Source organism: Heptranchias perlo, chromosome 19 (assembly GCF_035084215.1).
Source record: "Heptranchias perlo isolate sHepPer1 chromosome 19, sHepPer1.hap1, whole genome shotgun sequence".
Taxonomy (NCBI): domain Eukaryota; kingdom Metazoa; phylum Chordata; class Chondrichthyes; order Hexanchiformes; family Hexanchidae; genus Heptranchias; species Heptranchias perlo.
Window position 1 is genome coordinate 27,687,408 of NC_090343.1, and position 144,179 is coordinate 27,831,586.

General features: G+C 42.1%; 2 protein-coding genes and 1 long non-coding RNA gene across 3 annotated transcripts in view; 1 reads left to right on the plus strand and 2 right to left on the minus strand.

Annotated features, from left to right (window-relative positions):
- The first annotated feature begins 5,543 nt into the window (after window positions 1–5,543).
- Window positions 5,544–54,656, plus strand: LOC137335460 (uncharacterized). The gene is made up of 2 exons (XR_010966422.1): window positions 5,544–5,793; window positions 54,555–54,656. It is a non-coding gene; the product is annotated as an uncharacterized lncRNA (long non-coding RNA).
- A 7,688-nt stretch (window positions 54,657–62,344) lies between these two features.
- On the minus strand, window positions 62,345–117,199 carry ada (adenosine deaminase). The gene is made up of 11 exons (XM_068000812.1): window positions 117,029–117,199; window positions 114,077–114,138; window positions 105,992–106,114; window positions 94,904–95,047; window positions 90,350–90,465; window positions 88,129–88,253; window positions 73,785–73,856; window positions 73,102–73,203; window positions 72,857–72,924; window positions 70,573–70,702; window positions 62,345–64,425 (listed from the first exon to the last, which is right to left on the minus strand). Exons 1-11 carry the CDS (start codon window positions 117,074–117,076, stop codon window positions 64,321–64,323), a joined length of 1,095 nt encoding a protein of 364 aa, XP_067856913.1. The 5' UTR covers window positions 117,077–117,199; the 3' UTR covers window positions 62,345–64,320.
- A 23,433-nt stretch (window positions 117,200–140,632) lies between these two features.
- The window catches only part of LOC137335268 (CCN family member 2-like), a 7,948-nt gene continuing 4,401 nt past the window's right edge, over window positions 140,633–144,179 (minus strand). The window contains exons 4-5 of the mRNA XM_068000550.1: window positions 142,499–142,713; window positions 140,633–141,802 (exon numbers count right to left, since the gene is read on the minus strand). Coding sequence (XP_067856651.1) covers window positions 141,551–141,802; window positions 142,499–142,713 — 467 coding nt within the window. The 3' untranslated portion in view covers window positions 140,633–141,550. The remainder of the gene's footprint in view (window positions 141,803–142,498; window positions 142,714–144,179) is intronic.

Sequence of the window (144,179 nt, forward strand, 5' to 3'; positions counted from 1 at the left end):
TTTTGTTAATTCTGACTTCAAGAAGTGGTCTCACCAGACTACCCTAACAACTACCTCTCCTGAATCAAGTCATCTCAGCCAAAATAGGCGTGAACAATCACTGAAACGTCCAAACCAACTTTCATTGTCTGAAGTACACTGTTTCAGACGACCCACCTGAATCTTAATCTATATCTGCCAGCCCTACTGTCCTGTGAATTTAACCCCTTGAAAGTTAAGATTAACTCCATTTTACACTTTCCCCCATTGGGTGCCTGGGGTGGCTGAATTTTCTCTTTTAACAAAGTTATAAGGACAGGGTTAATCAGACTGACTTGAAGAGTGATAATGTAATACTACTATTGATTTTTCTTTAAGCTTTTAGCCTATATTTGTTAAGTAGGGAAGTATGATTCAATCCTGAAGTAGTGACCGGAATAAATGATTTGTGTTTTGGAATTTCGACTACTAACTTGCAAGTTTGACTTTGTAATACAACAGCACTCCACAAGATGTCACTTCATAATGTAACTGGGCCCATTATGCATGCAGGACAATTCCTTGACACACTGCTGTGCTGGCGACTTCAGTGCTGGCGTTTAATTTCATTTGATCAAATTTATTTGAAACTTGTTGATAAACATACTTCATGGTACATATATATAATCCTGCTCTAAATGAATATATTAATATATTGTAAAGAATGTTTAATGAATGAAAGTTTTTAGAAAGTTCTTAAAATTTAAAGTGATTGGCAAAAGAACCAAAGGCAACATGAGGAAAAACTTTTTTACGCAACAAGTGGTTATGATCTGGAAAACACTGCCTGAGGGGATGGTCATGATGTAGAGATGCCAGTGATGGACTGGGGTGGACAAATGTAAGGAGTCTTACAACACCAGGTTATAGTCCAACAGCTTTATTTGGAATCACAAGCTTTCGGAGCTTTCCTCCTTCGTCAGGTGAGTGTAGGATTCAGTCAATGCACAACATATATAGTCAGAGAACAATGCCTGGTGATTACAGATAATCTTTCCAACTGCCCATTATCACACCTCGGCAGAGATATAATCAAAGCAATCAAAGGAGTGGATGGTGTTCAGACAGAGAAACATTACATCCCAGACTACTGAATACACAAGCGGTCATAACAGAAAGACAGAGAGAGAGAGAGACACAGAGAATGACCAGTTGTATTAAAACCAGATAACTTTTTTTTGCTGGTGGGGTTACATGTAGCGTGACATGAACCCAAGATCCCGGTTGAGGCCATCCTCATGGGTGCGGAACTTGGCTATCAATTTCTGCTCGACGATTTTGCGTTGTCGTGGAGCATCATGAGGTTGTCCGTGGGCTTGCGGTAGAGTGAGGTGCTGAGGTGCCCGTCTTTGATGTTCCACTCTTCCAGCTTCCACCCTAACCATGTCAAAGAGGCCATCCCCTATGGACAGGCCCTGCGAATACACAGGATCTGCTCAGACGAGGAGGAACGCGATGGACACCTACAGACGCTGAAAGACGCCCTCGTAAGAACGGGATATGACGCTCGACTCGTCGATCGACAGTTCCGACGGGCCACAGCGAAAAATCGCATAGACCTCCTCAGAAGACAAACACGGGACACAACCAACAGAGTACCCTTCGTCGTCCAGTACTTCCCCGGAGCAGAGAAACTACGCCATGTTCTTCGCAGCTTTCAACATGTCATCAATGACGACGAACACCTCGCTAAGGCCATCCCCACGCCTCCACTACTCGCCTTCAAACAGCCACCTAACCTCAAACAGACCATCGTTCGCAGCAAATTACCCAGCTTTCAGGAGAACAGCGTCCACGACACCACACAACCCTGCCACGGCAACCTCTGCAAGACATGCCAGATCATCGACACAGATACCACCATCACACGAGAGGACACCACCCACCAGGTACATGGTTCATACTCCTGTGACTCGGCCAATGTTGTCTACCTCATACGTTGCAGGAAAGGATGCCCCAGAGCATGGTACATCGGCGAGACCATGCAGACACTGCGACAACGGATGAACGGACACCGCGCAACAATCACCAGACAGGAGGGCTCCCTCCCAGTCAGGGAACACTTCAGCAGTCAAGGACATTCAGCCTCCGATCTTCGGGTAAGCGTTCTCCAAGGCGGCCTTCGAGACACACGACAACGCAAAATCGTCGAGCAGAAATTGATAGCCAAGTTCCGCACCCATGAGGATGGCCTCAACCAGGATCTTGGGTTCATGTCACGCTACATGTAACCCCACCAGCAAAAAAAAAGTTATCTGTTTTTAATACAACTGGTCATTCTCTGTGTGTGTCTCTCTCTCTGTCTTTGTGTTATGACCGCTTGTGTATTCAGTAGTCTGGGATGTAATGTTTCTCTGTCTGAACACCATCCACTCCTTTGATTGCTTTGATTATATCTCTGCCGAGGTGTGATAACGGGCAGTTGGAAAGATTATCTGTAATCATCAGGCATTGTTCTCTGACTATATATGCTGTGCATTGACGGAATCCTACACTCACCTGACGAAGGAGGAAAGCTCCGAAAGCTTGTGATTCCAAATAAAGCTGTTGGACTATAACCTGGTGTTGTAAGACTCCTTACATGAGGGGATGGTGGCTTTCAAAAGGAAATTGAATAAGTACTTGAAGGGAAAAAATTTGCAGGGCTACTGGGATAGGGCGGGGGAGTGGGACTAGCTGGATTGCTCTTGCAGAAAGCCGTCACGGGCTCAACGGGCCGAATGGCCTCATTCTGTGCTGTAACCATTCTGTGATTCTATGATTCTAAATGTTTATAACTGAAAACATGCATACAACTTTGCAAATCACTCACCTCCTCTATATTTGTTGTCTTGCAAGACAGTATATCTGGTCAATAAACAAGTGTGTGTGCAAGCAATGTAGTCATTGAATCGCTGAAGATGTTGCAATTTTTTTGAATATAACAAACCTGCATTTATATAATGTTTTTAACATGAAAAAATGTCCCAAGCTGCTTCATAAGGGACAAAATATTGACCATAAATGGGGGAATTTGGAGAGGAAACCAAAGGTGTGGTTGAATAGATAGATTTTGAGAAAGCATTTAAACAGAGGAAGAGAGGAAGTGAAGTCATCCACTTTGGGAGGAAAAATAAAAAAGCAAAATATTATTTGAATGTAGAAATACTACAAAATGTTGCGGTACAGAGGGATCTGGGTGTCCTCGTACATGAAACACATAAAGTCAACATACAGGTGCAGCAGGTAATCCGGAAGGCAAACGGAATATTGGCCTTTATTTCTAGGGGGATGGAGTATAAAAGCAGGGAAGTCATGCTACAACTGTACAGGGTGCTGGTGAGACCACGCCTGGAATACTGCGTACAGTTCTGGTGCCCTTATTTAAGGAAGGACATACTTGCATTGGAGGCAGTTCAAAGAAGGTTCACTAGGTTGATTCCGGGTATGGAAGGGTTGTCTTATGAGGAAAGATTGAACAGGTTGGGTCTATACTCATTGGAGTTTAGAAGAATGAGAGGAGATCTTATTGAAACATACAAGATTCTGAGGGGACTCGATAGGGTAGATGCCGAGAGGATGTTACCCCTCATGGAGGAATCTAAAACTAGGGGGCATAGTCTCAGAATAAGGGGTCGCTCGTTTAAGACGGAAATGAGGAGGAATTTCTTCTCCCAGAGGGTCGTGAATCTTTGGAATTCTTTACCCCAAAAAGCTGTGGAGGCTGAGTCATTGAATACATTCAAGGCTGAGTTAGACAAATTTTTGATCAGCAAGGGAGTCAAAGGATATGGGGAAAAGACGGGAAAGTGGAATTGGGGTAAAAATCAGACCAGCCATGATCTCATTAAATGGCGGACAGGCTCGAGGAGCCGAATGGCCTACTCCTGCTCCTATCTCTTATGGTCTTATAGTGTTATATGGAGGGATTTAATGAGGGAGTTCCAGAAAGTAGGGCTAAGACAGCTGAAAACTCTGCCACAATTGTGTAATGTAGAGAATCTACAAGGCACAAGTCAGGAGTGTGATGGAATATTCTCTGTTCGCCTGGATGGGTGCAACAATACTTAAGAAGCTCGACATCATCCAGGACAAAGCAGTCCACTTGAGCTCACTGATAAACCCAATAGCAGTGGTGCATCTATTTGCTGTTGCTCAGCTGCCACCTCCACCTGCTATAAAAGTGTACCATATTGCATAGGCATGACAAAAGGGCATGTACAAGAGAGCAATGGGTATGCACAATGTTAAAATGGTACTTCCCAGAGGGTACAGCAGTCCCCAATTTAGCTTTGTGCAATGCTTGATGGGGCTGCAAATGAGGAAGAAGTGTATTGACACCAGGAGCAAGACAAGGGTGAGTGTCTTCCTCACTTTTGCACAATTTGGCTGGTCCAGTTAAGCTTACAATGGTGATTCCCAAGTTGTTGATGTTAGGGGACTCAACGATGATGGTGTCTTGGCGGTTGGGGGAGATAGTTGGGCTTTCTCTTGGTAGAGATAGTCATTATCTGGCACCAGTGATGGCAGAATTATTTTCAGGGGGTGTTTGGGTATGATCATGCCAGACGAAACTGCTTCAGAAGGATGTTTTTCAAATAGGAATAAAGTTCAAATAGAAACATTATTACTTCCATAATCTAACAATTAAAATAAAGCAAATGAAAAGAAAATACAGTCTCGTCAGATAAAAACTCTATAACACGAAGTCCAAGCGCTGGTTATGTGTTTCTGGTCTATCAATAACTTTGCTACTATTCATTGCGAAATCCTGGTGAACATTTAGAAGCACAAGCCGAACTAACTAATCGGTTCTCTAGTTGAATTGCAGAACTGTCTAGCTCTGGAAGAACATTCATTGTTTTTGTGTTCTATCAAGCAATCTAAGGCACGTTCTTTCAAAAGAAGGAATGTCCAGTAAAAAAAATTATGAAATTCCAGGGGGTATTTGAACAGCCTGAACAACCCCTCTGCCTATGCCCATGTCTGGCATTTACATGCATGAATGTTACCTCCCATTTGTAAGCCCAAGCTGGGATGTTATCCAGATCCTGCTGTAGGTTGGCATGAGCTGCATCATTATTTGAGGATCTGTGAACAATGGAATCATTAACAAATGGCCCCACTCCTTGCCCCCCTTTCCCCTCCCACACCCTACCCATTCCCATCTCTCACCCTCAATTTTCCCCTCCTTCACCCCACTTTTCCCCCTCCCTCACGCCCCTTTCTACTCCCTCACCCCTTTTCCCCTCCATCGCCCATTCCCCCTCCCATTTTCCCTCTACCTCGTCCTGTTCCCCCTCCCAGCCTCCCTTGCCACCCCTTTCCCCACCCACCCTATGTTCCCTCTCCCACCCCATTTTCCCTCTCCTGTACTCCTCCTTCTCCATCCTCGTCCCTGGAGTTTGCACGCATGGAAACACAAACACCCGCGATATGGACAGCTCCCTTGTTTGGAGCCGCCATGTATAAACTCACCACCAGGGAGGGACGGAGACTTACTTTAAAGGCGCAGTTTATCGACCGGAATTTACGGTGCTGGGAGCGGGTCTGGTGCTGTTGGGGGCGCTGGGAATGCACCGAGTGCCGGAGTTTGTAGGGATTAGATTATTTTACTCACATATCCTGTGAATTGGAGTTGATGTCATCGCTACTCGAGGGAATGCTGATTATTTCCTCCTTCTTTCAAACTGGAGAGTGAGAAGGGTTCAGTAAATGCGCTGCAAGATTTTAAAGGAAAGGCCATCATGACGTTCTCCAACATTTGGGTTATTGTTCTCTTGAGCTGAACTCTTGGTATGTAAACTGACAAAAGTTTTCTTAATTTATTTTTTCCGTTTTTAAGAAGTAGGGACTTTTTTTGTTTAAATGAAGTGCTGCAATCATGGGAATTTCTTTTTAGAAGTTTGCAATGTCATCTGAAACCAGGATTGTTGCTCTCTTGCTTATCTAGAAAATATTTTGTGAAGGAGGAACTCGTTCAAACTTATGTAGCAGTCTTTCTTAGATTCCTCTTCTTAATAGTTTTTAAAACTTTTTACAGATACCAAAATTGTTTTTATTGACATTGTTAGTGGGCCCATATCCTGACCAACTTTTTTTTTGCTATAGATTTATCCTCCTTTCAACTTTTCTGTGTTTTTTTTGTGGAAAACCACCAACAAGGGATGTTTCCATACTTTATGACTTCTTATGGTATGGTCATTTATAATATGGTGTCAGCTGGTGATTCTGACCTTTTTCCTCCCATATTTATTTTTGTTCTCTTTGGTTCACTTCTTGGATGTTCCCCCCCCCCCCCCCCCCACTTCTTTCATTCCTTATCTTGATCTGTTTTATTGCTGCCCACTGCCCTGGACCCTGAGATAAGCAACGTTTACTGTAACAAAATGGTTATTCAGGATTGTGGTGAAAATGTAGGGGAAGTGTGAGGTCAACCACTTTGGATCCGAGAAAGACAAATCAAAATATTTTATTTACGGTGAGTGACTAGGAGCTGTGGAGGAGCAAAGGAATTTGGATGTCCATTTACACAGGTATAAAAAGTAATCAAAAAGGCTAATGGAATGTTGGTTTTTTATCTCAAAGGGGATTGGAATGTAAAATTGAGGAAGTTACACTACAGTTATACTGAGCCCTGGTCAGACCTGTTTCCTTTGATGGGGAATCCAGAACAAGGGAGCATAGTGTTAAAACTAGAGCTTGTCATTAGTGAAATCAGGAAGCACTTTTTCACACACAGGTTATTGGAAGTCTCGAACACTCTTCTGCAAAAAGCTATGGATGCTGGGTAAATTGAAATTTTCAAAACTGAGATGGATGGATTTTTGTTAGGTAAGGGTATTGAGGGATATGGAGCAAAGATGGATAAATGGAACTGAGGTACAAATCAGCTATGATCTAATTGAATGGTGAAACAAGCTCAAGGGGCTGAATGGCCTGCTCCTGTTCCTACATATTTTTCCCCTCAGGAAATTTCAGTAGCTATTTGTGGTTTCTGTGGCAATATAATTTGGACCATCAGCCTTGCCACTAAGAAATGCAGAATCTACGTTGTATAATAGCTTTTCCTTTCTCAACATTTTTAAATACTTAATTTTTTGGAAGTGTGAAGAATACTAAAATAGGCACTGCAACCTCTTGGAAGTATGACTATAAGATCGCAGTTTACCATCAAACGGGGAGATTATTATTTTAGTATGAATATTTAACTTTGTTTCTTAAGAGTAGCGATTGAAAAGCCTTCAGCTGTGCTCGCACTAAAAATATTGGAGAGAGATTATTTTCCTACACTGTGAGGGTAAACCTTTCCAGTGTGACTGCAGTAAGATTAATCCAGTGGATGGAGGAAGTTCTTCTGTTGGCTTGGCACAAAAAGCTGCTTGCATGGTGGGAGGGGTGCTAAATTTTGTCTGGGGAACATTTCCATACAATTTGCACCCCCTTAGGGAGAGAAGAAAGATTAAGAGGATCCATGCTGTCCTTCATGAAATACTTTTTTAAAAATTTAGTACAAAAGTAAATAAGGAAAATACGACCAGCTGAAATTCTAACTTTTTAAAAAAAAAATTGGTACTGTCTCAATAATTCAGGCCCTGGTATTGAAATCTAGTGTAAATTGTGTGTTGTCTGTAAAATGGTTGGCTAATATAGAGGGGTTTTGGCAGTGGCAATGACTAAATTAGTATTTAATCTGTGTTTTCTGAAGGTGGATAACATTGATGAGGAAGACAGTGAAGAGATACATGTTTTTTAAAAACACCTTTCATTTTTCTCCTGTCTAATCATTTTGACACTGCTATAACTTTTTAACTTGAATAGGATTGTGTTCAAATCCATCCTTTCCTGTTTTTAATCTTTGCAAAATGTGACCCAGTATCAATCACACATTTTCAGTTGTCTGGTCACCCCTTTTTAGCTTGGTGTCCACTTTCCCTATAGTTCCATGAAGCACCTTGGAATAATTGTCTTTGTTAAATATAAGCTGCTGCTGCTAGTCTGCAGTGACTGGCTATGGGAAATGTTATCTATGATCACTTTCAGCCTCTTCCACTAGCCCATTAAGCACTCCTCATTGGGTGAATTTTCACTATTACCGCCAGGCAGCAAACCACTGAAGTCAATGGAAGTGAAAATCGGGCAGGCTGTATAACGGGAAGCCGATCTGCCCGTTCTCTGCTCGGTGATAAAATTGAAAATTCACCCCATTGAGTCTGTTTGGCCCTCCTTTTTTTGTCTTCTTCTGTTGTGTAAGACCTTGCACTTGGTTGCGTTGAATTTCATTTGCCATTGTAGTGCCCACTTGCAAATATTTTCTTGGTTCTTCTGTAGTTCCTTGGATGCTTCATCAGATTTGACTGCCGATTTCTTTTTGCCCATGTCCCAAATTAAAATTTACAAAATTACATTGCATTTCCAAATCTAGGTTGGTTTTGTAGATTAGAAACGACAGGGGCTATAGTACCCATCATTCAGGCATCATTCAGTACATCTACCCAGTCTGACATCACTCCCATTTATACCCATTGCTTCCTCTACTTTAGCCAATTTCACTTCCAAGTTTTATGAAAGGTTTAAGCTTGTAAAGCAGCCTTTCATATTGAACTTTATTGAAGGCTTTATGGAGGTCTAGGTACACAACATCACCATTTGCATGTCACTTCAAAAAAGTCAAGGAGTTCAGTCGGCAAGATCACTCTCTTCTGAAATCATATTGACTGCCATTTAGTAAGTTATTTTCACAGATAATCCTCAAGTTTGTCTCTAATGATCAATTCCATTATTTTGCAAGTTATTCACAATATCATCCAAGATAGATAAGATGAGGAAGGTCATTTGACCCATCTTAACTCAGCCATCCAGAACGGCGCTATAGTTCCTTCATCAGGCTTTAATGTGACTGACCTGTTTGCAGAATATATTTTCAGATTAATGTTCATTGTTAGAATTAAAGAATTTTTCTTGAAATCTTAGGTTTTTTGAGAATAAATTAAGAGTTTAAGCTGGTATACTGAAAGATTAAAATTTGTGTTCAGTGATACTGATTATGACTCAAATTAACATAGATTATTTTGACAAGGATAACTGATGGTAAGACTGTATATCCAAATAATACAAAATAGATTTTCTTAAGGAAGCTGTAGATTATTTTCATAGTCTTCAATCAGATTACTGTGCATTTTTGGGGGGTTTCTGCAACATGATTAAATATTATGCTTAAAATTTTCTACCACATGTTAACAAATGTTGATAATCCATTAATTTTCAAACTCTATGATTGGCGAGGATTATACCGGGATTCACAATCTAGATCTCGAGGTCCAGTAGGGAAAATGATTAGCATTTAATGCAAGTGCAGATAAATTTTTGTTTCTCCCTGTGGACAGTGCATGTTCTCTGCTTATCACCTTCCCCAGATGATGGCAACATACACTCAAATGCAGTCACGAACCTGTATCCTAGCATTCAAAGCCACAGTGAGTTGTTGTATCAGTGTTTGATATACCATGAAATGTGTTGTACCTAATTGAAAAATGCAGCAGAAAATGGTACATTTTTATCTGCAAAAAGTGATATTCACTTTTATTTCTTCAACATTTAGATAACTAGGGTGATCTTGACTATATAATTGAAAGATATAGCTAAGTGGAAAATTTGGTATAGTCTATGAGCAGTTAGGAGATGAATTGCAAGGATATAATTAGCTTGCTTGTGTTGAAAACTACAACAGCTGTATCCTTACAGATGACAGAACCATTGTACTGTCACAACCATCTGGCCTCTTAACAGCTACTTTAATTGGGTTGTTTGTTACTTGATCTTTTTGTAAACTTATGGATAGGTTGACATTTAACTCCTAACCTGCTGAACAGCACTGTCACATTAGTTCATCATATGCTGTAACATGTGATGCCGGTTAACAAATTATGTTATGAAAACAGAAAATGCTGCAGAAGCTCAGCAAGTGAGGCAGCATCTGTGGAGAAAGAAACAGAGTTAATGTTTCAGGTTGAAGACTTTTCGTCAGAACTGGAAGATGTTAAGAGAGTTAAAGTTTTTGAGCAACTACAGAGCCAGGGAATTGGGGGTGGAGGGGGAGAGGAAAGAACAAAAGGGAAGAGGGCACGAGTGATTATATGACAAAAGGGATGATGGTGCAAGGCAATGAAGGTGGTAATGGGACAGATTAAAAAACAAAAGATTGATCAGGAGTGGCTGTAAATGGCAGCAGCAGAACCATTACCAGCCCTAGCTGACCGAAAAAATAGGAGCAGTGGTTATGATCTGAAGTTATTGAAATCACGGTTGAGTCCAGAAGGTTGTAAAGTGCCTAAACGATAGATTAGGTGCTGTTCCTCGAGCTTATGTTGAGCTTCATTGGAACATTATAAGAGACCGAGGACAGAGAGGTCAGAGTCGAGTAGGAGTGGGAAGGGAAATTAAAATGGCAAGATACCGGCAGGTTAGGGTCACGCTGGTGGACAGAGCAGAGGTGTTCAGCAAAGCGATCACTCAGTCTGCGTTTGGTTTCCCCAATGTAGAGGAGACCGCATTGTGTGCAGCGGATACAGTGTACTAAAATGAAAGGAGTACAAGTAAACCGCTGTTTCACCTGGAAGGAATGTTTGGGACCCTGTTTGGTGGGAAGGGAGGGGGTGAAGGGGCAGGTGTTGCACCTCCTGCACTCGCACGGGAAGGTGCCGTGGGGAGGAGAGTGAGTGTTGGAGGTGTTGAAAGAGTGGACTAGGGTGTCGCGGAGGGAGCGGTCCCTTCAGAATGCTGAACGGGGAGGGAGGGGAAGATGTGTTTGGTGGTGGGATCACGCTGGAGGTGACGGAAATGGTGGAGGATGATACGTTCAATGTGGAGGCTGGTGGGGTGGAAGGTGAGGATAAGGAGGACCCTATCATGGTTCTGGGAGGGAAGGAAAGGGGTGAGGGCAGAAATGCAGGAAATAGGATGGGCATGGTTGAGGGCCCTGTCAACTACAGTGGAGGGGAATCCTCAGTTGAGGAAAAAGGACGACAAATCGGAAGCACTGGTGCAGAAGGTTTTATCGTCAGAACAGATGCGACGGAGATAGAGAAACTGGGAGAAGGGAATAGAGCCCTTATCGGAAGCAGGGTGGGAGGAAGTGTAATCAAAGTAGCCGTTAGTCGTTTTTTATGTTTTGTTCCCTTTTTCTGTTTAGTCATCAGCAATCCTTGATGGTGAACTTTGAAGCATTGGTTACTATTTTGGATCATTAGCTCCCAGGCAGCCAAATCCAAGCTGTAGAATGACATTTGGGAAAAGCAGTGGGAGGAAGGAATGGAATGAGTCGGGCATTTTATAACGTTCAAATTCCAGCAGAGAATTAGCATGACTTTCAGACTTCATTACAGCCCCAGTAGTTATCTTCTCTAGATATTTAAAAGTTTATCTAGTGCATGACCATAGAGCATCACATCCTTCAATCAAACCCCAAAAGTTTCTGAAGGGCAAAAAATAGTGTTTGACTCAAATATCATATTAATTTTTTTTAAAATCACAATGAGCTATGTTAATTGCCTCAAATACCACTTCCATTTATTCAGCAGGAAAGAAAAAGCAACTAACAAAACTGATATCATTCAAATTGCTCATTTGTTTATGCTTTCAATAGCTTAGTTGTTCAGAGACAGATACATATAGTAAATTATAACATAACAACACATTAAAAATAACATAATTCATATTAAGACGATAAAACTTGCCCATAAAGTTGTCTAAATGTTGTTTTTATATCCCTGCAATAACATTTCCCTTCAGAGGCCTACCCATGTCTCAAGGGTTTTTAAATGGAGCTTTACTCCTTGCCGGCAGCATAAATTGTTCTGTTTCGCTTTGTTGTATTTTCTTTCCTCTTTATCCTGTCACTTTTTTTTATTTAAAGACAATTTTTCTTTAGTGCTGGTAATCACATGTGTGACTTGGGGCCCTACTTGCACATGAATGATTGTTCCATATTTTCAGTTGAATCTGATTGTGAGCCATATTTTCTAATTGCTCAGTTCAAAGTTTTTTGCTCATTTTGTTTAGCCTACAATTAACAGATGAGGGAGAAAAATACAGAATAAAATAAATTTTAAAATGTATACAATCTAAACACATAATATACTGCACATGCATAGTAGAATATGTAGGTACATATCCACAACCCAGACCTCCCCAGTCTTCCTGAACTCCTCACAATCCCAACAGAATCCCCTTAAATTCTCCCACCACAAGTACTCCACACCCAAAATCACCTCCCCCACTACAACAGTGTAACTCTGACTCACCATGAGCAATATCGTGGGAGATCTAGTTATTTACATTATTTCTTTATTTTGTGTAGTGATGTCATGATCCAGAACACAATGGGTTATCAACATCATAAATGCAAGATTGCACATCCTCACTAATTGGCTGGTGAGCCACAGCTTTGTAATGTTTTCAACTTCCTTAGCTGTATTGTTGAAAGGAGATAGGTGCATATATAGCCCATAGGAAAAATGAGAAGAGAGTTTGTACCAGGCTTAGAGCAGCAATTGTATGTCTACCTTCTCAGCCAAAGATAGTTTTTGACTTGGGAGACCATAGGTGCTAGAAGTTGTCATAGTGTGCTCTTTACAGGGCTTTAATTTTCAGAATATGTACAATATATAACGTATTATAAATTAATAGAAAAAAGTATTCCCTGTTTCATTTTGCAGTGTTCTAGTCATGTTAAACGAACCTTCAAAAAATATGTCCTATTTCTACCTTTTTTGCCAAACTTAAATGTTATTGCTGGCAAATTCTATCAATGGGTGAAAAGTTCATCTATTTAGTACAAAATTGCTTGGTTTACTTGTGTGAGTGAATATGTTATTTAGTTTATACCATTTGTTTATTTATTTCCCTCTGGCTAATTTTCACCCTTTCCTCTCCTTGCTGGGTTATGGGTTCCATAGACACCAAGTATCCTAAATGGCAATTGTTCACTTGGGAGCTTTGACAGGGAGTGTTGGTGGGCTATTTGACTGTCCAGGCATTGCAGCCAAGCCTGAGAAGTCCCAGCATCTACACATGTGCACTTTCAGCAAGGGTCACTTAGGTAGCAATCAGGAGAGGAACCTTGATTAATTTTTCCTTTCCTAATGTGGAACACTGAGGCCAATTGTAGGATGTCTATCACCCCCACCCCTCCTTGTTGAAATCAAAGACCTGGTCCACATGGCTTAGCTATCCCCATCTTCCCCAGATGATGCTGAAGCATATGCAACTATCTTCAGCCAGAAGTGCCATGTGGATGATCCTTCTCTGCATCCTCCCAAGGTCCTCACCACCACAGATGGCAGTCTTCAGCCAATTTGATTCATTCCACCTGAAATTACTGAGCACACTGGACATAGCAAATGCTATGGACCCCGACAAAAGCAACATTAACCATTTCATGTAATGGTGTTGTCAGCATGAATGAGCATGTCTGGGACCTGTCCTTAAGTGCATCTTCGTCATACATTTCGCATACCTGTTGCTTCACACGCAACACGTCACTTCTGCACACACAGCGGTATCCCAATATCATGCAGCACGAGATATCAGATACAAGCCATTCTTGCTCTTCCAGGCAATTTATCAAAAGATCGAGGAGTCTGTGAAGCACCTTGGGATGTTTTTCTATGTTAAAGGCACTATATAAATGAAAGTTGTTCTTGTAGGTGAAACACTGCCTTTTATATAATGTCTAAAATTTGAGAGGTTGGTATGTGACTACACATCAATGGGGAATATGTTTTATAACGTTACCTGTCAATCTCCATGATGTTGCACAGGGGGAGTCAAGACCAAGTGTAATCTTCAGGTGAAGCGAGATTAAAAGGCAGATGATAATTGGACCACAGTGTGCAGAATTAATTCAGTCACCATTTTAAAGCCATACAATCTGTCCTTTGTTTTTATATAGTACTTTGATAGTGAAACGTACAGCAGTTTGGGAAGTAAAGTTAGTTTGAGCATTGGGGTTTCTCTTCAGTACTGGCTGAGGAGCTGGGAGATCCAAAACTGAGGCACAACAGTGCCACAACTAGCAGGAAGATATAATTACAGTGTGATTAGTTTACATAAGCAATTTCTATTATAAATGTTGACATGCTGAGCAACAGCTTTTCCTCAGTGGTAGCACTCTTACATCTGACTGAGAAGATTATGGGTTCAAGCTACACTGCAGGACTTGGGCATGTAATCTAGACTGATACAGGGACTGCTGCATTGCTGGAGATGTTGTCATTTCTGGGTGAGACATTAAACTGAGTCTGCCCCTTCAGGTGGATTTTTTTTTAAACCCATGATACTATTCAAAGAAGAGCAGGGAGATTCTCCCAGTGTACTGGTCAATATTTATCCATCAACCAATGCCACTAAAACAGATTCATTGGTCATTTATCTCATTACTGTTTGTTGTACCTTGCTGTGCACAAATTGGTTGCCATGTTTGTATACATTAGAATACTAACTATACTTCAAAAGCTGTGAAGCGTTTTGGGACGTCCTGAGGACATGAAAGGTGCTTATATAAATGCAGATTTAGCTGTACAACACTAAAAGTACTCCTAGAGCTCAATGGTGGTACAGAAGGTGTATTGAAGGGACACTAATGGTAGGAGGGTGCAGCTGCTGTATGTCAAGTTTTCATGGGGGGGAAGCCATTATAAACATGGATGTAAAAATTTATAATGGTAAAATGGTGACACAAAAAGCGTGACAAAAATGTTATAACAGGAAGTCAGGTTTTGTAGATAGGAAGTGCAAGCAGACATCACCTTGTATGCAATAGGCACTATATTAACTGCTGAACTTAGCAATAAGAACATTCCTTTAAAATATTTTGGATTTCTGACCTTTTGAATAAAATGTTCAGATTTCTTTTCCGTCCCCTTCACAAGATTTTCACCCACTTGTATAGTTTAGAACTGTGATGTTTCTTCATTTTTGGGAGGTACAAATAACCTCAACTGCTGCTTCTGGCATGGAATGTTTGAACAAATCTTGACTAATTTTTCGGATAGTAAATAGGAGTGAAATTCATGGAATGTCTGTACCTTCAATGGACAACAGCAGCCAGTCACAAAATTACCTTTCCAAACTCGTGTCTGAAGAAATTGAATATATTCTAATGTACTTTTGGTTTACATTATTTGTAGACTTTATTTCCATAATCCAATGAGGTTGAACTGGTGCATTGTTTACTGGAACTGGAGTACACATACTTTCTGTGAGTAGAATGGCTGTCATAAGAGAAGCCAATTAATTTACTCTTTGGTCTTGTAGGAGGCTACAAGAAGAGCATGTGTGGGGAGGGGAAGGAATAGAAAGAGAGATTTAATCACACTTTATTATTGGAGATTTTTTTTCAAAATAACCTGTTTGTGCTCTTCAGCCTGCCTGGTTGGACTCGTGCCTTTGCTGCTGAGAGGACAGGCAGCCTGCTCTAACCACCACCAGTTCTCCCTTTGATTAGCCACTAGGAAGTGCTACTATCCAGGCTGGACTGGACTATCCTGTCTTTTTTTTAACCTAGTCTGATTTTTTTCCCCTGCTGGAAGATGCCACTGCTGTTTTTGGCACTTCTTCAATCAGAATTGAAGAGTTCAGGATTAATCCTCTGTCTTCCCACTCTATAGTATTGTTGCTCAATGTCAGCAAAAAAGTTTGTGTAATGCTGATTAGATGTAACTCTTTACAAACCCTTTTACTTTGCCCCTTGGTTGCTTCCTAAATAAATGCTGTGCGATTGCTATGTTACTTTTAACCTCCAAAGAAAACCTCACTCATGCTTAATTCTATTCAGTACAGGAGGCTTTCAATAAACAGTTTTCCAGATGTGTTATCTGACATTTGCTTAATCATTATAACTGTCTTAACTAAATAAAATTTCAGAATAGATCAAATCTAGAGTTCCATAAGAGTTGCAGTGGCACCAGATATGGATATGTGTGCATTCACTAAGTCCAGGTCAGTCAACTCCTGCAGACAATTTGCAGCAAAGGTTCAGTTTACTTGCGGTGGAGAGTTGGGGAGTGGTGGGGGAGGAACAGAGGCTATTTTACCAAACAAGATTGCACTTCATTACCAAAGATCCCTAATGCTGTACAATTTATAGCCAAATGACTGGCTTGTGAATGAGTGATTGTAGATGGTGGGGAGAGGGGGTGTTGGGGGAAGAGGTCCATTAATAGTAAAATGCAGTAGTATATCGCTACTGTAAAATAAACTGCACAGTGTACTTTGCAGTCTTATCAACTTCTTGTAAATTTTATTTAAATATCATTGACTAAGCAATTATAAATTGGATTACTTCAGTTATGAGCTTACAGGACCTTTGAAAAGGAAATAGGATTGTCTAGATGAAGTCATTTGCAAAACACACAAAACGATCCTGTGATTGATGTAATAGCGCCTGAGTTTCCCAAATGGTAACATTAATTTTCCCAGCAGTAACATCCTCTCACCTCTTAAGTGTACAAAATTAATTAAGTAAAAAGATGCACTGTCTCTGTTGTTAACATTTTATTTTGGCAAATGCTAACTCAGATAAGGAATTGGAAAAAACTGCATTCCATAGATGCAGTGCAGATTGCTTTGGTGGCTCCTTTGAACTACACTTTCATTTAACATCATTGCGGTGGGTTTCAGTAATGGCTCAAACTAGTTAATCGCACATATGTTTGAAAGGATATTTGTTAAACTTACCTTCCATTTACACTTGTAGCAACCAATAAGTCTGCAGATCATTTTACGAACATACAAAATTGACGGGCAGGAAAAGACCAGCTGGTCCATCAAGCCTGCCCCACACCATGATGGCCGGACCATCACAGCAAAACACTTCTTCCCATCCCCCACCTCCCACCCATTCCCGCAGCCATGTAATCTCCTGGGAGAGGCAAAGAAACAGAAAAATAAACAGCGCCAATAAGGGGAAAAAAAATACTCTGGGAAATTCCTCTCTGACTTCCTCAGATGATCGAGACCAGTCCACGAGATCACATGGACTAAGTGTTATCGATAAAAGAAACTTACCTTCTATATGATGTGATCTTTGCCCCAATCAGGAACCAGTCCAGTTCCCTCTTGAAGGCATACCAAGAGTCAGCACCCACCACACCAGCCAGCATTGTATTCCAGAGGCTCATAATTCCCTAGGAAAAGAAGAACCGTCTAACATCCAGTCTGTTCCTACTCTTGCATAGTTTGAACTAGTGTCCCCTGGTCCTCCCCAATCTGTTAAAACTGGAATAATCTATCAACAGAGATACTATCTAGCCCTTTGTTTTTTTATAGACCCCTCACATGTCACCTCAAAGTCTTCACTGCTCTAAAATAAATAGTCCAAGGTCCTTGAGCCTATCTGAGTAGCTGAGGTTCTTTAAGCTAAGAATCATTCTTGTAGCTCTCCTCTGGACCTTTTCCAAGGTCACTATATCACCCCCCATGTGGGGGGACCAAAACTGGACAGAGTACCCTAGATGCCGCCTGACCAGGGACCTGTCAAAATGGTGTCCTTTGATTTATACTGAATGGCTCCACCAATACAACCCTTTAGCTTTAGCTACAGTTTCTCTATGTTGGTCATATAGTGATCTGTGCACAATAACACCAAGATCTTTTTCTCTTTCAACCTCTTTCAGTATTGTTCCCTACAATTGATACATGTGTTCTGTGTTGGCCGAACCTACGTGCATGACACTCTGTTTATCTAAATTAAACACCATTTGCCAATATGTGGCCCACTCCCCTAGCAGATCTAAACCCTTTTGGATTTGATGACACTCCTACCGTCTTAACCCTTGCACAGACTTTGGTGTCATCTACAAATTTACTTACCATACTCCCAACACCAAGAGTAACCGGCCTAGGACTGATCCCTGGGGACACCACTTATAAAATATCTGCAAGCTGAACCACATCTATTAACTACAACTTTTTGGCTGCAAGATTGAAGCCAATTCCTAATCCAGCGTTTCAAATTTCTACTAATACCACAAGATTCTATCTAGTGAAGTAACCTAGTGCAAGATACCTTATCAAAGGCTTTCTGAAAGTCCAGGTAGACAATGTCTACCAGATTACCCTCATCCACTACCCTAGTGACTTCCTCAAAAAACTCAATCAAAGTTGTTAGGCACGATCTATTTTTTCGGAAGCCTTGTTCTGAATTTCTAATGGCCCCATCCCTTTCCCAGTTATCATAAAGGGCATCTCTTACGATCCTTTCTAGCATTTATTGTTGAGATATGGGGCTCGATGTTAGGAGGGCGGCGGGTTCGCGGCGGGGGGGGGGGGGGCGCGATTGGGCGCGTGGCTAACGCGCCCGGTGAAATCAGTCTGCCCCGCACGCGATCGCAGGCTGATTGGATCCACTGACCTGGTCTTCCAGGTTCCCTGCTGCTGAGCTGCGCGTCGGGTGGACTGCGCATGCGCAGTAAGGTCTGTCAGCTGGAGGAGCTCTATTTAAAGGGGCAATCCTCCACTGACTGATGCTGCAAGAAATAGGCAAAATTACAGCATGGAGCAGCCCAGGGGGATGGCTGCTCCCAGGTTTAATGATGCCTCACTCCAGGTATCATTGGATGGGGTGAGGAGGAGGGGGAGGACAGAGATCTTCCCCCCGGCGGGCGTGAGGAAGCGGCTTGCCTCTGCCACCAAGAAGGCCTGGCTCAAGCTGGCAGAGGAGGTCACCTGCACCACCAACATATCGCGCACCTGCATACAGTGCAGGAGGCGCTGCAATGACCTAAGTAGGTCAACCAAAGTGAGTACACTTACTCATTCCCCTACACTCCGTCTGCCACATCACCGCTCCCACCCCACATCTCCTTCTGCACTGCCAACACTACTCTATCACATCACCCCTCACACCCACTCAAAGCTCATCCTCATCTTAACTGCACTTACTCACCTCGCCAGTACTCATCCCAGCACTCATACAATCTCATGGCTCTATCTCATACTCAATCTCTCATGCATCTCTTTCACGGTCAGCCTCACTCAACCTGCCACTACCTGTGCTGCAGCCACAGGGCATGCATGACATATGTGCAGTAGGCAGCATAAGGCAAACGTGTCGTGAGCATGAAGGGGATGCACAAGGGTGTTTGAGGGTTTGTCATGGTTCTTACTTATATTTAATTTCTGGCCAACTCACATCACATATTATATTGGCACCACTACTGCCACATCTTTGCGAATCTTGTTTGGTTTGTGCAATAATGCCCTTTCCTGAGGATCACAATGAAGACCCACACCTGATGCCACCCATTGTGTCACTGCAGAGTGGGTGTAGGTGTATTTGCAGGGCTCTTTTGTGCAGATGACTGAGAGACGTCGGCGATGTCCCCGGTGGCACCCTGGAAGGATGCGGAGGAGAAGTTGTTGAGGGCAGTGGTGACTTTGACAGCGACAGGTAAGAAGATGGTGCTCGGGCCAGCCGGGAGCAGCTCGGCATGAAGGAGGCTGCAGATGTCCACAACTACATGGCGAGTGACTCTGAGCCTCCGTGTGCACTGCTGCTCAGAGAGGTCCAGGAAGCTGAGCCTCGGTCTGTGGACCCTGTGGCGAGGGTAGTGCCCTCTGCGACGCATCTCTCTCTGCGGTTGCCCTCCCTCCTGCTGTGCAGGTGGATGTGTCACAGTACTGTGTTGTGAGGTGGCCGGCGAGGCTGGTGATGCTGTTCGCCCTCCGAGGAGGTCATGACTGCAGCTACAGCGGCTCCCATCCGGAAGATGTACATCTGAGGGGGTCCGCAAGGTAGGTACATGTCTCTGGACCCCGGGGTAAGTTTGCAAGTTGGTGAATTTTATTTTTAGGAGGATGGTGGTGGAGGCCAAACTTTGTCCAAAGTGACGGAGTGGCCTCCTGCAATGAGTGAGGGTCTCCCCGCTACCCCCCAACCTGTCAAATGGACCTTTGCAGCTGCCACAGGCTGGTGGCTGCAACACGTCCATTTCAACTGGGAGTGTTTCCCCCAGTACGGGAAACAGTCCCAGTTGTTTGTCAAATCCCACCCCATGTAAAATATCTCCTTAATCAGGTCTGTTAATGACCTGAAATACCAGTATAAATACTTTTATGTGGCACCCCGCCGGCTTTAATTGCCTGCGGGAGTCCCACATGCAGGGGCTGCACGCGCACGTCTGCGCATCTGTGGGGAACCCAGAAGTGGGGGGGTGGTTGGAGCTGGGCTCCCAACTCGCTCCGGGAATCCCCGATTTTCGGAGCCCCCTGCCAGGAACGCACCCGATCGTGGGTGCTAATATCGAGCCCATGGTGTATTTACAGTACTGGGCAACCTACTTCTTTTCAACATACTGATTTGAGTTAAGGTTTTAATTCTACCCCTCCCCAGGCATATGTCAGAATATGTCTTATACTTGTAAAAGCATAACCCCTCAAGAGTACGACTTTCCATGTGACTTACTTTCATGAGCTTATTATTGCAATTTTGTGTGCTTTTATATTTATTGTGGAAAGAGCAATTAACCCCTCTATCTTTTTATTTCTCCAGAGTCCTGACGAGGATCTAAGTGTAAAACTTTTTTCCCTCTTCAACATTCCTTATAAGTCAACTTGAAACCCTTCATAAAAATACTGCATCTGACTTTTTAAAAAAAAAATTTATTTCTTCTCCCTTCCCCTTTTCATTGTCCCAACACAATAACATTAACCTCCTGTAAGCAATCTAGCTGCAAATAAAAATCAGTGCTGAAAAGAGATTATGCAAATACAGTGGCAGAAAGTCAATGTTTTTAACTTCAAAATTTGTTTTTGCTTTTAATTTTTTGTGAATTTTAATGGGTGAAATTAAGTACTACTGTACTAAGTTGCCACTAGCATAAGTACCAATGAGATATAGTAACATATGTCCAGAGGAGGTCTATGCTTGGGATAACAGTGCAGTTTTTCAAATATATTAAAAGATGAACAAGAAAGATGTTATTCAAGAGGGGAAAATGAATTGTAGGAATTGGAAATAATGGTACATCTATTGGAAAATGAAAAGGTCATTAGTGTGGGAAAAGTGGCACTGGCTTCATATATATCATTGAAAATTGGAGGCAGGATGCTGAGGATAGCATGTGACTAGGCTAAATTTAGAAAACAGTGCTGGTTTGTATATCAAGAATGCTCACTGATGCAAAGAAATCCAACTCTCATGGGTGCAGTGAAGAACATTGGCAGCTGAATAATCTGTTGTCTTTTTTTGTGATATCAGACAGGTTAGAGGATTAAGGAATGAGCAAATATAATAACTGGGTAAGAATCTACTTGATAAGATTTGAATGCATTTCTATTCCTAATTTAATCTAAGGGGTGGGGTGGTAGCAAGTTCAGCTGAATTTCTTTGCAATGCCAATAAATTGATGCTGTCCTTAAGTGCTTTTTCTGAATTGTCCTGCAGCAGGCTTGCACAGGTGTCAAAAACAGTGGAACTTGATGCATCTCCATCTTAGTTCTGAGAATCCTTTATGACCTCAGTCTCTCCACTGAAAATAGGTTCCAGTCAAAAAATGTCACAAGGCCTGTTTGTGACATGTTTACGAATGGTCTAACTGATGCCATTTTTCATTCTTTCAGCCTTTTTAGTTTCTTGCCTCCCTCTTCTCAAGCATTGCATTGTATGCCTGTGATAATAATTAATATATCCTATTTTTCTTATTCAATTTATTAATTCAAATAAAACACTAATCTCATTGTTTAGACTGAGCTTATGGAAGACCATTACAGAGACCTGGTAGCAAAGGGTAATCTTTTAAAACAAGAAATAATACAGATGTATTGAAGTATCAATTTACAGGTATGTTGCTGTTAACTGTTCCCTTGAATAAGAACTTTCAGTACACTTGCAACCTTGCTGTCTTGTAATTCTTCCTATAGCTCATCTTTTAAAATTATGTTGTCTAAAGCTTCTATTGGAGATAGAAAGGCCTCCATGGCACACATACATACAACACAAATTCCTCAATGACACTCCCCTTTGTGAGTATTTTGTCCAACTTTTCATAACATTTCATATTTCACTAATCCCCTAACTAAATAAAATTCCTTACTTTATTTTCAACAGTAATAGACAAACATGCAGTACTCATATGCAGAATTCTTTTTCTTCATGAATAGCTTCTGTGTTCACTTTTATATAGGGTAGGTTTTGTTTCCTGGTGAGATGTGTTTTGTAGAGTGCCACAGTAGTGCAATGTTTTGAGGATTAAATTTCCTTATTTATAAACTGTTTTGTTTTTGGCATTTCATTTCCTGGAAGAAATGTTTTATTTAAAGTTAGTTTTTGTATATTTTCAAGGCCAGTTAACCTTGTAACACATATTCTTAATCGGTTTAAAGGTGTTATTTATCAAAACTTGGTTAGTACTGTCTGGTGCTGCTCTTTATATGTTCTACTTGTTGAAATCTAGTACGATGAAGCCATGATAAACTAGTCTTAATAAAATGATTTCTTTAATACTTCTGTATTCACCTTTTGAACTGACATGTACAGTTCTATGTCATATATTGTGCAGACTGTCATTTATTTTAGAGATAAATCTCTTTGTGAACCAATGGGACATCCTCCTCGGAGAAGCTGAGGTACAAAATTAGCCTTAGCTGCTCTCCTAAACATTAGATTTTACACTGATTTACTTGCAATGGTAAACTTAATATTGCTTGGCTGTTTTTGGATGACAGAATGTAGCAGCAATAATGCAGAATCAAACTGTGAGCTAGTGGTAGGATTAGTCCCACTGAAGGTTGCATGTCTGTATCAGGGCAAATCAGGTTCTACTCAGGATAACTTGAATCGTTTTGCAGAAGTAGTGCAAAGTTCTGAGCTGTTTGCATCAATTGACAGAAGTGTGGATACCATAATGCTGTGATATAAATTGCATCTGAACTGATCACAATAATGTTAAGTCGATGCATAGGATATTGTCACTGTGCAAATAAGTTCATGTGAACAGCTAGACATTAACCAGCGAGAGGAAATCGGCTAGCAGTTTCACAGCAATCAGTTTCGACAACTGTCTACAAAAACTGTTGCAGTTTGCTATTAACTAGGTATTCAATTCACTGATGGCTATAAAATGTGCAGGAAATAGAAAGCATTCTGGCTTCCTGTTGACAATATAAGGGACTTGCAATGCCTTTACTAATAAGTAAATGTCAATTGAGGCAGTAATTTGGTCAGAACTCTCCCGCAGTCTAATGCTCTTCTTTTTTGTTGCCGGGGTGGGGGGGGGGGGGGAAGTTCTTTGTAAAACTGACCTGGACACATGTCTCCAAAAGGATACAAAAGAAAATAAATGACATGGGAATTTTTTCTCCTGAATTGCCAAGTTCATGAAAGGTGTGTTTAAACAAAGACAAAAACTTGGATGTCTAAATCGTACTTTTGTGATGAGACTTCTGCCCTGCTGCTCAAAAATATGGGATTTTATGAACTACTGGTTGATCTCCATTGACATTACACACTGGAAAGTGCAGTAAAGAGGGTTAGAGGCAGGGGAATGATTGGACCCAGATGATGGAGGCATATGGGGGGGCGGGGAAGAAGAGGTGAGAGTGTGACCCCCCACTGATCACGGACCCCCAATCAAGGACCCTCCCCCCAGCCCTGATCCCGACCCTGATCATCAGACCCCGACCCCCTGACCCTCCCCCTCAACGATCGCTGACCCTTGATCTCGCCCCCCCCCCCGTGACTGACCCTCGATCCCATCCCCATGACTTGCGACCTTGTGCCCACCTGTGCCCCTTGCCCACCAATGCCCCCCCTGTCCTCCCCCCACCCCACCCCCACCATGCAATACCAGCCTGTCAATCAGCCGGTCAGTCGGACGGAAAACCAACAAAAAATATGAGACGTCCTTACGTCAAATCATAAGGACGTCCGGGATACCCGAACTAATGGGTTTCCCGACCTCAAATTCCCCCCCTTACACCTTCCCGGCTCCGTTTCAAAATTGAGCCCCTAGTGTCTGTTTATTGGGACTCAGTTTTTTTTTAAAGTGCTGGTGGAAGGCTTTGCACCTAATAGAATGTGACTGGTATTTAACCTGCTCACCAATCCTCAATTTGGATTCTGCCAGAAGCACTCGGCTCCAGATCTAACCACAGCCTTGATATAAGCAAGGATGCAAGAGCTGAATGCCAGAGGAGGGGTGAGAGTGGCTGTCTTCAACATCAAGGCAGCATTGGACAAAGTATAGCCCCAAGAAGTTTTCGCAAAAGTCAATGGGGGGTTAAAGGAAAAACTGGGTCCCCTACAATGAATGGCTTACCTCCTGAACCCTCAAAGCCTCTCCATCGACAAAGCTCAAGTCAGCAGTGTGATGGAAACTCACCAATCGCCAGGATGGGTGCAGCTGCAACAACATTCAAAGCTCGACATCTTTCAGGACAGATCAGTTTGCTTGATTGGTGCCCCTGCTACTGGACTCAATATTTATCCCCTCTATCACTGACATGTGGCTGCAGTATGTACGATCTACAGGAGGCACTACAGCAACTCACCAAACTTACTTTGATAGCACTTTCCTCTCCAAGACCTCTACCATCAAGAAGACAAAGAGCAACAATGTTGTGGGAACACCACCACCTCCAAATCCCTCTCCCCTCACGTGCCAATCTGACCTGGACATACTTCACCGTTCCTTCGTTGTCACTGGGTCAGAATCCAGGAATTGCCGATCTAACACTATTGTGAGAGCACCAATGGCACAAGGACTGCAATGGTTTAAGGAGAATCCCCACCAACAGCTCCTCAGGGCAACTAGGAATAGGCAATCCATGCAGCCTTACCCATGTCACCCACATCCCAAGAACAGATAACAATTATATACTAATAATAATCATTTAAAGAAAAAAAATGCCAATCACAGCACCACATTTAGGCGTAAGAGGTACTGGAAGAAAATAATGCATTTCCCATCAAGATGGTATGACATGGGACTTTTAAATGCAGTTTGAAGTGGAATGTTGTTCCCAGTCAGTGATTTTAATATATAATTGTGCATCTGGTCTCGGCTTGGAAAATCCCCAACTGATTATAAATGATACTAAAGGATATAAAGTTACTTGCCTCATTGCCTGATGACATCACTGATTTTAAATAACGATGAAAAAAAATGCATTGTGATGGTACATGGTGTTGTGGTACAATTTTTCCTGGTCGAAAACTATTTTCAGAATCAGCAGTTTCCGGAACTAAATCTGTCTGGGTTATCTTTGCTCCCCAGGCTGATCCTGGAGTAATGGGTAGTTTTGGAAGAGTTACGTCATATTGTGTTTGATGCGATACAGCCAGATCTGGTAATGCATGGCTAAGCTAGTTGTACACCAGATATGCTCATTTCTGTGCTTCTATGATTTGAGGGAGTTAAGATGGGGGCCATACCAGGGAAACAACCAGGATGGGAAAGAGTGAAGGTTTTATCAGAGACGAGGGCATCAAACATGGAGGTGAGGGACTGGTTGAGCAAATCAATAGCTACAGAAGTATTGTAGCAAGTGGAGGTCAAACAATAGGCAATGGGGGTTTGGAATTTCAGATATAAGTGACTTGCAGGAGAGTTCATTCCAGAGATGGATGCAGACGGAAGTGGGATTGGAAGGGGTAGGGGGATGAGGGACATAAGAAAGTGGTTGGCGATGGCCTTGTCAGTGATCGAGATTACGGGAGTAGAGGGGCCATGGGAGATGGCAAGGTCGAGGGGATGACTGTGTAGGAAAATTTATAGACCGGATAGGAAGGCAGTGAATTCAGAGGAAAGAGGGGCAGGTGAGTTGAGATAGAGTTTGAAATCACAGAAAATTAGGAATTGCTCAGTGAAGAGGCTAGAGTAGGAAAGGGTGGAGGATATCTCGGGGAGAAACTTGGGATGGGACTTAAAGGGGTGGTAGACAAAGAGTATTGTAAAAGAGACGAAAGGGATGGAATAAGGTGAGCTGCTCAAAGGAGAAGAAGGTACTAGAGGAGTAAGGGGAAAGACCAACTTGTGACTTGGTGATGAGGGCCACACCACCACCATGTCATGTCAGTTTGGGCACTCAGGATTGGGAGCAGGAGTTTGAGGAACTTGTCCGACCCAGTCCAGCGAAGGGTGTGACAGGAGTTCTGAAGGAAGAAGAGCTGAGTCCCTTTCCCCTCCTCAGAAAGAAAAAGCAGGCCAGCCAGGGTGAAAAAATTAAAAACCAGCAAGAGAAACCTCTGGACGACAATTAGGCAGACACCCTTATTCCTTGACCCAACTGAACCCCAAGGATCAAGAACAAATATATTGCTTCAACTCTTAAACTGCAGTGCTTCCAGCAAAGACTCAATTACATTAGAAACTTTAATGTTTCATTATACTGCTTCAGTACGCACCAATCAATCTACATCACCATGATTTGTCTAAACTCTTGAAAATGTAATAAAATTAAAAATTTGTTTGTAGCATAATTTACTAGGAACTCATTCCTTTTTCTTATTCAGCTATATTAACGTTTTGCTACAGTATGTATTGCTCTTTTTTGGTGCTTATTTGGAGACCAGTAGGGGGGAAAAGAGTATTTCTATTGATTTAAGGAAGTTGATACATTAACCAAGGACTTGTGTTTCCGATAGCTGGACTGTAGTAATGTAATGAGCTCTCTAATTGAATTTCAAAGACTTTCTAATGGTTCATCTCCATAAAATGTGGCAGAGTAAGCCATTCTCTGCACGGGAAGTCTATTACAATCCTCTTAAGTGGTCACTAAGTTGCTGTATAAAATTCAGAATGTGATGGTCTGTGGGCTTGATAGAATAAGACAACAGTGCTGCCTCAATTTTGTATTCTTTTTGAGCTGGATGCTAGAGTAAAGGGTTTTGACAAGCACAAGAAGTCGATATTTTAATATAAATGCTTCATTTCACTAATGTGTAAATTGCAGCAGTATAATGAAAGGAATAAAATCTGGGGCCTGGCTCTGTTCAAAAATGCCATTTGGGTGTAATATGTCTTTTTTAAATGTTTGGATAATGATTTTAACAGTTTAGTTTATGGGTAAAAATTTTAACAAAAGGTCAAGCAAATATTAATTTATGCAGCACAAGTTATCTGCACAAAATGTACTTTCCAATGCCACATGGTTAATTTGTAAATAATTACACCTTTGCAAATGAGGGCTGGTACTGCTACTATTGTAAACACTAATTTGTGTGTGTCCTATATTATTAAATGTGCACTAGATGATACAACTGCTTATCACTTGGGTTACATTAAAGAATTTTGCAAAAGGTTATATGTACCACACTTGTAAAATTATTAAATGTAGCACAGAAGGTCTCGCCCTGCAGACAAGTGGGTTAAAAGCTACACTTTCACCTTGGGTACCTGCCTTGATTTGAAGCAGATGGAATTCCAGCTACAAAGGTCTTTCATGAATTAAATTTGGATAGTTTATGTACTAAATTGGCAAACTTGTTTATTGAAGTTGTACAGTTGACTGGTGTGGGAAATGGAGAAAGTGAACTTTGGGAGCTCTTCTCAGGTTATGGTTAAGCTACTTTGCTAGGAAAGAGTAGTAGGAGCTTTATGGTTTTTATCTAGTGATGCAATGGCTGACCTAGGAAGACTTGGTACTGAAACTTTTATCAAAACAAAAAAATTCCTTTCCTCTATCACTAATTAGCTTAAAGTAATTAATTAAGTAAGGTGCCATCTGTTTAAACTTCTGCCTTGAAACATGAAGCTTGGAAATGATCTCACTGTTTTAAATCTGATAATATTGAATATATTCTGCCCCATAAAATGTGAACAAATGGTATATTTAATGCTATGCTTGTAATCAGCTATGCACTTCTCCGCTTGTATTGCTTTCCCACCATTACTGTTAATGTAATGTGGCTGATAGAAAGAATTTGCAATTATTATGTGCATTATAGCCTCAGGATGTCCAAAGTGCTTCACAAACAATGAACTACTTTTGAAGTGCTGCAACTGTTCTACGAAAGCCAATGCAGCAGCCAATTTGCACAGAGCAAGGCCCCACAAGCAGCAAATGAGAGAAGTGACTAATTAATCTGTTTTTTGTTGGTGATGGCAAGATACCGGGAGAACTCCCTGCTCCATCAAATAACGCTATGGGACCTTCTCCGTCCACCTGAACAGTCAGCTGGAGCCTCAATCTAACATCTGATGCAAAAGATGGGACTTACAACAACTCAGCCCTCCTTCGGTACTACAGAGAAGTGTCACTCTAAATTATATGCTTAAATCCTGATGTGTGGCTTGAACTCAGTTAAGCAATTAAATATGAGGTTTAACTGACTTACAAAGTGTGGTTAGAACTCAGTATCTGTTTTCTTTCAATCAGGCCACCATAGATTGCTGCACTAAGAAGTAGATAGTGTAGTGGTTATGTTACTGGACTAGTAATCCAGAGGCCTGGACTAATAATCTAGTGAAAACATGTATTCAAATCCCAACATGGCAGTTTGAGAATTTGACTTCAGTTTAAAAAAAATAAATCTGTAAATAAAACTGGTATTATTAAAAGTGACCATGTCACTACTACTTTACTAATGTCCTTTTAGGGAAGGAAACCTGCCGTCCTTGCCCAATCTGGCCGATCAACGTGGTTGTCTTAACTGCCCTCTGAGATGGCCGAGCAAGCCACTCGGTTGTATCAAACCATTACAAAGAATTGCAGGGGTTCAAGAAGAAGGCCCACTAGCACCTTCTCAGGGCAACTAGAGATGGGCATTCATTCCTGACAATGGAAAAAAACACACTATCTGCACATGCTGCATGTTCTAACAATCTGAGGAAAGTTCTAGGTGGTATGTCTATAAAATGAGTAGAACATTGCCTACTGTCTGTGAAATTTACCATTTTGATGGTAAGTCACTTCCAGAATCTACCCCACATAATACCAATAAAGTCACTTTCCATTTTTAATTTGAGAAAAATGCATTGAAGCATATCATAGTATCATCATAGGTGCAGTACAGGAGAAGTCCATTTGGCCCATCGTGCCTGTGCCGGCTCTTTGAAAGAGCTATCCAATTAGTCCCATTCCCCTGCTCTTTCCCCATAGGCCTGTAAATTTTTCCCTTCAGGTATTTATCTAATTCCCTTTTGAAAGTTACTATTGAATCTGCTTCCACCATCCTTTCAGGCAGTGCATTCCAGATCATAACAACTCTCTGCATAAAAACTGTTTCCTCATGTTGCCTCTGGCTCTTTTGCCGATCACCTTAAATCTGTGTCCTCTGGTTACCGACCCTTCTGCCACTGAAAACAGTTTCTCCTTATTTACTCTATCAAAACCATTCATGATTTTGAACACCTCTATTAAATCTCCCCTTAACGTTCTCTGTTCTAAAGAGAACAAGCCCAGCTTCTCTAGTCTCCACATAACTGAAGTCCCTCATCCCTGGTACCATTGTAGTAAATCTCTTCTGCATCCTCTCTAAGGCCTTGACATCCTTCCTAAAGTTTGGTGCCCAGAATTGAACACAATACTCCAGTTGAGGCCTAACCAGTGATTTATAAAGGTTTAGCATAACTTCCTTGCTTTTGTATTCTATGCCTCTATTAATAAAGCCTAGAATCCCATATGCTTATTTAATAGCCTTCTCAACTTGTCCTGCCACCTTCAAAGATTTGTGTATGTGCACCTCCAGGTCTCTCTGTTCCTCCACCCCCTTTAAAATTGTACCATTTAGTCTATATTGCCTTTCCTCATTCTTCCTAGCAAAATGCATCACAAATCTTTGCTCAGCGTTATATTTTGTCTGCCATACGTCTGCACATTTCACCAGTCTGTCTATGTCCTCCTGAAGTCTGTTACTATCCACCACATTGTTTACTACATTTCCGAGTTTCGCATCATCTGCAAGCTTTGAAATTATACCCTCAATACCCAAGTCTAGGTCATTAATATATATCGAAAAGAGCAGTGATCCTAATACTGACCGCTGGGGAATACCACTGTATACTTCCCTCCAGTCTGAAAAACAACCTTTCACCACTACTCTTTGCTTCCTGTCCCCTAGCCAATTTTGTATCTATGCTGCCATTGTCCCTTTAATCCCATGGGCTTTAATTTTGATAACAAGTCTATTATGTGGAACTTTATCAAATGCCTTTTGAAAGTCCATATACACAACATCAACTGCACTACCCCCATCAACAACCCTCTCCGTTACTTAATCAAAGAACTCAATCAAATTAGTCAAACATGATTTTTCTTTAACAAATCTGTGCTGACTTTCATTTATTAGCCCATACTTTTCCAAGTGCCAATTAATTTTGCCCTGGGTTATTGTCTCTAAAAGTTTCCCCACCACCAACATTAGGCTGACTGGCCTGTAATTCCCGGGTTTATTCCTCTCCCCCTTTTTGAACAGGGGTGTAACATTTGCAATCCTCCAGTCCTCCGGCACCATCCGCTTAACTAAGGAGGGTTGGAAGATTGTGGCCAGAGCCTCTGCAATTTCCACCCTTACTTCCCTCAGTAACCTGGGATGCATTCCATCTGGACCAGGTGACTTTTCTACTTTGAGTACTGCCAATCTTTTAAGTATCTCCTCTTTATCTATTTTATCCTATCCAATATTGCTACTACCTCTTCGTTTACTGCTACATTGCCAGCATCCTCTTCCCTAGTGAAGGTGAATGCGAAGTCTTCATTTAGTACCTCAGCCATGTCCTCTGCCTCCACAAGAAGATCTCCTTTGTTGTCCCTAATCGGTCCCACCCTTCCTTTGACTACCCTTTTACTATTTATATGTTTATAAAAGACTTTTGGGTTCCCTTTTATGTTAGCCGCTAATCTAGTCTCATACTCTCTTTGCCCCTCTTATTCCTTTTTTTAGATTTCCTTCGTACTTTCTGTATTCAGCTTGGTTTTCTACTGTATTATGAACCTTACACTCGTCATAAGCCTCCTTTTTCTGTTTCATTTTAATCTCTATATCTTTAGTCATCCAGAGAGCTCTAGCTTTGGGTGCCCTTCTTTTCCCCCTCGTAGGGATGTGTCTACTCTGCACCTGAACCAACTCCTCCTCGAAGACCTCCCATTGTTCAATTACTGTTTTGCCGACCAATTTTTGATTCCAATCCACCTGGGCAAGATCCCTTTTTAACTCACTGAAATTTGCCCTCTTCCAGTTAAGCATTTTCACATTTAATTGTTCCTTGTCCTTTTCCATAACTATTCCAAACCTAATGATATTATGATCACTGTTCTCCAAATGCTCCCCCACTGAAACATGCTGCACCTGCCCCATTTCGTTCCCCAGAACTGGATCCAGCACTGTTTCCTTCCTGGTTGGGCTGAAAACACACTGTTCCAGAAAGTTCTCTTGAACACATTTCAGAAATTCCTCTCTTTCTTTGTCAGATAATTGCCAGACTACCATGTGAGATTACCTGATTTATGTTTTTGAGTTCATCTAAAGCCAAAAATTCTATAGTATAATGCTCATTAGGTTAACTTCATGTTTAGAAGCAAATATTCTTGACTGTTCATGCAGAATCTGTCGTAATCTGTCCAGACGTGAAAGCTGCTACTCATAGGGCTCGATATTAGGAGGGCTGCGGGTTCGCGGCGGGGGGTCGATGCGCCCGGTGAAATCAGTCTGCCCCGCGCGCGATCGCAGCCTAATTGGTTCCACTTACCTGGTCTTCCGGGTTCCCCGCTGCTGAGCTGCGCGTCAGGCGGACTGCCCATGTGCAGTAAGGTCTGTCAGCTGGAGGAGCTCTATTTAAAGGGGTAGTCCTCCACTGACTGATGCTGCAAGAAATAGGAAAAATTACAGCATGGAGCAGCCCAAGGGGAAGGCTGCTCCCAGGTTTAATGATGCCTCACTCCAGGTATCATTGGATGGGGTGAGGAGGAGGGGGAGGACAGAGATCTTCCCCCCAGCGGGCAGGAGGAAGTGGCCTGCCTCTGCCACCAAGAAGGCCTGGCTCGAGGTGGCAGAGGAGGTCACCTGCACCACCAACATATCGCCCACCTGCATAAAGTGCAGGAGGCGCTGCAATGACCTAAGTAGGTCAGCCAAAGTGAGTACACTTACTCATTCCCCTACACTCCATCTGCCACATCACTGTCCCCACCCCACATCTCCTTCTGCACTACCAACACTACTCTGTCACATCACCTCTCACACCCACTCAAACCTCATCCTCATCTTACCTGCACTTACTCACCTCGCCAGTACTCATCCCACCACTAACACTCAACCCAATCCTCCTACAATCACATGGCTCTATCTCATACTCACCCTCTCATGCATCTCTTTCACGGTCAGCCTCACTCAACCTGTCACTACCTGTGCTGCAGCCACAGGGCATGCATCACATATGTGCAGTAGGCAGCGTAAGGCAAACGTGTCGTGAGCATGAAGGGGATGCTCAAGGGTGTTTGAGGGTTTGTCATGGTTTTCACTTATATTTAATTGCTGATCAACTCACATTACATATTATATTGGCACCACTACTGCCACGTCTTTGCGAATCTTGTCTGGTTTGTGCAATAATGCCCTTTCCTGAGGATCACAATGAAGACCCACACCTGATGCCACCCATTATGTCACTGCAGAGTGGGTGTAGGTGTATTTGCAGGGCTCTTTTGTGCAGACAACTGAGAGACGTCGGCAATGTCCCCGGTGGCACCTTGGAAGGATGTGGAGGAGAAGTTGTTGAGGGCAGTGGTGACTTTGACAGCAACAGGTAAGAAGATGGTGCTCGGGCCAGCCGGGAGCAGCTCGGCATGAAGGAGGCTGCAGATGTCCACGACTACATGTCGAGTGACTCTGAGCCTCCGTGTGCACTGCTGATCAGAGAGGTCCAGGAAGCTGAGCCTCGGTCTGTGGACCCTGTGGCGAGGGTAGTACCTTCTGCGAAGCATCTCTCTCTGCGGTTGCCCTCCCTCCTGCTGTGCAGGTGGATGTGTCACAGCACTGTGTTGTGGAGCTCCACGTGTCAGAGGTGGCCGGTGTGGCCGGCGAGGCTGGTGATGCTGTTTGCCCTCTGAGGAGGTCATGACTGCAGCTACGGCGGCCCCCATCCATAAGATTTACATCTGAGGTTTCCGCAAGGTAGGTACATGTCTCTGGGCCCCGGGGTAAGTGTGCAAGTTGATGAATTTTATGTTAGGAGGAGGGTGGTGGAGGCCAAACTTTGTCCAAAATGACAGAGTGGCCTCCTGCAATGAGTGAGGGTCTCCCCCCCCCAACTGTCAAATGGACCTTTGCAGCTGCCACAGGCTGACAGCTGCAACACGTCCATTTCAACTGAGAGTGTTTCCCCCAGTACGGGAAACAGTTCCAGTTGTCTGTAAAATCCCACCCCTCCTGAAATATTCCCATAATCAGGTCTGTTAATGACCTGAAATACCACAATAAATACTGTTAAGTGGCACCCTGCCGGCTTTAATTGCCTGCGGGAGTCCCACGTGCGGGGGCTGCGTGCGCATGTCAGCGCGTCTGTGGGGAACCCGGAAGTGGGTGGGTTGGAGCCGGGCTCCCGACCCGCTCCGGGAATCCCCGATTTTCGGAGCCCCCCCCCACGAACGCACCCGATAGCTGGTGCTAATATCGTGCCCATAATCTTTGTTGCTGCTCCCTGGGGACAAATTATTCTGTGATCACTGCTGCCATCTGCAGGAAATGCCAAGGATAAGAAATGCTTTTTCAGTAATTCCCATGCCAGACAACAAAAATTATGCTATTTGAGGACCAATTTTCACACTTCTGATTTGGAGCTGAATAACTTTTTTAAAGCTTGATATGTCTTTTCTATTGTTGGTCTGAATTGGAGACTACAGTACACAATGAACTTATAGTGAGTTAGCTTATTCCTAGGATTATAAATGTTAGTGGTGTAGTTACTATTACATTCCAATATTGCCACTTGCTTTCAGAAAAATACTTTTATGCTCGAGGCAATGGTGTTTACTCATTTCTCTCCAGGGAAAATAAAGTGCTGTCTTGTTTGCAGGTTTCAGAGAACAGAACTGATGTTCATTTTTTAAACATGCGAACTATTTTAACCATTGTGGTTTATCAGTCAAAATCAAAATAAACAGAATGTTTTTGCAAATTTTCACAATTTGCAGTGAAAGTGGCTTCAATAATGTATTTATAAAACTAAACTAAGCAGTTCTTCAATTTTACGGACACTTTGGAAAATGAGGAGCTTTACTGCACTGCATGCTAGTTTCATTCCATTTATGGGATGGTGTCTATCAGATTGTGGATCCTCTTCCACAATGTCGCTCGACCCATCTTCTGCACTGTGGAGCGCTCCCCGTCCTCCCAGTATTGGGGGCTTTTGCCCATCTGGGCTTTGTTTGCCCACGTTCATGCACCCCTTTCCAGTGTTACTACCACCCCTAGTGGCCCATGAAGCTTCTCCCCTGCAGCTCCCTATCTATTCTATTATTTCCTGCACTGGGAAACCAGCATTTTAGTTTTGAAAGTGCTCATGGTGCTTATCATATAAATACATCCATAATCACTAGTTCTGGGAAACCAGCAAGATGATGGAGGCCCAGCGGATCGAGGAACGGAATGGGTAAGGGTGGTTGAGGGGAAAGGGGAGGCAGGAAGGTGAGTAGGGGGAAGAGTGAGAGTGCAACATGGATGGGGGAACAATGAGGGGGGTACAGGGAAATTTGTACAGTGGAAGATTGAGAAGGCAACAGGAATTGGGCAACAGTGAGATTCTGACAGGAAGGGTGAGGGTGTGAAAGCAGAACGTGAGAAGCAAACAGCGATGCAGAAGGGCTCGGAGGAACGTACAAGTTATGAGGGAATATACAAGAACTTTTTGGCAAGAGGCAAAGGGCCAACAGATAAAGAAGCATAATAGGCAAACAAGGGACAGCATAAAATGATCAAAGAGACAGGGACTGGGAAGGGTAGACAGAGATGATAAAGGGGAAATGTGGGAGAGTGATTGCAGCTGTAGGGACATAACGAGTAGGTCGGAGAATGAAAACTGGACAAAGGGAGCAGGACAGTGTAAGGTAATGATAAATAGAGGAGAAAAGGAAGGGGAGACTATGGAAGGCATCGCAAGGGAGTCGGGGCAAGGTTCAGGGTGGAGCAAAAGTGTGACAGGAAATTAGCTGGAAAGCAACATTTAAAAAAACACAGAATATGGGAAACAGGACAGCCGCCATCATCAAAACTTCCTATTGTGTAACTTATGAATTTGAGTCTACCTTCAATACCTTCTCTGATTTAGTTGCATCATTCACTCCCATAAGCAGTCTGAGTGTCTTACTTTTATGGAGTTGACTCACACCCTGTCCTATATACACTTGTATGTTAGTGGGACCCGGGGGTGTAACAACAAAACATCCTTTATCAGGTGGATATCTTTGTCTTTGGCACATGCTTTTCTTTAATCTCTCCAGTGGACTGAGTTAGCAGTAGATGAGGCAAGATTTGGTTCAAATCATTAAGCTGCATTATTTTACGTAGGGTGAACATACAGTGCAACAGTTAGGATCAGATTCACTTGGTTCAATCAATGCAGGCTATCTCCAAGAACCAACGTGAAAATAATGAATGTGCTACGCTACTCCACTTCTATTGCCATGCTGGTTAGCACAGAGTGACTGATCTGCATCCTGCCATTTTTTGACCCTTCCTTTTCTGGATGCTTTACTTCCAGAAGCTAGCAAGAAGCCAGGAACTGTGGATGAGCAGAGAGATTTAGGGGTCCAAATACAGAAATCACTAAAATCTTGTGGACAGGTACAAAATATAATTAAAATGGCTAATGGAATGTTGGTCATTATCTTTTTTCATTCGTTCATGGGATGTGGGCGTCACTGGCAAGGCCAGCATTTATTGCCCATCCCTAATTGCCCTTGAGAAGGTGGTGGTGAGCTGCCTTCTTGAACCGCTGCAGTCCATGTGGTGAAGGTTCTCAAGGGGACTGGAGTACAAAGGGGTGAAAGTTATGTTATAGCTATACAGAGCTCTGGTTAGACCCTATCTGGAGTACTGCAATCAGTGCTTGGCAACACACCTCAGGAAGGATATATTGGTCTTCGAGAAGGTGCAGCGCAGATTACTTTCTATCCCAGACAGCTGCATATAGTGGCATCACTATTCCCGTCAAAATGATTGGGTAATTTCCCCCATCAATGACACCTAGAGGCTGCACTGCTGTAAGTGACTGGGATTGATTTTACGTACATAATTTGTATGTAACTATCCTCCACTCTCTGCATTTTGCTGGAGAAATAATCAATTTATAATTATGTAACTATCCTCCAATCACAGCACTTTGCTGAAGAAATCACCCTGCTTTTATCAGGAAACATTACTATAATTTCAGTCATGAGTTCTGTTTGCTGCAGTTCATAGAGACTCTTTTTAAATAGACTCTGTAGACTGCTGTAGTGTGTTGTTTAAATAGATTCTATTTGCTGAGTAAATTAACTTTGCTGTAAAATAGACAGCTTGCTCTGAGTCCTGCCATTGGTCCGCCCTGCCTCCAACTCTTGGCTGACACAGTGATGTTAATAGACACTCTGATCGTGACCCCTTTTTTTTTCACTTGCACAAGGCTTTTAACATTAAAAGTAAAATCTTGAAACAGGACACTAACACTTCTTCTGTCAGTATCGCTTTTTATTATTACACTAAGGTTCAAAGTGAAACAACAATAAATCAAATAAGAGCTCAGGAATGTACAAACCAAAAATGAGGAGAGTGGCTTGAAAACTAATTAAGGATTTATGAAAACAACTTTCCATGAATGACCGGTTAGGAAAACCTACCAATAAAAGAAAGGAGGGTGTGAACCAATCGAATCATTCCAAAGACTATTTGAAATATTTTTCAGATGACATTTATTCTCCTCCGTAATTGAAATTTCTAATGTCCAAAATGTTTTTGACAAAATAAAAACATAAAAAATGATGGGGTGGATTTTCATCTGCACCGCCTGGGTGGTAATCTGGCAGAGCAGATCACCCGCCCTTTGGAGAAGCTGCCCGATTTTCATTCTATTGATTTCGGGGCTGAAGATGAAAATCTACCCCGACATATTTCACGATAAGCATGATTGTCCATCTGTCTGTCTTTTGTATCTTCTAATACCTTCATTTAAAGTTTTCACTTTGAGGTCTTACTCTAAGCTTCAACTGCATATTTTTCCCCTGAGCAGTTGAAGGCAGTTACTAACCACATCCATGCATTCTGAACATGTGCAGTTCTCATAATTTCCCAACACAGCCCTCTCTCTCACTACAACAATTTTGCAAACTATTTCATTTTCAATTACCAATCCCCAGACTGATGCAATATCACAAGTGGCTAGTTTAGAAAATGACAAACAATTGTACATTTTTGCAAGTGTATATATTTAATTTGCTCTGAAGATTATATTGCCTCATTTAGAACTGCAAAATGATAACGCTGGATTGTGCATGATACACCAATGGTCTGAAGTCTGTACATTATTCTTGCCATTACAATAACGGTTCATCACAGTCATTCTTCCTCTGTCAGCCAAGCACCTGGCTTGCTGCTTTAGTGACTTCCTTGTTGTGGTTAATCTTAACCCTAGTGTTCCTTTTCATTGTACCACTGGTTCTTTCTTACTCGGAGATCACTAGTTACAAAATAGTTACCTTTTATTTATACTACCTGCCTCAAATCAGGTTCTCACAGCCAGGTGTGAGCTGTCTGCCTGCATTTAAGCATGTATAAGCTGCCAATCATTACATTTAAATTTTCTGAGAATGCTGATGGAATACCTGCTTTCTCAAAGAATTTAAAACAACTGTTAAGTATATAAACTTTTTTGGTTTGACACCATTCTGAAGTTATAGTCCATTCAGTGTCAAACCCAAATGCAGTGACACTGTCTTCTCCAGGGGATTATGCTCTGTTGCACTCTGGAATCAGGTTAGGACCAGACTCTAGAGTTGCATTTTCACTCATGCAGACATGTATTTTCTGGATCACCCATGGTGTTTCTTAAAGTGTGAGGATAGGGAGGGGAAGAGGTGGGGTTACATTACTGAGGGGATAATTTGAGGTTTTGATGGAGAAGGAAAGGATTGAAGTGAGAGGGTTCTGTTTTTAGAAGATTCATTTCTAATAGATCAGTGATTCATTTAAAAAAAATCTATATAAATGGGTCTGCCGTGGCATTGCTGATGCTAAGCTACAGCATACACTTTCTTATCTGTGTCTGTTGGTGTTCTCGTTCTCGTTCTCTTGCGCTCGCTCTTTTTGATGTTCACTTGTTCCCTCTTTAGTGTGTACTCTTTCTCGCTCTCTCTCGCTTTCGCTCCCTTGCTCTCTCTTTCTCGTTCACTTTCATGATCTTTATCTCTTTCTCTCTGCTTGCTCTTGCTCTTTTTCTCTCTCACTCTTTCTCTCTCTCTCACTCTGACTCTTGCTCCCTCTTTCACTCTCACTCTAGTGTGCGCTCTCGCCCCCCCCTCCCGCCCCCTCTCTCGCACCTGTGACCCCCCTCCCTCGCAGCAGAGTTTTGGATGAGTGGCAGTTTATGGAGGGTGGAAGATGGGAGGCCAGCCAGGAGAGCATTGGAACAGTTGAGTCTAGAGGTAACCAAAGGGAGTGTCTGTATGTGTGTATATATTGCAGTGTTCTGTGAAATAAATAATTATTTCGTCCCAAGTTTCTTACCAACATATCCTCCCTCAGCCTCTGCATTGAGCGACTGCTCATCAGTGATTTCAATCTCCAACTCAACTCACTTTGCCCTCTTTCCTGATTTTACTGCCGTCCTGTTCTCCCTTAATCTTTCCCTCTATTTAACTTTCCTACACATACTTATGGCCACCCTCTCGACCTTGCCATCTTACATTGCCTCTCTACTTCCACGGTCTCTATCACACACCAGACCATCTCTGACCACTTACTTGTATCCCTCACCACCCACATCCTGTTACCCCCTTCCAACCCCACTTCTTTTGTCATCTGCCCCTAGAATAAACTCTTCCCCCACGTTACTTACAACTGCACTTTCAGACTCCCAACTGACTAACTTTAGGCCCTCCATTCGGCATGATACTTCTGCCACTGTCGGTCTGCTCAACTACACTCACGAGGCCAGAGCTGGAGGAACACAGAGTTCTCTGAGGGTTGTTGGGCTGGAGCAGGTTACAGAGCTGGGGAGGGGTGAAGCCATGGAGGGATTTGAACATGATGATGAGAATTTTATTTGGTGGACCGGGAGCCAGTGTAGGTCAGCGAGCACAGGGGTGAGGGATGAGTGGGACTTAGATATGGGCAGCAGAGTTTTGGATGAGCTCAAGTTTATGGAGGGTGGAAGACCGAGGGCCGGCCAGGAGAGCTTTGGAATAGTCGAGTCTGGAGACACAAAAGCCTGGATGAGGGTTTCAGCATCAGATGGGCTAAGGCAAGGGTAGAGATGGACGATGTTGCGCAGGTGGAAATAGGTGGTCTTTGTGGTAGAGAGGATGTGATTGGGAAGCTTAGCTCTCTGGGTAAGCTCAGCATGGGGTCAAATAGGACGCCAAGGTTATGAACAGTCTGGGTCAGCTTGAGACACTGGCCAAGGAAGGGAAATGGAACCAGTGGCAAGGGAACAGTTTGTGGGGGAGTGGGGGGGCAGGAGGCAAAGACAATGGCTTTGGTCATAGCAATAACTCCTGCTGAGTTGAAATTGAATAAGTTAGGCTGGTGGATTCTGCTGTTGAGTGGGCTGGGGGAGAGAAAGTCAGTACGCCATTGTGAATGAATGCTGACACTGGAGTAAAGCTGACTTGAGAAAAACATCAGACTGCAGGGAGAGGAGGTTTTCCCTGGGCCAACAGCCAAAACAGAGGAAGTTAGTTGCTCATTGCCAGCAGTTGTACAGAAAGTAAGATAATTCTGAAAATACAAATAAGATAGTCCACCAATGTGGAATAGGGTTGTTAGTTCATTACGCCAAGTGGAGTGAAGCTGAGTGGAATCAGTGAATTTTGATTATAACTGCTGCTCTATGCTCATATGCTGTGACATAAAATAGCTTAATGATTCGTATCTGACCTTGTCCCACCAAGTGCCTTCCGAGAGATTGAAGAAATACCCATGTGGAAGACACACATATCCAGTTTAGGTCACAAAGGGGTATTATTGTTACACTCCAGGTTACACCATCATGCCAGTATATATAGGCAGTGTGAGTCAACTCCCATAAAAGAAAGACACTCAGGTCATATATGGAAGCTACTGATGCCAAGGAACCTGTGATGGTATGTACAGAAGATCTGTATTTGTAACTGGCACAAGTCTGGTATTTAGAGGTAGGTTATCCCAGCTTACATAGTCGGGATCGGGGGGCGGGAAATGCTTGAGTGCTTCTATGTATATTACAAATGAACAGTTAAACAACTCATGTATAATAGGGATAAGTCAGCATGGTTTTAGAAGTAATTGGTCATACCTTACAAATCCTCTGTAATGAGGAGAAGGAGATAGCATAGAATGAGAGAGGATGGAGCAGCCAGGAAACATGTTCATGGGTGAGGGGAGGGAAATCTCGGAAGGCTTGGTCACAGTGGAAATAATGCTACTCCATGTGGGGTGGGAATTTGGAGGGTAGGGAAAATGCTGCTGTGGGTTTAGAAAGTAAAGCTCAGTGGGGTATGGGGGTTCACAAACCCTATCGGTTGAGTGATGGGTCCATATGACTAACATTTTTCCTCAGTGTAGTTAGTAAGGCTGAAGTTGAGACGCACTGATCCTGGTTTAGATGATTCTGCTTGTGGGAGGGGTTCATGCATATCATCTGAATGATGCTCAGTAGTGAAGGAGGGTTTTTTTCCTAGGGCCATGATGAAAGGTTTGGTCTATTTTTGCTTATATGATCATCACATTGGGGGACCCCATTTAAGCTGCTCAATTGATGGGATTTGGGAAGGGTTTCAAGTAACACAGACAATTGCTCAGCTGGGGGGACAGTGGGAAGGGATGGTTCAGTTACTCTTCAAATCAGTGTGGGGGGATAGGGAGCAAAATCAATAAAATGATGCTCAGTGGGGAGGGGAGGTTTTTTTCATCTGGAGAAGGAGATTTGATTCAAAGAACTTTGCTCGTTATGGGGATGGAGGAGTTTGTTTAGGATCACTGGGGGAGGGGGGAATTTGCTTATCTGCATGGGGTTTGTTCAGATTTCCAAATTGCTGTTCAGTTAGGTGAGGGGGGGCTAAGTTCTTTTCACTGTACTGATTTACTGTGGAGGGGGGGGGGTTCCAGTTCTCCCAAACGTGCCATCTGCGACTCCAATTGTGTCTACATCATTGAACAATTTAGTCAGTGGCTATAGTGGATCGATCTTGTGTCTGAAAAACAAACTTTCTTGTTCCACAGTCGGGGACGAGTATCTCCTGTCCATCAACATCCCTGCAGCTGCATTCCACCCGTGCCAGGATTGACACCAAAATTTTCATGCTCATGTTTACAATGATTTGGGCTTGTGCTTGTGAGATTGATGCGTTGGAGTCATTGAGTGGTGTTTAGGGAGGGATGATGTAAAGATTACTGCTGTCTTATCGCTAATTCGTTTCCTGCTAGGAATTACATCAGGACCAGGAGTTAGTACCTTTATCAGTAAATCCATTGGTGCAGCACCACCCCAGTGGCAAATGGGTACTGCAGTGAGAGTTCAGCTAAAGTCAACATCAGTTGATTGATGGTCACATAATGTTAGATGGAGAGCCATTTTTAGACACATAACAAAACGTTGCCACCTACAAGCGCAATACTATTGGAATGTTGTGACCGCTCACTTTTTAAGATTGCATAATAGATGTATAGACGGTTATGTTTGTATATTGCAACAATGGTCCAGAATTTTCTGGCAAAATAAGTGTGAGGCTAATAGCGCTCACCATTATTTAGGGGCAAATCATACAGCAACTTCAGGTGAGGGCAGTTAAATGCGGAAATCTGAAAGTTGCTATCTGAGATGTGCCACTCCGTCATTAGCTTCGCGAAAACAGCACAGTGCAACAGAGGAAAGGTACAACCATGCACATGTGTGCACGTGCCAAGCAGTGGAGAGGACAAGAGGGGGGCTGAAATCCGCTTCTGGTGCCTGGACAAGTCGCGGAGTACTTTGCAGTACTAGCCTATCAAAGTATCGAGGATTGTGGTGGTTTGCTGCGCGTTGCACAATTTTGCCCTGCGGCCAGGACTGTCCCTTAACCAGGCAGACGAGAGGCCAGTAGAAATGAGCAAGATGGAGGTTCCCAACCTGGATGTCACTAGGGCCATGGTTCGTGTTCCACAACCTCCCCCACCCCACCAAGGAAGCCACGGCTGTAGCGGGGCAGGGCGGCCGGAGAGCAGCTAGTGGCTCAGTCATTTGGACAATGATAAAAGTGGCAAAATGTCTCCCCCCACTGGAAAGCACACAAAAGGACAGACAAGATTGACAGTCAAACAGTGAACTTTTATTGCAGCAGCAGCTACTTAGTGCAAAACTTTAACAAAAATTGAGGTAGTTCTGGCAAAGCTATAAATAAATGTTGAGTTACAAAGTCATTTGAAACAGTTGTAACGTTACCATGGTTGATATTATTAAATATTTTCTGACAGTTCTAAATGACTTCTGACTAAATGATTTAAGGACAGCAGCAACAACAACAATTATAATAAACAATCAAACAAGAGAAATATAAATATCGATAAATAACACACCAACAAGTGAACAAGAACAAGCAGCAAAAAAAATTAACAGACTTGCTTGCCTGTTGGTCGCTGTGACAACGAGCAAGAGGATGAGGACTCTGCACTAGAGGGGCACCCTGTTCCCTCCTGCACCTCACCCCTCCCTGTGAACAGACCCCTCTTGTGCCAAGGGCACAACCTCTGTGTCTTGTCTATTGGTTGTCGTCAGGGAGTTGAGAGCTGGCGTGCTGCTACTTCAAGGGGACATGGGGAGAAGTAGCGTCTGGTGGATGCTGAGCTGCTAGCTCTTGGGCCTGTACTGTGTCTGCGGTGGGAGCTGGCATGGGGGATATCATGGGCATCAGAAGTTGTGAGACCTCTTCATATCCATCTTTTGCTCTGCCATCTTTTTTCTGTAAGTACGTGCCTGCTGTGTTAACTTTCAACGGGTTTTTAAAAACTTCATTTTACTTTGCGGTGCTTTTTAAAAACTACCTTTTTATAAAAAGTTTGTAAAAGTTTCTTTATGATTAAACTAACTTTCTGCAGAGAAGAGGTCATTTTAAGACTGTAGTCACTTCTCTAACATTCTTGACTGAATTGTTGTGTGTCTCTTCACTGTTTATTGTGCCATCCGTTCAGACTTTTTCTTGGTCAATTGCAGACGCCACTTACATGCCCTGTAGAGGGCACTGCGCTGTTTCCATCTTGCACTTCCAGCAACTTGCGGTTCAAAATATCATGGAGATTAAACAGGCAAGGGCAAGTCTAAGTAACAGCGGGCGCCATTCATTGACCGGCTACAGCAAATTCTCAGCCAATATGAAGTTCACCAGACCACTGAAACAAACTTGTCTTGAGGTTGTCATATCCCTACTACCAGCACAAAGAATGATGATAAATCTGTAGTTATTTTTATATCAATGTATTCCAGTCCCCACCGCTTATAGCGGTCGCGTTGCTGTTATAGCGGGCAAGTCGCAGTAAGCAGTGGTCGGTTACACCATAATAGGTTAAGTCTCCTCATTTTGAGCTTGGTGTTACGCCTTCTCATTTTGTTGCTCTTACAAACCGAAGCTAGCTAACATATTCGGCTGTAAATAGTGACACTACTATTCCAGGTCAGAATGGAGATAATTGGATAATTACCCCATCAATCAAGCCTGGAGGTGATGGGATTGATTTTATGCATATTATTTGTAAGTAACTATCCTCCATTCACTGCATTTGGCTGGAGAAACCATCAATTTGTATTATGTAACTATCCTGACTGTGCTCTGCTGGAGAAATCACCATATTTTTATTGGAAATTGCAGCAATGTCTCCCGTCATGAGTTCTGTTCGCTGTAATTTGTAGAGACTCTTTTAAATAGACTCTAGACTTTTTGCTAGTGCGCTGTTTAAACAGACTCTGCTTGCTGAGTAAGTAGACTTTGTTTGTTGTAAAATAGACTGTTGTGAGTCCTGCCAGAAGTCCCGCCCCACCTCCAACTCATTGGCTGACACAGTGGCATCAATATATACACTGAACATATTATTGACAGCTGAAATCAAGCAATATTCACATGCCAAGGATTAAACGGCAGCCTATAAATTCACAGCCAGTTTTGATTGGGCGTTTCTCCCTTCTTCTCTCCCCCTCACAACTCTATTTTGAATCCTTTGATGAATCCAATTACCAAGACAAAGGGCCAATTTCACAAATACAGAGGATTAAGGAGTTGCAAATTTATTGAAGAACCTATTGAACTGCCCGAAATAGCCGGCATGCTTAATATGTTATAAGCGGCATGTTTGTAATTCACTCATATGGTATTGGCAAATGGTGAGTGCTATTTGCCCAATATAGATGGCTGTCTATGATAAGCGTGGACGACATAAGTGGTGAGGACTGTACTACTGTATAACTATTGCAAAATACCCCAAGCAGTGTTGATTCTGGGAGATGAAGCTGCAATTTGAATTGATCCTAACCATGCTGCTAACTATCAATAGCTGGGGACACCTTGGGCATGATTTTAGTGTCCATTATGGCCTGAAAATGGGCATAGACAGGATGTAACAGATCGGGATATTGGATAGAAATCTGTTCCGTCTGATTTCTGCCCATGGTGTATTGGATTTTCAGACAGGGTGTGGGACGGGTGGTGGAAGCTCCCATCCAAAAGAAGAGGGAATTTGGAGATCAAAACAGTTTTGCGTTGTTTACGGTCTGTACCACCAGTTCCTGCTCGCTAACCAGGGTTGGAGAAGTCAGATAGTTATTTCAAATGGGACCTATTTAAAGAGCCCAGCAGATGATGTATATTTTTTTAAATTTCCTGCAGAAAATATGTGTGTAATTAGAGGATATTTGGGTAATTAGTTCGTGAAAGTGGTTTGCCCATTTTTGCAAGCAGCCTAGCCCTTTGCAGTATGGGTGTCCTTCTGGCAATCCATTATATTTGTTATACTTGGAGGAGGATTACTTGGACCCACCCTTACTCTCCCACTGACTGTACAGGCCATGACAAACATTCTTGCACTTAACAGAAGAGCAATCCGTGCAGTGGTGACAGTTCACCAGGAAGGCAGAAACAGGCATGACTGACAGGCAACCTCTAGAACAAGCTGGAAAGATCATTGCAGCCCTGAACTTCTTTACCACTGCTCCTTCCCAGCACCACAGGGAATGTCACTAATAACCGTCAATCTGCAATACATACAAATAATAATCCATTGACTTTCATCACTTTTCCCATCGACATCCAGAAACAAGAGAGCACCCTGCAATTCTTCAGACTGGAGAATTTCCCAAAGGCTAGGGTGTCATAGATTTTACACATGTTGGCCTGTGTGCTCCTGTCCACCATAGTGCAGACTTCATTAATCGCAAGGGTTCCCAATCCATCATTGTGCAGCTGGTTTGTGATTATATGCACAGGATCATGCAGATCATTATCCACTTTCCTGGCAACTGCCATGATGCTTTTATTTTACACAGTTTATTCCCCCCCCCACCCCACCAACTATTGTTTAGGCCTGAACAACAAGTGAAAGATTAGCTCCTTAGAGGCCAAAGTTACCTACTGTAAGCCTGGTTTACTACACCTGTGCACCATCTACATACACCTGCTGAGTAAAGGTTCAAATAAGGTCAATGCTTCCACATGAGGACACCATAAACTGTAAAATAGACTGTTTGCTGTGAGTCCTGCCGTAAGTCCCGCCCCGTCTCCAACTCATTGGCTGACACAGTGGTATCAATAGACACTCTGAACATATTATCGACACCATTCAAATTTTGAAGCAATAATTCCGATGCCTTGATGGGATCTGAGTTTTCTGGAATACAGCCCAAGCAGAGTGCCAAGCATCATCGTGGTTTGCTGCAAGCTACACAACACACGGGAGGTGCTGTGGAGAGTGCGTGGCACTCTTCCTGTTAAGGAGGATGACACAGTGGAGAAACTGCTGGGGAACAACAGTTGCCAGCTTCCAGAGTTGTTTGTTCATATCTGATTTCATGAGTGCTTCATATAATGCGTCCCTAACCCCTCTGCATTGCCCCTAACCCCTCTGCATTAACAGTCCTACTAATCATCACCTACATTCTCTAGAATTATGCACCCCAATCAGTAACTACGCCACAACTACTAAGCAGAACATTCGGACCTCCTCGAATTCCAATCTACAATGTTGTTACAGGAATACGCTCAGAATAATGCCAGCGAAACGCCGTCAAATTTTATTACCGTACATTGTTTGATTTCTACTGTTTGCCAATACCTGTGTCTTCCCTTGGTCATTTACTGCAATCCCTAATGCACTGTTTCTACAAGGTGCTCCCCCAATACCTGGAGCTTGGAAGGTAGGTGGCTGGCTGGCTGCCACGTCTCAGTCAAAGGCTCCTGACATGATCACGGTGTTGGGGTTTGGCAACCTCAATGCAATTTATTGTAGACTAGAGTGCAACTATTTTTTTTTGCATACTCCAGTTTGCAGTTGACAATTTGTAAATCACTGTTTGCTTTGGATCAGATTCTCTCTGGCCCCTGATTTGTATTAAAAAGCAATATAAATTTTGCATTAATCTACTGAAATAATGTGGTGGCGTGGAGTGCTGCTACCTTTAGTACAGCTTACCTGCTTTTGTGGTGGTTGTCTCCATGTTATTGCTGACAGTTCCCGTGACTGATCACACACGGGCTGAAGACTAGCGTATGTCAAAGGAGAGGCACAGGATTTCAGGCTTACAAACGGCTGTATTGATTTACAGCTAGAAAAGGATGAAGTGTTTTAGATAGAGATAAACCAAGGAAATTGGTTAGCTAATAGCTTAACCGGACCTGATGACATGAATCATCGCTTTCCGGTTGTGGCCAGGCTCCCAAGTTCTCAAACAGCTGAAATTATGTAACAGTAAAAACATTCAGTAATGCCTTGCCTGTTTTGAATATGGGTTTGAATACACCAGAAGATCTTTAGTTGGCTGTGACTGCTCTGTGTATCTGATTAACATTTGCCGTAAGCCTCATATACAATTAATTACTTTTGAAATGCAATGATTGTTATATAGACAAATTTAGTGTGTCTGTGATATAGGTCAGTCAGTTTGTTCTGACTCCTGTGGAATTGAAGATCAATTGTAGTGTATGGGGGAAGCAGTGTTAGAGAGAAAGTTATAATTGGACCAGAGCAAGCAGATGTAATTCAGTCTCTGTTTTAAAGCTGTACATTCTATCCTTAAATTCTTATCTGATGCATACATTATTATATTTAGAGTTAAACACCAAAACACTTGGCGATGTGGGAAGCAGAGAAGTAGAGCTGGTTGGAGAATAGGAGATTCTCTGCAGTATAATCTGAGGAGTTGGGAGATGCAAAACTGAGGTGTGACAGTGCCCCTACTGGCTGGAGGGTCTATAGCATAACAAGTTTGCATAGGCAGTTTCCATTATAAATATGAATTTATATTTATATGACATAGGAATTTATGGAAAAAGTTGATGCAAAAAGTGTGACAAAAACATGACAACGGGAAGTAAAGTTTTTCAGAGAGGAACTGTGCACAGACATAAGATGTTTAACATGTTACTCGTCAATCTCCTATGGCCTTGCACGTAAGGAGTAAAGACCAAAGATCAAAGACTATACACATTCCTATGAAAGGGAAGGGAAGGGCATCCAAAGCTAGAAATCTCTGGATGACTAAAGATATAGAGATAAAAATGACACAGGAAAAGGAGGCTTATGATAAATGTCAGATTCATAATACAGTAGAGAATCAAGCAGAATTCGGAAAGTGCAGGTGAGAACTGAAAAAGGAAATAAGAGGGGCAAAGAGAGTGTATGAGAAAAGATCAGCTGTAACATAAAAGGGTTAATAATTGACAGGCAGCATGGATCTGTTAAAGACAAATTGTTTCTTGATTGAGTTCTTTGATGAAGTAACGGAGAGGGTTGATGAGAATAGTGCGGTTGATGTGTATATGGACTTTCAAAAGGCGCTTGATAAAGGAACACATAATAGACTCATTAGCAAAATTGAAGCCCATGAGATTAAAGTGGCGGCAGCAGCAGCATGGATATGAAATTGGCTAAGGGACGGAAAGCAGCGAGTAGTGGAGAACGTTTTTTTTTCAGACTGGAGGAAAGTATACAGTGGTGTCACCCAGTGGTCGGTATTAGGACCATTGCTATTTTTGATATATATTAATGACCTGGACTTGGGTATACAGTGCATAATTTCAAAGTTTGCAGATGAAATGAAGTGTGGTCAGCAGTTTGGTGGGAATAGGGTCGAGGCAGTAGGAGGTGGGTCTCATGGTCAAGATAAGCTCAGAGAGGGCATAAGGGGAGATAGGAGAGTAACTAGAGAAAGATACGAGTTCAGGGCAAGGGCAGGGGGAACCGTAGGGGAAGTTTGGCTTGGAAGGCATGGGGAAGGGAGGGAAGTGGCAGATGCAGCTGAACAGATGGTCTCAGAGGGATGGAGCAGGGGAGTGGGACTAATTAGATAACTCTTTCAAAGAGCCAGCACAGACATAACTGGTTGAATGGCCTCCTTCTGTGCTGTATGATTCTATGATTCTCGGTGAAACAGGTTAGAGGGCAGAGGATAATTGGATCGGGGCATGCAGAAGTAATTCAGTCCCAATTTTAAAGTCATACATTCTGTTCTTATTTTTAAATTTCAATGTCTATATTTATACTGGAAAATGCTTGTATAAACTTGTCACGTTGTAATTGCACCTTCCATCCAGTGATACAGCGGCAGAACCTCTGCTGGCAGCAGGGTGTAATTACAATATGACAAGTTTACAATGGGCAGTTCCATTATAAATATGTGCACAAATTTATAACGGGGATGGGAAAGAGTTGAAGGGAAGTGCATGCAGAATAAGACTTTTAATATCTACTGATGATGTATGTATGTAAACAACCATTTCTTCATAAATCTGACACTTCCTGCAATTCATCCTCTCACGATTTTCAATTACGTCACGCATTTGTTCTCGCATTTTAACTTTCCTATTCAGTTTTAATAGTGCTTATTCAATCTTCCTCGCTGAACTTCTAGGTAATGATTTGGCACCAATCTTTGCCTCTATTTACCTGTCACCAACTGCAGTGAATTGTGTGACTCCCAACTCCATCAAGCGCTCTTGTCATTATTTCTGACTCCTTCTTTCTTCCCTTCCTTCTTTCTTCCCTTTTGTGCTTATTAGCACGTGCTATTACCACGACCCAGTCCTGCTGGTCGTCCTGTCCAGGTTAGGGGCCAGAGCTGGCAGTCTCTCACCCTGTTCCTCCCATTGCCTACCCATTGTCACTTTTAGCCTTGGCTTGCCCACTTGATCTTGCTGTTTTTTTAAAAAATTGTTTAAAGCACTCATTCTGTACAAAAACAATATAAGCCATTTAAATACTTTTTAAAAAATTAAAAGCTTATTTCCCAGCTCAATGTTGGGAGATACAAACTTTCATTTTTTAAAAACCTACAGGTTTGGGGTAGGAGAAGGAGGTGGAGGAGATGGTGGATTGATGGGAGACTTAACAGAAGACAATGGTAGGGGTAATAGAGAAGAGATGGAGTGGAGAGGGCATGAGAGAACATACAATAAGAGATTTTGTGCAGCAAGTAGTAGGAGTGATAAAATATTGGATCCTCCAACTCACAGTGAACAATGGCATGGGAGATCAGGTAATATATATGATGCCAAATCCTTGTCAAAGATCAATCAATTCAAAAGAAGAGTAAGAGTAAGGCCTTAGTGTAAGTTCAACATGCTCAATTGGAGTAATTCATCACGTGGATTTTACACTGGCATGAAAATTGAATTTTGTCAGTGGACTATACAGCTGATTACATTGGCTAAAACTCCAAGGCTGATCCACAAAAGTAAATGTCTTCCTAAATAATAGTCGTGTGTGCTGTGTGCAGCCTTTGAGAAATTAAAACTTGTGCTTTTTATTCAAATCCAGTAACGAGTCCTCTTTATATGTGAAAGGAAGATGTTTTGTTTCAGATTAATCGATTTTGCTTGGTGTACACTACGTGTACAGCACCCCACTGGTTGAACTTAGAAGCAATGTAGGAAGATTTATTCATTCAAGCTGGTGTAAGAAAGACTGACCCCTGAACTCAGTAGATCTTGGCAGTGGTTCATGAACAGTGTGGGTAGTAATAGTTTTTGAACACTATCATATTTAGCGGTATCTTGCACTCGGGCTTTAATTTGTTAGTGGCAATTAACTTTCCCACGAGAAAATTTAATAAAAATGTGAGTTTCATGGCAAAGGAGCTCCTGACCTTTCTCTTCTGGCGGCATTAGTCTGCATTTAGAAGCAATACAGCTCTATAGCACATTATAGAGAGAATGATGGTCTTTTTATTATCATGTGGAGATGCCGGTGATGGACTGGGGTTGACAATTGTAAACAATTTTACAACACCAAGTTATAGTCCAGCAATTTTATTTTAAATTCACAAGCTTTCGGAGGCTTCCCCCTTCCTCAGGTAAATGTTCAGGAGCTCCTTGAAGCCTACGCATTTATACATATAGAACAATACATGGTGTTTACAGAATGCCCCTGCAACTGCCCGTTGCCAAGGCAATCACCGTGTTCAGACAGAGAGGTGTCACCTGCAGAACCCTTTTTATTATCAGCACCCCAAGCCAGAAAGCCTGCCCTGGCTGTGGAATTGGTATAATGCCTCTCTCAGCTGGAAGATCATATATTTGAGTCCCAAACTATTTGTTGCTCAGACTCCCATTTCTGCCAAGCTGCTACGTGGAATGAATGTTTCACTTAAGTCGTACCTCATGCTGGCTGATCCTGGAGTGGCTTTGACAGCTTTGGATAACTGCATTGTTTGGACTGTCCTGCTCTCATGCATTTTTATCCAGCTGGAGAATAAGATAATATGTGGAATGTTAAGAAGAAAAACAAATCAAATTATTCTTAAAACCTAGAATGTCAGCACTATTTAAGCTGACAAATTCACAACATTATTAATCAGAACTTCAATAGCAATGGGGCTATATCTCTGTCTACTGACAAATCACCTATTGGGATGCAGTAGTCAATTGTACTATCCCTTGGTTTCAGAAAAAATCATCTACATGTAAGTTTAATGTTATGGTTCCTGTTACTGTTGTTAAATCTCCTCCCAATTTAAAAATAAGCAAACAACTGGGTTATCCAGCAATGTCCATCTGGTGCAAGTGTGTCTGCTCATTATTGGTCACAATATAATGACAACAGTAAAGGCGTTGCTTTTCCACTGATATAATCTTTTCATACTGCAAACTCAAATGCATACACAAAATAACAAGAAAATCATTTCTTGATCCTGCATCCCTCCACAGAAGGATGTAACCCAGCTTCACGGAGAAACCACATGCTGAGCACGTGCGTGAAAGCAAACACGACAGTTTTTGTACAAAGATTAAGGCACACATTGTAATTTTACACTCACCCGGGCTATGGTCATACAGTTGCATTTGGCTTTGACTCATACAAACAATTGGGTGCTGCTGAACACATATTGGTACCAATTGATGCAGAAGCTGCATTGATTGTGAGGACTTGATTGGTGTAGGTTTTACAGTCCCGTCTTAGTGGATCTAAATGTGCTGGTGTCCCCACAACCTGCACTCCTGGGGCCGAGTTAGGGGGCATCTTGTGGGGGGGGGGGGGGGGGAGCAGCAAGACAGAAGCTACACTCTACCAGAGACAAGCCCCAATTAAGGGAAGACCAGCCCGCAGACGTCAGTTGATACAGATTTACCAATCACCAATGAGGACCTTGTTACGCCCCTCTGTTCCAAGCGTTAACCGGCACCAAAAAAAATGGCATGCCAAGAGAATCAGGACATCGCCTTTATTCTAGGTAAATCAAGGGCAGATTACACCCAATCACACAAAGGAGGGGGCCATCCATCTAATAACGCTGGCCACCCCTCAGAAAAGAACCCTGTAGCTCAGAGTTCCTAGCACTGACTGGGGCAGTGGCTTCAGAGACTTGAGCACATAATCTAGGTTGACACTACAGTACAGAACTGAGGGAAAGCTGTACTCAGAGGTGCTGTCCTTTGGATCAGACATTAAACTGAGGCCCCAATTGCCCTGTCAAGTAGATGTAAAAGATCCAATGGCACAATTTGAAGAAGAGCAGGGAAGTTCTCCTAGTGTCCTGGCCAATATTTTATCCCTCAACTAACATCACTAAAACAGATCATCTGGTCATTTATCTCATTGCTATTTGTGGGACCTGGCTGTATACAAATTGGTTGTCACGTTTCCCTACACTTCAAAAGTACTTCCACTTTGTGTCGTCCTGAGGTCATGAACGGTGCTATATAACTGCATGTTTGAAATATTATCCCAGAAAGAAAGAGCAATCAGAATAGAATGAGTTTCTAACCTGGATATTTTGTAAGCGACCTTTCTTTCCCCTGTATATTGTTGAATGTAGACAACTGATGTTCAAGCTCAGCATTTCTCCACTCAAGCAACACAACCTCTGACATTTCATACATATGTACTCCTGGCTATCGGTGATCCTAGGAGGGGCCACATCATGCATGCCCCACACATCACTGGCTTAGCATCTCCTGAGTTACATCTCTACTGTTGCAATACATAAAATGATTAATTTTAGAGAACTTGCTTACCAGACCTAGCCCTGTAGCTTCAGAGCTAAACATCTCCTCAGTGCCATATTCAGATTGGATTCAACTCTCTCCCTTGAATTTCTTGCACCGTTTCCTCTTACCAAAAACAAGAGAGAAGCAATCTTGCTGACTTTCATCTACTGATTATCAGTTTCTCGCACTACCTAGATCAGCAATTTTCCCCCAGTTATTTTAGAAGAGGTTGTTAACACAAGAAGATTAATATAAATCTTTAGAAAGAAAATGTGGATAGAGTTGTGGGAGCATAACTTTGCAAGTAGGCCATGTTGCACAATCGCTGTGAGTGCTTTGCGTTAATACTGAATGTGAGAAATGTTCCATCCCAGCACTGGTATCTTTTAAATTGTGTGTGAGAGAGAGAGGATATTTAGTCTTGGATCTAGCTTTCACTTCCTGTCTGTAATACATTTGCCAACACACTATAAATCAAAAGTAAGGAAAGGGCTGGAAAATTGACACTGACAAACTGCTAAGGACTTGAGAAAACAACTAATCCTAAATGATCATTTAGGAGAACCTAACCATGCTTTCTTAAAACAAAAATAAGTGAATTAATTGCTTGAGATCTCTTAGAATTGTGGAGTGGGAGGGTTCCCAGCACTGATTTGTCAGTGTCTGTCAAGTCCGTGCTCTTGCTCTCATTGATGACCAGTGAGCCAAACATCACATTCCACCCACCAGTTCTGTCAAATCTCTGGTTCTCCATCTACACTTCTATCAAGCCCTGGGTTTCCCTCCACAGTGGTGCCAAACCACAAGACTCCCACTCTAGTTCTATCAGAATCTAGGAATGCCCCATCTAGTACAGTTGAATGCAATTCTTCCCAGTACCGCTAGGACTAGGTACCTACTTCATTTGGAACACCATGTGTACCATCTGTGTGGCCTCAGCTTTAAAAAATGATAGGGCTCAAACCCCACCTCATGAGTGCCAGTAGATGCCCTCTGGCCGCCTGATATTTACCTACTGGCAGGTAGCCAATCAGCAGCTTTTTTACACCCATTTCAGGCGGACAGCTGTCCGGTGGGATGTTAATGAGGCCCAGGTGTTAAAATTGGCCAGGCTTCCCCCACGGACACTCCCGGGCAGAAGTTAAAATCCACGTTAATGTTCTCAGACTCACTGCAAGCAACACTATGGGAGATCAGATACTAATGATAACATAAACTTAAACTTTTAAAGTATAGGCTTTGAGGACAACAGATGGCACTACTACTGTAAATCTATTTTCCAATACAGTAAAATAACAATCTCATTTAAAAATGTTATAAGACTTGCTGTTGAAAATTTACCAACAGCACTTTGTGCATAAGCCTGCTACTTCTGCATACTATAGGATGTAATGTATTTGGCATCCCCACCTATAAAGATCTCTAAGAATGTCTCCTTTGGTTCTGTTGACAGGATGCAACCTTGACTGCTGGTTGGGGAGGAAAAGGAACTTCACTTCCTACAAGTGAAGCTGGCAAAAAGAGAACATATTCTTAAAATAGAAAATTGGTTTAATATATTGTCATCCAGATGTCTGCTCTTATAAGATGAGCACAAATCTGCTTCAGTCATTTGTTATGGGTTATGTTATCCCCGCTTATTCAATTGCAGGTGCAGCTGCATGCAAATGGGTCTCAAATGACGGATATAAAAAGTTCATTAACGGATTTCATTTCTTCGGGGCGGACAGGTCGTAGGGATGCTGTACCTGACATAAACGAAACACCACCTGATAATGTGGGTACAAGCGAATTAACCATGGACACGGAAAGCCTCGTAATCAAAACAAAAGGTTTGTAATTCTTTCCCAGATTTAAGGATTTAATCTCTTACTAACAAACTAAGCATAAGGGTTGTACTCTAATGGGAATTATTTTTCGAGCCTTGTGTAGCTATAAATTCCTAACTTTTTAATGAATTTTATCTGCAAAACTATCTGAGTGTTCCAACATAGCACATTTAATGATTCCGATTTGCACCTACATTAGTCGACCACTCAAAGATAAACATTGGTGGTTAAAGATTGGATTCATTCGAGTATGTACGAACACAAGAATAATTGATATGAGAAAAGACCATCTAGTTCAATCATCACCCCTTCTCTTTCTCCTTAACCTACCCCCCCCCACTAAAACGATACAGGACATCCTAGACTGCAAACATCATGAACATATCCCTTGATACTATTGCCAGGATGCATTTTTGACTGCTTGTGGGGAAGAGAGAAAACTTTACTCCCACAACTGAAGCTGGCAAAAACAAGAACATATTTTTAAAATAGGAAGTTGGATTAAAATATGTGCTTGTCCTTCGATTCTTAATGGCTTTTGGTGTCACTAACAAATCCTGCCGAAGGCATGTGACTTGTTCTAAAATTTAATTGACTAAATAAGAGCTATTTTTCCCACAGTAATACAGTAAGGGGTAGAGTTTCTGCTTTGGGCACAAATTGTACCCGAAAATTGCGCTGGCTGGGTTTCATTCTGAGTTTCTGCTAAAATGTATTAACATGATCACAAACGTAAAATCTTACATGAATCAGCATAATCTGGCAGCTTAACAGAGCGTGATCATTAATGAATATTTTTTATTGCAAAAAACAATAATAAAGTATTTAAGATTTATTTAAGAATGGTAACCTGGTGCAGTTTTATTAATACAGGGTTTAACACAAAAAATAAGCATTTTTAATAAGAGTGTCTAGTCCTCCACCTGAGTAACCTGATTTTAAAATCACTGAAAATGTCTTTTAAAAAAAACTGCACTGAACCATTTACTGCTTTCATTGATGTACACCAGTCAGTTGCTTAGAAAATTAATATTTTTAAATATTTAATAATGTTTAAAACGTGCCTATTAGTGTCCGTGTGCCTAAGAAAACTAGCTTAATTTGAAGACCCTCCTCGAATGGCTGCAGGCGGCGCAATCGGCGAAAACTCACCATCCTCATTATTTTGTTCGGAACCGTGGCCTGTTTTGTTTGCTGGGCTGGCTTCACCGCGATGATTTTTGAACCAGCACAAAAGATCGCGGAAACTCGAATTACACTGAATGTAATTTACGCCCGATGTACATCAAAATTCCTCGATCTTTTGCGCTGATCTGGACTAATTGCGCTGAAAAAAATCCAGTGCAATATAGCGGAAACTCTACCCTAACTGTTTATTTCTCATCCCAGGCACTTTGATCATTGTTAGTATTTCATTTTGAATTCTATAATTTAAAATAGCAGTACAAGGCTGTGCAAAAAGTTGCAGAATCTGCCACAATTATATTCAAAAAGTAAAGAAAACCCAAGGGCCTGAATATATATATATATATATAAATCTTGCATAGGATATGCCGTTTCTGTCCACAAACTTTCCTTCCATTTGTCATGGTATTTGATCACACTTTCCTGTTGAAAATTACTATGTTGACATTTCTTATTCATTTTTTCTGTGTCGACTGTCAGATGTTGACATGTATATTTGTATTTTAAGACCTTCAATTTTTCTCCACAGAAGAAACGAGCAACGCTACAGAAGCACAGGCTCCTACTAGTCAAACAGAGAGCAAGGGGGAGAAAGATGGGAACACAGCCTCTTAATGGATGGATGAATGGATGTTTGAGAATGCATATAACGATGTGAAACTGATTTTGATCATATCCTACACAAGAACCTCTGAGAATACGGTCTATTCCATTACTAAAGGAATAATTCAAAGAACGATGTAATCCACAAGGAACTGTATATTGGGATGGATGAACTTCCTCCTTTTTAATTTAACTGCACCAATTGACATTTTTAGTTTTTGTTCTGAACACTACAATATATTGATAGTACTTACTAATACAGCTGGGGTACCTGATGATAACTGGTATCTGGAGAGCATGAATAAAATTGAAGTCTTTGCATACATTTAGTAGGTTAACACCTAATATCTACACAGTTTATCTACTGCTTTTTGGATCTCTTGACACATTACAAATGGATTATAGCTATTGCAAAAAGGGGACCAAAGAAGCTTCATAATCTCATCAATAGAGAAACTAAAAGTTAAGCAAAATATTTGTTTGCATATATTCCACTGTGATTTGGAAAATACTTGCCATTATATCTACTGACTTGCATACAACATAAAAGTAGAAAGCATTATTTACACCAAGAAGTTTTAGTTGTTCACACAAAAGATTTGTATTCTGGATATGCTGAATAGATGGCAGACTCAACTTTGTATAGTTGTATGAAAATCAATAAACTGAATCTTGAATCAAAAGCTTTTTTCCCCCTCTTAGTGACTCAAATGGGTTTTAGTATTGCAGTGAAACAAAATGTACTTACAGTATACACTCAATTTGAATGTAACATTTGTCTACTCAATGTAAACCCAATCTTCTGCAAAGTAACAGAATACCTGAGCCCTAGTCACTGATCACTTATTCTTCCCCCAAAAGACAACATTTCACATGTAATGTTGCAGATTTGGAGGACGGGATCATAAAAACCTTATAACTTTAATATACGTGTGCAAAGGAGGGTTTCCTCTGCATTTCCGGCGAAGTAAAGGGCAGCAGAATGGGAGCAGCTCTGAGGAAATTCTGGGCCTATGTCAACATTCAAGGTGAGATTGGATGGGTGGATGAAAGAAAAGAGGATGAGGGGATATGGGAAGATGGTGGGTAAATGTGATTAGGGCTATTTTGTCATGTGGAGGGTAAACACCAATGTGAACTGGTTGGGCCAAATGGCCTGTTTCCATGTTATAACTTCTTTGCATTTCTATGTGTATTATAATTGCATTCTGTTAAAATGTGGGATTCAGCAACAGTTCTGATACTTGGTGAGTATAACAAAAAAAATGTACACTCTCCATGGAGCATGAATACACCAATTTAACCCAACCTGCTATGATATTTTCTTTCACTGAAGTACTACTCTGTACCATTGACACCTAAGAGGAAAAGTATTGCAAACATTATAATCATGCATTGTAACCGTGGTATGTTTTGCTGGTGTTTAATTTTACAGAGTGAAAGTAATTTTTAATGAACTGCATTAAAATTACTATTGCAAGCTGTACAATAGGTTATTCTGTACATTTTTCACAATTCTTGTATGTTTTAGTGTTTCACAAATCTATAGAGGATTCTATTTATATGCACACAAGATCACTGTTACTTTGCTGGCATGATGGCATTACAATAAATTCATTGGCTCATTTTAATCCCCATTTACTTGGAGACCTGCCAACCTTACGTGCATGCTAGGGCTGTGTAGTATGTGTAGGACATTGTGTTCTAAACTGAGGTCAATCTTTTATTCACCATTAGTAGTTTACTTTATTAATATCTGCATTATCACCCAGATTGTAAGATATTAAAAGTTCATATCCTTAGAGTACCAAATCAAAAACTCTCTACTGCTGTGTAAATTGGTTTTGCTTTAACAGCTATGCTGAATAACTATTTCAGTATGGGCATCCTTAAACTGAAAGGCCAAGTCACAACATAAATTACACCCAAGTTTCATTATAAACCATACTGAAAAGGAAGTGTATTCTTAACAGAAAAGCATTCACACCCATAAAGCTATATCATGACGACGATGGTAATTATATCCTGTGCAATATAAATACAGTCTTTAAAAGTACAAGTTTAACAAATTTAACCATCCTTGTACTGTAGTAATGATAGGATAGAATTATTAATTAATTATTGCTTCCTGCAGCAGTATGATTTGTTCTCAATAGTTTTTGTACACATTATTGAATACACAGAGAAAAACATTTGAATATAGGCAAAAGTGCAAAACCTGTTTATAGCATTTTTAATCTGAAGCATTAAGCTATATCTTTTTGCTTAAAGCAACTCGTAAGTGGATATTACTATTTTTAAAAACTATTTAATAAAGTCATGTTATTTCTGCACAATTTATTTTGAAAGTACAATTTATTAAACTATTTTTATGGTATTGGACACAGTTAAAAGACATAAGACTGGATTTTGCTGGGAAAATAACATTGAGGCTAACAGCGCTCACCGTTATTTATGCTCAAATCGGGCAGCGACTTCCGGCGACCGCCCATACGCAGTTAAATGCAAAAATCTGAATGTTGCTGTCTGAGGTACGCTGCCTCTCCATAAGCTGCGTGAAAACATCATCTCGCCCGCTGGCTTCCTATTCAAATGTATTGAATGGCGTGAAGTACCTGTACTGACATCATACATATAGACTAAACGCACCACAAAAAGTTAGGGCTTATTCATTCCAGTCTAAGTATCCTATCAATGGTGCGGTAAGTCTTAATTACTGCCAAACAACCTCTCTGACAATGAAAATTAACTTTTACAAGTGTGGAGACTCACTACAGTCAGATTTTAATTATTGAAGATTTTTTTTTAAATTCCATATTTTTTTTACTCTTTCTTTCTCTGTTACCTCTCTTAATCCAATCTTTCTTTCCTTTTTATTTCGCCTTCTGAACCTGATGTGACATTGAATTCACTATTCCAACTTTCACTTCCTGCTTCTGACTCTGCATTGTTATTAACTATGCTTCAATCTGATTGGTTAAGGAGATACACAGTTCCTTACCCTATTACCTAAGAAAGGATATACTTGTCATAGAGAGAGTGCGGCGAAGGTTCACCAGACTGATTCCTGGGATGGCAGGACTGTCGTATGAGGAGAGATTGGGTCGACTAGGCCTGTATTCACTGGAGTTTAGAAGAATGAGAGAGGATCTCATTGAAATGTATAAGATTCTGACAGGGCTAGACAGACTGGATGCAGGGGGAATGTTTCCCCTAGCTGGGGGGGGGGGGGGGGGTCTAGAACGAGGGGGTCACAGTCTCAGGATACGGGTAGGACATATAGGACTGAGATGAGAAATTTCTTCACTCAGAGGGTGGTGAACCTATGGAATTCTCTACCACAGAAGGCTGTGGAGGCCAAGTCACTGAATATATTTAAGGAGATGGATAGATTTCTAGACACAAAAGGCATCAAGGAGTTTGGAGAGAGAGCGGGAATATGGTATTGAGGTAGAGGATCAGCCATGATCATATTGAATGGCCTAATGGTCCACTCATGCTCCTATTTTCTATGTTTCTTTGTTCACACAGGTCCTAGATGCCCTGCAGAGGGCACCATGCTGTTTGGATCGCTAATTTGCAGTAACTTGCCATGCAAAACCCCATAGAAAGTCTATGGGCAAGTGTAAATCTAACGAACGATGCCCCTCACAGTCCATTGTTCAAATTTTAAAAAGGAAACATTGAATGACCCAGTTATATTTGCCCAAACAATGTTAATATGTGCAATGGTGCTGCAAGCAAGCAGCTAGTATTACATTGTATCATATCTGCACTGCTATATACAGCAGGTACTTAAAAATGGAGTTCCATTCACTCATCCAACTATCATTGGAAAGTTATGGCCACTTCTGCAGACCACCAGTGTTCTTTTTGCACTCTTTTGACTTAACACTGGCTCCAGCGCTATTGCAACTGATGCATAATACATGACGACCGATTCTGGCTGGGTTCCCCTACCATCACTAAATTGATTACTCATGCCAGGGTTAAGCTGCAGGTCTGTGTCACGACAAGCTGAAGCCAAACTTGCGGGAAAACAAAGACAAAAGGCTCATATCTTTCAGAAACAGTCTGTGACACATTTTAAAATTGAATGCAATTACAAAACAGATTACTGCAGTGTTAGCTATGTTACTTATGGTCATATATTATTTAATAAAAGCTCACACAATCCTTTCAAGATTATTTATTTTACAAATTGCCTTTTAGCCAAGATACCCATTTATTAGTCTGCCTTGAAATTGCTAATTTGAAAGTAGTTAGTTCAATTCAGAATGGCCAAATGAAATTAATTTATAAACAAGGAAAATGAAACCATTTTTGAGAGAGTTCTCATAGGCTAGCAGATTCATTGTGAATTTGGAATCACGGTAAATGCTTAATGAGTTGTCGCTCTGTGGGACTTTGTAATTCTACACACTGCATGTGTGAAAAGGTTGAGAAATGGCACTAATGTTCCATTTAATTCTAATTAGCTCCATTTCACAAATATAAAATGCAGTTTTAGAGCAGCTTGTGATATGTATAAATTGTACAGTACACTGCAACATGTTTCATGTAGTAAAGCTAAGTACTGAATGTTTTTCTTCCAGGCTGATAGTTCAGTACAGTACTGAGTGAGTGCTGCACTGTCAGAGATGCCATCATTTGGATGAGACGTTAAACCAAGACACCGTCTTTTTGTTAAAGATCCTATGGCACTATTCAAAGAAAAGTAGGAAAGTTCTTCCAGTGTCCTGGCCAATATTTATCCCTAAACCAACATCACTAAAAACAGATTATACATTATCTCATTGCTGTTTGTGGGACCTTGCTGTGCTGCATTTCCTATACTGGAACAGTGGATACACTTCAAAAGTACTTCATTGGCTGTAAAGCGCTTTGGGACGTCCCGAGGCCATGAAAGGCGCTATATAAATGCAAGTTTGTTTTTTGTTCAACATCCTTGCCTTTTTATTTCAATATTCCATTTCCCCTTTTTCTAAAGTAATGTTAGATTTTAGATTCTAATTACTTTTCACTCACCATTTTATTTGTACTGATTTCTCTCCAATGAAAACGAGAGAAAGTTATACTATCCGTACTTCAAAGTCACATTTCTGCTGCTTTACAAACTAAACAGAATTAGAAATCGATAGTTCCTTATTGGTCCATTTACAAGGAATTGGATTTTAATACTGAATGAAGTTTCAAATTATTGATCACACATCTCTGCATATATTGTGGCAAAAGTTAAATTAATCAATTTATTACATAAAACAGAAATCTGGTGGTCTGGTCACCAGCACATTTAAAGAAATCTGTAATATGATGAAAACCATATTTGTCCTTTCCAATTGAGTCTGAAGCTTCCCTGCTACATTAAGCACACCTTTACCACCAGGCCTGCTAGGAACATTGTCCCAGCTGCACAAGTTCTTGATTAAAGAACAGAACAGAGGAATAACATATTCTTCACTCTTTAGATCTTTCTCCCTGTTATAAGCTACTTATCACAGTGCATTGCCATGAACAGTGAGACAGTTCTAACCTGTAAGCCTCTTCAGGATGGCTAGCAATGCATATGATGATTAACAGGATTCAAACACTCTTCATTTTCACCCCTTCACCACCACCACCCCCCATTTTGCATCAGCTCACAAAGGAGATAATTCCTCTTTTGAATGTGTGTATTATGTAGACTGTGCTCCCAAATGATACTCCACCATCTTTAAGGAGCTGTTCCTATTGCTCCTTCTAGACCCATTTATAAAATGTTCAATAAAGTTAATATTTTACAAGCTAAATTTTGACGATTCTGCCCTGCTGATTTTTTTCTTTCACCTTTTGAGGACTCCAGTAGCAATAAATATATAAATGAGACAGCATTAGTTTTTTAAAAATTTATTTTAAGATTATGAGTTAAGTCATTTCTCTAATTCTACTTTATAACACTCATCTTCACACATCATCAGTTGTTTCTAAAATCAGACCAACTGTGGTCAGAATTCTAAATGGGTTCTTTTTATTGAGTCCTCTGCAAAGGAGTGCCATTTATAGAATTGTTAACTATGCTCTGTAGGCATAGACAAGTTCTCATTAACATAGTAGTATAGAAATTGAGACTTAGAAGAACACACAATTGGGACACATATGATTGGTTTGAAACATAGCGTAATTTGGGAAAGCCTTTTTTGAAATTCATTTTTGTACATTTGACAAATTTACCATGTATAAAAAATGCCTCTGCAAAAGGTTTATCAGTGCATGTGTGAATTCTGTACATGTACATTGACTAAACTTCTTATAGGAGGGAGTCATGAAAGGTGTGTGCCAGCACTTCCTTCCACACAGTTAAAAGGCAGACACCAAAATTTGAACCATTACCATTGTAAAGTTTTGGAAAGATATTTAAGTGTTTTGCTTGATCAACTAACACTGTGCCAATGTGTAACTTTAGGTGGTACACAGTGCCAGTGTGATGTGAGTGCCTGTGTGATGTGAGTAGCTTTGAGTAAACTGTTGGCAGTGTTTTGCTCAAAAGAAGTTTTTAAAAAACAGCTGTGCAAAATGCTTCATTGAAATGCCTTTCTGAGCAAACGCTGAGACAAATGGAGTGTTGTTATTCAGGAGGTTTGTCTTACTATCACTAGAGCGAGAATAACACAGCTGTAATGTTCACATTTGAACTTTCAAACTTTACAGTCAAAAAAACTCAATGACTATATTCTCTACATTTCTGAAAACAACCACTTCCTGATGAGAGGTGCAAGCTGAAAATTAACATAGCTGATGGTATAGTATAAGAGACATACAGTAATATATTGTAAATGTTCCAGTAGATTACTTGCATAGATATTTATAGATATTAACTGACTACATCAAGTGAGTATCACCTATAGGAAAAAAGTAATATTTAAATGTAGTCCCTATAACTAAACATAAATATAGTGAACACACCACCTCAGTAAGTTTTAAATCCACAATTATTAAAACCTTGAAAGGATCATATATAGGATATAACCAAACCCTGCATTGTATGGAGGGTCTGCTCACAGTCTTTAATTAATTTAAGAGAATTTGATGGCTCCACTTCCCAACAGCAGTAGCCCAGCCATTCTGCAGCCCCAAGATTGTGGCTGAAACCACCCTCAACCATTACTGTTTGTGGAGCATCAACCTAGTTCCTACCATCCTCCTGTGATATGAATTCACTCCTTGACAGACCAAGGGGCCCATCTGGATCCCACTTCCAGCCAGCACAGGTCAGGCCTCCCTTCTCCACCACATTCCACAAGACAATAACCAAAGAAACAATCTCTTCACATGTATTAGATTGGGGAGGTGATGTAGTGTTCTCATGTTATGTTCATTGGTGTGAAATCCACAGTGCACAAGTTGGTATCCCATAAGCAGGAGTTCCTCCACAATCCTGTGTATGCCACTGGAGCTAACCAATATAACTGAATGAATCAGCCGCATCCAAAAATCAGTTATTGGCTGTAGTTTAGTAATCCTTTGGAACATTTGTAAGTGAGGTACTGGTCTTTAACATTTTGCTTTCACGTAAAACATATAAATCATGAACAATGTGCTGCACATCATAAATTATTCTTTAAAAACATTGCCTAAATAACTTAAGACCTTGTAAACAAAATTAAAATCACATTATTGATCATAAAGAACTTGAAAATCATTGAAATTATAAAGGACAATTTATATTGCACTCCCTTCAAATATTTTACAAGGAGAGTTGTATTATGCATTAATCACAAATTGAACAGTTCATAATGAAATATTCTAGAATAATATCCATTTTCAGTCCATATTTAGATACTTCAGGCAGTCACTTTGGAGAAGAATTTCCAATTTGTATGTATGATTTGCCAGTGGCTATTTAAAACACAGTGCTCTGTACCATCCCATATGCCTCATATAATGTTGATAGAAGTTCTTCTTTCTCTTTATCAGGGAGAAAGCAGGAGCTAGCTGCATTAATATTCTGTAGGTTAACATAAAAATGTCAGTTATCAACCAATTATTTGTATTCAAATATTTTTATGGGAAACATGGCACATTTCTTGGAAAATAACTTAAATTTTGATTTCTTCCTCACTTCAGGACGTAAAAAAATTTTGTTTGGTTCAAATGGGAAACAGAAAGTCAGTTCCCAGGCCCCTACCACTTGTGCTTTGTAACCATTGTTAAGAAGTCTGCAGGAATGCTCCAATTGACTCACTTTTGCTATTTGATGCTTTCCAGCACCTTTGCTAAAATCAGGAGCCCACTGTGTAAGAAAATAGAAGGACAAGCCTACCTCCTACCCTACTACTGGATCCACCCAAGAACATCTTATTTGCTGTTGAAGATTTTTCAGAGGTTTCAGGTTTGTCAAAGAAATTATGTAATCTCAGTAACTGATGATCTTCAATGGGCCAAAAGATCTGTGACTTTTCTTTGTTTCTTCCACTTATTAAGAACATAACAGGATGAACAAACTAAAACGGTTCTCACTTAATAGGACTCTGGAACAGAAAGTCCCAGTGACAATTCCCCATTTTACAGATAATTACCACATTTACAAGCCTTAGGGTAAATGAGTCAGTTCATTTGCATAAACTGAATTTTATTAATTCCAGGCAGGTTAAAACACTCTGGCCTGGCATGGTTGTGATTTACGTTAGTAGAACATGGTGATTTATCTTTGCTGCAACAAGTTTAGTACATGTAAGCATTTTGCTGCATATTAACATTTAAAAGTACAGCCAAGTCCTTTTTAGGAATAGAGGAACAGGAGTAAGTTATTCAGCCTCTCAAGCCTGTTCCACCATTCAATGAGATCATGACTGATCTGTATCCACCCGCCTTGGCTCCTTGAATAGCAAAAATCTATCAATCTCAGATTTAAACTTATTAATTGAGCTAGCATCTACTGCTTTTTGCGGGAGAGAGTTCCATACTTCTACCACCCTTTGGGTGAAGAAGTGTTTCCTAACTTCTCTCCTGAATAGCTTGGCTCTGATTTTAAGGTTATGTCTCCTTGTCCTAGACTCCCCCGCCAGCAGAAAAAGTTTCTCTCTATCAACCCTATCAATTTCTTTCAAAATCCTAAACTCCTCAATCAAATCACCCGTTAACTTTCCATATTCCAGGGAATACAAGCCTAGTTTATGTAATCTCGCCTCATAATTTAACCCTTGGAGCATTGTGGTGAATCTGCGCTGCACTCCTTCCAAGGCCAATATATCCTTTCTAAGGTGCGGTGCTCAGACTGTACACAGTACCACAGATATGGTCCAACCAGGGCTTTATTTGGCTGTAGCAAAACTTACTCTCCTTTATATTTTAGCCCTCTGGATATAAAGGCTAACATTCCATTAGCCTTTTTGATTATTTTTTATACCTGACCCCTACACTTTAGTGATCTGTGTACATGGACCCCTGAATCTCTTTGGAACGCCACTGTTCCTAGCTTTTCACCATTTGAAAAATACTTGGATCTATCCTTTTTTGGTCTAAAATGGATGACCCCACACTTACCTGCGTTGAAATCCATCTGCCACAGTTTTGCCCACTCACTTAATCTATTAATGTCCCATTGTAATTTTATGCTCCTGTCTACACTACCTACTGTACCACCAATCTTTGTGTCATCGGCAAACTTGGTTATGTGGCTCTCTATTTTGTTACCAAAGTCATTAATGAATATAGTGAATAGTTGAGGGAGCACAGATCCTTGTGGGACACCACTAATCACTTCCTTCTAATTCAAGCACAAATTGAGATAAATGGTTTGATCTAATAGCCATCGAAGAGACATGGTTGTAAAGTGACCAAGATTGAGAACTACATATTCCAGGGTACATGACATTTAGAAAAGACAGGCAGAATGGAAAAGGAGGGGGTGTAGCCCTAATAATAAAGGATGACATAAGGACAGTGGTGAGAAAGGATCTTGGCTCGGAAGATCAGGAAATAGAATCAGTATGGGTGAAAAGAAGAAATAACAAGGGGCAGAAAAGACTGGTGGGAGTAGTTTATAGGCCCCCTAATAGTAGCAATACCGCTGGACAGAGTATTAATCATGAAATAATAGGAGCTTGTAACAAAGGTAATGCAGTAATCTTGGGGGACTTTAATCTTCATATAGACTGTGCAAATCAAATTGGCAAAGGAAGTTTGGAGGACAAGTTCATAGAATGCATTTGAGACAGTTTCCTCGAGCAATACGTCATGGAGCCAACCAGGGAACAGGTTATTTTAGATTTTGTATTGTGTAATGAGACAGGGTTAATTACTAATCTCACAGTAAAGGATCCTCTGGGGAAGAGTGATAATAATGATAGAATTTCACATTGAGTTTGAGAGTGACATACTTAAGTCCGAAACTGGGGTCTTAAACTTAAATAAAGCCAATTACACAGGAAGGAGAGGCAAGTTGGCTAAGGTAGATTCAGAAATTAAAGGTATGACTGTTGAAAAGCAATGGCAAAAATTTAAGGAAATATTTCAATATTCTCAACAAATATACATTCCATTGAGAAATAAAGACTCCACAGGAAAAGTGATCCACCCCTGGCTAACTAAAGAAATTAAGGATAACATTAGATTAAAAGAAGAGGCCTATATAATGTTGCCAAGAGTAGTAAGCCTGAGGATTGAGAGAGTTTTAGAAACCAGCAAAGGACGACCAAAAAATTGATAAAAAGGGAGAAAGTAGAATATGAAAGTAAACTAGCAAGAAATATAAAAACAGATTGTAAGAGCTTCTACAATTATGTAAAAAGGGAGGGAGTAGCAAAAGTAAATGTTGGTCCCCTAGAGGCTGAGAGAGAAGAAATTATAATGGGGAATCAGGAAAAGGCAGATGCATTAAACAAATATTTTGTATCTGTCTTCACAGTAGAAGACACAAAAAGCATAACAGAAATAGTGGGGAACCAAGGGGCTAATGAGAGTGTGGAACTTAGAGTAATTACTATCAATAGAGAAAAAGTACTTGAGAAACTAATGGGACTAAAAGCCGATAAATCCCCTGGACCTGATGGCCTACATCTGAGGGATCTAAAAGAGGTGGTCGCACAGATAGTGGATGCATTGGTTATGATCTTCCAAAATTCAGTTGAAGGGAAAAATGCTGGAATCCATTATTAAGGAAGTGGTAATAGGGCACTTAGAACATGATATGATTAGGCAGAGTAAACATGGTTTTATGAAAGGGAAATCATATTTAACAAATTCATTAGAGTCGTATATGAAGAGGAACCAGTGGATGTAGTATATTTGGATTTTCAAAAGGCATTCGATAAGATGCCAAACAACAGGTTGTTATAGAACCGAGTGTATCATAGTTTGCTGGCAATACAAAGCTAAGTGGGAAAGTAAGCTGTGAGGAGGACACAAAGAGTCTGCAAAGGGATATCGATAGGTTAAGTGAGTGGGCAAAAAGGTGGCAGATGGAGTATAATGTGGGAAAATGTGAGGTTATTTACTTTGGTAGGAAGAACAGAATATTTTTTAAATGGTGAGAACCTATTAAATGTTGGTGTCCAGAGAGACTTGGGTGTCCTGGTACAAGAAACACAAAAAGTTAGCATGCAGATACAGCAGGCAATTAGGAAAATAAATGGCATGTTGGCCTTTATTGCAAGGAGGTTGGAGTACAAGAGTAAGGAAGTCTTACTACAATTGTACAGGGCTTTGGTGAGACCTCACCTGGAATACCGCGTAAAGTTTTGGTCTCCTTATCTAAGGAAGGATATACTTGCCTTAGAGGCGGTGCAACAAAGGTTCACTAGTTTAATTCCTGGGATGAGAAGGATGTCCTATGAAGAGAGGTTGAGTAGAATGGGTCTATACTCTCTGGAGTTTAGAAGAATGAGAGATGATTTCATTGAAACATGTAAGATTCTGAGGGGCCATGACAGGGTAGATGGTGAGGTTGTTTCCCCCGGGCTGGAGAGTCTAGAACTAGAGGGCATAGTCACAGGATAAGGGCTCGGCCATTTAAGACTGAGATGAGGAGGAATTTCTTCATTTAGACAGTCGCTTAAGTGGAACCTTATCAAATGCTTTCTGGAAGTCCATATGAACTATATCCATAGACATTCCCCTGTCTACTACTTCCTCAAAAAAGTTTATTAGACATGACCCACCCTTTACAAATCCATGTTGGCTCTCTCTAATTAACTCAAATTTCTTTAAGTGCTCAGTCACTCTGTCCTTATAGATTCCAATAATTTCCCCACACAGATGTTAGACTAACAGGACTATAATTTCCTGGTTTCTCTCTCACCTTTCTTAAATAACCTTTGTCAGATACAAATGAGCCAAACCTGTGGTCAGTCTAAATCAGGAGCGTCAAAAGTAAGGCCTGCAGAACAGTTTCATCCGCCTGCAGTGTGTTTTGCTGTGCATCTTGGAAAGGGACTTGAATCTCCTAGGCACTGCTTGTAGAAGCCTGGTAGAACTGCACCTTTTCAATATCACGCAGCAGCAGTGCCACCCCCACCCCCACCCCCAACCCCAACCCCACTTTCCGAGCTGGTACGTGCTTAGGAGTGTCTGGAAACGGAATTGGCTGGTGAAGGGGAGGACTGAAAGAGGGAACAGGAGATTAGGACTTGGCAGGGTGGGGATAGACTGAGATTAGGACGGGGGATAGACTGAGATTGGCACAGAGGTGGTCAGGAGATTGGGATTGGGATGCCGTCGGGTGATAATGGCTTGGGGCAAGGGGAAAAGTTGACAGGATCCGGGACTTGGGGGAGACTGGCGAATAAGGGCCAGGAGATGGCTCGGAGGTGGGGGGGGGGGGGGGTCAGACAGGGAGTTGGGCAAATGGAGGTCAGGGAAGAGAAGGAGTCTAGGAAATAGGGGTTGGGAATGAGGGCTTGGGATTGAAAGGGAGACTAGGGAATGGGTGTCAGGAGATTGAGACTCAAGCAGGGGCAAAGAGATAGAAACAGGGGGTCTGGGCAATAAGGGCACGGGGCTGGGGGGGGGGGGTGGAGGAGGAGGGAAACTGGGGGGGGGGGCGGGGGTGTAAGGGGACTGAGGAATGGGGTTGGGTGGGCAGGGGGCCCAGCATTTCCTGCAGAGTTGGGAGCATCAGCAGCAACATGGTGAGTGGGAAGGGTGCCGTGAGAGGAGCAGCCAGTAAAGGGGTGAGTGAAAACTGGGGTCCTTACTATGGGCAAATAGTGAAAGATTGTTTCCACTGGTGGGCAAATGGGAAACAAGGGTACGGAGGCTGAGGACTCTTATTGCGCGCAGGGAGCTGCACGCCCTTATTTTGTATCACAAGCTTCACTACATGGAGGAGTAAGATGCAAGATTGCTGACTACGGGCCGACAGCGGCCCACAGTGGTGCTGTGGAGCTGGAAGGAGCACTCCTGCTTCTCCATGCTCCACAAAAGGGGAAGTAATAAAAACTTTCCCTACCATTTCTTCAGCAGCCTCCAGTGATCCCTTTAAGGATCGCTGTTTAGAAGGCTGGAGCACTGGAAAAACTAGTTGGAGTTTCCATGGTTCATGCTCCACCTAGCTTCTCATGTCTTTTGAAGGGTTTTGAAACAGGTGCAGGACCCTTCTTTACATATTTAAATTGATCCAGCGCTGATTTCAGGCAGTCGCCAGTTACGCATAAAAACAGCAAGGACCAACATAGCGGCGGCCATGACACCAGCGCAGATTAGGTGCAGGACATTGCGTCCAGAATTTGGTATACATTGCGCCTGTTTTATGCCCAAAAAACGGATGAAACTCATTACAATTTCTTCCCCAGTTTGTCCAAATAACATTTGCTGAATGTGGCCCACACCAAATGCCAGGATGTTGGATCAGGCTCACCGTGTAAATTGAGTTCGACACCCCTGATCTAAATACTATACTGTTAGTCGTTTTCTTACATCCTCTTCTCACGGTGCTGTGTAACTACAGTAGTTTCAGGGCTCACCCTTGTATCAGAGTCCAGTGCCAATTCCTCCCGGTGAGTTTAGTTAAGCATCAAGCAAACAGGTAATACAGTGCATAAGCCTACTGCAATATTTAGTCTATTTTCTAAGAGACCAAATAGAAAACAGGTTATAAAATAAGATATTTAATTTTCAGTTTAACTTATGGGTTACAGTTTCAACATCAACTTACCACTCTCATGAATTCTTCTTCTGTGAAACCCATGTATTTTGACACAATATGATAATCTTTATCTAGCGTGGATTTGAATATCAACGGATCATCAGTATTCAGAGAATAGTTTGCTTCATCTTTCCTAAACCTGTGAATGTATAAATGTTAGGGGGATCAAATACTTTAACAGTCGTGGGAAGCCACTGTGCTGTAAAGACAACAGAATCATGCTCCAGCATTGTGACCTTGCCCTCTACATTTCTACACACTGTCAGTTCTATCTCTCCTGCTGGCCTTGTCCATTGTCACAACCTGTTTTGGAATGGTTCATAATAATCTACCTTATTTTGTCAAGTCTCTTTACCACCACTGCACAGAATCCAGCCTCAGTCTCTATCTTAATGGCAAAACTTTGACATGTACTCAGTACAGTATTTCTATTTACCAATTTCAGTGTCAGATAAAGGATCCTCTTCTTTGACTTCCAAAGCAAAAAGGTTTCTGAAAGTTCTAGGAATGTAGGAACAGGAGTAGGCTATTCAGCCACTCACGCCTACCCTGCCATTTAATTGGATCATGGCTGATCTGAACCTCAATTTCATTTTCCTGCCTTAGATCCATATTCCTTGATACCCTTACATAATAAAAATCTTTCGATCTCAGTCTTGAAAATTTCAATTGATCAAGCATCAGCAGCCTTTTGGGCAAGAGTTCTACTACCCTTTGTGTGAAAAAGTGCTTCTTGATTTCACTCCTGAATGGCCTAACTCTAATGTTAAAAGTGTGTCCCCTTGTTGTGGAATCCCCTTCCAGAGGAAATAGCTTCTCGGTATCTACTCTATCGAATTTTTTTTTAATCATTTTCATTATCATGAAAAGCTGAGGCCCCAGTACAGGTCCCTGGGTAACGACATTTGTTACATTCCACCTCTGTCGCCTACCTCCTCAATTAGATCACTCCTCAACCATTTAAACTTAAGGCAATGCAATCTGTCCTCATAATTTAACCCTTTTAACTCCAGTATCATTTTAGTAAATTTGTGCTGTACCCCTCTAGGGCCAATGTATCCTCTTGAGGTTCGGTGCCCAGAACTGAATGAAATGCTCCAGATGGGTCTGGCCAAGACTCTGTACAACTGAAGCATAACTTCCTCCCCTTTGTATTCCAACCCTCTTGAGATAAATGCTAACATTCCATTAGCTTTTTTGATTACTTTTTGCACCTGTGCACTAACTTTTAGTGATTTGTGTACCTGAAGACCCTTTGCTCCTGCAGTTTCTAGCCTCTCGCCATTTGGAAAATATTCCAATGTGGTTTTCTTGGATCCAAAGTGGATTACTTCACACTTCCCCACATTGAACTCCATACTCCACAGTTTTGCCCACTCACTTAATCTTTGTCCCTTTGTAACTTCTAACTCCCATCTACACAACTTACTCTTCCTCCTAATTTGGTGTTATCTGTAAACTTGGATATTCAACTCTCTATTCCTTCATCCAAGTTAATGATATATATGGTGAAAAGCTGAGGCCCCAGTACAGATCCCAGGGTAACAACGCTTGTTACATTCTGCTTCTGTATCCTACCTCCGAACCAATTTTCAACCCATATTTTAAGGTTACCTCCAATTCCATGCGTTCTTATTTTTCTTAATCTCTTGGGCAGAACCTTATCAAATGTCTTCTGGAAGTCCATATAGACAACATCCATAGGCACTCCCCTATCCACCTTGTTAGTGACCTCCTCAAAATATTCAACAGGGTAATTTTTGGATAAATTCCCTCATCTTCCTACTAATTTTATCCACTTTTTTTCTCCACCTTGTCAAACATCTTTGCAGCCAAGAGTTTGGGTGCACAGCCTACTATTAGGCTGCCACCGCTGCCCCAAAAGCATGTCACCAGAGGTGTCTGGGACCACAGAACTCCCATTTGCAGTTTTCCCACGTGCACAGTCTTCTCTCAGCACTCTCCAACATGATTGGAGTGCAACCCAAACCTGTATCTGTCCCTGGTCCCTAGCACTGAAATTTAAAATGCTAGCACTCTGTCATTAACCTGCTTTTAGCTGTACAAATTTAATAAATAGGAAGAATGCATTTTGTAAACACTTGCATTCAGCACATTTAATGTTTGCTGTAGCATGTACTTTCTCCAATAAATCAAATTGTGTGACAGCAGCAGTTTGCTGAGAAAGCAATTACTCCTCAATAATAAGGTGACGCTTTTTTAAAATGCATTGTCTAGGTAGACTTCAACCACATCTCAGGCCGAGTAAATTAGAAATATGAATTGGAGTTACCTTATGATTGGATGCTGAGTAAAATCTGGATTACAGGCTCCAGTTAGATAGCTAGACCATGGACATGTCTGGGGAAAAAAACAAAACATCAAACCTTTCCCATCTGAATCAGGCAGAACTGTTTGGTCCATTTACAATCATGCAGCAAACCCTGACCTTTGAGTGGCAAAGAATTAAATAATTCTGTCTTTAAAATATTTAGAGTGAAAGATCAAATGTTAAATATATATCCAGGAAGTGCCTACCTCAAAATGTATATTCAGATTTAACAACCGGTTGTAGAGAATAGGATCTTCAATTGTGTGATACCCATGTCCAATCCGTTCAGCCTTCAAAATATCCACTGCCTAACGATAAATAAATGTAAAATAATAATTTGTTTAGGTTGGTGGAAGCCAGCAGAAAAAACTATACGATTTGCAGTTAATTCGGTCAACAGTACAAACCAGGAAAAAGTGTTATTCTTCTGGAAATACATTTTTTTTTATATAGAGTATTTTGATATGTGGCTAGTTAATTTAATGAGTAAATCACATTTTTCTTTTTTTTTTAGGATTTTTAAACTCCCCACCTCAAATTCCAATTTGCTGTGTTCCAACCTCCATGCTGCCTTCCATCAGACAAGAAATTATTTAGACTGCATACTCTATTGTTGCTCTCAATTCCCCTTTTTGTTGGTTTGATGCTAATTTTTATCCTTCACTACCCCTTTCACCCCAGCCCAGAAGGTTATATATTTTACCACCACGAAGGACTCTTCTTATGGCACGGCTGAGAACCAGCAAAATTTCTCAAAGGGAAGCTGATTTGATGGTCAATCAAGACCATAGCTTAACATCAGATCCATTTTGGATGGGGATTCAATGTTTATCACTGCTGTAAAATATTAAACATACAGAGATATAACGAACCACATATACAGTCTCACCTCTTTGACCACTGAAGAAGGTCCAGCTTCACCTGCATGTACAGTTCGATGAATGCCACTTTTAAAAGCCTCCTGGCAAAGTAACAGAAAACAGGAAGAGAAATATTGACATCTGCAAAGAATCAAAACAGAACTGATTCTTTTGTTAAAAGTTTGCACTGTTCTTTCAATAAAAGAACAGTAGCAGTGTCATTGCTAGTGCACGAAGAAAGAAAGAACTTGCATTTACATAACGGGCTGCATATAGTGACACTACTATTCCCAGCCAGGACGGAGATGATGGGGGAATTCCCCCATCAATCACACTTGGAGACCATGATGTTACCAGGGCTGCGGGTTTGCGGCAGGGGGGGGCTATTGGGCACGTGGGTAACGCACCCGGTGAAATCAGTCTGCCCCCCGCGCGATCGCAGCCTAATTGGGTCCACTTACCTGATCTTCCGGGTTCCTCACTGCTGATCTGCGCGTCGGGCGGGCTGCGCATGCGCAGTAAGGTCTGTCAGCTGGAGGAGCTCTATTTAAAGGGGCAGTCCTCCACTGACAGATGCTACAACAAATAGCAAAAATTACAGCATGGAGCAGCCCAGGGGGAAGGCTGCTCCCAGTTTAATGATGCCTCACTCAAGGTATCATTAGATGGGGTGAGGAGGAGGGGGAGGACAGAGATCTTCCCCCCCGGCGGGCGGGAGGAAGCGGCCTGCCTCTGCCACCAGGAAGGCCTGGCTCGAGGTGGCAGAGGAGGTCACCTGCACCAACATATCGCCCTCCTGCATACAGTGCAGAAGGCACGCCAATGACCTAAGTAGGTCAGCCAAAGTGAGTACAATTACTCATTCCCCTACACTCCATCTGCCACATCACTGCCCCCACCCCACATCTTCTTCTGCACTACCAACACTACTCTGTCACATCACCCCTCATACCCACTCAAACCTCATCCTCATCTTACCTGCACTTACTCACCTCGCCAGTACTCATCCCGCCACTACCACTCAACCCAATCCTCATACAATCTCATGGCTCTATCTCATACTCACCCTCTCATGCATCTCTTTCACAGTCAGCCTCACTCAACCTGCCACTACCTGTGCTGCAGCCACAGGGCATGCATCACATATGTGCAGTAGGCAGCGTAAGGCAAACGTGTCGTGAGCATGAAGGGGATGCACAAGGGTGTTTGAGGGTTTGTCATGGTTTTTACTTATTTTGAATTTCTGACCAACTCACATTACATATTATATTGGCACCACTACTGCCACGTCTTTGCGAATCTTGTCTGGTTTGTGCAATAATGCCCTTTCCTGAGGATCACAATGAAGACCCACAACTGATGCCACCCATTGTGTCACTGCAGAGTGGTGTAGGTTTATTTACAGGGCTCTTTTGTGCAGACGACAGAGATGTCGGCGATGTCCCCGGTGGCACCCTGGAAGGATGCGGAGGAGAAGTTGTTGAGGGCAGTGGTGACTTTGACAGTGACAGGTAAGAAGATGGTGCTTGGGCCAGCCGGGAGCAGCTCGGCATGAAGGAGGCTGCAGATGTCCACGACTACATGTCGAGTGACTCTGAGCCTCCGTGTGCATGGCTGCTCAGAGAGGTCCAGGAAGCTGAGCCTCGGTCTGTGGACCCTGTGGCGAGGGTAGTGCCTTCTGTGACGCATCTCTCTCTGCGGTTGCCCTCCCTCCTGCTGTGCAGGTGGATGTGTCACAGCACTGTGTTGTGGAGCTCCACGTGTCAGAGGTGGACGGCATGGATGGCGAGGCTGGTGATGCTGCTCGCCCTCCAAGGTGGTCATGACTGCAGCTACGGGGGCCCCCATCCGAAAGATTTACATCTGAGGGGGTCCGCAAGGTAGGTACATGTCTCTGGACCCCGGGGTAAGTGTGCAAGTTGGTGAATTTTATTGTCAGGAGGAGGGTGGTGGAGGCCAAACTTTGTCCCAAGTGACAGAGTGGCCTCCTGCAATGAGTGAGGGTCTCCCCCCCCACCTGTCAAATGGACCTTTGCAGCTGCCACAGGCCGACAGCTGCAACACGTCCATTTCAACTGGGAGTGTTTCCCCCAGTATGGGAAACAGTCCCAGTTGTCTCTAAAATCCCACCCCTCCTCACATATTCCCTTAATCAGGTCAGTTAATGACCTGAAATAGCTATGTAAATATTGTCAAGTGGTACCCCGCTGGCTTTAATTGCCTGCGGGAGTCCCACATGCGGGGGCTGCGCGCGCACGTCGGCGCGTCTGTGGGGAACCCGGAAGTGGGCGGGTTGGAGCCGGGCTCCCGACCCGCTCCGGGATTCCCCGATTTTCGGAGCCCCCCCCGCCAGGAACGCACCCGATAGCGGGTGCTAAAATGAAGCCCCATACTGCTGTAAGTGACTGGGATTGATTTTACACACATAATTTATAAGTAACTATCCTCCACTCACTGCATTGTACTGGAGAGATAATCAATTTGTAACATGTAATTATCCTCCACTCGATGCATGTTGCTCGAGAAATCACCGTGCTTTTATCGGGAGAAGTTGCTGCAGTTTTGGTCATGAGTTTTGTTTCCTGCAAACTCTTTTTAAATAGGCTCTATAAACAGACTTTGTTTGCTTTGCTATTAGCTGAGTAAATAGACTTTGTTTGCTACAAAATACATTGGGCCAGAAATTGCTTTAAAAAGAACGGTGAGCTCAATAGCGCTCACCGTTGCTGGTGGCCAAATGAAAAAGCAAGTTCCAGCATTTGCATATGCGCAGGAAATCCGGAACTTGCTCTTCCAGTGTAAATCCAACTCAGACTGACGGGATTAAAGTCTCTTCTCCATACCTTTTGACAATGTTCCAGTGAAATGAATTTGGGCTGTCTTAATTCAGATTGTAGTATCCCTGTATTCTCTACAAAATGGCCTGTAATTCAGCATTAAATTGGTAGTTTCACAGAGAGATCAGAAGGATGGCAGGAAAGATCATAGGGCTGCAATGAGACTTGAGCTGAAATAAATTCTGGTAGCAGAGTAGGAATTTTACTGTAGCTGACCAGTCCTATACCTAATTTTAAATTGCTCGTACAGACCCTTTGTGCTAAAAATGGGAAATTTTTATTCTCTCTCTACAGTCATGTGTAGGCCTAGAATTTCCTCAGAGTTTCACCCGCTCCACCGCCATAACTTTGCTGGAAGTGTGACAGAAATTCTGTTTACACATTAAATGGAGTTTCTACCGCACTTCCGATGAAGTTATGGCGGCGAAAGCAACTCTGAGGAAATTCCAGTCCATAGTATTAAAGGGTCTACTAGTGAAAATTAATTCCCACTACCCATCCAATTTTATTTTTATTAGTGACAAAAACAGTGGCGATTCACACAAGTAAATTATAAAATCATGAACTCGAGAAAGAAAAAGAAAAAAATCTGAATGAGAAACAAAAAGTTGTAGTGATATATTTGTACTTTTTCATGTGTACAACTTAAATGACAGATTTGCACTGTAACACTACATTATTTTTACTGTAGCTGACCAGTCCTATACCTAATTTTAAATTGCTCGATGCTACACATTAATAATCATGTAAAATGTTGCTTCTGAGTAATATTTTACATGTGCACATTTTAGATGGTTCATGCAGATTATTTCAGTTAAGCCTCTATAAGCCAATACAAAAAGTGAGATAGATTGAGGTTGGGGCATTGGAGCTTGTGTAAGATACCAGACTTGTAGAATGTGTGTTTTCATAGAGGAAAGAAATCAAAATAAGATCAGCCTGGTTTAATATTGAATCTACAGCTCAACTGCTGGAGATTAGAGTGGTGTGAGCCATATATATGAGGCAAAAAATGACATTACTTTCAATATAATGATAAAAATTGCTATGTGTGAAAGGAGTGTCTGTTGTACCATGTAGTAGCCTTCCCTACTGTCTGATCATTTTGATTTCGAACTTCAATAACTGAAGGCCATAAATAGCAATAGGAAAACATGTAATGGAATATTAATTAAAGCAGAGATGTTGGCATTAAGTATGCAGCAATAAACTTTTATAAGGGGAGTGGTATGATAAATGTGCTCAGATAAACTAATCCGAGTTAGTTGTGCAAAATAAAATGACCTTTGATTAGGTCTAATTGGGTTTGAAATCTGATTAGGTCCACACTGCTGGAGGATTTTCCGTTCAAGTAATACTTCAAGATTGGGTGGTTTACTGGCAGAAAAATCAATGGAAATCAGGCATGAGGCCGACTGCCACATCCAGGCATCCGGGCCCTGTGCTGGAATTCCCTCCCAAACCCCCTCTGTCACTCCCTGTCTCTTTCTTCCTTTAAGATCCTCCTTAAAACCAACCCTTGACCAGGCCTTTGTTCATCACTCATCACTCCCAATATTTCCTTCTTATAATCAGACAAAAATCGACACTGAGCCTGTTTCTGTGAAGCACATTGGAAAGCTTTTCTACGTTAAAGGTGCTGTATATGTTGTTGCCGTCATCGTCCTAAAGTATTTTTTTTTACAAGTCTGCAAACTTGTGGTTTAGGATGAAAAATTGAGGACAGTGCAATAACACATTGAACGTCACAAAAGTAATTTATCCCCAACCCTTTAGGAATGATTTCTTGCCAAATTTCATTACAATAATAGAGTTGCTCTGAACAATTGATATGTTTCTATCCTAAACTACAGTTTGTTCAGAGTAACGTATTCCAGTATTTTAACCAGTTTACTTTATTTCTTCAATGTCCTCATAGAAACAAGTAGAATTTTTCCATTATATAGTTTCAGTTGAGCTTAAGAGAATCTGGTCTTCCAAAGGTTGGCATTTCCTCCCTATTGTGGTGCAGAGGAATGTATTATGGTCAATTTTCTTGCAGTTAAGTAGTTACTTGTATCAGGCTTCTGATAACTATTAGTTTCTAAATTAGACAGATTTCTTTCAGAAAATAACATTTTGGGATGCAGTATGAGTAATTTGAGACATGACATTTGGTTAATGTAACATGCTTGGGAGGAAAAAGGTGACTTTGGACCAAAGCTCTCCACTATTGAGGTTTTCTTCATGTCATTTCTGAGTCTGTTATAGATCTACATGGACTCTGGTCTGAAGCTTTCCTTTTTACATCCAAATCCACCGACAATGGACTTTCATCTCTAATAATTTGACCTGGTGCTTTATACAGCCAGCATGATAAAAAAATGTCAGCTAAGCAGAAGCCTGATAAGTGAATTGTTTTGAAGAAGTGGGTAAGCACAAAATGAAGAACAATCTATCAATTAACAGCTTCACTCTCAGATGGGAGAGAATCTGCTGACATCAATTATATAGCCTGTCAGCAAAGGCTGCATAGGTGAACCAAAGTTCAGCATCTTTTCTAGTCCTGGATATTGACCGGAAGGCATCTAGGGCAACAAATTCATTACTGACCAGGTACAAAGCTGTATTCATACCCATTGAGAGTGGAGATGCTAATTGATATTAAGAATAATCTCTTATGCTTACTCACTCCTTCAACAAAAAAAACTCAGTTTATCAGGTATCTGCTTAACCGGCTATTTGTGTTCACAATGGGTATTAAAATAAATTTTAGTTGAAAATACCTATTAATGGTATTAAAGGAAATCTTCTGGTACCAGTCCGAATAGAGCAGGACATTGGAGCAAGAGTTGTAATTGCTAAAATTGCAGTCAGTGACCTTGCGGGATTTTCCAAGTTTTATCATATATCCATGGTGAACTCCTGACCCTGATTGGGTGTGCTTCCAGGAGCTTGCAGTGAGTGGGGTGGAGGGAAATATCTAATAGCTGCAGCTGTTAAAGCTGCATCTGCTTCTGGACAAGGAAGGAAAAATGGCTGTAGAAAGGAAATGTGCTCCATGTTCAGATGCCTTTTTGGAGGTCCTCTTAGAAGTGCAGCAATGGTAGGATACCCTTTTTGGCATCTCCAAGGTACCCTGCTCAGAAGAAATGTGTCAGCTACTTGGCAGGAAATAGCTGTCAGGGTAAATGAATAAAAAGACAGAAAGACTTGCATTTATACAGCAACTTGCAGGACCTTGGCGTCCCAAAGCGCTTTACGGCTAATTAAGTACTTTAGAAGTGTAGTCACTGTTGTAACGTAGGAAATGCAGCAACCAATTTGCACGCAACAAGGTCCACAAACAGCAATGTGATAAATGATCCGATAATCTGTTTTTTTGTTGGTTGAGGGGTGCTTTTCCTCTCTGGATCCTTGCTGGGTGCCCGATAGATAGCATAGCATAGGTACACTAAGCCTGGGAGGAGAAGAGTCCACTGAATTTTTAAGGCCCCTGACAGGCCCCTGTACTGGGATCAGGGGACAGCACCATGAGCATACCTGTAGTCCTGCTGGGGGCAGGGGAGAATCTTCTGGGTTCTCCAGGACTCCTGCAGGCCCTCCAATCCCTGGAGGGTCCTGAAACAGTGGGAGATCTGGGAATGTCCTCTCCCACCTCAACAGCATTGTTGCGCTGGGCCTGCACATACTGCAGCTGCAGGTCTTTTACAACCATTCAGAAATCTTGGGGCAACATATTAGAGGCAGACACCTGATGTAATGAGTCACCATTCCCATTTCCTCTTTGTTGAACCTGGGAACCAAGTATTTCCTAGGTGCAAAAAAGATGAAAATCTACCCTATGCAGTCTTCAACATCCAGAGGACATAAGGCAAATGAGGAAAAAGGTTAATAGCCTCTGGAAGTCTGCCACGGTAAGGCTAGCTAACTTTGCGCTATATCAAGTAGATGGGTAATATATTCAGGTCACGAACAGTTTCCTCTCACCTTGTTGCACCCTGACTGAGGCTGTATGCTAAGCCCTCACAAAACAGCTCTTCCCAAGCTTCACATTATTACCAATACTACAAAAGGACACACTTTATTACTGCTGCTCCAAACTGCAACTGTTTGATAATGTTTAAAAAATGCTCCCACTAAGCAAGTTTACCACATAGTTAACCTACATGTGTCATTGACAGTGCTATCAAGCGGCACTTACTCACCAATGCTCAGTTTGGGTTCCACCAGGACCACTCGGCTCCGGACCTCATGATAGCCTTGGTCCAAACATAGACAAAAGAGCTGAATTCCAGAGGTGAGGTGAGAGTGACTGCCCTGGACATTAAGGTAGCATTTGACCATGTGGAATCAAGGAGCCCTAGTAAAATTGAAGTCAATGGGAATCAGGGGGAAAACTCTCCCGTGGCTGGAGCACAAAGGAAGATAGTAGTGTTTGTTAGAGGTCAATCATCTCAGCCCCTGGACATCGCTGCAGGAATTCCTCAGGGCAGTGTTCTAGGCCCAACCATTTTCAGCTGCTTCAATGACCTTCCCTCCATCGTAAGGTCGGAAATGGGGATGTTCGCTGGTGATTGCACAGTGTTCAGTTCCATTCGCAACCCCTCAGATAATGAAGCAGTCTGAGCCCGCATGCAGCAAGACCTGGACAACATCCAGGCTTGGGTTAAGTGGCAAGTAACATTCACGCCAGACAAGTGCCAGGCAATGACCATCTCCCCTTGACATTCAATGGCATTACCATTGCCAAATTCCCCCATCAACATCCTGAGGGTCACTGTTGACCAGAAACTAAACTGGACCAGCCACATAAATACTGTGGCTTCAAGAGCAGGTCAGAGGCTGGGTATTCTGCAGCAAGTGACTCACCTCCTGACTCCCTAAAGTCTTTCCACCATCTACAAGGCACAAGTCAGGAGTGTGATGGAATACTCTCCACTTGCCTGGATGAGTGCAGCTCCAACAACACTCAAGAAGCTCAACATTCTCCAGGACAAAGCAGCCTGCTTGATTGGCAACCCATCCACCACCCTAAACATTTACTCCCTGCAGCACCAGTGCACCGTGGCTGCAGTGTGCACCATCTACAAGACGCATGGCAGCAACTCGTCAAGGCTTCTTCAACAGCACCTCCCAAACCCGCGACCTCTACCACCTAGGACAAGGGCAGCAGGCGCATGGGAACACTACCACCTGCATGTTCCCCTCCAAGTCACACACCATTCTGACTTAAAATATCACTGTTCCTTCATCATCACTGGGTCAAAATCCCAAAACTCCCTATCCAACAGCACTGAGGGAGAACCTTCACCACACGGACTGCAGCGGTTCAAGGCGGTGGCTTACCACCACCTTCTCGAGAGCAATTAGGGATGGGCAATAATTGCTGGCCTTGCCAGCGATGCCCACATCTCACGAATGAATTTTTAAAAATGATTCATGTTCACATGCAAGCTAGGTTGGATGGTGGTCACAAAGTTGTCACATTTATGTGCTGTTCTAACCTATTAATCCAGTTGCAGAATAGTGGCATAAAGCAGAAGGAAGCAGACAGAACTCTCATTTTAGACCAGTCAATATGATACAGTAATGCTGGACATGGTGGAATCTATGAATTTAGAGGGAGTGAGCTATGGCAAAGAATAATGATCAACTGTAGCTCAATGCTAGTATCATCCTTTTTGTGTTATTCTTCCTCCTTCATTCACTCACATATACATTAAATCAAGCCACTATAACACACACTAATAGTTGTGTAAACTCTGATTCAGGTATGCTTTTCAGTTACCATTTTAACATATCTTCTTCTGATGTGTCAGCTTGACTCAGTTGGTAGGGGCTTGGCTAGAGGGGTGGCTAGTTAAGGTGCCCTGGTCTTAAGTACTACAGCTGGATTGTTTTCAAGGCCCATGACTTTTATGTCTAATGTACTCAGCCCATTCTTAATGTTGCATGGAGTGGACTAAATTGGCATCTTTAATGGTGGAGATCTCGGGAAGAGACTGACAAGAATCATCCACTTGGCACTTTTGGCTGAAGACACTTGAAAACACTTCAGCCTTGTCTTGCAGTCACATACTATATGTTCTGCCATGGTTAAGGATGGGTGTGTTCATGGAGCTTCCTCCTTCTGTTAGTTTCCCAATTGTCCACCATTCTCGAGTGGATGTGGTAGGGCTGCACAGATTTGCTATGATCCGTTGTATGTGTCTATAACCTGATATTGAGTATACAGGTAGCCCTCTGTTGAAGTTTCACTAGGTTCATGCTAAGGTATGACAAGTGCTGTTCCTGGCACACCAGTCTACATTTTCTATTGAATCAGCATTATTCTCCAAGGTTGATGGTGATGGAGGAGTGAGGGAATCTGCTGGGCCAAGAGGTTATAAGATTGTGGTGGTATACAATTCTGCTGCTGCTGATAGCCACAACAGCTAGTGCATGCTAAGTTGTGGGCTGCTCGATTTGTCCTACTAAGCACAGCATTAGTGCCACATTACACAATGAAGAGCATCCTCACTTTGTCTTCTCAAGGACTGTGCGGTGGTTACTTCCACAAATCATAGGACAGACAGTGTGTGGCAGTTGGTGAGGAAGACGACAAGTAGGTTACTGCCTTGAGTTGGTTCCTTCACCATCTTCCAGAGACCAATTCTCACAGCTATGACTTTTAGGGCTCGCCCCGCCTGGTCCGTGGTAGACACCGAAGACTCCACCCAGAGTACATTTTTTGCCCTTGCTTCCCCCAACACGGAGGTGTACAATTTGTCTTTTCCTTTTTTTTGGGGGGGGGGGGGGTGCAGTGCAGTGCAGTGCAGAAAATAATCAGCAGGAAGTTTCGTTGACCTTGTTTGACCTGAAGCATGAGACCTCATGAGGCCTGGAGTCAATGTTTAGGACTCCCAGAGCTAAGCCCACCCAACTCTATACCACTGTGCCCACACCACTTGTGGGTCTATCCTGCCAGTGGAACAGATTATACTCAGGAGGATGATGGAAGAGCTGGCTAAAAGCTAGGACTCTGAATATGACTGTCAGCCAGCTGCTTGATTAGTCTGTGGGAAAGCTCTTCCAACTTGTGCACCAGTCCCCAGCTGTTAGTGAGGAGAACTTTGCAAGATTGACTGGATTGGCACTGCCCAAGTCTTGTCCTGATCCAATGGCTAGGTCATTACCACTTTAGAAGGCACTAGGACCCTGAGGCTGGAGTCACATGTAGGCAAATCAGGTAGAGGTGGCATGTTCCCTTTCCTAAAGAATATTAGTCAACTAGTTGGGCTTTTATGACAATCTGGTTAGTCCACAAATGACTCGATTTATTGAATTTAATTTCACAACTTGCCATGGTGGGATTTGAACTTACAATCTGTGTTGTTAGTTCAATACCATAACCATTAGGCTACCGTACTGAAACTCATTTCTGCCCAAGAACAGCATGAGGAGTGGTAGGGGCATTGGTGGTCACATCATGGCATGTATGATGCTTTGAACTTCATGAAAACCTGCCACAGTAAAAGTATTATGCCCCACCTTTCCACAGGGGAAGCAACGAAACAGTTCCCCTGACTAACATTGCTTTCTCACCTGCTCGATGTATTGGTTCACAGCTGACTTATGTGGTAGATATCACCGATAGTGACATAGGATAATTTGTTGATGTAGAAATTTAGCACTTTCACAATCACCAGAAGAGCCACCCTGTGGTTGGTATTGTGTGAAGGTCAGGTTCAAGGAGATGGCAAACATAGTCACTGCCTCCCTCATTAAGTATGGGCGGTGAGGGCGGGTTTCCTCTGAGGTAGCCCTGCTTGGGTATACAGACCTGGCTCCTTGGGTGCAGGCACATCTACTGCAAGTCACATCTGCCTCTGATCCACCTGCAGAAACTTCTCTTCCTTCTCCAAATTCTCAATGCAAGAGGAATACCCTGGGGAAATTCCTATCCAGAGATATTTGATTGCTGCAACTACAATATAGGCATGCAAAGTTGTCAATGCATTCCTAGCCAAAGGCATTGGAAATCACAGCTAACAGTTATTTAGATTCAATTCAGAGCTTTAATGAAGCCTTGTGTTCTTTGTGCCAGAGCACTGTGAGCCTGTAAGAATTCAGGCAAGAAACAGGCTACGACCTACTTGTTTGATTCTCTGATGCCCGCTTGATGTCTGAGCTACCAGTAGGTCTGATTAGAAGATCTAGCCTGATATGCCAACAACTGTATTTATATACTGTGATAGATGTCTAAAATATTGCTGTTTGCATGTGAAAATTATGACAAATTATGGATGTTGGTGCATGAGAACATTATTTGAAGAAGCATAACTGCTACAAATTGCTAAGTACTCATTTTTCCTCCTCCTACCATAGATCCAAGGGAGATTTACTTTAGGAGGTGTGAGGTATCTGTCTGGTCAGGAGCTACAGAAAAGGACAGAACAGCACTATCAAACACACTTAAAAGGTAATCAGTGCAGACTACAGTTCATTTTGAATTACCTTTCACTTTGCTCCCTGCCAGCTGGCAGTAACTTTGGACAAATTCCACTAGTCAATCAGCTATTTTTGTTTAGGAATTAGGCTACTTCATATTTTGCCTCTACAAAAAACGAGATTTTGTTCTGCGCCACGCCTCAGAATGGAATTTGCCATCTGCTTCAGGCTTGCACGGATTTTAAATTAAATAATACTCCCAAAAAAAATTCTTTCAAATTTCTGCTTTAGATATCTTTAATGAATATTTTAAACTTTAATACGGTAACCCACTATAGCAGAATTACTCCAACCTGTTCTTTCTGCAGACCTTTCACATTTGAGGATAATTGCATCACCTTCCACTGAAGTGATAGTGCTGCTATATGTTGCTTATGGAATCTCTGTGGCTGGCTCCCAAACACTTAAAATGAAGGGACAGGACTTCCGCCTGTCACAGAAATACGCCCCTGGCCTTGACCCTTAGTATTTTGGAGTTGGATCCTCAAATTCTGTTAGGGAGTTCTGCCAGATTGGGGGCAGAATTTTTTTTTTAATGTTTTTTTTAAATTCTATGGTTTCCTCTTCGCTTATGCATAGAATCATAGAATGGTTACAGCACAATAGGGGGCTATTCGGCCCATCGAGCCTGTGCCAGCTCTTTGTAAGAGCAATCCAGGTACTCCCATTCCCACACTCTTTCTCCATAGCCCTTCAAATTTTTTCCCCTTCAAGTATTTACCCAATTCCTTTTTGAAAGCCATGATTGAACCTGCTTCCACCATCCTTTCAGGCAGCGCATTCCAGATCATAACTAATCGCTGCATAAATTTTTTTTCCTCATGTTACCTTTGGTTGTTTTGCCAATCACTTTAAATCTGTGTCCTCTGGTTCTCGACCCTTCTGCCAATGGGAACAGTTTCTCTTTATTTACTTTGTCTGAACAAGGTCACACCAGGTGCTTACAAAGGCACTGATCCAAAAAAAATGGTGGGCTCCCACCACCACAAGAAGGTTAGATGCCTGGAATAAACAGATGTCTGTTGCACCCAGCCTTCAAACCAAGCAGATCGCAGGAAATAAACTTGAAGACATATTTTCTTGATTTGACTTTGACTAGATCTGCTCACATATGGGTGGGCGTACCCTACGACACTGGACGAGGGAAGAGGAGGGGTGCAAGAGGAGTTGGGAACGTAGTGGAATGCATCCTCAAGGAATTTTATGGCTCTACCTACCCCATATCTGCCAATAAGGTATGTGGAGGATGGGCAGGAAATCTAGGCCATAGACTCATGAATCAAAACAAGACAGATCTCCAATCTATCAAAGATTCTATGAGCAAACAAGCCATCTATTTTAATCAGGTTAAATGCTTCAGTGGTCCTTTTAATATGATCTTGTTAAACAGCAAAATGAAATATTTTAGTAGTATATCTGTACTTCATTTATTCAATAATGAGGTATTGTGGCAGTTTCCCCTTGAATACAGGAATGACTGGCGAACACATGACCTATTATCTTAATCACATCTACACTGAAAAATGGGCTGACTGGAAACACCCATGGCATGTTGTTGATGAGCTCTCACATTCATTGTCTGCATTAACAGAGCAGGAGAACCATTACAGACAGAGAGGGGTTTATTTAAAATACTAGCCAATCACCCATGGCATTATTCATGGGTAAACTGGGTTTGAAACACAGTTGTAATGTTTTGGTTTCAAGATGCAGCTGTATTTAACCTGCCCTGTCCTTTTAAGGGCACTGCTCAGTTATTTCTACAGGGAATATCCTACTATCAGTTAGAGGCTAATTGCTGAAGGAAGTCACTGCAGATTAGTTGCTGCTTGTAAATCCTTGGCTTCTGCCCTTGGGAAGATGCCTGGTTATGAGGTTCAAAAAAGCAGCATGAAAAGACTGTCTTGCTGTCTCTTTTTTATATTTTTTGACATTTGAAGTGCAATGGTCATGCACTATTTGACATACATAAACAGATGTACTGATTGTGTTACTATGTACATAAGTATGGCAGAGGGCCTTTCCTCTCGCTTGCGGGTGACCTATTTAAGCTCAAGACCAATATATGTTGCTTACTTTCTTCTTCAAACTGATTAGTCAGTCATTGAAGGTGTATAAAAAAAAAAAATCGGAATATCATTTATATAAGACCGGAATTAAATATTATAGATCTAGGTTATTATTTAATAAGTTATTATACTGTCCTGACATCCAAATAACGGCCATCTTATCAGCTGTATAGTTGACAATTTTCTCTTTCAAAAAAGTTTTATATAACAAAATTTAACTTGTTCTGATTTCTTTATTCACACCCTATTACTTAACCTGAAACTATTGGTCTTATTATTTTGCACATTGCAGAGATCACGAGTGTTCTTGTAGACATTTTGCGTGAAAATTATTTCCTGTGCACCAAAATGTTAGCAATACTTGATATTCAAAAAGGACTTTAAAGCACATTGTGATGACCGACACATCCGAGCAGTCAGTCAGGTGCACCACATTCTCAACAACAGTCAATTGGCAGGAGAACACAACCATCGAAGTAACCAAGTCTCCCACGTATGGGAGAATATCCTATATGTAAAACATATTCAATGAAGCTTAAGTAAGCATATTGGCGCAAGTGTAATGCGTACTTGTGTAGTACTTACTCTTGAATGAACCCAATAATGGTAGATTTTAAAAATCAAACCTACTGTTTTATATATTAAACAAGGAATTTTCTCAGGGATTCTCCTGATCGGCCGACCTAACGTCAACGGAGGATCAGCGGCAGCCATGTTTAAGTGGTGCATCCAGGGTTTCCACTGATGTTCCACCGATCAGGAGAATCCCTGATGATACCATATTGGAGAGCTGTTCCTCAGATCCCAGGAGTGTATACTGAATGCGCTCTGATGAAGTATATCAGGGGAGCCCACAGAATGCATTCTGTAACCATCACTAATTTTTGTAATGTTCATGTTTACAAAAGGCAAAATGGAATCTGTTTTATTTTTGAACTTAGCTCCAAACCAGTATTCCCCATTAAGTTAATTCATCATAGAGAGTAAACACCTACCTCATAGGCCTTGCCATGGCCTGAGTAGGTTTCACAGTTTAAAGACTCATCACCTGCCAAGTCAATGCCCACAACACCCTCATTGCGATATTTCTTACACAGGCGCACAACTTCTGCAGACCATTCTGAAAACATATCAATACCATCATTTTGTCTTTTTATCATTGTCAAACATTTATACATTGCATTGGCAAAATGAAAAATGGAGTGGCTTGGCTCATCACAGCATTCTTCAGGGAGGTACTAACATAACTATTATTTTCAATAATAACCTACCTCATTGATTTAATAAGCAGCACTCTTTAGCTTTATATGCATCACATAATCAAAGCTCATAGGTACATACATCATTACAGATGCCACATCAGTAACTAGACATTAAAAACCTGTATATCACCCAGTACAAGTTTCACTAATAATGTATCACAGTTATATTTTCCCCAATCTAAGTTTATTAACACAAGGTTTACAGAACACAGGATGGTAAAGTGTAACATATATCATGAGAGCTGTACACTACTGGTTCATCAAAATCCCGGTGATAGGTGTTTATAGAGAAGATAATTAAAATTATTCAAAAACCTTTAACGGTCATTTCTTGCCAATCTTGCCTCGTTCAATTTAAGTGTCTGTCTCATTTTAAGTAACTAACACAACCACATATTGTTAGGTTGGTTCTAGTCCAGTTTCCATCTTCTAATAGGGAATCATTAGTTTTGTCAGGCTTTTTTTTTGCTTCAGATTTCTACAGTAATTTGCATAATCTTTTGGGTTTTTTCTAAACTAAAATGACTATTTAAAATAAGTATGAGAGAAATTCTAACCAGTGGGTAAAACTGATACAAAAGAATTACAATTATTTTTGTACTTTTGAAGTTTGGTGTTATTATTTTTAAATTCTTGTTTAAACAGTGATTGTTGACGACTGCTCACCCCAGGAACAAGCTTGGAAGAGACAATGAGCTCAACAATGCAATGGAATGGATACAGAATTCAAACCATATGATTATTGCGAACAATGGATTATGGACAATCTCTACTTATGTTAGTTTCACTCCCTCATACCAATTGCACCAGTTTAGTAACTCCTTCAGGCTAGTTTCCTTTGTGAGATCATCAGTGCTCACAGTTTGAACAAAAAAAAATTCAAGGCAGAAGAAAAGGAAAAGGACCTGAAAAGACATTGTTGATTCTGTTCAATTTCTAAAAACAATGGATGGTGAAACTTCCTTTGAGAACAATGTTGTTATAATGAGAGATTTTAATTTCTGTATAGACTGGGAGAAGCACAACAGCTCCAGTAGTAAAGGCAATGAATTTCTACAATGTATTGAGGACAGTTTTCTAGAATATCAGAACAGAAAATCAGTCTCTCTCTCCCCGCCACCTCCCTGGAGGCAGTCTTAAATACTCACCCATTCCATGGTCTCTCCTCACCACCTGCTACTGCCAGATACAAATCTATTCTGATCTCATCTCTCCTCTAGCTTGCCACTTGTGTCATTATCCTTCTACAACACAGCAGTGTCAGTTGCCAACCGGGTTGGTAGACAGCTAGCAAGGGAATGGGAAGCAGAGGAGGAGGAAAATGACTGTGGGAGGTCAGAGGTGAGACAGGGGCCAGGTAGAGAGAGCAGCCCAGGGTCTGGCAGCAGCAGGTTGCAAAGGGAAATTTCATCCCATCCAATCCCCTCCCACCAATCACTCTTCCTCCCCTCTCCAGGATCCCTGTATTCTAGCCTATTCCTTAGTACTGAACTGGGAAATAGGCTTTTGGTAAAGTCCTGATACTGTATATAGTCAGCAAATACAGTGCAAACACTTAAAAAAATCTCAGTGGTGGCAAACTAGTACAAAGGCCAGTTGCTAATCGTAAGGTGGCTTGAGGAGGCTTCAGATAGACCAAGGCGGCAGTGACATTGACCAAGAGGGGAAGCAGTGGCAAAAACACACTACAGCCATGACAGAGCTGGGAGAAACGAGGCTGGTGTTGATCAAGCTCCAGTCAACCAGAGATAAGCCTAATCAAAAAGGTCAGTGCGATAACAGCACCTAGTTTGGAGACTCCGCTAGGAGGACTGAATCACAACTCAGTGTAATAAATAGAAAATTGAACAGTGACAGAAAATTGTAAAGCAGGAAGCAAGTCTGAGAATTACTGAAAGTGCTCAATATATGCAAATTAGAAATTATAGATAAATGGACAAATGTAAAAATATACCTGGCATGTGGCGCATGCAACAAAGGATGGACCTTGCTTTGATTTTAAAATCCTTTTCTCCTTCCTGGAAACCCTGGTTGACGAGATGAACCACTTCATCTGGAGTCAAGTCCCCTCTGGTTATGAAAGTAAACAAAGAAATCAAGTCAGACTCTTAATAACTAGTTGTCACATAGATTAGAAGACCAATTGTATAAATATGCACAGAGTGTGTGTCATCAGTCAAGAATGGATAAAAGCAACTTAAACACTAGTTTTAAAAAGGTCAGTAAAATTTTTGTCAATGACTTCTATACTGATAGGTATGAGACTAGTTCAGCTCAGTTGCGCTATACATATTTTTATAATACCAAAATTCTGCGTAACTACTTACGGCTTACTGTAGGTTGGCCACTGTTTATTTCACACAACAATGAAGGTGAAATACAAGCTATTGAAATGTAATTTTGTAAAAATAAGGACATCTGAAAGAATGGTACAAATACAATTTTAAGTATAAACAACATCTCAGCAAATAAACTAACATAACACCAATCTTTAAGGACATATGGATCGTTACACTTTTGAGCATCACACTACTATTTTTTTACTTGGGTTCACCATCACTGACAACTCCTGTAAGTGGATCTCGCATCCTCTGAACTGGAGTGTGCCTTTATCTAGGTAAACAATAGCAAGACCCAGGATCCAAACAAAAAATGGTTTCCACTGGGATATACCATCACAAAATTCTCCTCATTCTCAGTAGGTAGACAGGTTAAATATGCACTCTATTAGGCTGAGACTTAGGCTACAACTACAAAAACAATAATAGCTTGCATTTATATAGCACTTTTAAGGTAGAAAAATGTTTCCAGGCACTTCACAGGAGGCATAAGGAGAAACAGATGCCAAGCCAAAGAAGGAAAGGTTAGGGGGAAATGACCAAAAGCTTGGTCAAAGAGGTGGGTTTTAAGGAGTGTCTTAAAGGAGGCAAGGGAGGTGAAGAGTAGAAAGGTTTAGGGAAGGAATTCCAGAGAGTGGGATATAGGCATCTGAAAGCACAACCACTAATGATGGGGCAAAGGGGCGGGGGGGATGGTGGGGGGAGCATGCCAGAGTCAGGCTGGAGCTGACAAAGGTATGAATGAGGGTTTCAGCAGCAGATGGATTGAAGTAGGGCAGAGATGTTTTTATGGAGTTGGAAGTAGGTGGTCTTTGCGATGGAGATTGGGATTGAACAGTCTGGTTCAGTTGGTGACAATTGCCAGGAAGGGGATGGATTTGGTGGCGAGTGTACAGAGTTTTTTTTAAAACGGAGGCCGAAGACTGGATGTAGGCAAGCAGTCCGACAGCACAGAGGCAGTGAAGGGGTTGAGAGAGGTGGAGGAGAGGTAGAACTGGATGCCATCAGCATATACATAGAAGCTGACCCCATATCTGCAAATAATTTGCCAAGGGGCAGCATATAGATGAATAGGAGGAGGCGGGGCCTGTGCTGGATCCTTAGGGGACTCATCTCTGGTTCTTTTGCCAATTATCTTAAATGTGTCCTCTGGTTAGCGACCCTCCTGCCAGTGGAAAAGTTGTTCCCTATCTACTTTATTGAAACCCTTTATAATTTTGAACACGTTTACTAAATCTCCCCCTAACTTTCTCTGCTCTTAGGGGATCAATCCTAACTTCTCTAGTCTCTCCAAGTAACTGAAGTCTCTCATCCCTGGTACCATTCTAGTAAATCTCCTCTGCACTTTCGCCAAGGCCTCTTCATAAACAGTATGTTTATAGTAGTTTATATACTTTACTACTGTAAAGTTTTCTACATTATTGTAAACCTTGTTAAAGTAAAATATGTTAGTTTAGCTGTGAACAAAGGGGCTTGATGTATATCCACAACAAGCTATTTATGACCTTGTGAAAAAGAAGGCCTCTGAGTAATGAGCACTGGGTGCCATCCGCATGGCCTTGTCTTTCATTTAGAGAAGGAAAGTCATCTCCAGCCGTGTGAGGGAGGTGGTACAACCAAATGTGGATGTAAGGGAGGAGGACTGATAATGATCCCAGCTGCAGAGAGAATATAGAGCTAATTGTCTCTAAAACATATATAAAGTTGGGTGCTTTTCGGTACTGATTAAAATATTCTCAGAGCAAGGCTGGACTGCTAAACTAATCAAGACCTTCGAAAGTGCACTTCGAAGTCTTGGACAGTGATCAACTTTGTGTCAGGTGTATTCATCTTACTAGAATGTTTAATTATACTCTTGTATTTTAACATCTTTGTTACTTAATATAATTTCTTAATAAAGCCATTATTCTTCGGAACAAACCACCTTGTGACCTTTTGATTAAGGACTCGAACAGTATAAAGTATCTTACTTATGTTACTTACAACCGCTCGCAGCATATCAAAAACAACAAAGATACTTCTGAGCTAATGCCCAACATAAATTTGATCTTTGAAAATGTCTGCTCACTTATGTGGTGAAACATTACCACAGAATGGAGAGTCCAGTCTCCCTGCTGGTCTCAAACTAATTGATGAATTAGGTGCCTGCAATACCCGATAAGCTAACAAGAAATTTCTGGCAACTGAGCTGTCCATCAAAGGAGTACAGCCCATCATTGACCCTGTCCCTTCTCAAAAGGTCTGACTCACATCTTTCCTCCAAACACAGATGTCAGTTAAAACCACTACTCCAAGATGGTTTGATACAATTTATATGGCACAGATCAGTGTATGGCATTCAGAAACTTGTGAGGATATATAAGCACAAAAGACATTAACACACAGTGATGCTCGTAACTCCATTAGATAAACAACCAAACAATATTTTTAAATAGATACACTGACTGTAATAATCAAATTGTCACCTGTTATCAACAGTATTTAGGCTCTCGATGGGCTTAGCCATCAACCAAAGAATTGCATTAATGTCCACACATACAACGACTCTAGATTCAGAGCTGTTGTGTATCACAAGAATTGATCATTGCAAGGTTTTTTTTTTAAATCCTTCATGTGCCATGACCAGCAAGAGAAATCAAATAATTAATATAACAAAAAATGCTTCATTTTTATCACAGGGATGACCCAAGAAACTATTGGCCAGTGAGGCCAAGACCAGTTATGGGTAAACTACTATAAGGCAGAGGGAATAATGAAACACCTAGATAGGTATATTACAGTAAGAGGGAGTCAGTATGGACTTATGGGAGAGGGGTCTTGCCTAGCAACTTTACTGGAGTTCTTTTGAGGAAATAGACAATGAAAGCTCTGTGGATGCAATTTATTTAGATCTTGGGGGTTTTGCAAAATAGGGAAGAGCAAACTAAATACACAAAAAGATGTGGACTGGTTGGGAAAGTGTGCTGATGAGCAGAATATAGAATTTAACATTAACAAGTGCAAGATAGAGAGAGTAGGGGAGGGAAGTACACAGTGGGAATATAAACTATGCTTACGTCAAGACAGGAGGGGAACTGGGCTGTTGGTGAATAACTCATTCAAACCCACAGCACGTTGTTCAGCAACAGTAAAGAAAGCTTACAGCACAAATCCCAGGAGGCAATAAAGTTTGTACAATGAACTGGTATTGTTCACCTAGAGCACTGTATAACATTCTGATAAAGACATCTGAGTACTGGAGGCAGTGCAACTGAACTGATACCTAGCTTTAGGCATCTCAGCTATAAGGGGACGTTGAAGAGCATGGGATTGTTTACTCTGAAGAAAAGAAAGCACTAGAGATATATTGTTGATGGATTCAAGATCCTTAAGGGAATAGATAAATTAAACACCAATAATATGTTTGAGAATGCCACACATTCTAGAATCAGGGGACTCTGGCTCAAGCTTAGAAGAGGGATGATGCACAAACAGTTTCTATTGAACTACTTTATGCAAAGGGTGTTGGACGTGTGGACAGATTGTCCAGGGAGGCAATTGTAGCTGATAGTGAGAAAAAATTCATGAAGTGGATAATTGAGAAGTATTAGTTTATGAGACCAAGCAGATAGACTATGGAGTCTCTTCTGGCATTGTACTTTCCTATGTAAACAAACAATATTATATAATCATTTGCAATCTTTGCAGTTTTTATACTGATTGGTGAAACTCTTCCTCATCACATTTATATCATTGCATGAAACTCCTATAACATAGGGATTACATCAAATCAACTATTAAAGTCATTGGCAAAATGCAAACATATTCAATGCACAAGACATTTCAGTACTCTCAGATGTCTGCTGCTATTCAGGGTAGGCACTTTCACAGTGTCCTTTCACCTGTACAGAATCTTAAGTTTAATTTACACTGGACTGGGAACAGCATTGAGGTACAGTTCTTTATGGTCACATCTTGGTGCAGGTCATATGAATTACAGAACAAATAACAAATTCTCTCACATTGCTCACCTTATACTTTGAACACAGTGATTTATTACATTATACAAGAGCCCTTTGCAATTTAACCAAAAATAGTAACTGTAGAAACCTTTAAAAAGATTAACAATTAATCATTGCTGCCAAAATACTAATAAAATTATTGCTAAGTAATGTATTTTGATTACTTACGGTTTCTGGTTCCAAGGAATGGGAACAACGTTGGAGTTGGCCAAAAAATGAGGACTGTACCTTGCTTCAAAATATATAACACCTTCTTTGGCTTTCATTTGCACAAGCTCATAAGCTATTCTTTTCACAGCTTCTCGATCTCCACTACATGCAAGGATAAAAAATATCATTGATTATTTTCAGACGGAGAGTAACCAAAGTCTTGGATACCTGAATATTAACATGTAAACCAAATAGTACATACAGATGAAGAATTTTTTGAAAATACTAACAGCTAATGTGCAACAAATGGGCAAATGATGCAGTTCTGGCACAGCAGCAGATTTGACGCAAGAAGCTCATCATGACCAATAATGGCATGCCCAGCATTTGGCACATCATGAGCCGGGAATGCTCCAAGGTCAGTAGGTGGGATTTCCTGCAACAGCGACTGACTGTCCTTCTGCTTCGGATTGGTAGCAAAATGGTTGGGGGCATAATGACTCCATTCAGCGATTAGAGATCTTGCAATGATAGGTAGCACATTTAGGAGGAGAGGGTCACAATGCAAAGAGAGTTTTGCCACAGCAATATCAACGAAGGTGACAAGGACATCAATGAAGTCTCACCTATGGCCCAAACCTGAGACCAAATTTTATGGTCCATAAAAGGTTGTCAGGGTAAGTGTGCAACTTACGGCAACATCTTAATAGGTTATCTGTCAAAGCATCTTTGGGTTGTTCATTATAAAGTTGGTACACCATCGAAGAATGCAGTGAACAGTGCCAAATGTTTATCGTTCAAAGTGCACAGGCGTGCTCATGTTCTTGCACGGCACTAGATAATCTAGCTTTATCAAGGTGTTGGCTGTGTCACCCTTTAATTGTGGAAAGTAACAAGTACAAGGTAACAATCACAATACTGCTGTCCTATCATTTGCGTGGCACACATTTTCTCACATTCCTCCTTACAACACATGTCCCTTTTATATCTTTCAGGAGAAGGCTGCATATTCAGACAGGGGGCAAGGAGAGGTCACCAAAACTGTGACCCTGGACTCCTTGAGGATAGAACAATTAACATTTATAGGTATGCTGACAATAAAGGCCTCTCCCAAGCTCATGGCTGATATCCTTTCCTTTTCATATTTCCTTTATTACTCAGGTCATTTCCTTCCTCATACACAGGCAGGAATTACAGCATTTCAGTTTAGCACAGTGCATTGTCTTGCCATGTGAAGCAATGTTTCAAGGGGTTTCACTGCAAGCATTGTAAAGTTTGTTGCTCTCCTCTAGATAGCCTCCAAGAGGTGTCCAAGTTCAAGAATTGGTTTCAACTATGTACCTCACAGCACCGTGTATCCCCAGTCCTACTGCTGCAAACACAATTACAGATTCACTGCAACAAGGAGGGGGAGGAGCTAATTAGTGAATTGCAGGAAGGAACATTTCAAACTTAGGCCTGCCTACAAATGTACTTTGGTAGGTAATCATCAGCATTTCATGGGAATAATTTGAAAATATGCCAAACAGCTGTACAGTTTGAGGGATAAGTCCACAACTCGCCTCTGTGTAATGCTGCATGGGCTCCTGACCAAGATACAGACCATGTGACTATTCTGGTGTCCTCTGCAAGAGCCCTCTTCGGCTGAGTTTGTAAGCACAGTCACCATGACAATTTAACACCTGTGTCCCAAACATACAAGGCCAGACAGCCACTGTATCACTTGCTATGACACCTGTCGTCAGAGGGCCATCGTCTGATCCAGCACAAGGATATATTGGGCCACCTCCATCCTTAGAGGTTGATACCAGCAGCCATTCACCCCCTTTCCATTAGGCCACCTCCATCCTTATAGGTTGATGCCGGCACCCACCACCTCAGTTCCTACTCCCAGTCTTGAAACATTTAGAAGGAGCAGTTAGGAAACAAAATACACGAACCATGCATTTCAAATGCTCAGGGGCAAAACACATTTGTATCATGCATTGTAGTGTTTAATAGAAGTTGGACTGACTCAACCTCTAATATGTCCTGCTAGGCACATGAAAGTAGCTATGGAGAAATTATGTTGCATTCATGGGTCTGTATGTCAGAATGGACCCCATGAAGGGTAGGTTCCATTTGATACATATACTTCCAAAACAAAAGTTGTCGCCATAAGGCACTTAATTAAAACATTTGGTCCATTGGACCCTGCCTGATGACTCTCGACTGAGTTGATCATTATGCGACAAAAATTTGCTGCACAGTCAGCTTCTTCTGCTTGTTGGTGTCTTTTTTCTGGCTGCTCCATGGTTTGTCACCTTGCTGGCCAAAGTTGCATGGGACGCAGCAGGCAGCAATAATCTTGGAGATCTTGGCTGCACTACACTGTGGCATTTCACATTCCCCATTTATGAACACAAGAAATAGGAGCAGGAGTAGGCCATACGGCCCCTCGAGCCTGCTCCACCATTCAATCAGATCATGGCTGATCTTCAACCTCAACTCCACTTTCCTGCCCAATCCTCATATCCCTTGATTCCCCTAGAGTCCAAAAATCTATCTATCTCAGCCTTGAATATATTCAACGACTCAGCATCACAGCCCTCTGGGGTAGAGAATTTTAAAGATTCACAACCCTCTGAGTGAAGAAATTCCTCCTAATCTCAAATGGCTGACCCCATATCCTGCAACTATGCCCCCTAGTTCTAGACTCTCCAGCCATGGGAAACACCCTGTCAAGCCCCCTAAGAATCTTATGTTTCAATGAGATCACCTCTTATTCTTCTAAACTCCAGAGAGTACAGACCCATTCTACTCAACCTCTCCTCACAGGACAACCCTCTAATCCCAGGAATTAATCTAGTGAACCTTCACCGCACCGGCTCTAAGGCAAGTATATCCTTCCTTAGATAAGGAGACTAAAACTGTACGCACTACTCAAGGTGAGGTCTCACCAAAGCCCTGTACAATTGTAATATATCTTCCTTACTCTTGTACTCCAACCCGCTTGCAATAAAGGCCAACATGCCATTTGCCTTCCTAATTCTTTGCTGTACCTGCATGCTAACTTTGTGTTTCTTGTACCAGGACACCCAAGACTCTCTGAACACCAACACTTAATAGTTTCTCACCATTTAAAAAATATTCTGTTTTTCTATTCTTCCTACCAAAGTGAATAACCTAACATTTCCCCACATTATACTTCATCTGCCACTTTCTTGCCACTCACTTCAACTATCTACATCCCTTTACAGATGCTTTGTTTCCTTCTCACAGCTTACTTTCCCCCCTAGCTTTGTTTCATCAGCAAACTTGGATACATTACACTTGGTCCCTTCATCTAAGTCATTAATATAGATTGTAAATAGCTGAGGCCCACGCACTGATCCTTGTGCTACCCCACTAGTTACAGCCTGCCAACCTGAAAATGACCCGTTTATCCCTACTCTGTTTTCTGTCCGTTAACCAATCCTCTATCCATACCGCAAGGTAGGTAAATGTGTCTGGACACCGGGCTAAGTGTGCAAGTTGGTGAATTTTATTGTTAGGAGGATGGTGGTGGAGGCCAAACTTTGTCCAAAGTGACAGAGTGGCCTCCTGCAATGAGTGAGGGTCTCCCCCACCCCCCACACCTGTCAAATGGACCTTTGCAGCTGCCACAGGCTGATGGCTGCAACACGTCCATTTGAATTGGGAGTGTTTCCCCCAGTACGGGAAACAGTCCCAGTTGTTTGCAAAATCCCACCCCTCCTAAAATGTCATGTTAATCAGGTCTCAACAACCTGAAATACATTAATGATTACTTTAAGTGGCACCCCGCCGGCTTTAATTGCCGGCGGGAGTCTCACATGCAGGGGCTGCGCGCGCATGTCAGCGCGTCACTGGGGAACCCGGAAGTGGGGGGGGTTGGAGCCAGGCTCCAGACCCGTCCCGGGAATCCCCAATTTTCGCAGCCCCCACGCCATGAACGCACCTGCTCGGCGGTGCGAAAATCGAGCCCCACGTATCCAGTGGGAAGCTGTGCTCACAAGGAGCAAAGGTTAGAAAATCAGGGGAACAATGCTTTAGTCCTAGCTCTGACCTGGTGTCTCATTGGGAGCACAAGATGGCAGAATTACCATCAATTCTTAAGGAAAGAAGAATTGGAAAGAAAATAATACTTAAGATCTTACTGGGGTACAGTTCCACAAGCAGTAGTTGCCCTCCAATATCACCAATTCATCATTATTCACATGATCCTTAACAGCAATTGCTGGAACGTTATTCAATTGTGATGGATATCATAATCAAGTCCAATTTTGTTCTTACTCAATGTTCACATGCGTGCACTTCCAAGCAGGGGTTGCAATACAATATTAAGGAGCAGAAACATTGGCTGATTTTCTCGTCAGTAACCCATGAGCATTATGGTCTACTGTAGCCTTCCTCCAACTGTCTGGCTGAGATCAGCTAACTGCATACCTGACGTATGAACGTAGGAGCTTCCTGGTCTGAAGCTCAGTGAAAGAGGACAAAATCTTCCACCCACTGCATTCAAGGCCCTGGCAGTGGCGCAGGGTTGTGGCTTATCAGGGAATTGCAGGTGCACAGCCCATTTAAATCAATGGACAGAAAAATTACAGGTATCCGGTTAGATATTCACTGAGCGCGAAGCACACCCGAAGACTTTACCTTTAAGCCATTAGACAGTTATTAGCATCAAAGAGTATATTTAGCTCTGAAGGTCACATCTTGCAACATGAGTAGCAATAGGAAATACTTGGCAAGAACAATTATGATTGGACCTCAGTCCCTAAAGTCAACTATGGTTAGAAAGAGCATGAAACAGAATCCAAAAACCTTCAAACCAAATGGAGGACATGAAGACTGGATCTTACATCCCTTATGAATACACAGTAGAATTTGAAGGAGTTGATCATCTTCTCCCAATGCTGTGTGACAGCAATTCCAATGCAGACATCTTCAGCACCTGATCTTCCTGTCAGGGCTCATGATCATGAAAGCAATACACAGTGTGGATAGAACAATCCAGACCAGGAGGATCCCAGATCAGAACTCTACTTTACATTGTGCTAAGTTGCTAAGCATGCCAGGAGCATGGCGTACTTAAAAATGAGGTGCCAACCTGGCGAAGCTACAACACAGGACTACATGCATGCTAAACAATGGAAGCAGCATGCTATAGGCAGAGCTAAGCGGTCCCACAACCAACAGATCAGATCAAAGGTCTGCAGTCCTGCCACATCCGGTCGTGAATGGTGGTGGATAATTAAACAACTAACGGGAGGAGGCCGTTTGCCTCCCACGAGAAGTCCAACTCGCGCCTCTAGGGAGCTCGCAGCAACTGCGCCAACTTTTCACCCTTGACCTCCCTCCAACTGCTGTCCCGACAAAATAATTTATAATTCTATTATTATGCGAGGAGAAAAGTCACCCATTAATCTTAATTTTGAACGTTTTAAACCCACGTTACTTTTAATAAAATTGGATTTTTAAAAAATTGCAAGGCCTTCTGGGGCAGAGTCCAGCACGTGAGTGCAAAAGACAAGGCTGAAGCGTTTGCAACCAGCTTCAGCCAGAAGTGCCGAATGGATGATCCATCTCGGCCTCCTCCCACGATCCTCGTCACCTTCAGCCAATTCGATTCACTCCATGTGATATCAAGAAACGGCCGAGTACACCGGATATAGCAAAGGCAATGGGCCCCGACAACATCCCGGCTGTAGTGCTGAAGACTTGTGCTCCAGGACTAGTCGCACCTCTAGCCAAACTGTTCCAGTACAGCTACAACATTGGCATCTACCTGACAATGTGGAAATTGCCTAGGTATGTCCTGTCCACAAAAAGCAGGACAAATCCAATCCGACCAATTACTGCCCAATCAGTCTACTCTCAATCATCAGCAAAGTGATAGAAGGTGTCGTCAACAGTGCTATCAAGCAGCACTTACTCACCAATAACCTGCTCACCGATGCTCAGTTTGGGTTCCGCCAGGACCATTCGGCTCCAGACCTCACTACAGCCTTGGTCCAAACATGGACAAAAGAGCTGAATTCCAGAGGCGAGGTGAGAGTGACTGCCCTTGACATCAAGGCAGCATTTGACCGAGTGTGGCATCAAGGAGCCTAGTAAAATTGAAGTCAATGGGAATCAGGGGGAAAACTCTCCAGTTGCTGGAGTCATACCAAGCACAAAGGAAGATGGTAGTGGTTGTTGAAGGCCAATCATCTCAGCCTCAGGACATCGCTGCAGGAGTTCCTCAAGGCAGTGTATTGGCCCAACCATCTTCAGCTGCTTCATCAATGACCTTCCCTCCATAATAAGGTCAGAAGTGGGGATGTTTGCTGATAATTGCAGAGTGTTCTGTTCCATTCAGAACCCCTTAGATAATGAAGCAGTCCATGGCTGCATGCAGCAAGACCTGGACAACATCCAGGCTTGGGCTGATAAGTGGCAAGTAACATTCGCGCCAGATAAGTGCCAAGCAATGACCATCTTTTTTTTTAAAATTCATTCATAGGATGTGGGCGTCGCTGGCAAGGCCGGCATTTATTGCCCATCCCTAATTGCCCTTGAGAAGGTGGTGGTGAGCCGCCTTCTTGAACCGCTGCAGTCCGTGTGGTGAAGGTTCTCTCAGTGCTATTAGGGAGGGAGTTCCAGGATTTTGACCCAGCAATGATGAAGGAACGGCGATATATTTCCAAGTCGGGATGGTGTGTGACTTGGAGGGGAACGTGCAGGTGGTGTTGTTCCCATGTGCCTGCTGCTCTTGTCCTTCTAGGTGGTAAAGGTCGCGAGATTGGGAGGTGCTGTCAAGAAACCTTGGCGAGTTGCTGCAGTGCATCCTGTGGATGGTATACACTGCAGCCACAGTGTGCCGGTGGTGAAGGGAGTGAATGTTTAGGGTGGTGGATGGGGTGCCAATCAAGCGGGCTGCTTTGTCCTGGATGGTGTCAAGCTTCTTGAGTGTTGTTGGAGCTGCACTCATCCAGGCAAGTGGAGAGTATTCCATCCAACAAGCGAGAGTCTAACCACCTCCCCTTGACATTTAATGGCATTACCATCGCTGAATCCCCACCATCAACATCCAGGGGGTCACCATTAACCAGAAACTTAACTGGACCAGCTACAAGAACTGTGGCTACAAGAGCAGGTCAGAGGCTGGGTATTCTGTGGCGAGTAACTCACCTCCTGACTCCCCAAAGCCTTTGCACCATCTACAAGGCACAAGTCAGGAGTGTGATGGAATACTCTCCATTTGCCTGGATGAGTGCAGCTCCAACAACACTCAAGAAGCTCGACACCATCCAGGACAAAGCAGCCCGCTTGACTGGCACCCTATCCACCACCTTAAACATTCACTCCCTCCACCACTGGCGCACCATGACTGCAGCGCATACCATCTACAAGATGCACTGCAGCAACTCGCCAAGGCTTCTTCAACAGCACCTCCCAAACCTGCGACCTCTACCACCTACAAAGACAAGGGCAGCAGGTCCAAGGGAACACCACCACCTGCACATTCCCCTCCAAGTCACACACCATCCTGACTTGGAAATATATCGCCGTTCTTTTTTCGTCACTGGGTCAAAATCCTGTAACTCGCTACATAACCAGCTTCTCAAGGGCAATTAGAGATGGGCAATAAATGCTGGCCTTGCCAACGACATCTACATCCCATGAATGAATAAAAAAAAGTTAGCTGAGTTCAGCTGGAAGTGACATAGGCATTGTACAATTGACCTCAGCACCCTTTGATTAGGGAGGGAAGACAAAAAAAAAATCAGCCAGGTTGCCATGCAGTGATCCCTGCTGGAAAGTATGTGTGAGTGTGAACTCAGGCGAGAGCCTACTATGGTTGAAAAGTCTGCCAACACCAACTGTTTAGGCCCACAGATGAAGAATTACCAATTGGGCTAGCTACTGGAGAGCACCTAGCATCCATCCAGCCATACCCCAGCATGAGTCAACACCTTCAGGAGAGGAGGAAAGAAAAGTTAGGATTTTTAAAAAAAATTCTTATGGATGTCTTGTGCATGATGCAACAATACAGCAAATAACTAAAGCACTAGCCATTGAGTGATAAAATGCAGACATTGCAGCACAATTGATAACACAAATGAGTGTGTGAGGCAGTGGGTAGGAGTAAGATGCTGTGACACAGAGGAGGAGGAGGAGGAGGAGAATTGTAAATAAACTTCTCAGCAGCTGATTATACCATTCAGCAATTTGCCTTGCTACCCTCTCAGCAGGATGTATGGTGCCTGTTCTGGAGAGAGGAAAACAGTAAAATGAATATGGGAACAAATCTAACTACTCTATGAACTCAACTTTTTGAGCATATACACAGGAGCCTCAACTAGAACCTCATATTCAATACATGTAATTATAAATGTACTTTATATAAGTACAGAAGCAACAATATTTAGCAATAGAAGAATGTCTTCATAAATAGCACAAAAATAACTCTGACTATGTTGTTTCAATAAAGTTAGAAAAGCACACACATTCACGTGCTTCATTGTTCACTTGTAGAAACGCTGATTAAGAGGTCTCTTAGCAAGGCCCTTGAATACCAGTTATTTTGTCAGCTCAATTCCTAAATAATGAGGGAATGAACTGGATGGACTCAGCTGATGGCTTTGAATGCAGAGGTCTTATTTAACACTTAAAATAAACAAACCATCAGGAGAGGAATATTGCTTCAGAAATAAAACTTAATTAAACTTCAGTGATAAAACATATTTCACCTTAGTTTTACACTTACTACAAATACCATATGCTATTATTCCTTTCCAATGCCATTCCATCTCACTGTGCCAATTAGACACATTTTCCACACAGGTCACTGGTCACAACAAAATGACATGACTTTTCTTTTGAAAGCAACATACAGGTGCTGAATACCAGACAACTGGCACAGAATATCAGCTTGGCTCAATTGGTAGAGTTTTGCCTCTAAGTCAGATGATGAGTTGGAGTCCCGTTCCAGGAGTTAAGTATATAAACCAGGTTGTCACTGCGTAGTAGAGGGAGTGCTGCCTTTGAATTAATTGTTAAACTGAGACCCTGATAGGCAAATATTAAAGATTCCATGGAACTAATGGGAGACAAGCAAGTTGCTGTCCTGGCTAACATTCTTCCCTCAACCAACACCACCAAAAACAGATTACCTGGTTATTCACCCAATCACTGTTCATGGCATTTTGCTGTCTGCAAATTGGCCGCCACAATTAACAACAGTCACTTCACTTCGGAGTAATTGTATATAAAGCACTTTGGGGCATTTGACTAGGTACTATGTAAATACATGTCTATCTTTCTTTTACTAGTCCCAATAGCTCCCACTATTTCTATATTTCTACACCCCCAAAACAGGCTAATTATTTCAAAATCCTAAAGACATGAAAGGTGCTATATAAATGCAGGTTATTTCTTTCCTCTGGTTATCTATCCATTGACCAAAATTATTATTTTCTGTTCAGTCCCCATTTTTGTACCAAATTCATAAAGTGGTTTAATTTGTTAGCAAAACTAAATGTACTTTAATAGGCAGCATTCAGGTTTCCCATTATGCAGACTCTGAATAAACTTTGCACTGGTTTCTCCTCCCAAGCCCAAACTAGTCACTTCTGGTGTGCCCCAAACTTTAATCCTTGGATCCCTCCTGTTCTTCATATCTACAGTGATGATGCCTACCTTTCACTCTGCCACCACCCTCTGTTCCATGACTTGTGCTCAGCTGCCTGATATCACTGATGAGCCAAAACTTTCTCCAGCCTAATACCAGCAAGATAGAAGCAATCATTTCAGCCAATTGACAATGCGCAGATGCTTTCTCAGGGTGAACCCAATACTGGGTGAACTAGATGTGCTGCTGGACCTTGAGCTGAGCTTTAAACTTCATATTTATTGCCTCGATTGCTTACTTCCACCCTGCACTATTAGCTGCCTACACACCTACTGCATTCCAACCGCCACTGAAACTGTCACCTCTAGGCTTGAATTCTCTTTCCTCCACCCTGCACAAACTCAAACTCATTCAGAACTCCCTCATCCTATCCTGGACTAAATCTCATTCAACTCCTCCTCATCCTATAATGTACTGATTTTAAAATTCTTGTCAATAAATCCCTCCATGGCCTTGCCTACCCTCCCTCTGTTACCTTCTCCAGCCTAACATCCCACCTCTACTCTTTCAGAACTCCACCAGCCGCATCTCCGGCCTACTGTGCGTTCCTCCCTGCTTTTGCTCTACCATTAACAGTGAGCCTTCATTCATCACAACCCAGTGCTCTGAAACTCACTTTCAAAAGCCCTCCACATTCTCATATCTCTCCCCACCTTCAGACATCTACCTCTTCAACCTTCCGTCACCTCCTTTAACCCTCCGTCCAAACTCGAGGGCAGATTATAACTCTGACCGCCCAGTTTGCAGCTAAAATGGCCAGTATGTCTTTCCCACTACTTTCCAATGGATTGTGATTTTAACCTGCTCTTCTGAGCAGGCATGGGGGACACCCGCTGTCAGGCAACATGGCTTTTCTTCAAATATGCAGATGTCATCGGGACCCCACTACAATTTTAACCGAAGGCCTTTGCAGAGAAGCCAGTGGCTTCCCCACCAGGCCAACATGGCGGCAAGAGGAGCTGGGCCAGAAGAGGCCCAGGAAGGTGAGTACTTTTTTTCCCGTTTCCTTATGAGCTGGGAGGAGCAGGAACGTCCAGGCTTCCATCCCCCTCCCCCAACTGTGATGCCTTCCCAACACCCCTCCCCGCATCCACTTGCCCGAGTGCGGAGGACTGTTCCCTCGGGACCCCGGCGGCAGTCTTCTGCCAGGTTCGGGTATCTGCATATGGGTCCAGTTGTGGGGTCTATGCAGATGAGGCCTGGGGCGTTAATATGGGGCTTTAGTTTCCAGTTTCCTATTTTAAAAGCACCTTGTGATGTTTTGCTTTGTTAAAGGCACTATGCAAGTGCAAGCGATGGTAAGAGTATTCTTCTTTAAATAATGCAACACATTACTCAGATCAAACCCAATATTTGCCGTGTAGGTTTGGACAGTCAAAAATAAAAGCAAACCTAAATATACTGAAATAATAAATATCAGATTCACTTACGCTATTGCTGGCATGTAGTGATTAAATATTTCTAGAAATTGAGTAAGATTAAGGGGTTCTTCATATCCAATGTAGCTCATAAGCCCTTCCACTGAGTCTGCTGGCATTTTGATACCTCGTTTTCTAAAAATAAAGAAAAAAGTTTAATTTAGACAAATACCTCAAGTAATTACAGTTAGTCAATTAAATGATTATGAACATTATGGAACTGTTATATATTAATGTAAAGCATGCCATTTGATGCAGAGAATCAACGAAAATAGCAGCAAATTGCATACAGGCCATACACTGATAAAAGTGTGAACCGGCGTGAGAATTTCCATGGAGCTTCTCGTGCTCAGGCGGAAGCCCTCCTTAAGGGGCAAAATGCAGTGACTGAAAAGACTGCCAAAGGAGGTTTTCTTTTTTGGTAGGCAGAGGGCATCAGGTGAAATTTCTGGTTAGCATTATAACATACAGCAATATGGCACACCAATCACATTTGTATTGTACTGTTTTTATAGATGTGATAAATAATTTTTCTTTTAAGAAGTGTCAAATACCAAAAACTTTCGACGTTTGATGTTGACAAACATCAACAACAACTACTTGCATTTATGTCGTGTCTTTAACATATAAAAATGTCCCAAGATGCTTCACAGTGGTGTAATCAGACAAAAATAAACGGAGCCAAAGAATGACATTAGGAGGGGTGACCAAAAGCTTGGTCAAAGAGGAGGGTTTTAAAGAGGGCCTTAAATGAAGAGTGCGAGGTGGATAGGCAGAGTGGTTCAGAGAGGGAATTCAGAATGTGGAGCCTGGACAGCTGAAGGTACAGCTGCCAATGGTGGGGCAAAGGGAGGGAGGGATGCACAAGAGGCCAAAGTCAGAGGAACAGAGAGTTCTTGGATGGGGGGGGGGGGGGGGTGCAGGGGGAGAGAAAGAGAGGGGTGATGGAAGGGTTGGAGGAAGTTAGGGATAGGGAGGAGTGAGGCCATGAAGAGATTTAAACATGAGAATGAGAATTTTAAATTGGAGACTTTGGGGGAATGGGAGCCAATGTGGGTCAGCAATGATGGGAGAGATGGGTGAGCAGGACTTGGTGCGCATAGGATACAAACAGCAGAGATTTGGATGAGCTGAAGTTTACAGAGTGAAGAATGGGAAGCCAGGAGAGTATTTGAATAGTCAAGTCTGCAGGTGACAGAGACGTGGATAAGGGTTTCAGCAGATGGGCTGAGGCAGGGGTGGAGATGAGAAAGAGGAAAGGGCCAAGAATAAATCTCTAGGGGTTTCCAGACGTATCGGTGCAGGCCTGGAAAGAGAAGCCATTTCTGGAGATGCTCTGGCTATGATTGGATAGTCAAGAGTGGCACCAAGCAAGGTCAGGCCCACTGAGATGGGCAACGGAAGATGGTGTGGTCAACTGCAGAGAGATCAGAGAGGATGAAGATGGAAAATGCAGTATGGTCACAGAAACAGGGAATGTTATTTGCAACTTTGGTTATGGCTCGTTTCAGTGATCAGAAAATGTTGGTTCCACTCTGCAAAAAAGCCATTTGATTTCCTGCTCGCCGAATTACCTGTCAGCGCCCCAAATACCTGAGCAGCTCGCCATGAATATTTAAATGAGGCCTGACCATGAAAATGGTTCAGGTCCTTTGCTGGTACCAGTGGGCAGGTGTCCCGATCGTTACACCCAACTGATGTGCACCACACATGAAAATCTTCCTTAACATTTGATACAGTGGTAAACTCCAGCTGGTAAAATGAAAGTGGCACCAAATGGGAAAGGTGCCTAAAATGCCTATATATGTCTTTTTTTAACGGATATAAAAAGTTTGTCATTTGAAAGAGACATCAGCACATAATCTAGGCTGATATTTCAGAGCAGTACTGAGAGAGTTCTGCATTGTCCAAGGTGCCGTCTTTCAGATGAGACATTAAACCAAGGCCCATGTCCCCTCTCAGGTGGGTGTAAAAGATTCCATGGCACTATTCAAAGAAAAGCAGGGAAATTCTGCTGGTGTCCAGGCCAACATTTATCCTTCAACCAACATCAGTAAAACAGATTATTTGGTGGTTTATCTCATTGCTGTCGTGTGCAAATTGGATGCTGCACTTACCTACCTTACAACTGTGGTTACCACTTCAAAAAGTACTTCATTGGCTGTGAAGCACTTTGAAACGTACAGAGATCGATCTTTCTTAAAAGCAAAATACATTTATCTAATATTAAACTAAAAATAGCTCTCCCATATTATGTATTATTGGCTGTAATAAAAAGGTCCTCAGGGTTCATATGGAATATAGGACCCTGACCTAAAAACATTCAGCTCATATCTCATTGTGCTTTAATATGCAGTTTACTAGTGATGACATTAGAATATTGGTCAGGCATACCTTAAAACAAACTTGTTTAGCAGCAGATGATTAGACAGAATGTTCCTGACTCACTTTTTAAACTTTAAAATTCTAATTCTCCTTAATGCATTTAAGGGGAAGCTAGATAAGTACATGAGGGAGAAAGGAATAGAAGGATATGTTGATAGGGTGAGATGAAGGAGGCTCGTGTGGAGCAGAAATACCGGTTGGACCAGATGGCCTATTTCTGTGCTGTAAATTCTATGTAATCAGCACTGGTATCAGAAAATGTGTTGTGATGTGCCATTTTTCTACAATTCCTTCTAAATTAGCTGCTCTAGATGAAGTCACACATCAAGGAAGGCAGATGTCATGGAAAACTACCATGGATCAGACCTCCAATTTTGGATCCTGCAAAGATAATCAGCACACCTAGAGAACTCTTTCTTTCCAAACCTGCCTGTGTAGGATTTCTGCCCTTGAGTGTCAATCAGGGCAACAATCCTTTGCTTAACTGCGTGCATCCACAAATATGCTTTTACACTATCACTGTTGAATAATCTTTACACCATCTTCCCTTCATGTCATATTCAGTCTACTTCTATTAATCCAAAAGTCAATGCAATTTAAATAAAACAGTACAGGAAGCATTTTTTGCATGATTTCAATTCAAATTAACAGATAATTCTAAAATGCTTATTTTGAATTAAGAGTAGACTGTACAATGGACGTTTAATTGAGAGATTTTACTGACAAATTTCAAAATGATTATTTTATTTCTTAATCATTGTATTCTATTGGTAGATCAAGAGGGTAAATCTTAAATAAGACTTTTGCTGCAGATTGCTCACCACTGCTTCTCAATGTAAAATGCAAACAAATTTATAATAATTAAAAGATACTGACATTTAAGATTATCAAAAGAATAAAGAATGAGGTTTGGAGAGTTCTGTTTTTTGGCATGGGGGTTTTTAGGACATGGAATGTCCTACCAGAAGCAGCAGCTACAATAGCTTTTAAGAGATGTGGATAAATATTTGAAGAAAAAAATGTTTAAAAGCACATGGGGGGAAAAGGACTAATTAGATGGCTGTTTCAGAGAGCTAGCACAAACATGGCCTCATTTTATGCTGTGAAATTCTATGATTTTATGAACACAAGGCACCATTACAATGCAAATGCCTTAGTTCATCATTTGAAACCTGATGATTTGTCACTTTAACATAGGTACAAATGTACACTCACTTTCCTTGTTTGTGCTCTCCGTAATCAACTGTATGGTCTGCCATGCCTAATTTTATTTATTTTTTTACCTCCAATGTTATCATTTTCTCAATAAATGAGGGTGGGAAAAGGGGTTAAAAAGAAAACAACTTTCCACATGTCACTACTGCTGCAGTGCTCCGAAATCCCATCTTCATGCATATTGAGCTCCCAGGGGCAGCATATCGGGTAGGCGGGAATTTACGATGCATAACTGGGAGCCTAATTGGAAGATCTGGTGGGAAATGCCACACAGTCCAATTCTACACCATTCCTGCCTTATTTGTACCCATTCAGGTCATCGATCTGAAACTTTAACTCTGTTTCTCTCTCCTCAGATACTACCCAGACCTGCTGAGTGTCTCCAGCATTTTCTGTTTTTATTTCAGATTTCCAGCACGCACAGTATTTTGCTTTAGGATTTTCTAGCCTGATTTCAGATCTAAAAATAATTCTAATAGCAATGGAAAAACATAAATGCATATTAAAAGTTAATCTTTCTGACACCTTGATTGCCAAAAGGATATTGATGAGGACACTTGCCCTTTAAGAACTATCACCATCACTGGTTTAGATAAGTACAATTTCATATTTATTGTATCATTCAGAATTAGTGATAATCTCCATTACATAAGTATGTTTTAATAAATATTAATCAGTACTATATTTTTTAAATGAGGTATGTACAGGAACCTAGCAGGGTAAACTAATGCAGCTCTGTAAATGGCAGTGACATTGACCCAAATCCAAACCTCCTGCATAGATCTAAATGTGCATTTTCCAAATTAGTATCCATTTGATAACATAGGCACATCACCTGAACCTGAGCTTCCCACCAATTTGTTAGGTATTATTAAATCAATCCACAACAACATAAATAGCCTTCACAAAACTTTCTACTGTTCCTGGCAGGATATCACTGGCTCATCTACCCACCCATATAAAATGGACATTCAGGACTGCTAGGGCCTGCCTGACCTGTTGACAAAAATGCTTTTTAATAAGTCCTATTTGAACTTTGCTAGATTAATTTAGAGACCATTTCAGAAGTTTTACTTTCCTACTGTCCACTTAGCTGATCAGATACATTTGTGGCTGTTGTTAAGCCACTGTCATAAACGGTTCTGTTCTGTGTACATTTTCCCCATATCTTCCACCTCGTGTCTGAAATCTTCCATACAACTCCCATACATGTCATCTGATGACACAAGCTCCCAATTGTTTACAAAAACACACTCTGCGCACACAATTTCAGTGCAACAAAATGGGTTTTGTTCTGTTAGAACAACTCCGGAATTGTATCTCTGTTAGAACTTGTTTGTTCTATTGTCTAGAATTTCTAAAATCTCAGCGGATTTAAATTTCTGCTGTCTATTAAATCGATCACCCTGTGCGAAACTGAAGTTTAAAATGTGCAATTAGGGTCGATTGATTTCCCTCAGGTACCCAGGCTACACATTCATTCATTCAGAGATCAAAAGGAAAACTTTACTTTTAATAATTTTCACAAAATTATAATTGAAAACCTTTGCTTAAATCAAGATGCCCTTTTTGCTATATCTATTTATATGTGTATATGAAGAATATCTTTGCCCATGCAGCAAACTGGTTTGTAGGAAGCTGGATGTTCTGAGCGGTGTGCAAGTGAAGCAGGTATGAAACAAATCATCATCTACCTGTCTGTAAACCTACCACCTAAAAAGAGTTTGCTCTGAATTTAGTCTGAAGCGATGTGACCTGATGGAACTTGCGTGGTTGCTGTCCGCGATGGCTGTGTTCAGTTCATCCATGGCTGCATCATTCCCATGTCCTTGATGACTGTAGCTGGCACGACCTGAAATTCATGGTTTCTCCTGTTGCCTGGCTGGTGTTACTAGCATCAAGTATAAATGTTTAAAGCAGGAGCAATTGGAATAATTTCACACACAGGGAAAAGAATGAACGACGGTATATTGTACGCCCCACCTGTCAGCAGGGATTGAGTGATCTCCAGATTCCCCAAGGTAATGTTTTTTCTTTGATTTAGTTACATATTTAAGGTAATGCAAGTTTTACACAATTTAAACAACTCAGAAAGTCTAAAGCAACATCTGGTTGTATGCGTTTGAATGAATCAAGGCAGTATTAACTACAGTTAGAAAGCCCACCAGCACCATTCTTGAACGATCTAAGTAGTTGTGACAATTAAAGCAGTGTTTATTCAGCAAATTCATGATCACCATTGACTTTAATCGGGGCAGAGCTATGATAATTAACTGTTCACTGTTTCGGCGAGCGAAATGGCGGAGTGGCACAAAGGTCCAGGGAAATTGTGGTGTAAATTAAGGGGAGGAACTTAGTAGATTTAATATCAGTAAAATGATAATGGAGAAAATAATAGGACTTATGACAGACAAATCTCCATGATCTGATGGTTTCCACTCTAGGGTATTAAAAGAAATAGGTGAGAAAATTGCAGGTGCATTAGTCATAATTTTCCAAAGCTCTCTAGCTTCAGGAATTGTGCTCTTGGATTGGAAAATTGCAAATGTCGCTTCATTATTTAAGAAGGGAGTGAGGGAGAAACTAAGTAACTACAGGTTTGTCAGTTTAACATCTATTGTGGGGAAATTACTGGTATCTATCACCAGAGGCAGAGCATCTGAGCACCTGGACAAGTATCAGCTGATCAAAGCAAGTCAGCATGGATTTGTGGAGGCTCGGTCACATCTGACTAATCTAGTTGAATTTTTTGAGGCGGTCACTAACATGGTTGATAGGCTGGTATCTATGGATGTTGTCTATATGGACTTCCAGAAGGGCATTTGACAAGGCTCCGTACAAGAGATTATTGGAAAAAATGAGTGCGCACATAATTGGAGGTAACCTTGTTACATGGGTCAGTAACTGGTTGGGAGGTAGGAAACAGACAGTAGGGATAAAGGGAATGTACTCTGGCGGGTCGTGACAAGTGGTGTTCCCCAGGGATCTGTACTGAGGCGTTAGCTTTTCACCATATATATTAATGACTTAGATGAATGGAGAGTTGCATATCCAAGATTATAAATGACACTGTTAGGATGCACAGTAAACGTGTGGATGGGAGGAGAAAGTTACAAAGGGACATAGACAGACTAAGTGAGTCAACAAAACTACAGCAGATGGAGTTCAATGTGGGGAAGAGTGAGGTCATTCACTTTGGATCTGAGAAAGACAAATCAGAATATTTTCTTAATGGCGAGAGACTAAGAGCTGTGGAGAACCAAATGGATTTAGCTGTTCATGTAGATAAATCACTAAAAGCATGTGTGCAGGTACAAAACGTAATCAAAAAGGCTAATGGAATGTTGACCTTTATTTCACAAGGTCTGGAATACAAAAGGGTGGAAGTTATGCTTCAGTTGTACAAAGCCTTGGTCGGATCCCATCTGGAATACTGCATTCAGTTTTGGGCACCAAACCTCAGGAAAGATAGACTGGCCTTTGAAGGGGCAGAGCACAGATTCACCAGAATGATACCAGGGCTTAAAGGGTTAAATTATGAGGCCAGGTTGCATAAACTTGTTTTTCTTTTAAAACCCTGAGTTTAGAAGGTTAAGGGGTGATCTAATCAAGGTGGTTAAAATGATAAAGGGATTCGATAGAGTAGATAGAAAAACTATTTCCTCTGGTGTGGGTATCCAGAACAAGAAGGCATAATCTTAAAATTAGAGCTAGGCCATTTAGTTGTGAAATCAGGAAACATTTTTCCACACAAAGGATAGTGAAAATCTGGAACTCTTCCCCAAAAGGTTATGGATGGTGGGTCAATTGAAATTTTCAAGACTGAAATTGAAGATTTCTGTTCGGTAAGGGTATCAAGGTTCCTATGTTCCTAAGTCACTTACACCATCATTTCCTAGGACTTTTGCACCATAAAACAACGATGGCGCAAGTTTCCAGGAAATTCTGGGCCAATATCAACAAATTCTTAATTGAACTGTCAAACAAACAATGCCAGGGTTCTCATCTGCAACTTGACCTGTAAATGAACCTACTATTCATTCCAAGAATGCAGAGCAATTGCACTTTTTAGCCTTAAATTAATACACTCCTGCATTCTATTTTACGTAGTATAATGCTCCTTATAAAATAGCTCATCTTCTGTCTTACTGCCACGGCACCATTGAAGATTCACAAATATTACAAAGAACACACAGAGTTATATTGTAATTACATTTTAGGAAGAGCACTGACTGTTACTCACTTGAGTGAGCTCAAAAATAATTCACTGTTGTAATGCTCAAAACTTATATAACATTAAATGGTTCACTGACTCCCACTCCAGGAGACCAGGCCTGTTTCTCCCAGAACATGCAAATGGTGACTCACGTGTGTCTTCAAGTATATGGCATAAGCAGGGATCCATTACACTTAGACCTTTTTCAATGCATGTGACAAATATGAAAAGGCTGCTTTGATTTTAGAACAGCAAATTCTTTAATCCAGTAATCAACTTACTTGCCAAAGTACAAAATTGTCTCGGGTTTTATAGCCCCGTCAAGATGAAGATGAAGCTCCACCTGTAACAAAGACATGACAATTTTTTGTCAGATATGATAGGAACACAGGAACAGAAATAGGCCACTCAGCCCCTCAAGCCTATTCCGCCACTCAATGCGATTATGTCTGATCTGTATCCTAATTCCATCCACCCGCCTTGGCTCCATATCCCGTAATACCCTTGGCTAGCAAAAATCTACCGATCTCAGATTTAAAATTATTAATTGAGCTAGCACTACTGCTTTTTATGGAAGAGTTCCACACTTCTACCACCCTTTGCGTGAAGAAGTGTTTCCTAACTTCTCTCCTTAATAGCCTGGCTCTGATTTTAAGGTTTTGACCCTTTGTCCTAGACTCCCCCACCAGCAGAAAAAGTTTCTCTCTATCTACCCTACTGAATTACATTACCTATTCTACAGCACATTGTTTATATAAGTCTCCAATTTAGCATGTACTTCACTATAAAAGGTTTCTTTAGGTGAGGAGAGTGAAGGGAAGTGGGGGAGGGAAGGCTTGAGAGAACTGGGACTACAGGACTCAGCAGAGAGTAACAGATATGAGAGTTAGGAGTCTTATCTTACCAACCCTGATCAGGTCATTAAACTTCTTCCTACATTACAACCAGGTCCTCATAGCAACGCTGCTGGCATTAACCTCCATTGCAACCTCTTGCCACTGTTGCAAGGATACTTGTCGGGAGACCCTATGCCCTCCCCCCAGCCTCCTGATGGGAAGGGCATCTCCCTCCTTCCATTCACCCCTGCTCCAGGACCTCCAACACATCATCAGAGAATCTGAGAGCCCTTGCAGCATTAGGGTATCAATTTTCACTTCTATCATCTGGCAATAACGGCCTCAAGATGGGGTTGGTTGCTATAACGACCTGTTAAGATTGATGAAGAGGTCAAGGACACTTTGAAAGGGGTCTAGCGCTGGGTGCTCGAAGCATCTGCCTGTCTCAGGCAGTAGGTCGCTTTTAAAACACAATTCCTAGGACCACCGTTGCCATTTTAGGTCAGAACAGGTTGGAGCTTGCCTGTTCCATGGACGACGGAGCCGGGAGCCCAGACAAGGTAAGTTTAGAATTATTTTTATGGAGCCCGGAGGAGCGTGCTCATCCAGGCCCCACAAAAATAATCTGGACCACTGGTGTCCCAGGAACCTCACATTCTGCAATCACAACCCCCCCCCCCACACACACACACACACACACACACACCCCCTCCCTCCCTCCCTCCCTCCCTCCACCACCAAAACCCACTGCCACAGTCACACCCCCACACACACACCCTCCTTACTGGCAGCTCGACATTGGAATGCTTCAATCTGACGAGTTGAACAAGATGCCCGTTTGCTGCCCCACAGCTCGCCAGGCCATTGTTAACGAGGCTGGTGCTTCTAAATCACAGCCACCTCAACAACATGGGCACGGTCAATTGGCCGGCCGCTCTGCCAGTCTAGATCTTTCTACCCCTAGATCTTTCTACCATTTTGACTGCTGTAAAGCAAATTAAAGTGAATTCCAGTAGCCTACATCTTCCCCTTGAGCTAACGTTGCCAACCCTCTAGGTTTGTCCTGGAGTCTCCAGGAATTAAAGATTAATCTCCTGGACACTGCTGCAAGCAACCCCAGGAGAAGAGTCATAAGGGCTTTCAATTTAAAAAAAAACACTTTCATTCATTAATTATAAAAAATATTGGAGCTGGGGAATAAAAAGCTGTTTGGTCTGGGTGGTTGGAGGGGGGAGGTCATGTGATGAAACCTGCAGGAATGCGGCCAGCTAATGTTGGCAGCCCCACTTTGAGCACCTTACCTTTGAGGGCCAGTTTGCCTTTACGTTGCGTCAGGGAGGCCCGATTTCCTTGTCCCAATTAGGCGAGCTGCCAATCGCGAGGAGCGCGGGCAGCTCACTTGCTGTACCAAATGAGGCAGGAGCATAAAAATCGCTGATGTTCCCCAATATATCATTCTAAAACAAGTTTAAAATTATACCAAGATAAATGCATGAGACAAGATATGTCTGGGCTAAACAAAATACGTGGGCGGATTCTGTGATTTTGCTATGCTGGTTGCAGTCTAACTCCGGAATCGGCGTTCAACCCAGCCTCTGGGGGGCATGCGAGATCCCGCCCCAAGAGAAAGTAGCCTCACTGATAAAGAGATTAACTCCAACATGTGTCAAACCTTCTTACAAGTAGCTGGAATTGATTGGCAAAGCATTTTACATTTTGATTGCAGGGAGGGGAGCGCCGCGCCGCGTGTTGACTTCTGTCCTGGGCAGGTCTTTGGACTAGGCAGTATAGACAGGATTATGGCTAGAATGGAACATGCAGCTTTCCAACTCAAGACCAGCATTTGCAAATTTAAATGCATTATTACTCAGCCCTCATGCGGACTTTTTTCTCTTGATAATGATTCAGCAACTAGCAGAAACCTAATTTGTTCTGGGATGTATAGTAACCATTGCAAAAGGTTGTTAAAATCATACTTAACACAATTTCACATTACTTTTTATTCCAGTACCGAGTTCCTCGTTTTCTATTAAAATATCATACATGTACTAAATGCTGGACAAGGGCTACGTTAATCCTAAAACAATGAAGTTAATCGTTCCTATTTTGGACATTAATCTCCATTAGGGTTAGAGCGCCAACCAATCTATCCAGCTGTGAGGAAAGGAAAGGCTGCACTAAGTGAGCACTGAGCAGTGAAGCAGACTCAATAATCTAAACGTTTTCTGTTTTGAATTTATCAAACGTATTGTTCAAAACTATAATTTAGGAGGCAGCCAAACCAAGAATTCATTTCAGACGACTTCCTTATATTACAGTAAAGCGTTTTGCAATTAAACAGTTAGAATAACGATACTTAACCACACTCCATTGATAAAGCCTGCCCGCGTTTCTTACCCTGGCTTTGTTGAATGTCTGTATATTGTTTGTTGAGTTGTGTGCCATGTTGAGACTATTAGTTTTTCCCCAGTGAGTTTGATGGCTTCGAAGACGCAAAATCTAGTTTTTTCCCCTTTTCCTGTTGGACGACCAACAGCCGCGCCTCCTACCACCTATGCCCATTTTATAGATTTCAGTCCCGCCCACTAACCCCTACACGGGAATCTGTCGTTGGAATTCTAGTCCTCCAGTGTTTTCTGCGTACACTGCCCCTACGACAATAGCACACTTTGATTCATTAATAAATATCGACAGTTGTACACAAGTTCTATCAGCGGCTCCCAACAGGCACAATCGGAAAAAAAGGCATAGCCAGCTCACTTGGAATTAAAGGATTTGTATGAAACGTATCCCTGGCTGCCACTGTTACATCATCAAAGAGTGAACATGCCTATGTCAGTATTAAGCAGCTCAGGCTGAACTACTCTGAGTAACTACAGGCTAAATTCAGGACTAGAAACTGACACTGGATCCTTATGGGTAGACAGATTTTGCCAGCAAGCATCTGGAGTCTTCAGGTACATGTTCTTTTCTCTATCTGGCCACTATCCAGTGTGCCTTGAATCACTTACCTGGCATGCCCATGTGGGCAGCTCTGCACGCCCAGCAGAGACCGCCATGTGCATGTGCGTGTGCGTGTGGCCGGGCAGTTAAAATGGCCACAGCAACTTACCCCTTTCGAGTCTGTTGCCTTCCTGCAGGTTGCAATCTTAACCTGTTCTTTGAGCAGGTGAGCAGGACATCCTCTGGAAAGCAGCGGGGTCCTTTAAATATGCGGGGAAGCCGACGTGGCTTTCCTGCCAGGCCAACCTGGCGGTAAATGGATCGGGGGGCAGACGAGGCCCAGAAAGGTCATTTTTCATTTGTTTTGTTTACTTGTGGGCCAGGAGGTGCAGGAGTGTTTCTCCAGGCCCCACAAGGAAACATTGGGCCTCCTCTGCCCTGGCCTTCCCTCCCCTCCCCCAACCACAGTGCCCTCCCGAACCCCCTCCTGAGCAATGACCTGACTGCCAATTTGCCATCTGCCTCGGACCCCGCCCACACGACTCCCACCAGAAGTTAAAATCTGGGCTAGAGAATCAGTGGACTTAATCACAAGGCAATCATCCCTCATGATTAAGAAATTTTGGAGGGAATTGGTTGGTTTAGCCCCTTTCACCACCTGCCACCTTAGACTCTGGCAGAGAATTTGGGTTCTCCTCCGCTGGCAGCTCAAGCAACTCTTGGTTGATGGTTAGGATATCTGAGTTAGGCAGAGATGGCATTTGGCATCGACAGAACTCCTTTAATATGAAAGGACCTAAACATTTGAAATCACTACTCTGATCCTTGGGTTTCACTCCAACTGCTTCTCGATCCTCTGTTGGTCCATTGGTTTTGCTAGTGCACACGGGTAAGACCTGAGGCCACTATGTTGCTCTGCTGGACCTCAGGATCAACCTCTTCTCAATCTCCTTGGCCTTCAAATTCAACTGGGAAACCTCCACCAACACCATTGCTGACACCCTGCCCCTTGAATGGCTCTCCATGTTCCTCTCCTCTTTTAAGACCGTCCTTAAACCTACCTCTTTAAAAGCTTTTGGTCACCCCTCCAAATGTGCCCTTAGCATCCATTGTTTTCCTACTTTTCTCTTGTACCTTTGTGAAGCACCTTGGGACATTTTTCCAAATAAAAAGCGTTATATAAATGCAACTTGTTGCCGTTGTTGAACATATTTTCGTCAAATAAATTAAATTTAAAGGCACGACTCAGGTCTTTAAAATGCCGATATGCATAGGTGTTGCTGATATAAGCAGACTTGCACTGTGAGCAGAGCACTGGAAGACATTTCTAGACTCAAGTGAGTCTAGAAATTAAAAGGTTTCTGCCCCACTGAATAGTGATAAGACCACATGAGGAACAGACTCCAGGCACTAGTAACCAATGTTATGCCCATTAACTCATATGAAAAAGAGGTGGATAAATATTTGGTTTGGAGCTGGGTTGTTGAATGAAGTTAAACTAAGATAATTAAAATGTTATCATGTTGCTAGGCTCCGAGAAGAGACGGTGGGTTTTGTTTACAAAAGGCATCCAGCCAAGTTTGAGTAGTGGAGCTGGCAAGATGGATAGTCTGGAGTTGTGCTTAACACCAGTCTTTTACTTTGTTTGGACTTGGATCGATTTCAGCATTCCGTGCAGTCAGGGTATATGCAGTTTCTTGGATCCTTGAGAAAAAAATGAATAGACTGTTTGTTTGGCTTTATGTCTTTCCTTCTTTGGGGATTAGGAAATTTTCATACAGAATTTTTCCCTTTCCCTTAAGAGATTAAATAGGTGAAGTTTAGCGCATGATGGGCTTGATTGTACATTGTTTGTGACAGGCCAGATGGCCTTTTCTCGTACCATACTTTATTGTATTTTTCGGTTGTGAAGCTGTCCATTCTCACAATCAAGAATAGATTGGTTTCAGAATGTGAGAAACCCTGGGATAGACCCAGCTTCAAGTCACATTCTCTGATTCTCACTGTCAGGGTCAATATAATTAGAAGAAGTGCTTCATCATCATTGTTTGTAGGAAAGGGAAGAGACTGGCTTTGTATTTAAAACATTGATGGCCTTTTAGACTCAAGGTAGGAAAGATAGGTTTAGTAGTTCACTTAGTTACCTAAGTTTTACTTTTAACATAAACACAAAAGTCACAGAAATATGCATCAATCAGTTTACATTTATACAGTATCCTGCTTATCTTAAACTACGTTGGACCCAGAAACAAAAATAGAAAATGCTGTAAACACTCAGCAGACCAGTCAGCATCTGTGGAGAGAACAGACAATTTAACGTTTCAGGTGTGGATGAACCCTTCGTCAGCTTACTGTTTCCAACATTTTCTGTTTTTGTTTCAGATTTCCAGCATCTGCAGTTTTTTGATTTTTGTTTATGTTGGAGGTCATGTGAGCAGATGCTTACTCTAGTCCTACGTTGAAGCTGCAGACACAAAAAAAACACGGATACAAAGATAAAGCTATTTACACCCTGTATTTAGGAGCTTTGTTAACAATTTTACAACACCAAGTTATAGTCCAACAATTTTATTTTTAATCCCACAAGCTTTTGGAGGCTTCCCCCTTCCTCAGGTGGTGTGGAAGGCTTCCCCCTTCCACACCACCTGAGGAAGGGGGAAGCCTCCGAAAGCTTGTGGGATTAAAAATAAAATTGTTGGACTATAACTTGGTGTTGTAAAATTGTTTACAATTGTCAACCCCAGTCCATCACCGGCATCTCCACATCATGTATTTAGGAGAGCAGTGTTTCACTGTTGGTTATTGTTTAAATAAACAAGTAGAAGGTGTATTGCTCATTGTCAGCATATTCATTTATAATTTGCATTGATTATTGGTGTCTGTATCTATTATCAATGCAGTTCATGGTATCCAAGAGTGGATGACATAGTGACTATATAGGCCCAAAAATTCTAATGGTTTGGTAGGGCATAAACCTGATGAATCTAACTAATGAGAATCGGAATTTGGGACTTAGGATACACCATCTTTAAGTTGAGCCCTAAATTCTGCTGAAAGTGAGGGAGAGTATAAGGTAAGTCCACCCTAGCTAGGGTGCAGCCATATAAATGATGGGTTTAAACCAGGATGACTTCATGTCCTAAATTCCGACATTTACACCCTGAGATCGACTAATCTATAAAACTATAAAACAAGGGTAACTTAGACGAACAGCTGAGGAAGGCTGATGTTGGGATGTTAAAGATGATTTGCTGTATTACATTGTGCTATTAGAGGCTCATAACTTTACTGTGGATTGGTCTTTTGTCAAAAACATTTTTGCTCTTTATTTTGGAGGCTCCAAGCTTCATTTGGAATTAAGACTGTTTTTCCCATAGGGAAATGCAAAATGTTTTTCCCATAGGGATTCCCACCATTATTTACTTATCGGAGGAGGAAGATGAGGAGGAACGGCAGGCAACCTAGGAAGCCAAGCTTATAAAGAAGCAGCACAGGAGATCCAAATCCTCTTAGATACCAGGGTGTAGAGCCCCAGAAGATCATTCTTCAATATACCTATGAAACTATGTATCAGGAGGCTTCTGTGTTCCTTAGGATATGTAAGCAGTACAAGATATTGAAGGACGTAGCTTTGCTTCCTTCTCTCTCTTTCTGCAGCATCTTTCTTTCCTTTTCAAATTTTGAAAGAATGGGGGGGGATTTTAACTGCCCCCGCCTGGTGGAAACCAGGCAGAGGGACAGTTTAAATGGAGCTGGGGACATCCCAACTCCTTTCGTATTCTGATCTGGCCGACTGCAATTTTAAATTCCAGCCAGCAAGAACACCTACCCAAGCTGACAGGGTCCTCTTTAAATATTCAGATTGGGCTCAAATGACGTGATCGGACTCAAATGACCTCACTGGGGCCCAATCATTTATTTCAACGTGAGGCCTGAGCAGGGGAGCAGTGGTGGCTTCCGTGCCAGGCAAAACCTGCCGGAACAGCAGTTGGGGCCAGAAGAGGCCCAGTAGGTAAGTTTTTAAAAATTTGAGTGAGAGTGCTCCTCCGGGCTCCACAAGGAAATCTTGGGCATCCCTTGCCCTGGTCTTCCCCTCTCACCCCCTTCCTCGACAAAATTTCTACTCCCACAGTCCTTGTGACCACTTACCTTGTGCCAGAGACCATTGCAATGGGTCCCCGGCAGTGGTCTCCGAGCCGCACAATTTCACTTGCCGGGAACCCACTTTCTGCCAACTTCCTGGCCCCTTTGGTCGGGAAGTCAGGAAGTGACATACTAATGATGAATGGCCATTAAAATGGGCCATGACCCCCCTGCTGCCGCTCCCTTGCTTTGCCACGTTTCCGCCCCCCCCCCACCATGAGAGTAAAAATCAACCTAATATCTCAGCTTGTCTTGTTCCAATTGAATAGTCCACATGTGAAACCATCAGGTTATCCAGAAAGACTCCAAGGGACGCAAGAATGATCTGCCATGTAAGGTTAATCATAGAATCATATAGCACAGAAGGCGGCCTTTCGGTCCATCATGCCTGTGCCAGCTCTTTGATCGAACTATCCAATTAGTCCCACTCCCCTGCTGTTTCCCCATAGCCCTACAAATTTTTCCCCTTCAAATATTTATCCAATTCCCTTTTTAAAGTTCTATTGAACCTGCTTCCACTACCCTTTCAGGCAATGCATTCCAGATGACAACTCATAATATTTTGGAATCTTGTGCCAAGTCTATTGGAGGTTAGCACAGCAACCATGGCTGTTATTTTTAGCCTTCTGAGGAGGGATAGCTAAGCCTGCAATGACTGTGCATCTACAGAGTATCATTGCTACTGTTCATTTTTCCATTTACTGTTTAATAAATCTGTTTGGAAGTTTATAGACTACAGTGTTCAGTTCCATTCGCAACCCCTCAAATAATGAAGCAGTCCGAACCTGCATGCAGCAATTCCTGGACAACATCCAGGCTTGGGCTGTTAAGTGGCAAGTAACATTCGCGCCAGACAAGTGCCAGGCAATGACCATCTCCAACAAGAGAGCGTCTAACCACCTCCCCTTGACATTCAACGGCATTACCATTGCTGAATCCCCCACCATCAACATCCTGGGGGTCACCATTGACCAGAAACTTAACTGCACCAGCCATATAAATACCGTGGCTACAAGAGCAAGTCAGAGGCTGGGTATTCTGTGGCGAGTGACTCACCTCCTGACTCCCCAAAGCCTTTCCACCATCTACAAGGCATAAGTCAGCAGTGTGATGGAATACTCTCCACTTGCCTGGATGAGTGCAGCTCCAACAACACTCAAGAAGCTCGACACCATCCAGGACAAAGCAGCCCGCTTGATTGGCACCCCATCCACCACCTTAAACATTCACTCCCTTCATCGCCGGTGCACAGTGGCTGCAGTGTGTACCATCCACAGGATGCACTGCAGCAACTTTCCAAGGCTTCTTCGACAGCACCTCCCAAACCCGCGACCTCTACCACCTAGAAGGACAAGAACAGCAGGTACATGGGAACAACACCACCTGCACGTTCTCCTCCAAGTCACACACCATCCCGACTTAGAAATATATCGCCGTTCCTGCATCATCGCTGGGTCAAAATCCTGGAACTCCCTTCCTAACAGCATTGTGGGAGAACCTTCACCACACGGACTGCAGCGGTTCAAGAAGGTGGCTCACCACCACCTTCTCAAGGGCAATTAGGGATGGGCAATAAATGCCGGCCTCACCAGCGACGCCCACATCCCATGAACAAATAAAAAAAATCACAATGTAGTGGAGTGTTTATTCTACAACCTTCCGAAGTTAAGGAAGATCACATGATAAAAGCAGTAAGCTGAACTACAGTGACTAGGACTTTCCATTTGACCCCTGGGCTCACCACAAATTACCTAGATATTGGACAGGTAAAAGTACGCCACGGTTCGTAGGGAGTGAGGGCTCACTTATGGGTGTAGACTGAGCTGCTGGCCTGAGGAAAAACTCCAAAATCTTAACAGTTATGGCAGTGCAATTGTACAGTCTGAAGAGAATACATTGTTGGAAATGATATTTACCTGTAATGAGGTTGAACTGTAAAATTTTAGTTGATGTATTCAAATGAGCCCTGGTCTGCTACTGAAGGCACAATAGTGTTGTTGTATTGTGTACCTGTTTTGATTTAATCTAAATTTCTTTTCTTTCAAAAAAAACCCCATTTAAATGTATGGAGCTGTGTTTATTTTTGAGTGAAAAACACCAAAATAAAATTTGTAAACCAAAATGAGTGAATGGAACTTTAACTAAATGCATACCATGTCCTGACTTTAATGGGAAATTCCAATTTCATTTTAAATGAGTTAACATCTTCATTAAAATAATGAAGAGAGAAATTTCATACAAACATGTCAGCATATTTCTTACCAATATCGTATACCATAATTTCAATCCAACTGTGATACCAGAGTATGAGTTTGGTGGAGTCATTATAGTTCAGTATTAACAACCATATTGTTTTTTATTATTAGTTATAGACTCCCAAGGTAAAGTTCTTGTTTTTAACTTATTTTAGGATTCTTTGTATTCCAAGATTGAATGAAAAGGAATAACTTTATTTAGGTTTAAATACAACATTATATGCTGTGGTGCTAGGAGGAGCACTCCTTCTCCTGGCTCGACATGAATTTTTTTAAAAATTAAAACTTACCTTTTTGGTGGCCAACAGTCCCTAATCTGTATCCCTGCCAGGAAAACCTGAGCGGAGCAGGCCTGACACCTGATCTGCTCAGGGTAGCCCAATTTCTCAGTGAGGTGCGAAAACAGGCTTTAGGCCTTTCATTAGCATGTGCAAGGAGCCTAGCACCTATTTTAGGTGGTTGCCCTGGGTGCTTGAAAATCGCCTGAGGCCAATGTGGCATTGGATGTTTTTCAGGCGTCCTTGGGGCACAGGGCATAACCCTGCAAAATTGATCATTTTTGCTCATGTTTTCCATCCAGAAAATGATCGCAATGATGATCAATTATTAACCCCAATTGTTTAACTGATTCAATGTCAAATATTGTAAGGGAAATATCTGTAATTTATATACTCAAACTGATATGAGACATTGATTAGAAATGTAAAAAAATATAAATGCTTGTGCTAACATCATTACACCCAAGGAGCCAGTCATGAATATCAGCTTTACGTGCTTTCAGCAATAAGAGTACTAATAAACCCCATTCCAGGGTTCATATTATAGATGTAGTGAAGCCTCTTAACAGAAAAATCTTTCAACAGTCATTCTTGTTAAGGAAGATAGTAAAAGTTGAGGTACTGATCCAGATTAGGGTGACATGTCTCATCACTGCCCAAGAATTAATGTCATTAGACCATCTTTATCATCAGATTTGTGTTGCTAACCACAAGGTGTAATGCCGGCCATCCGAGCTCCTTAGTACTAGTTCCACCTAATGCCAATTGTAGTAAAAGAGTTGTGCTAACTCTACCAAAATCATGCTAATTAGACATTGTTTTTAGATAAAACTAATCTCCACTTTTTATTATTTAAATTACAGGACTAATATTAATCCAATATGGACTCTTTTCCATCTTGGATAAGAAATGGATTTTAAAAATGAATTTGACCCTTGTGATAAGGATTCCTGTGATAACATTATCCCCGTACCTTGACTCCTGATTCATGCTACATTTTATGTTGTTAGTCACTTAAGCACATGTCTCATTGTGAAAACCTTTGACTACTGGGAATAATGTGCTAAAGTCCTGTGTTAAAGGTGCCATTTACAGTAATATATGCCTATCAATCAGCAGATCTTTCTATTGAAATGTATGGGAATTAATTTGTTGCCTGGATAAAGGTTCTTTCAAACAATTATCTGTATTACACAGGATTTGAACTGTTTGCAGCAATGTTGGCAAAAAAGAACATTTCAATTTCAAATGTTCTTATTTTGATTTATTGATTTTCTGGAATGTACACCTGCTCTCTAGCCTGGTGATCAAATTCTTGTAAATAGGTTTGACTTTGATTATTTCCACTCTGAAATGTATTATAATTTGTATTCATTTTGTTCAGAATATAAACAAGATATTATTTAATATGTGAATTTTGGTTTGAGAAAATGCCTATTTTCTGAGTCTTTTTGTTTAATATTTGTAGCATGAGCAACTCAATGAAATGACCTCAGTGGCAAACAAAATTTGTTTTTAACCACACTCAGCTGACTCCTGTGCCCAGCTGACATATAGAAAGTGTGTATGTGTGTGTGCACATGAGAGGGAGACTGTAGACTGTAAAGGAAGGAAAATAACAAATGCTAAAACACAACACAGAATATCCATTAGAATTGGCCACATTCATACTGGAAAGTCAAAGTGTCTCATCCCACTGTGAGATTTCTTTTTCATGACATAGCTTGGATCATTTAGATCAGCTGCTGCCAAGAAGCTGGGAGGATCATTTGGAAGTAAAAAAAAATGAAATTGTAAATTTCTATGTGTAATCACTGATCATTGCAGTTTGTAAATTTAAGTCTTCAAAAGTTTGTAACATATTGAAACATGTAGTATTATGGAATTAGATTAGTACAGTCTGCATGAACGAGATGGCTTTAATAATTCAGTGCCATGGCAAAACAAGGGCCAGCTGGGCTATTAATTGTGAACCCCTGAAATACAGGGATTAAAACATTGCTTTGCTGTCTCCTTTAACATGTGTAGTGGATATAAAGCAAAAGCTGCAGAGTGATTAATTTATGGACAAAGTAGCTAATAATCTCCAGCAGTGTGCATACCAGCTCGTTCTCCTTGGAGGAAGAGATTAGTAAGGCTGACTCTGTTGGAATGTTGGCTAGGGGCATTAGGGAAGTGGGTTAAAATATTCGCAGTTCCATTAGTTCCCATGTGGGGTCTAGCAGACCTGAAAAGCTTCACTTTCTTACTAGGAGGTAAAGATGATAAAGAAAAATCTCAGACTTTAAGCATGTACCTCTCTAAGCTAAACTTAATGGTAAAATAAGATGCAAAAGAGACCCTTATATTCTGGAGAAATAGAACTGACAAACATAGTGGCTCTGAAATCCCGAGGCGTTCTCCTGCTGTAATTCCAGCAGGAGACCGGCAGAACCCCCCAAAAAATGACAGAAATCTGGCCTCACCCAGTCATTTTTCAGAGGTTCCATTGGTCTCCCATTGAGGTTACAGTAGAAGACGGAGAAAATCCCTCTGGAATTTCAGAGCCAGTATGTAGGAATGGGAGGAAACTATGCAAACCTACCTATGGAAAAATGGGATTAGTGGGACAGAACAAATAGGAGAAATTATGGAGAGGAATATGGGAAAAGCTAAAGAGATAGCCAAATCTAATATTCAAAACCATCACATCAGTATACAACGGAACAGAGAAAAGATTTTTGAAGCTTGTAATAGCAATTTGGCAAAATTATCCTGAGTAGTATGCCATTCGGCTGACTTCCAGAGAAAGAGAAACCCCTTTGATTATTGGTTGAGACTCGTAGAGTTACGGACCTAGTGATGGGGAATTTAAAATCCCAAGGGAGGAAGATTGAGAACTCTACATTTGAGATCACAATGACGTTTGTCAAGTATTATCCTGATCAAGCACTATCAGGCCCTGCTGTCCTCTGCCAAACTGCTCACAACTCCAGGATTATCCTGGAAAGCCAAAAAAAACAACCCCTGCCTTCTTTTCTTCACGACCAACTGACTCCTTAAACCCCTCTCCTCTGCCCACTCCATCCTCACCTCCAAAAATGTGCAAGGAACTCATGGACATATTTATCACTAAGATTGAGACAATCCGTTCAGCTGTCCCTGCCACATCCCTTCCTTCCTCTAGCTCACCAAGCCAAACTTCCCCCAACGTTCCCCATGTCCTAGCCCTGAACCTGACCTATCTTTCCTATCTCCACTCATGCCCTCTCCGACCTTATCTTGTCCATGAAACCCACCTCCTGCTCTCTCGATCCTATTCCCACTAAACTGCTGACCACCTAACTTCTCTTCCTGGCCCCATTGATATTGTAAATGGTTCCCTCTTCTTAGGCATTGTCCCCATCCCTTTCAAAGCTGCTGTCATCACCCCTCTCCTCAAAAATCCACCCTTGACCCTTCTGTCCTTGCAAACTACCGCCTCATCGCCAACCTCCCTTTCCTCTCCAAAGTCCTTGAATGTGTTGTCGCCTGCCAAATCTGTGCCCCTCTTTCCCGCAACTCCATGTTTGAACCTTTCCGCTTCTGCCACAGCATTGAAATGATCCTAATCAAAGTCACAAATGACATCCTGTGTGTCAGTGACCATGGTAAACTATTCCTCCTCATCCTCCTTGACCTGTCTGCAGCCTTTGACACGGTTGACCACATCATCGTGCTCCAACGTCTCTCCTCCGGCGATCAGCTGAGTACGACTGCCCTCATCTGGTTCCACTCTTACCTGTCCAGTCTTAGCCAGAGAATCTCCTGCAATGGCTTCTCTTCCCCCCCCCCCCCCCGCCCCCCAACCACCGTTACCTCTGGAGTCCCCAGTGGATCTATCCTTGTCCCCTCCTATTTCTTATCTACATGCTGCCCCTCGGTGACATCATCTGAAAACACAACGTCAAGTTCCACATGTACGCTGATGACACTGAGCTCTACCTCACCACCATCACTCTCGACAGCTCCACTGCCTTTGTGTTGTCAGATTGCTTGTCCGACATCCAGTCCTTGATGAGCCGAAATTTCCTTCAATTAAACATTGGGACGACCGAAGCCATTGTCTTCGGCCCCCGCTTCAAACTCTATTCCCTAACCACTGATCCATCGAATCTACTTGGCCACTGTCTGAGGCTGTGGCAGACTGTTTGCAGCCTAGGCATCCTATTTGACCCTTAGCTGAGCTTCTGACCCTATATACTCTCCATCACTAAGACTGCCTTCTTCCAACTCTGTAACATTGCCTGTCTCCACCCCTGCCTCAGCCCATCTGCTGCAGAACCCGTCATCCATGCTTTTGTTACCTCCAGACTCAACTATTCTAATGCTCTCCTGGCCGGCCTCTCATCTTCCATCTTCCATAAACGTAAGCTCATCCAAAACTCTGCTGCCAGTATCCTAACTCACACCAAGTCCTGTTCACACATTACCCTGGTACTCGCTGACCTACAATGGCTTCCGGTCCACCAACACATCAATTTTAAAATTCTCATCATCATATTCCAATCCCTCCATAGCCTCGCCCCTTCCTATCTCTGTAACCTCCTCCAGCCTTATAACCCTCCGAGATCTCTGCGCTCCTCCAATTCGAGCTTCTTGCCCATCCCCCACTTCCGTCACCCCACCAATGGCACCTGTGCCTTCAGCATGTAGGTCCTAAGCTCTGGAAGTCCCTCTCTAAACCTCTCCACCTCTCCTCTTTTAAGATGCTCCTTAAAACCTACCTCTTTGATCAAGCTTTTGGTCACCTGTCCTGATGTCTCCTTCTTTGGCTCAGCGTCAATTTTTGCCTAATTATGGTCCTGTGAAGTGCCTTGGGACATTTCACGACTATATAAATGCAAGTTGTTGTTGCTGTTGTTGTTGTTGATCCTATTCTAGATATAGCTTTTAATTGTTTTCCAGAAAAATGGATGGAGAGCGAGGTTCAAGCAATGACTGATAGTTACCAAATTCAGTAAATATCTTAGTTCCTCCCAGAAAATATTAACGTACAGGGCTATCAGGATGTAGCATCTTAGGAACCTCAAGGGCTAGAAGTTAATACTGAAGTGATCAAAGGATTACCAAGGCTACCATGTAAGGATGTTCATTTAGAGTCTGTAATGAATAAATGAATTAGTATTTCAATTGAATCCTGGCCAACTAATGAAACATATATGGAAACATACGACCTAGTTTTATGCAGAGAACATCACAGAGGTTCAAAGGAAATAGTCCTTCATATCAAATTTTTGGGGAGGGACAGACCAACAGAATTCATTGTATTAGGGATCACCTGTGTTTTTATTGTTTCTCCCCTGAGCATGTTTAATGCCGGACAAATGGAGCAAGAGGGATAAAGGGCAAAGTATCACCAACTAGCAAGGAAACTAAAACACTCACAACCAAAGGGGGACAGTGTTGATGGGTGATGATTTAAAATCAGTTTATCACTATCAATGTACCATCAGCAAGAGGACAGAGCAAAGGCTTAAAGAAAAAGGAGCCACATTTTAAACCCCAACCAGAACTGGATGTTGCTTTGGTTTGACATGAGAAACAGAAGACTAATTTATAGTTAAAGCTAATTAGGATTAAAATGTTAGTTCCAATACTAGGGGATTCAAACTGGCATGATGACATGATCATGGGTACATAGGAACAGAAATAGGCCATTCAGCCATTCAATTAGATCATGGCTGATATATACCTCAACTCTATTTACCCGCCTTTGTTCCATATCCCTTCATGTCCTTAACTAACAAAGATCTATTGATCTTAGTATTGAAAATTTCATTTCACCCAGCATCCACAGTCTTTTGGAGGAGACAATTCCAGATGTCACTGAGTGGCTGCAGAACATTCTTGGGGGGAGGGTGAACAGCCAGAGGTTGTGGTCCATATCGGTACCAACGACATAGGTAGAAAGGGGGATGAGGTCCTGCAGGCAGATTTTTAGGAGTTAGGAAAGAGATCAAGAAGCAGGACCTCAAAGGTAGTAATCCCAGGATTACTCCTGGTGCCACACGCTAGTGAGCATAAAAATAGGAGGATACAGCAGATGAATGTGTGGCTAGAGAGATGGTGCAGGTGGGAGGGCTTTAGATTCCTTGGGCATTAGGACCAGTTCTGGGGAAGGTGGAACCTTTACAGGCCGGACGGGCTGCACCTCAACGGAGCTGGGACCAATGACCTCGCGGGAAGTTCACTAGTGCTGTTGAGGGGGGTTTAAACTAATTTGGCAGGAGGATGGGCACCAGGATGTAGCAATGGAAAGGAGAAACAAGGGGCATAAAGGATCGGGGGAGAAAGATAGAACTAGAGCAAATAATAGGACAGTATTAGGTCGGATCAGACTAAGAGAGAGTACAGGAAAGTCTAAGACTGGTTTGCAGTGCATGTGTGTAAACGCACGAAGGGTGGTAAACAAGGTTGGTGAGCTGCAGGTGCAATAGCCACATGGAAATACGATGTTGTGGCGATAATGGAGACCCGGCTCAAAAAAGGGCAGGATTGGATACTAAATATTCCTGGATACAAGGTGTTCTGGAAAGATAGGGAAGGAAAGAAAGGAGCGGGGGTGGCAGTATTGATTAAGGAGAATATTGCAGTACTGGAGAGAGAGTATGTCCTGGAGGGGTCAAGGACAAAATCTATTTGGTTAGAGTTAAGAAATAAAAGAGGTGCCATTTCATTACTGGGTGTATTCCATAGGCCACCAACTAATGGGAAGGATATAGAGGAGCAAATTTGCAGGGAAATTACAGAGAGGTGCAAAAGCTACAGAGTAGTGATAACTGGGGACTTCATCTATCCTAATATAGACTGGGATAGTAATAATAATATAAGGGGCATAGAGGTGGGAGGAATTTTTGAGATGTGTTCAAGATAACTTTCTTAACCAGTACATTTCCAGCCCAATGAGGAAGGAGGCATTGCTGGACTTGGTTCTAGAGAATGAGATGGGCCAAATGGAGCGTGTCAGTGGAGGAGCATTTGGGGTGCAACGATCATAGTATCATAAGGTTTAGAATAGCTATGGAAAAGGACTCTAAAGTAAAAATGCTCAATTGAAGGAGGGCCCATTTCAATGGGATGAGAACAGATCTGGCCCAGGTAAACGGGAATCAAAGATTGACAGGCAAAGCTATAATTGAACAGTGGGTGGCCTTTAAGAAGGAGATGGTTTGGGTACATTCTCGGCACATTCTCACGAGGCAGAAAGGTAGGGCAACTAAAGCCAGAGCTCCCTGGATGACAAAAGAGATAGTGAGTAAGATGATATGGAAAAAAGGGGCTTATGACAGATGCCAGGTTGATAACACAAGTGAGAACCAGGCAGAATATAGAAAGTTCAGAGGGGAAGTGAAAAAGGAAATAAGAGGGGCAAAGAGAGAGCTATGAGAATAGACTGATGGCCAACATAAAAGGGAATCCAAAAGTCTTCTACAGGCATATGAACAGTAAACGGGTAGTAAGAGGAGGGGTGGGGCCGATTAGGGATCATAAAGGAGATCTACTCATGGAGGCAGAGGGGATGGCTAAGGTACTAAATGAGTGCTTTGCATCTGTCTTTACCAGGGAAGAAGATGCTGCCAGAGTCTCAGTAAAGGAAGATATAGTTGAGATACTGGATGGGCTAAAAATTGATAAAGAAAAGGTAATGAAAGGCTAGCTATACTTAATGTAGATAAGTCCCCCAGTCTGGATGGGATGCATTCTAGGTTGCTGAGGGAAGTAAGGGTGGAAATTGCGGAGGTACTGGCCATAATCTTCCAAACTTCCATAGATACGGGGGTGGTGCCAGAGGAATGGAGAATTACAAATGTTACACCCTTGTTCAAAAAAGGGTGTAAGGATAAACCCAGCAACTATAGGTCAGTCAGTTTAACCTCAGTGGTCGGGAAACTTTTAGAAACAATAATCCGGGACAGAATTAACAGTCACTTGGACAAGGGTGGATTGATTAGGGAAAGCCAGCACGGATTTGTTAAAGGCAAATCATGTTTTACACAACCTGATAGTTTTTTGATGGGGTAACAGAAAGGGTAGATGAGGACAATGCAATTGATGTGGTGTATATGGACTTTCAAAAGACGTTTGATAAAGTGCCGCACGGTAGGCTTATCATCAAGATTGCGGCCCATGGAATAAAGGGGGCAGTAGCAACATGGATACAGAATTGGCTAAGGGACAGGAAACAGGGAGTAGTGGTGAACGGTTGTTTTTTGGACTGGAGGGAGGTGTACAGTGGTGTTCTCCAGGGGTCAGTGCTAGGACCACTGCTTTTCTTGATATATATTAACGACTTGGACTTGGGTGTACAGGGCACAATTTCAAAATTTGCAGTTGAAACAAAACTTGGAAGGGTAGTAAACAGTGAGGAGGATAGTGATAGACTTCAAGAGGATATAGACGGGCACGTGGCAGATGAAATTTAACGTAGAAAAATGCGAAGTGGTACATTTCCGTAGGAAGAACAAGGAGAGGCAATATAAACTAGAGGGCACAACTCTAAAAGGGGTACAGGAACAGAGAGATCTGGGGGTATATGTGCACAAATCGTTGAAGGTAGCAGGGCAGGTTGAGAAAGTGGTTAAAAAAGCATACGGGATCCTGGGCTTTATAAATAGAGGCATAGAGTACAAAAGCAAGGAAATCATGATGAACCTTTATAAAACACTGGTTTGGCCATAACTGGTATATTATGTCCAGTTCTGGGCACCTCACTTCAGGAAAGATGTGAAGGCCTTAGAAAGGGTGCAGAAGAGATTTACTGGAATGATTCCAGGGATGAGGGACTTTAGTTACGTGGATAGACTGGAGAAGCTCGGGTTGTTCTCCTTGGAACAAGAGATGGCTACGAGGAGATTTGATAAAGGTATTGAAAATAATGAAGGGTGTAGACAGAGTAGATGGAGAGAAACTGTTCCCATTGGCCGAGGGGTCAAGGATCAGCGGACATATATTTAAGGTGATTGGTAAAAAAAACCAAAAGGAACATGAGGAAAAACTTTTTTACACAGCGATTGGTTAGGATCTGGAATGCACCGCCCGAGGGGGTGGTGGAGGCAGATTCAATCATGGCCTTCAAAAGGGAACTGGATAAGTATTCGAAAGGAAAAAATTTGGAGGGCTATGGAGATAGGGCGGGGGAGTGGGACTAGCTGGATTGCTCTTGCATACAGCCTGACTTGATGGGCCAAATGGCTTACTTCCCTGCTGTAACCTTTTTATGATTCTGTGATTCTAACACTATAGGCCTCTTCTTTTAATCTTTTTTTTTATTCGTTCATGGGATGTGGGTGTCACTGGCGAGGCCAGAATTTATTGCCCATCCCTAATTGCCCTTGAGAAGGTGGTGGTGAGCCGCCTTCTTGAACCGCTGCAGTCCGTGTGGTGAAGGTTCTCCCACAGTGCTGTTAGGAAGGGAGTTCCAGGATTTTGACCCAGCGACGATGAAGAAACAGCGACATAATTCCAAGTCAGGATGGTGTGTGACTTGGAGGGGAACGTGCAGATGGTGTTGTTCCCATGTGCCTGCTGCCCTTGTTCTTCTAGGTAGTAGGGTTTGGGAGGTGCTGTTGAAGAAGCCTTGGCGAGTTGCTGCAGTGCATCCTGTGGATGGTACATACTGCAGCCACAGTGCGCCGGTGGTGAAGGAAGTGAATGTTTAGGGTGGTGGATGGGGTGCCAATCAAGCGGGCTGCTTTGTCCTGGATAGTGTCAAGCTTCTTGAGTGTTGTTGAAGCTGCACTCATCCAGGCAAGTGGAGAGTATTCCATCACACTGCTGACTTGTGCCTTGTAGATGGTGGAAAGGCTTTGGTGAGTCACTCGCTGCAGAATACCCAGCCTCTGACCTGCTCTTGCCGCCACAGTATTTATGTGGCTGGTCCAGTTAAGTTTCTGGTCAATGGTGACCTCCAGGATGTTGATGGTGGGGGATTCGGCGATGGTAATGCCGTTGAATTTCAAGGGGAGGTGGTTAGACTCTCTTGTTGGAGATAGTCATTGCCTGGCACGAATGTTACTTGCTACTTAACAGCCCAAGCCTGGATGTTGTCCAGGTCTTGCTGCAAGTGGGCACGGACTGCTTCATTATCTGAGGGGTTGCGAATGCAACTGAACACTGTGCAATCATCAGCGAACATCCCCATTTCTGACCTTATGATGGAGGGAAGGTCATTGATGAAGCAGCTGAAGATGGTTGGGCCAGGGACACTGCCCTGAGGAACTCCTGCAGCAATGTCCTGGGGCTGAGATGATTGGCCTCCAACAACCACTACCATCTTCCTTTGTGCTAGGTATGACTCCAGCCACTGGAGATTTTTTCCCCCTGATTCCCATTGACTTCAATTTTACTCGGGCTCCTTGGTGCCACACTCGGTCAAATGCTGCCTTGATGTCAAGGGCAGTCACTCTCACCTCACCTCTGGAATTCAGCTCTTATGTCCATGTTTGGACCAAGGCTGTAATGAGGTCTGGAGCCAAGTGGTCCTGACGGAACCCAAAGTGAGCATTGGTGAGCAGGTTATTGGTGAGTAAGTGCCACTTGATAGCACTGTCGATGACACCTTCCATCACTTTGCTGATGATTGAGAGTAGGCTGATGGGGCAGTAATTGGCCAGATTGGATTTGTTCTGCTTTTTGTGGACAGGACATACCTGGGCAATTTTCCACATTGTCGGGTAGATGTCAATGTTGTAGCTGTACTGGAACAGTTTGGCTAGATGCGCAGCTAGTTCTGGAGCACAAGACTTCAGCTACAGTCGGGATGTTGTCGGGGCCCATAGCCTTTGCTGTATCCAGTGCAATCAGCCGTTTCTTGATATCACGTGGAGTGAATCGAATTGGCTGAAGACTGGCTTCCGTGATGGTGGGGATATCGGGAGGAGGCCAAGATGGATCATCCACTCGGCACTTCTGGCTGAAGATGGTTGCAAACACTTCAGCCTTGTCTTTTGCACTCACGTGCTGGACTCTGCCATCATTGAGGATGGAGATGTTTACAGAGCCTCCTCCTCCCGTTAGTTGTTTAATTGTCCACCACCATTCACGACTGGATGTGGCAGGACTGCAGAGCTTTGATCGATCCGTTGGTTGTGGAATCGCTTAACTCTGTCTATAGCATGTTGCTTCCGCTGTTTAGTATGCATGTAGTCCTGAGTTGTAGCTTCACCAGGTTGGCACTTCATTTTTAGGTACGCCTGGTGCTGCTCCTGGCATGTTCTTCTACACTCCTCATTGAACCAGGATTGATCCCCTGGCTTGTTGGTAATGGTAGAGTGAGGAATATGCCGGGCCATGAGGTTACAGATTGTGCTGGAATACAATTCTGCTGCTGCTGATGGCCACAGCGCCTCATGGATGCCCAGTTTTGAGCTGCTAGATCTGTTCTGAACCTATCCCATTTAATACGGTGGCAGTGCCACACAACATGTTGGATGGTGTGCTCAGTCCGAAGACGGGACTTCATCTCCACGGGGACTGTGCGGTGGTCACTCCTACTAACACTGTCATGGACAGATGCATCTGCGACAGGTAGATTGGTGAGGACGAGGTCAAGTAGGTTTTTCCCTCGTGTTGGTTCGCTCACCACCTGCCGCAGGCCCAGTCTGGCAGCTATGTCCGTCAATACTATCCTTAACTTCTTCAGTTAGCCACGGGTGAATCACTCTCCCCATGCAGTTTTTATTTCTCAATGGAATGTACATTTGTTGAGAATATTGAAATATTTCTTTAAATGTTTGCCATTGCCTTTCAACCATCATACCCTTTAATTTGGTTTTCCGATCTACCTTAGCCAACTCACCCCTCATACCTATATATTTGGCTTACGAGGATGTTGCCAGGACTGGAGAATTTTAGCTATGAGGAAAGATTGGATAGGCTGAGGTTGTTTTTTTTGGAACAGAAGATGCTGAGGGACGTTTTAAACGAGGTATATAAAATTATGAGGGGCCTAGATAGAGTGGATAGGAAGGATCTATTTCTCTTAGCAGAGAGGTCAATAACCAGGGGGCATAGTTTTAAAGTAATTGGTAGAAGGATTAGAGGGGAGCTGAGGAAAAACTTTTTCACCCAGAGGATGGTAGGGGTCTGGAATTCACAGCCTGGAAGGGTGGTGAATGCAGAAACCCTCATTGCATTTAAAAGGTGCTTGGATGTGCACTTGAAGTGCCATAACCTACAAGGCTATGGACCAAGAGCTGGAAAGTGGGATTAGGCTGGGTGACTCTTTTTCAGTCAGCACAGACACAATGGGCCAAATGGCCTCCTTCTGTGCTGTAAATTTCTATGATTCCCTCTTTTTCATAAATGAATTTGTACACAGTCAAATTGAATATTGATATTTTCTACATGAAACTCTTAAAGGGGATAAAACTGTTGGAGATGCAAGATTTATCTTTTAGATGGGCCTGATACTTCATTTGCTGCATATTGCAGCATTTTGAAATCTACCTGATCATTGTCCCCTACTGCAGTGATAATCTTTCCCCAATCCCCCAGCATAGGAATACTAATAGAAAATATATTTTTTTATTTGTTCTGGAGATATGGGCGATACTGGCAAGGTTGCATATATTGCCCATTTCTAATTGCCTTGAGAAACTGATGGTGGGCCTTTTCATTGAACTACTGCAGTCCTTGTGGTGATGGTATTCCCATAATGGTGTTAGGTACGGAATTCCAGGATTTTGACCTAGCAATAATGAAACAAAAAACATCCAAGTCAGGATGGGTGTGTGACATTTAGGGGAACTTGGATGTGATGTTCCCATGAGATTGCTGCTCTTGTCCTTTTGATGGTAGAGGATGCAGGACTGAGAGTTGATATAGCAATAAGCTTGGTGTATTGTTGTAGTGCATTCTGTAGATAGTACATACTGCAATCAAAGTCCTGTGGTGGTGGAGGGGGTTTTGTGGTAGGTCAGCTGATCTGTCCTGGATATAATAGGTAGGTGAAAGGATTCTCTTTCCATACCCTATCTCTGCTCAGAGGAGCTGCACTGGAGGCATCCTTTCCAGTTCAGAACTGTTCTGGGCACAAGGCAAGTCTGGTGCAGGTGCAACTTCTGTCTCCTTTAGTAAGGAGCCGGCCAGTTCCAGCTCATCTTCCCACTAGCATTTATGGAGTGCTTTCTGCACTACTGCTCAGCAATAAGATGTCACTGGGGACACTAGTAGCTCCACTAGCTTTATGCCTTCTGCCCCTTCTACTGCACCTCAATTTGCAAATTTACTTCAGACCCCCAAAACTAAAACTCATGAGGTAATAAAACAATTTAACCTTAAGCTGTAGCTCCTGCCTTTCCTACAACCATAGCACAGAACGTTTGAATTTTAATCTGAAAATGTAGACAAGCAGACACTGAGTCCGACATGCTGATGCTTGCATAAGGTGGCATGTATGCAAAGGGCGGGGGAGTCGGACTAGCTGGATTGCTCTTGCATAGAGCCGGCGCGGATTCAATGGGGCGAATGGCCTCCTTCCTTGCCGTAACCTTTCTATGATTCTATGATTTTAATTATCTTTCATGTGAAAAAGTGCTTCCTGATTTCACTCCCTATTGCCTGGCTCTAATTTTAAGATGATGCCCCCTTGTTCTGGATTCCCCCACCAAAGGGAACAGTTTTTCTGTTTATGCAACCTGGCCTCATAATTTAACCCTTTAAGACCTGATATCATTCTGCACTGTACCCCCTCCAAGGTCAGTATATTTTTCCTGAGGTTTGGTGCCCAAAACTGAATGCAGTATTCCAGATAAGATCTGAGCAAGGCTCTGTACAATGGAAGTATCACTTCCTCCTTTTGTATTCAAATCCCCTGGAGATAAAGGCCAACATTCCATTCAAGGGATTTTTTTTCCTGCTCCTCCACGCACACACACAAAGACTCCTCAGAAAAGTTAAATAAAAATACTTAGCCTCTTCTGGCCAGTCTACCAACTCCTGCAAGGATTGGCCCCATGCAGGCCTCCCAATGTTCTGAGTTAAAATGCTGTTACAGTTCTGGTGACATCATCGTGCTGCAACTTGTTAATGTAAAATAGGTCCCTGCCTGCCTGGGGCAGGCAGCCCTCCTGTGCCTGTTTTGAGGTGAGTAAAAATAGTGACAGGTGGGAATGCAGCGTGAACCCACCCGATCAGCATTTTAACGATCTGTCTGCCCTGTTTATGCCAGGTGGGTTTTCTTCTCTATTGCCATTTGGGAATGAATTCCTTTTCTTTAAAACTTCTTTTGTTTCCAGTAGCAACAAATAGTGTCAACTTTGGCTTAGTGGTAGCACTCTCACCTCTGAGTCTGAAGGTTTTGGACACAGTATTCTAAGTGAGGCCTAACCAATGTCTTGTACAAGGACAAAATGGTATGTATTGTTTTGTAGTGAATTGTCCTGTGAATGCAACCTAGTACCCTGTTTACTTCAGCTATAGCTTCACGGTATTGGTCATGAACCTTTAGAGGGTGATGCACTAAAATACCTAGATCTTTTTCTTTCACCACTAGCTTCAATTCTATTCCTTGTAAGGTGTAAGTATATTTAGCATTAGACCTGCCCATGTGTATAACACTACGCTTTTATAAGTTAAATACATTTACCACACACGAGCCCATTCCCTCAACACATCGAGATCTGCTTGCAGTAGTTTAACATTCTCTACAGTCCTAACACTCACACATAGCTTTGTATCATCTGCAAACTTGCGGATCATTCCAACATCTACATCCAGGTCATTAATGAAGATAGTAAAGAGCAAAGGTCCAAACACCAATCCCTATGGGACACCACTGGTAACCAGCCTCCAAGCAGATCCAAATCCATTGACAACAACTTTCTGGCTACAGGAATTCAGCCAATTCTTAATCCACCGCAGCAGATTATCACTAATTCAACAAGATTCTATCTTGTAGAGTAGCCTCGTGAGGTACCTTATCAAAGACTTTCTGAAAGTTCAGGTAGACAACTTCTACCTGGTTGCTCTCATCCACTAACTTAGTAGCTTCTGCAAAAAATTTGACCAAATTAGTAAGACAGGAACTTCTTTTTCAGAAGCTATGTTGAGTGTCCCAGATGGTTCCAACTCGATCCAAATGGTCATATAGGGCATCTCTTGTGATCTTACCCATTACTGAAGTCAAACTAATAGGCTCTGCCTTATTTGAAAAGTTCTCGAAGAAGTTAGAACTTGTCTTGATTCGATAAAAGAAGAAGCCCATTAATTCTGGAGGTCATGAAAGGCTAGCTTTGGACTGAACGTCAATCCAATAGGAGTTGCTGCTGCGTGCAGATGTCCTGTCCCTGCAATGAATGAGCCTCCTGCAACAGACTCAATCCACATAAGGTGCTCACAGGTTATGTAAGAATTAGTTAATTGCATAACCTCACAATATTGCACTGGGAGCAATAAGTCAATCTTCAGTCTCTTCATTTATCTTGCAAGTATAAAATCAACAGCTATCACTTCATCCCTTCAACAACTCTTTAGTTCTCTGTACAGCTACAGTTTAACCAAGACTTAAATATTGCTGCAATATCTGGGGAGGTTCTTCCTGTTCTCTCACTCTCCCAGACAAGATTTTAAAAAAGCTTCTCATTTGATAGGCAATACCTCTCACTTCTAGCTTCCTAACTCTTTTTCAATCACATTTTTTTCTTGTCCTTCTCTATTTTATCAATATTACTATGGCAAGTGCTCCTCTGAATTTTCCTAATTTCTTTAAAGCTCTAACTATGCTATTCTACATGTTTTCCCCCTTAATTCCCCAGTGTTGAGTTTATAACTCACTGCTCAGTCATCTACTCTAGCTCATTCTTCCACAGGACCTCATAACTGTGGAACTCCTTACCCACCTCAGTCTTTCTTTTCTCTTACAATCTTCTGGCTTTTAAAACTCAAAGTTGGCTTCATCCAACCATTAGTTCCTAATTTAACTTGCCTTTTTTTTTTACTATTTTCATCCTTGGTGCTGCACTGAACTGTAGGTCTTAGCCCTTCACCACAGCTTCTCAATTGAAAAGAAAACTGAGCAGAGTCCAAGCAACGTCTGTTGGGGAGAAAGATAAACATGTGGGAGAATCACCCTTGTTCCATTCTTGTACATTTCCTAACATCCTAGTTCAAAGCCCTGACCTTGGTAGCTTTGCAGCAAATCTCTTACAGGATTTTAGTAACCCTGTGAAACCGTGGAACGGGGAGAAAATCATGGCACTTTGCCCTCAAATTGAGAAATGTAAGAAATGAAAAGCCTCATTTAAAAATTGTATAAGAAAAGGAAATTTAGTACTAGTTATTCAGACTGTTAGGGTGTATATAAAATGGTGAAATGAAGAAAATAGGTACATAAATGACTACACATTTATTTTATTTACAAAGTTAAAAAGAAATCGTTCACTTACAATTTGTAATGTATGTCGTTACGAACAGTGACAAATAATAAAAAAACCTTTCCATTAATTACTATTTAAAAGTAATGGATGGAAATGTGTACAGATATATACAGAAATATTTACATAAAATACATTTCTCAAGCAAAAAGATTTAGAATATACATTCTCTCATACCTTTGATTGCTAATAGTCATGCAAGTGGTATTCACTTTTAACTAAAAATTTAACAAACTATTGTATTGCTCTTGCTTGAGTCAAGATAGTCAAATCATCAACTGTGTTCCAGCTGATGTTTCTTACTTATATTGTGATGCTTCCTAGTGCTTACATTCGCATTCTGCTATATGAAAGATATACGCAATGTTCCTGCAATCTCCTACATTGTGCAAACAGTGCAGCCCAGTGTCATCCAGCAGAGGGAGCTCACAACCCAACAAATGAATATTCGGTGGGGACTTGCCATTCTCAACTGGCCAAACTGGTTGTCAGTTAAATACCCACGGTTTTCATGAAGTTCTGCATGTGTTTCACATATTACAGCAGCAGTGAGCAGTGTAGCCTCAAGACCTAGTGATAAAAACGTTTAGTGATTTCTGCAAAGCAATTAATGGCTGATATGTAGTAAGTGAAAGTGTTAACCAACCTTTTTTTTGCTGTGATGATGATGATGATGATGATATGCTAATTAGGGCTGGAAACTCAATATTAAAGGGGTGTTCTGTAAATTAACCAGGTGTTCTGTGTATTAAATAGGGAGTAGTTCAAAGCCAAAAGTTTCCTTTTAAATTCTTTAGAAATGTGGGACATGTTTAAATCTTTAATTTAGCAACATTTTTTTATACTGTACAATCTTGTATGGAAATAAACTGCTCTTTGTGTTGCAGTATGTTAGAGAGTTCCAACTTATTTGTAAGCATGTGGGCAGTTATAGTGACAGGCACAGGTGATGATGAACATCATCTGCTGTTTCACAATCCTGCCCTGCTTGCATTTGAACTCCACGAGTTCAGTTCTAGTTCTGTGTGGAGTGCAGCAGCGACCGTCAGTGCATGAACCACAGTATGTGGGTCTGTAAGTCTTAACACTAATGCAATTGTTGTATTCAAATTGAATTGGTCGAGGTGCCCTCGTTGTTGGCTCACAAATCTTCCCTCTCTGAAAAAAAGGACACAAGTTGCATGATATAAACAGAACACAACAATTAACTGTGAAATGTAATTATCCGGCTCGAAAATACATCTCACTTGTGATTTGTTAATTAATTGTAGTGTCCAATAATTATGTAATTTCCTAGTTTCACAGCAGTAAAAATATCACTATCATTGACTTTAACGGAGGACTGATCAGAACTGCTATATATCCCACTATCATCTCACATGACAGCTATCAATGACATTGTCTGCATAATGCATTGTAACAGACAATGTAGAGCTTCACAAAAACAATCCAACCACTATATATCGATATATGGTGTCAATGGTCTGTATTTAGTCTCTGGTCTGTATTCATCACAGATAAGCCAATACTACCTTCATTTGGCACTCACACAAAGACACTTCCAGCAGGTTCTGATAACTCTGTCAACTACTGCATATGCTCTTGGCTGAACCCTTTGTTTATGTAGCAAACGCTCAGCTTTCCATTTGGGTGTAAGGGTGCTCATTCAATGCATATAATTAGTTTACATGGAGTACTATACCAATAATTCAAATGCTTTCAACTACCAATGTAGTGTGTAGTCCTTGGTTACATTATAAAATCTTATATTTGTTAAACTTATTACAATGTGCTTCATTAACAACTTTATTGCTGAATAAATTACTAGCTGGTAAAAGATTTACTATTGCTCACCATGCGAGTTTGTTTTGAACGGTCCTGTTGGCATGGCTTCACTATACAAAGTTGGCTTTGTGTCTCCAAAATACACTGGTGATTCTTGTTGGAAATCCGGGTGGACACCCCTAGCCCACAGCTCCTGGAACATGCACTCCACTCACTGCTTTGCTCTATGCAGTTGTGAGTCACACTGGAGGGATATCTTCCATACAATGCTTCCAATCTGAATGCTGCAGATAAAATAAGCAATAATTTTGGTTGTTGCAAAATCAGTCATAAAATGAACAAATAACAACTCATATTTCAGCTGTCAAATAGGCTAATACAATAAGAACACTGTACATGTAAATATAATACTTTTACCAACCATTATATTGTCATTGCAGGTTATAAATGGAAAATTCCGTTGGGATATATTTAGCACCAGCAAATAAATCACACACATGAAAAAAAGACAACTGTAGTGATGGTTTCTGTTTTGGGCTCTCTTTCAACACTATTTTATTCATGCTCACCACAATAAACGGCTCCCATGGTCAGGCCTACACCACATGAATGGATCGTATAGTTCAGGCTAAAGCTATAACCGTGTTTACGGAGGATTTTGACAGACGTGCCTTATTTGCAGGACATTGCAGGGTTGCCCAGGCGTTGGGAATACTGACAGGCAGCCCGCCCGAATTGGGAGGGGGGGGTTGGGGAAGAGAATTCCGCCTCAGACCTCCAGTATTTAAAGGGTGAATGCACCTTTTAAAAAAAGAGCTATACAGCCACCCTCAAAAAAGTGATGCCTGCTGACTGTAATCGATTTCACAGCAACTCTTATTTCACTGGCACTCAGAAGTGTCAGTTCTGTTGTTTCTCAGCTTTAGCTGTTTATTCTGTATCCCTCAGAAGTCCCAACTCTTTTGTTTCTCCATTTACATGTTGCAAGAATGTCAAGAGCAAGAGCTTCAAACTTCAGTGATGGTGGAGCAGGAGCAGACCAATGTCCTCTTTCCAAAGGATGGCACCAGAGCGCCATTGCAGTCATGAAGGGAGGTTGCTGAGGTGGTGAGTGCCCACAGCATTATCCGGAGGACATGGCTTGAGTGCAGGTAGAGGTTCATTGATCTGACGAGGACAGCAAGGGCGAGATGCAGATCTTCCTGTCTCCATTTATATGAGTCATACCTTTCCATAGCCCTTTCGACCCCCACCCTCCATACACACTTCACCCTTCTCTTCCTGCACTCTGGATGCCTCTTCTCCAACACAGCAGGTCACAGCCACAGCTATCCTTCTCATAACAAATAGACAGACACTCATCTGCTGCTCATGCCCTCAGTCACAAAGAGCAGTCCGAGTTCACCTGCTCACTGCAGACACAAGCTTCTACAAGCTTGCTGCTTCTCCCTCTCCGCATGCTCGCCAGATGAAAAAGGCTCTCACGGCTGAATAGCAGGTAACAAAAACAAAAACAAAAACTTTCTTCAACTCTTTGCAGAAGAACAAAAGGGAGAGGAGCAGAACTGAAGCGGGGTGGGGGGGGGGGGGGTTTGCCTACACCCGTGCACCCGCTAAGTCAGATGGAGGAGGAAGCCATGCAGACTTTGAGCCAGGGAGCTGCCAGAAGCATTGAAGACAAAGCAGGCACAAGCGCACAAAATGGTATCTTATTTCCTCTCACAAATCTGAATGGAGACTGTGTGGCACC

Excerpts from the sequence above, each read along its gene's own strand:
- ada (XM_068000812.1), bottom strand. The coding sequence starts at position 117,076 with ATGGCACACAACTCAACAAACAATATACAGACATTCAACAAAGCCAGG. Across the intron at positions 106,115-114,076 it reads ACAATTTTGTACTTTGGCAA|AAAACGAGGTATCAAAATGC; the intron begins GTAAGTTGATTA and ends CTTTATTTTTAG. Across the intron at positions 95,048-105,991 it reads CACTACATGCCAGCAATAGC|TGGAGATCGAGAAGCTGTGA; the intron begins GTAAGTGAATCT and ends CCTTGCATGTAG.